This window comes from Amblyomma americanum, chromosome 9 (assembly GCF_052857255.1).
Source record: "Amblyomma americanum isolate KBUSLIRL-KWMA chromosome 9, ASM5285725v1, whole genome shotgun sequence".
In the NCBI taxonomy this organism is placed as follows: Eukaryota; Metazoa; Arthropoda; class Arachnida; order Ixodida; family Ixodidae; genus Amblyomma; species Amblyomma americanum.
Window position 1 is genome coordinate 31664949 of NC_135505.1, and position 144179 is coordinate 31809127.

Genomic DNA, 144179 nt, shown 5'->3' on the forward strand with positions numbered 1-144179 from the left:
GTTTTTTTTCGAAGTGTGGCGCCCCACACACACACGTACTGTCACATATAATAAGGAGTCTAGAATAAAAGTATAAAAGAACGAGGTTTGAAGAATACGACAGAGATGGCAATAAGGATGACGTGGATCAACCGAATAATGAAGTTGAAGAAGAAGCATCCAGTGAGTTGGGAAGAGATCATTGGTGGAGAAGAGAAAATGAAGAAGACGACGACAATGATTACGTGGACTAACGCCAAGGCTTTAAAAGCGCGAGGGAGAGAAAGGCACGCGGGGAAGAGCAGAGAAGCGGAAGCTCCGGAGTGTCAGGGACGCTTCGGCTGGAAGAGAGCGACGCCGGCTACTGCTCCGGTTAGCTTCAGTCCTACGGCTTCGCATCCTGGACTTCCTGCCATTCCTGAGCCCGTTCCGGGGAGTCAATGGAGGATGCTACAACCTGCTACGGCCAGAGGTGTCTCCAGGTGCTGTTGCCACCCGTCCGGGTGGTGCCACCAACGCCAACATCACCGGCATCATCTGCACGGGAGCTTGGACCGGGAGCTTGTACGACGCAGCCAACAACGCCGCCAGAGACTCCAGCCTGAGCTCGTCAAACGCCACCTCGACGCCGGCTGCTGGACCCATACAACGCCGCATCCGCACCGAACCAACCCTGAGCACGAACGCCGAACGCTAACAGTAGAACAGTAGGATGATTCTCGTAGACGCCAGTAGCAGTGTTCTCGAGCTGTGTGTATTGATACACTTTTTGTTTTGATCGAACGCACCGAGCTGTGTGGCCGTATTCTGTGTGGACGAGCTGTCTGGTCGTTTCGGCAGCTCTCCGATCGCTGGTCGCTGTTCTGTTGACGTGGCTCAGCTACCCAGGCTGCGGGGCAGTGGCTAAGTACCTGGCGGTGTTGCTCTAGCTTGCTAAATTTCTCCTTTTTGTCTGTGCCTGTTTGCTCCTGTTCTGGGGTGATTGGGTGCGGGACGAGAGCTTAATGTCTACTTCTTCTCCTGGCCAGGGGTTTTCCCCTTGGTCGGTATCTCTTCCTAAAGACCAGCTCCCAATTGATCTCTTTTTCCGCAGCGGTGTTTCAAGCATTCCAGTCGCATTAGTGCCTTCCGATGGAGGCGCTATCCGACTGAACAACCCGGAGGCCGTGCACGCGGCTCTCAGGTCCAGATCGCAGCATTTCATGCACATTACCGACCTCCGGCAGTTCGGCAGGTGTGGTATTTTGTGCAGGTCGCGGGATAAAGCCTGTATTGAAGACCTGCTGAAGTGTACGTCATTCGCCAACTACCCGTTGAGCGCATTCATTCCGCCTCATCTAGCATGTTCCAAGGGCTTGGTCCGAGGGGTCGACTCTCGATTGAGCTCTGCGGAAACGCTTGAGAACCTCTTGCCGGCGGGAGTGATTGCTGTCCATCGATGCAGCAGGATGGTTGACGGAGAAAAAATTCCTACGGAGTCCGTCATTGCCACAGTTGCAGGAATATTTTGCCCGTCAGAGAATAAGGTGTGGCCATTGGTTTTTCGAGTAGATGCCTTTAACTCTCGGCCCCTTCAGTGTCAAAATTGCTGGCGATTTGGCCACAGCGGCAAAGCCTGCAAATCGGCCTTACGCTGCTGTGCCTGTGGGGAACGTCATTGCAGAAAGGAATGTCCTGAACAGCAAGAGAAATGTTGTTTGTTTAGCGGTGCTCACCCTGCTGATTCGCCTGACTGTCCTGCACGAGCACAAGAAGTTCAGGTGCTCGAGCTTATAGACAAGCGCAGATGCACGCGGAGAGAGGCTTTTGCCGCAGTGAAGGAGATAGCCTCCGCCTACTCTAGTGTGGCCGCCAAATGTCCACCCATAATGGATTCTAGTTGGCCCCAGGCTATTACAGCGGCAGTTGAGAAAGCTGTGGCAAATGCAATGGATCGCATTATGGAAACCGTGTCCACGTGCATTTCGCAGGTCATAGCTGCTCAGATGACCAATCTTCTGCAGGCGTCCACCGCTCCGCTCTTGTCTTCTTTGGCTTCGGAAGCTACCCCTCCTTTTGTAGTTATCGATTCCGCTCCACAGGGCCAAAAACAATGTGAGCAACAAAAGACCTCTCAGGCCTCTCCTTCGCATAGCGTTATGGACGTATCCTCTATGGATTGTATGGATATGGAGTCTGATCTCCGCGCCCAGAAACGAAGTGGGTCTCCTCTGAATATTGCAGGTCCATCATGCCCCCAGTCAAAGACAAAGAAAAGTAACTCAAGTCAAAACGCTGAGACCAGGATTATAGAAAAGGCAGTCGCGGCTGCGGCACTTCTGCCAAGATAGGGTACTTATGTGTACTCCAGTGGAATTGTCGATCTATATTCTCCGCTTCAACAGATTTAAATTGCCTATGCACTCAGCTTCTACCAGATTTAGTTGCTTTACAGGAAACATGGCTAACTTCAATTTTCAATTATCATCTCAAGGATTAGTTCCGTTCCGGCTTGACCGGTCATCACGAGGGGGAGGGTTGTTAGTGCTCATATCTACAAAGTTTTGCCACAGGGCATGCATTTCTTTTCAATATGCGGACAATGAATATGAAATCCTTGCGGTTGACCTTAGTGTCCCAGGTCAACAGCCCTTTACGGTAGCTAATGCATATTTCCTGTCTGGTGTGCGTGACACTCGGCCCCTTGACTCACTCATGTCTAGTAGCCGATCTCGGGTTCTATTACTTGGCGACTTCAATTCGCACCATGTGACTTGGGGGTTTAAAACAGACAGCTTTGGTTCTAGACTGTTTGATTGGGCTTCTGGTAATAACTTGATCTGCAACAATTCCGGATTGCCTACGTTTGTTCGCAGTCAATGCCACTCTGCCTTGAATTTGACTTTTTCCTCCCCAGGAGTCTCTATGTCTTGGGCGCCTGTTGACTGTGCAACAAACAGTGATCATCTACCGATTAGTTTCAAGTTTGCGTGTAAATTAACTCTTCCTGAGCGACATCAGCGCACGTTAATAAATTACAATTGCTTTAAAGACACTCTAAAATCAGCCCTCCAAATCACTTCAGACACTCGCGCTCAGAGAAGTGCCGAAAGCAAGGCTGCACATCTATACTCAGTACTGGACCATGCAAGGCAAAAGTCTGAATTTTTGCTTAAGAGAACAAAGGGTGCAATCGCGCACAATTGGTGGAATGCTGAGTGCACGCGTGCATATAGACGACGGAAAGCAGCTTGGAAGAAACTTCTCATCAATCAATGCCCAAAAAATTGGCTGGATTATAAGTATGTTGCAGCAACATTTAAGCGCACTGTCGCCCGTGCAAAGGAGGAGTATAATACAAATCATTATGATTTCCTTTCCCAATCAGGAAATAAAGGAGCTTTGTTTAATTTCGTGAGGCGCAACAAGGTGATTCCTCCGGCTGCCAACATTGAATCCCTTGTTCAGTCCCCTGCTGACATCGCAAAGGACTTAGAGGATATTGCGTGTGGCCTAGAGCTTCGCTTTACATCTGCTTTACCTTCTCCTACTATATTCACATGCACCTGAAGTGATTTCACTGAGGTGTCTATGCCTGAGCTGTCGCAAATTGTTCTGCGCTTATCCCCAGCGGCTCCTGGCCCCGATAAGGTCACTTCATCTATGATCAAAATATTGTTCAATGAATCTCCTGCAGACCGGTTGGCTCTAATTAACCATTCTATTAAAGGTCCTTGGATACCGCATGAGTGGCGTCTTGCTGAAATAGTTCCGTTGCTTGAAAAGCAAGGGGAGGGCTTAACTTTAGACAATATACGCCCTATTTCGTTAACATCGAACCTTGTGAATTTGGTGGAAAGGGTCCTTCTCAGCCGTGTCATGTCATTCATTTCAGAAAATCCTGTATTGAATCCATGCCAAATTGGTTTCAGGCCGGGTTGTTCAATTTGGTGTGCTCATACTGACCTTGAGAGTCGTATTAAATTAGCTCGCAAGAGAAAAAATTTGCGGCGCTTGTCACCTTGGATGTCAGTAAAGCATACGACAGCGTGGAGCACTCGACTCTATTACTAAGATTACAGGAACTCAACTTCCTAAGCTATTTTGTAGCCTGGATTTCTGTTTTTTTGGAAAATAGAGAATTTTACTGCGGCCAAAATGGTGTTTCCTCAAGGAGATTTCCACAGACAAGAGGTGTTTCGCAAGGATCAGTTCTCTCACCTGTTCTTTTTAACATTTTTCTAAGATCAATTCCATGCATTCAAATTGTGAAAACTTAAGTGTACGCCGACGATATTGCATTTTTTGCATCAGCAGGTGACATTCACACTCTTTATCAAACCCTGCAAAATTACCTCAATGGTCTTGACAACTGGCTAGGAAGAATTCATCTGTCCCTTAATGTGAAGAAATGCGCATTGTTAGTATTTCCAGTTTCTGTTCCAGTAAATATCTGCCTGGTCTATAGAAATAACATAATACCTCAGGTTCAGACGGTGAAGTATCTCGGTGTAATATACGACTCTACTCTCTCCTGGCGGCCACACATTGAGCAAGTTTCGGCAAAAGGAGTTCGGGCCATTGGCATCCTGCGCAGGCTTTAAGTGCTAGGTCAGGGATGAGAAGGCATACGCTTCTTATGATTTATAAAATGTACGTCCGCCCAATTTTGGAGTTCGGGTGTGTTTTATTCTCAGGAGCTCCTGCCTATAAACTTCGCCCTCTTGTACTTTTGGAGCGTGAGGCGTTGCGCCTTTCTCTGGGGCTTCCAAAATATGTCGCCAATGCTGTTCTGCACCTTGAGGCGCGAATGCCTTCGTTATCAGCTAGGTTTCGCCTTTTAACAGTTCAAGCATTTTTAAAATTGTGTGACTCACCTCTTCACGCTTCCAGTATAATATTTTTTAGTCAACCTTCCGCCTTTTTTAGTGCTGCCTGGTCTCGATTTCATACCCCGCAGATATGTTACGTGCAGTCCCTCCTTGATCGCATAAATATTCATTTCACAGATGTCCGCCTAATATATAACAACTCCTCATCTGTCCAGATTGAATTCGATGACATTTTCCCATCGAATGCAAAGCTGCAGCCCTTCCCGCTTCTTCAGGGTGTGTTGCAGGACCACCTAAGGTCCTTTCCCTCTCATGTTCTTATTGCTACCGATGCCTCGCAGGATCGCGAAAAGGCAGGTGTGGGAATTTTTTCGCCTTCACTGGATTGGTCTTTTTCTCTCCGTCTCAGTACGACTTTGCAACATTACAGGCATTGTGTACTATTATGCACATTAAGCAATTGTCCCCAATTTTTCTGGCTGAATTATTAGCAGTAATCTTAGCCTTACGAAAATTAGAATCTACCGTTTCCCAGGTCGTGGTTATGACAGACTCTCTGTCCATTTGCTCTTCCTTATCCTCACCCACTGACTCTCGGCCATTACGCCTCTTTAAGTTCCTGATTCCGCTCCATCTAAATTCGGTAAGGTTGCTTTGGGTACCCAGTCACATGGGCTTTCACTTAAATGAGGTTGCAGATTCCTTAGCAAGAGCCTCGCTCAGCGGCCCAATTGTTGCTGTCCTGCCATCGTGTGCATATACAGCTGCGGTGAGGTTTCGCAGCTACACAATATTTCAGGAATTTGCTGCCTTGGCTCTTACATCATCTCCCGAATATCAGCATCTTCTGCATCCTTGGAGTAGCAAAGACTGGCGCTCACGCAGACTAGAGGTCTCTTTCACGCGCTTGCGTTGCCGGGTTCCCCTTCTAAATTTCTATCTTTACTGATCTGGACTGACGGGTTCCCCACTGTGCCCTTTTTGTGCCGAACCTTAGACAATAGGTCACTTTCTGCTGTTCTGCCGCCGCTTCTCTCATCTGAGGAAGCGTCTTTTGCAGATTCCATTTCATCAACTGGGCTTGCCTGTGTCTTCCGCGGTTGTTCTTTCCATTGGCGCTTCTTTGCTTGGACGAAGCGACAGGAGTGCGCGCTCTGCTGTGTAAAATTTTCTTCAAGAAACGCAGCGACTCCCATCCTAATTTCTTTTTCCCGCCCTCAATCAGTACGACTTTGCAACATTACAGGCATTGTGTACTATTATGCACATTAAGCAATTGTCCCGTCTTTGATCTCCAAGTTAACTGGACCCCTTTCCTTCCCTCTTCCAATCTCTCAGACTACATACTATTACCTCTACTTTTCCCGTCAAAACATTCCTGTATCCAGTAATTAACCGCCTGTGTCTTGGCCACTCCCCCGTAGTGGGTATGTGCCAGCAACGTCTGAGGCCTTCCTTCCTTCCTTCCTTCCCCTAGTCCATTCTTTCGGTCCGAATGTTCTGCGGGGAGATCCGTGACAAAGGGGAGAGCCTGATGCAGGATTTTTTTTTTGTTTTTTCTCGGATCTTTCTTATCTCTCGACGGCAGAAAGTGTGGATTTCGCAAAAGCGATACACCTGGCGGTCAAACTTGGGTTAAGCAAGTAAGAGGCGATGCGCCTCTGTAACGAGCAGAAAGAGGCAAAAGGGCAGAGAGAGGAAAGGGCGAAAGCACGCGCAGACAATCGCGAAGCAGAAGAGCGGGAAGATAGGATAGCTCGCGAGGCCGAAGAGCGAGATTCTAAAAGAGGTCGCGAGGCAGAAGAATAGGAGAAAAGAAGGACAGAGCGGGAGAAGCAGTTTCATTTGTGGAAAGAGGCGCGTGACGCGTTTTGTTATGAGAAGATAACGGGCAATGATCAGCGTTCCATAGAGGGTATAGAATCTCTTAGAGCAACCAGAGTTAGTCCAAGAAACCTAATGGCTCCTTTTGATGTCAAAAGAGATGATCTGGACGCATATCTGCACAATTCGAGCGGATAGCTTTGGGGCAAGGCTGGGAGCGCAGTGAATGGACCACGGCATTGAGCATGTGTTTAGTCGGGGAGGCACTTAATGTGTGGGAGAATGCCTGATGCTGATTCCATGGACGACAAGAAAGTCAAGAAGGCAATCTTCTAAAGATTCAGGCATACGGCAGAGGGTTTTGCGAAAGATTTCGCACCGCGAAACCTAAGGATTCTGAAACCGCTAAGCAGTTTTCTTCTAGGCTGATCAGCTATTTGGACAGGGGGCTTCATATGTCAAGCACAGAAAAAAAGTTTTAAAGGGGTGCGTGACAAGCCGGTGACAGCAGTTTTTAGCGTGTCGCAGCCCAAAGCTACCGCTATTCCTGAAAGAACGAATGTTGTGTTCATTGGAAGAATTCGCCGACACTGCAGACCAATTCCTCGAGGCTCAAGGGCTAAGAAATTTGAGTAAGGCAAAGAAGGAAACCCAAAAGATCCTAGAGACAGATGCGGCAAAACCAAGGGCATATGGAAATGCATCTAAGGCGCCAGTAAAGTGTTTTCTCTGCGGCAAGGTAGGACACCGTGCAGCTGACTGTCGGACTAGTAGCGCTGCCCAAAAAACACAGGATAGTTTTCAAGGTTGCAAGCGGAGGGGTCATACTCAGGATGAGTACGGATACAGAACGCAGGACCGAGCTGCATGCGTTGTCGACTCTAGGGTGGAACATGTCACGCCACCCGAAGTTCCGCAGCAATAACGAGAGCAAACACCACTGGAAGACGAGGCGGTGAGTGGAACACCCAAGACGAAAGCAGCAATGCCGGTGGTGGTTGGGCAAATAAGAGACCGTACTATATTGTTGCTTAGAGACAGCGAAGCCAACACAGTTTTGGTTCGGAGAAGCCGGGTGAAGGACGAGGATCTTACAGGAAAAGCGTCGGCCATCACTCTTGTAGATTTCACAGTAAGGCACGAGACCGAAGCCAGGATTCCAGTCTCCACGCCATATTATAATGTACAGGTAGTGGCAAAATGCATAGCGCAACCCATCTACGTTCACATTTTGGGAAACATTACGGGTGCAAAAAGTGTCGAAGACCCCGATCCCAAGTGGAGGATGCTCGACGTTGAAAAACGTCCACGAAAGCTCAGACAGGTGCACTCAGTTTCTCGTCAGCAGTAGGGAGAATAGCTGAATCGACAGCCCGAGCAACGCAGCGTCCGCTATTTACTCCCGTTACGATGTGTCTGACCGTAACACCGGTAGAAATTGCAATTAGGCAAAGAGAAGACCCGAAGCTTGAAAGCCTCCTGCGAAAGAGTCGGGGATAAAGTGAAAAGAAACAGGAGTCGTACGACATTCGAATATCAATTGGTAATTGGTCTGCTGCACACGGAATGCATATTTAGCACAGGAAGGCTAGTCCAACAGCTGGTGTTACCGAGAGATATGCAAGAGACAGTGCTACGCTTCGAACATGACGTCATTATGGCCGGACACAAGGGTGTTCATAAAACGGTGTCTAGGACCACCGAGGAGTTCTGTTCAGCTGTCAAGAGTGACGTTAAACGATTTGTTCGTTCATGTGACATGTGCCAGCGCACAATTCCGAAGGGAAGAGTTCGTCCCGTACCTTTGGGAAAGATGCCAGCCATCGACCTACCGTTCCAAAGAGTGGCTATTGACATTGTGGGGCCTATCTCTCCCTGTTCCGCCAGAGGCAATAGATATGTGCTTACTGTGCCACTTGTTATTCTGACGCTATTCCATTGAAGACTATAGACAGTGTTGAAGTGGCGGAAGGTCTTGTGGAGATGTTCTCGCGTTATGGGCTCCTGACGGAAATTTTCAGGGACCGGGGCTCGAACTTCACGTCGGAACTAATGCAGGAGGTTAACTGCCTTTTGTGCGTAAGGCAGTTACTAACAACGCCATACCATCCCATGTGTACTGGGCTTGTAGAGCGGTTCCACGGCACCCTCCCTCAAAAATATGATCAAGAAAATGTGCCAGGTGAGACCTACTCATTGGGATAGATATCTCCCATGCTCTCTTGTTTGCTTACGGCGATGTGCCGCAAATGAGTCTTGGTTTCTCGCACTTCGAGATATTTTATGGGAGAACCGTTAGAGGTCCACATACAATGGTCAAAGAGCTGTGGCCCAATAAATAGATTGCGTCCGATCTCAAGACAACACACAAATGCGTTCTTGAGTTGCGGGACAAGTTGGAGGAAACATGCAGCCTTGCACATCAAGGCATGGAGAGGGCGCGCGAACGCTACAAGTATTGCTACTGATAACACCAAAAGCTTTTCCACGCAAAAATGTCGAAAAATTACGAAGGGAGAGTTCCCGTATGGTACGCCCCTAAGGTGGCATGATCGCTAGTAGCAGAGGAGACGATGTTGCCGACGTGCCCACGTGCAGTGGGAAGTAACCTGTAGGATGAGATAAGGTGTTAATAAACCCCAATTTGAATGAAGACAGAAGATCACATGTAAAGGCCCTACTCCAAACAGGGGATTTGATTTCGAATGTCTCGGGCAAAACGGACGTCATATTTTGCAATCTAGATCTCTCAACAGATAGACCAATCAGCGTGAAACAATACCCACTACCTCTATAAGTTCAAGAATCAATTGAAAATAAGGTGCGGGATATGTTGGAGCTTGGTGTGATTTAGAGGTCGTGGTCAGCATACAATGGGTCTCTCGCGGTTATCAAAAAACGCGATAGTACTAACCGACTGCGTGTAGATTACCGTCGACAAAATGACAGCATAGTACCCGATGCCGAACCTATACCAAGAGTGGACGTGGTGTTCACTAAGGTGGCTCACAAAAGGTTTTTTCTAAATTTTACGTCGCTAAAGGATATTGGCAAATACCAATTGAAGATTCTTAGAAAAAGATGGCTGCCTTTTCTTGCTCGGCGGGTTTATTTAAGTTTAAATTGATTCCTTTGGTTTGAAGACGGCATCTGCAATATTCACAAAGCCCATGAGGAAGGTATGAATGGGCTCCAAAACGTGGAACACTATATTGATGACATCCTTGTGGCAAAAGGTACGTGAAAAGAGCATGTAATTACGCTGAAAAAGCTATTTGATATAATTCAGCAAGGCGTGTTGACCATAAAACCGGCAAAATGTTAGGTGGGCTTTGGAGTCATTTCTTTTCTCAGACACAAGCTGGGGATGGGCCGCTTCGCGACGAAAGACGACATCTTGGAAAAATACAGCAGGCCCAGACACCGACGACAAAGAAAGAGGTACAGTCGTTCCTGGGTCTAACGGGACACTACAGGGACTTTATTCCGATTATGCCCACATAGCCAACCCGCTTGTCGAACTCACTAAAAAGGGAGCAAGCAATAAGCTGAATTGGACTGCTGAACATGAAAATGCATTCGTGATGTTAAAAGGGAATATTGCAAAACTGCCCGTTCTTCTTGCTCTGAATTTGAATAGAGTCTGTGCTTCGCACTGATGCATCAGACCGAGCATTAATAGCCGTACTTTTGCAAGAAGAGAATCGTGTGGCACATCCGGTATTTTTTGTAAGTAAGAGGTTATCGGCTAGTAGACGCAACTGCTCCGCTGTTGAAAAGGAATGCTTGGCGATGGTGTGGGCGGTAAAGAAATTTCACATTTATCTGTATGGAAGATATTTCAGAATTCAGAGGATCATCAGCCGGTTTAATACTCAATAAAAGCCAAAATGAACTATTGTAAACTCATGAGATGGAGTTTGCCCTTTCAAGAATACTCATTTCAGGTGGAATATATTGAAGGCAGAGATAACACGGGAGCGGACTTCATGAGTAGAGCCAACTGAACAGCTCTATGTATCTCTGGGATGTATCTTGATGTAGTTGTTGTACTTGATATGTCTAGGATGTATCGTTGTTGCTGCTGTTGCTGTTATGAAAATATCAAAGGGAGTTTGTTGTAGACATTAACATGTTTATTAAGGCCACCTTGCGGACAACGACAGCGGTGTGTTAATATTCTGAAAATGCAGTTTAGTGTACTGTGTTAGTGGTGTGTTTTTTATGTGTGCTGGACATCTGCGGTGTGTTGTGTGCTGGGACCAGAATCTGCACAGAAGATAGTCGGTTGGCTATATACGGTTTGAAGATGAGCATGATGTGAGCAGTTTTTCATGGAAAGACTCTTGAGAGAGGGGGCCCTTGTCACATATAATAGGGAGTCTGAAATAAAGGTGTGAACGAAAGAGGTTTCAAGAAGATGACGAGGATGGCTATAAGGATGACGTGGATTAACCCATGACTAGAGAAGATGAAGTATTCAGTGAGGTGGCAAGAGATTATTGGTGAAGAGGAGAAGAGGACGACGACAAGAATGGCGTGAACTAACGCCAAGGCTATAAAAGCGCGAGGGAGAGCGTGGCACGGGGGGAAGAACAGAGAAGTGGAGGCTCCGGCGGGTGAGGGACGCTTCGGCTGGAAGAGATCGACGGCGGCTACTGCTCCAGTGAGCATGAGTTTTACGGCAGCGCACCGAGGTCTTCCTGCCGTTCCTGAGCCCGCTCTGGGGAGTGAGCGGAGGACGCTACCACCTGCTACGGCCAGGGGTGTCTCCAGTACTGTAGCCACCCGTCCGGGTGGTGCCTCCAACGCCAACATCACCGGCATCACCGCCACGGGCGTTTGGACCGGGAGCTTGTACGACGCAGCTAACGACGACGCCTGCGACGCCAGCCTGAGCTCGTCAAACGGCACCTCGGCGCCAGCTACTGGACCCATGGAACGCCGTATCCGCTCTGAACCAACCGGGATCGCGACCGCCGACCGCTAGCAGTAGGACGCTTTTAGTAGACGCCAGTATCAGTTCTCCCGAGTCGTGTGTATTGATACGATTTTTTGTTTTGTGATAGTTTTGTTAGTTTTGTGTGCTAGTGCTTGTGTAACGTAGGGTGCATTAAATGCGAGTCTATGTGGGTACACCTGTCACCTAGTAAATTCTTTCGGTCCGAGTTTTCTCCGGGGAGATCCATGACACACACACATGCGTTTGACACCACCTGCACAGCTCTACGAGGAACGCCTGCAAAACAGTTTTGACGCCAAAATCTGTGGAGGCAAGCAATTGAAAGTGAATATGCCATCGGTTAAAATCCGTGTCACAAGCTAGCCACCAAGGTAACTAGCACATGTATGCTATATGCAACGAAAATTTCTTTGACACCGCACAGACTGCTGTACGACAAACGGTTTCGTCAAAATTTTTGTACGAATGCCACCACACGAATGGCGCCAGATGGTGGTCGGTCAGTGGCGGGCATATATTGACAGACGACATGTATTGGATTGTGTGAAGTGGCGGTGATTGGCTTACTGTGTGCGTCACACGGCGGCTTGATGACGTAACCCTTTATGGTTGCCATCTCTTGGATCATTGGCTTGCTGTTTGCGTCATACGGCGGCTTTATGACGTCACCTTTTCTGATTGCTCTCTCTGACACTTTCTTTAGCATCTGAGAGTACACACACATACACACACGCTGCCGGCTTTTGCCGCAATAGGACTTGTAATGCTGTCACGTTAAAAGTACGCCCTGAAATATAAACTTCACACATCGGAGTTAAAATTAATAGTATAATTCGTACTACGCCAGGAAGGCATTTGTGCTGTTCAATGCTTTCATCTTATGGTTAGACAATGAGCGGCGCAAGAAGGTTGTCACAAAAACAAAATTCCGAAGAGGCCCCTAAGACTGCTTGCGTGCGGGAAGGTGAAAGCATTGCAAATGCTTTCGTGCTCCTTGGGTGGTTGCGCTTTGTCGCCGACGACCATGTTTCGCTTCAGGAGGTGCTTAATTCGAAGCTGTAGGCGTTGATGGCTCGCTGTTTCTTTGCACTAGTAGACATGCAACCGTCCCAATGAAATGAAGCGACGATGTATGACACCACCTGCATAAACACAGACGCGTATGACACCATGTGGAACACTGTGCGAATTCCTTGATTCTGAAGTAAACCTTTCTAGGAGCTTTGCCACTACGCGCGCAGACCCTCGCAAATCCTGCTTTCCCGGCTCTCTACTCGGAACTTTTTCTGAAATTTGATTGGCTCCTTCGGCCGACGCACGGGATACACGCTCGAAAGGATCGTTTATTTATGTTTTCGTTTTTCGTACTCTCTTTGTGCAGGCCGTCTGCCTCAGCTGCGGTTCGAGCTCCATTCAGTTACGCTCGGAAAATTAGAAGTCTACGTTTAGTCCTGCATTATGCCCGTTTGCAGAGCACTTCAGCGTACAAGCAAGTGTGAAAATGGCTTCATGCTGTTCGCAAAGCCAATTCGATTGAGGCGAAATTCTAGAGGCCCGTGTACTGTGCGATTTCAGTGCACGTTAAAGAACCCCAGGTGGTCGAAATTTCCGGAGCCCTTCACTACGGCGTCTCTCATAGCCTGAGTCGCTTTGGGACGTTAAACCCCTATAAACCAAACCAAACCAAAGCCAATTAGAAAAATTTACATGAGCCGTAAGAAAAAGAACATCCAAAATATCGACCTTTCAAGGAATTTGCTCCAACGAACAAAATCGTTTTTTATGAGGTGCTGTGAATTTCTTGGTACCGAAACAAGCTTCTGTACTTGAAACTTGTTGTGAGCTCATTAGGGAGTTGACAATATTGCTTAAATTGTGTATCATTTTGCGCCGTTTCGCATGTTATTCTTTCTATTTGATGGCATTGCTGTGTCTTCGATTCGCGATATTTGTTATACGGAATGCGCCTATTTTAGGAGCTTTTATTTCTTCATCTCAGTATGGCTTCCGTGAGAAACATTTGCCTCGCGGACGTTCATTTTTTTGCTAGCTAATGCGCGCACTTCTCATGCGGCGCAGAGCAGGAAACGTGTCCGTTTCTTGTCCATCTCCCGTGTGCCCCTGAGCTCTGGTGCAGTAGCTCTGGCGGCGTTATTCTGTCGTCTGTATAATGATAATGGGGGTGGCAATCTTTAAAGCGGTTCAGCCTTATGTTTGATCGTCGCGAAGGCGCAACTCCACCACGATTTCGAGCTCTAAGGACACATGAGGAGTGTGTCACAGAAAAGATGCCTTTTGAGCGAGGTTTGTTTTCAAAATAACGTCAAATTCTCTAAGTTTGTTTTTTAGAAATTAGTACGAATTGTTACCCTGAAGCCGACTCCGTCACAGGGTGACTACATCGTTTCTGATTGTGCATTACAGTTCTGAATAATGATTCAGCACGGGCATCTGCAACACTCTTTAAATGCTTTCGAGGGCATAGCTTAGATAAAAAATCGAAAGAACATCACCTTCCACCCATTCATCTAACCATCCATTGGCACCAGAAATAATCCAAACATTTTAGGCCAAATCCTTGGCCAGGCGAGTTTCTAGAGTTGTCAGTAATAATTTTTATCTCCTGAGACCATGACAGAACTAGAAAAAAATTCTCTTCCAACAGCCCTGAAACTTGTATTCAGCATACAATAAAGCTGCTGCATGTGCATCACTCTGAGGAGCCATGTTTTTTTCGGTCTCAGACTTGCTAAAAAATGCATAACACGCCATAAAGAAACTGTCCCAACGTTTTCACAGCTTTTATTCTGCTCCTAACTCCAATCATAAAATGAGAATTTTAACCAAATTACAGCAAACTTTGCACAGCTTGAATGCAAGATAGCAGCGCTATAAACTACTGTTTTTCCGTGAAAACGCAAGCACTAGGTGAAATATCCGTCACCATGCGGACAAATAATTCCACATATAAAAATTTAACGTAAATATAATGCTAACCAAAACTGCCGCCTGTTGATCAAGACGGTATCAAAATGTCATTTTTCGTGTTTGCGACACACAGTACGCTATGACTGTCCATGCCGCAAGCGCTCACGTTTGGTGCTTTCATTGCAACAATTACAAAACTTCTTTAGGCAGCCCTTGCACTGTCGGAGACTTTAGTGTATGAAATCTATAGACTCTACAGACAAATCCAATAGACTAGTCTGTAGACAGTTTATAGAATTTGCTCCTGCACTTTTAGTAGACTTGGTATATGGACTGTCTACAGACTATATACCTGCGTATACAATCTACTGCAAGTTAATACACACAGGTCTAAAGACAGTCTATCGACAATCTGCAGACTTATGGCCATACACTTCCTGTTGATTTCTGTCTACAGGCAACCTATATACAAACGTGTACTGAAAACCTAATACACAAAGGTCTATAGACAGTCATAGACGATCTACAGACTTTTGGCCATACACTTCATGTAAAGTTTTGTCTATAGATAGTCTATAGGGAACAGTCTACTGATCCAGTAGACACAGGTTTATAGCCTGTCTGTAGACACTCCGTAGGTATAAGGCCTGGCAGTGCTGTTCAGCGCTCGTCTTTCGTGCCTTGTTCTTTCGTCCGTGTTCGCGCTGTACAACCCACAACGAATGCAATAGACGTTTTGTATACACAGTATATAGACCTCTGCCTACTAACCCTTCATTATACAATTGTCTATGTACTGCCTATAAGAGCAGTATACAACCACTGAAAAAGGTCACCTCGTTGTCTTCACAAATGATAGACGATCTATATAGTTACAAATTTAGTTTATTTCCAAGCTATCCAGGCTGGGAACATGCAATGTATGTACCAAATAATATACCAGATTATGCAAATAAATGTTAAAAATGACTATCCGAATAGTTTCCTCACAACTGTTCTTGCGACCTATTGTCTGAAATCCATAATCCAGGCAAGTGGACCTGTACAGCAGAAAAGAAAAATAATACAAGGGGAATGGAAAAAAAAACTAACAGGACGGTTACGACTGTGTAACGCTATATTCAGCGATAGCTGTTTAGGCATTTAGTTTCGGGGTTATTTTGACGTAGAAAAGATGCGGTGACCTCGTACCGCACTGGTGTAGCGGACAAGAGATGCATCACTATGCTCGCAGGTGGCTGTTCCAAACAGAGCCACCCGTAGGCTTATGCGACCCAGCTTTACCGTGATATAAGGTGAGTGTGTTAATGACCCGTGGGGGCGTTAATGACATCCACCCAGTGGGCGGATGTGATTAATAAAACCATCAATTACGCCAACGGCGACGACAGGTGGATGTCATCAACGCCCGCAGCTGTTACTATGGTGATGGTGACCTGAAAGCCGGGACGGGCGCCTAACAGCTATCGCAGTAAAAAAATTCTGACTCCATCTGTATGCATGCGCTTTACAACGCATGGCATATCCTGGCTAACCAATTTAAGAGAGGTAACCTTTACTTTTGTTTGGGTTTTATGGGTTTCAAAGACCCAAAGTTACTCAGGCTATGAGAGACGTTGTAGTTAAGGTCTAAGGATAATTTAGACCACAGGCGGTTTTTTACCTTGCACAGGCATCTAGTATTTCGCTTTTATCAAAATCCTACGGGGATCAAAACCTGCATCTTTCAGGTACTAGACGAACACATTACTTTAGTAAATACGCCTGACAAACTCTAAGTAGTTTTCATAAAACATTGTAACTAATACTCATAATATCTGGAGTATCCTATCTGTGCACTGAATACCTACTGCCGATACTGATCTTTGAATGGAATTCCTTCTAGATTAATTGTAATGCCTGTTCAGAATGAGTACACCGTAAAACGCACATTCAGTGCTCCCTACACAGGGATCGCAAGGAGATAATATTGGCGCTTTGGTATCTTCTGCATGGTTCCGTGGCCCCGCGCATGCAGTCGAAGTCGACCGTGAATACCGCACACCGATAACAGTCTAGAAGATTTGCAATATCCTGAAAGAAACCTACAGCTGGCTGAGTGGAACTCACTCAGTTGAGTTGCAAAGTCAGTCTTTCGCCGGTCTGTTTCGCTGGGCGTTCCTTCTTCATCTTCGTCCTTGGACCTGGATTCACTCTCTCGCCCTCTCCGCCACTCCACCCCCCCCCCCCCCGCTCGCACCGGCGCATGCGCACAGCGGCTCGGTTCCGCCGGCTCGGTTGCGGCTCGGTTCCGCCTGCGCGCCGCGCCGCCGGCAGCAGCAGCTGCCGACGAGACCAACCACGCGACCAGCCATGGCGTCACCATGGAGCAGCTCAAGGGGTGGCCACGGAGCTCAGGGGTGCCACGCTGGAAGCTCGAAAAGCTGGAGTAGTGTAGTTCTCGCTACAAAAGAAGGCCGCAGAGTGGAGATTTTGGCATTTATTTCGGCCAGTTGGGTTTCTTTAAGGTGCACTGAAGTGTCCTGACAACATGGAACCTTTCACATTTCACCTGAACTCAAGCTCGACCGAAGCATTAAAGATTGGAATCTGCGTCCTCGTTCTCAGCATCCGGATACCACACAAGGCGCTGTTGGGGCCGTAGCTATCGAACTCCACACGCTTAACGCTTACACAAAAACAGCTGTGAATTATCACACATTGTTCTACTTTGCGTTTGCACAGCGCCATAATTCAGTTGTCACTAACTTATTACGTGTCGAGTGTAACTATAAACAGTGGTAGCGAATGCACTCTGCCAGTGTGATTGCTGGTTGTCTGTACCGCAGGGCGTACCCAGCAGAGCTGAGAGCGTGTTGGCTGTTGCCACAGTTCCTTATAAGGTACGAGATGAAACCGGAAATTTTTACTATGCGGCATTATAGTGGCCGAAATTTGGCATTGTGGCCAAATTTCGATGGACTTCTTTTGTAAAAAGATGCGACGCGCATTGGAATGTCAGTGCATGTAATGACAAAAATTATGTCCAGTTTCGCGTACCTTAATGCCTATATTGATGCTCTAGGCGTTCAAGCTCACACAGCGCAAAAGAAAATCTTGGAACGCAATTTTGTTTGGTTTTGTTTATGCTTGTCTTATACTATCCAAGTAAATATATTAACGACGAACCTAGAGTCCTAGAAACTTTGTATAAACTGCCGTCACTTAATTTTTCACTATCAGATAGGATTGTTAAGCATTAAACACTTTTGCCTTTCACAGTCCAGAGCTAATCCTATGTTTCGGCTCATGCAGGTTTCACATCATTAAACAAAATTTCGGAAGAGGTTTTCAGACTCTAAGAGGTAAGCTTCTTGTTTTTTGTAAAAAAGGGGCACATTTCGGTACCCATGTAATACCATATTCTGCTACGAAATTCATTCGCGGTCTACGTTTGCATGGCCAGCACATCAGCAAAAACTTACTAGAAATCTTGCCAATCGAATATGGTAAATAATATAACCATGACTAGAGGCAGAATAAAAACTTGTCGGGCAATATTGTGTGCAGTAGCTCATCTTTAAGATTGAAATTAAGATTTGCAACAAAACATGGACTTCAGAGGTCCTGATTGCGTAAGCTTGGCTTCTTGAATTTACATTCTCACTGAATAGAACGACACAGGTAGATATTGAACCACAAATGTAAGAATCTGCACCAGACATGGCAAGCACTCTGTTACTGAAATTTACTGGACAGTGACACGGGTCTATGCCTCCGTAATTTTTTTAATGAAATAGAAAAAAATAAAACAGCAATACACAGTGCAAAGCGCTCTAGATATCTGGAAATGTTACAAGTTGATACCTGTACAGAACACTAATATAAATCTTCTTGAAACGGTGGCACTTGAGGCCAGAAATATTCGCAGCAGATTATGGCCTTTTGCGCATGCAAAACTTATTTCATGTTGATTTTAACGCTGCTCTCGTAATAGCTTTATACTGGTACTCTTTCTTGCCTCCTCGCTTGAGTGAATCTACTGTGGGATATAAAAAGGGAAGAATACGGCTGACAAACAACGGCACCTGCGGTGTTCATTCGGCTGAAGAGGCTACGATATCGAATTAAGCATTAAAGATGTAGCACTGATTTCTCGCACACTGTTTTGACAAGCACCACGTTTGAATTGAGGTAAAGTATCCGCCTTTGACGGTAATAGTCGGCGGCTGCAAACCCGGTGCAATTGAAGCTTATTTCCTGCAATAAAGAAAGTGCGAGCGTTGATGAAAACAAATACGGAGGCCAAGTGTGCCTCCCGACTAAGGCAAATGCGCCGACAACGGACCCTCTCAGCTGATACAAGCGTCGGCCAAATGGGTGTTGCAGTTGACAAGAAATATACCGCACAAATTTTTACTTGTAATGATAAGGGAATTTGAGTGCTAGGTGGTTAGCGTGTCGCATGGGCAAATTTAAGAAACTCTTGTTCATAAAAATGCATTCCATTTACTTAGACCGGTCAGACTTCGCCTCAAACTTTTTCTTAACTCCTTGTACTTTTCTCTGGGTTTGCGGAACTGAGAGTTGATGCAGCGTCGAATTGGAAGCATAATACTATACATAAAAATAAAAATTGAGTGGTGAACGTAGTACAAAAGAAAGCAGAAAAATATGGTACTGTTTTAATGTAGTTAAACCGCGTAGACGTGTGAAAGCATGCGTTTAGCGTGATTGGCTAAATAAATAAAAAAACATGAGCAAAGATCAATCCTATTCAAATCCAAGTGTGGTGGCGCTGCGGTATCCGGCTTCCCAAGAGTATAGGAATTTATAAATCCTTAAAATTTATGCGAAAGAGCAGACAGAAGGATGAAGTGCTTGTATGCTATAAAAGAAGGTGTGAAGATGCTGCAGAAAAACTTACCAACGTCTATTCGAAATGCTTCCTCGCTTCCACAGTATCAGAACGTTCGAGAAACAGTAATGTTTTGTAATTTATAAGCAAGGCGATGTAAAGAACTTGAACAGATAGACAACATTTAGCACACTATATCTGCTTCCTAAAAACTGTTAGCTAAAGTTATTGCTGACAAATGCGAGTACTGGTACTACCACCCGCTTCTCTGTGCCCACATGTGCTTGGCCCCACTGTGCAATAGCAATATCACTAGTACGCGCTGGCAACGCTTCGCTCTTAATTTGCAGCATATTTCGAGACAAGAGCGTCATCATTCTGCTGGAAATATTGAGACGGTGCGTCTGCATACTGTTATCAGCAGTGGTAAGGAAAGCAAAATCAAGGTAGAAGTCTCACCGGGACCTCAATCGTTTCGTGAATGAAGGAAAAATCAAGTATGGAAACAGGGGAAAAAGATGAACCAAAATAAGGAAATTTATGATACTCATTGTGAATTTCTTTTTTAACGCTGGAAGTAAACAACACATTCAGTTGCACAGGTGCCTCCAATAGGAATTGGAATAATGTGTGAGCATTAAGCTAATGACAACTCAGTAATATGTCTGACAAACACAGCGTTCCCCCTTTTCTAGCTGTTTTATGCAAGAATGAGTTTGTAACTTTATTAGGACAAAAAACTATTTTTTCAACCACCTTTCCTTCGTGATGAACTAAATAGTACATTACACCGTGCGCTACGTGCACATCCTACATTGAAAACTCGCTTCCATTCTAAAGTCTCCTGGTTTTAATAAAGCATTACCTGTACCCTTTACAATGTCCTCAAAGATTTATTTCACCCTTTTCTGAGTACATCGACAAGGTCGAAATTAAAATTTACTTCCGCAGATTACTCTCATTTCAAAAGGGAAGCGCTAGGTAGACGACCACTTAATGGTGGTTGTTGTCTCTTTGTGGTTGCCTGGTTTGCGTGGTGGTCGAGGTCGCCACCTTGCATCAGAACACACTTAATTTCAATTACTATTTATGCCTCGCTCATCTTTGTTTTCATTTCTTCTCTTCAATTAAAACTTCCTGGATATAATACTTTATTACAGTTTTAGATGTGGCACATGGCTAGCAGAACATATTATTCAAAGATGTACGAGAAGGACTCCACATACGTGGGTGCATGCTGTGTAGGTTTTCTTGCGATTCCCCAACATAGAATGCTTTTGAAATATTGAGCCTTGGTACAGAATTGAAGTTCCGTTCTCAGTATTCTTTGGACAATCCCCATTGAAAAAACATTCAGCACCCTCAATAATGATTATGGTAGGATAGGTACACTTCACCCTGCTCTATGGTTCATGATTAAATATCACTACTCCTTATTTTTATTTTTATTTATTTCAATATACAGTCAACCCCAACCGGAGTTTTTACAGGGGTAGGTGCACTTCAAAAAATACACAACTTCCTGTTAAAAACAGTTATAGAACAGTAAGCAAGTGGTACAATGAAAGCGATGGGTCTAGTTAAAGCAAGACAAGAACAAACAAATCCAAAGTACAGTGATACAGAACAAAGTATATATCACCAACATTTGAACAATATTTAGTCAGGTTTATGCCAATATACTCAGCTTGGCAAGCTCCAAAAATTTAGGACTGTCGGCTGCGATACAATCGAAGCGTCGAGGGCATTCCATTCGCGCGCTGTTCGCGGAAAAAAGAAAAAATAGAATGTGTTATTGCAACAAAAAAAAATTCTTCAAGAGTAAGAGGATGTTTGCGGCGGGTGATTCTGGAGTGGCTTATATTGACGATGTCTTCAGAGTTAAGCTTAAATGAATTGTGCAGAAGTAAGTATAGGAATTTCAAGCGGTCCAGTTTCGATCGGATAGATAAAGGCTGATGTCCTGTGCGATGCAAAAGTTCAGTAGGTGAATCTGTGAGTCTGTACTGGTTATAGGTAAATCGTGCAGCTTTTTGCTGCACACTTTCCAGTGCGGCTACGCTAGTACCTGTATAAGGAAACCATGTAATGTTAGCATATCCTAATACCGGGAGTATAAGTGTAGTGTACGCCAGAAGCTTTATTTCGGGAGGCCAGGTTTTCCAGGCCCGTTTGAGGAAATACAGTTTGTTCATTGCCTTATTTGCTACATACTGAACGTGCGTTGTCCAGTTCAGGTCGGATGATATAAGGGTGCCCAGATATCGGTATTCCGTAACAGTTCGTTGCGCAGTGTTTTCAGAACCATAAGTGAACTTAAGCGGACCACTCCGATTGTCTCTATTAGATTTTCACGTTTATGAAGTCGTGGTGTCACCCATGACTGACCATCCGGATTACTTTTTCTAAACCATTGATCAAAATATGGCATCACTGAGTGAGTGTATATATATCGCTGTTACGTGCATACAGATCTACTAAACTAGACATCTGTCGCAGAGCGTTCAAAGCGGGAACAGTTTTTACTCGATTACATTCTTCGCCTACAGTTGAGCGACTTTTCGCTGACAGTAAAACTTCGCACTGCCTATTCTTTATGTGTCTTGCCCGTAAAATTTTCGTAGACATAATTTTTTTTCACGTTTCACACGTTTTGAAAATAATGTAGCCTCTTGATGCTCATGACTTATGGCCTATTCGTGCCGTAGCCCCTCCGATGGTGTTGTACGCAAACAAATAATACAAAATGCTATAAGAATAAAATTGGCGGTGCTTTAGCTCTGGTTAAACCTGGAGCGACGCGATAGCTACAGCTGGCCGAGTGGAACTTTCTCAGTTGAATTGCAAAGACAGTCTTTCGCTGCTCCGTTTCGCTCGGCGTTCCTCCTTCATCTTCGTCCCACTTAACAAGGCGCATGCGCACAGCTGTGGCAGCTCGGTTTCGCCGGCACGCCGCGCCGCCTGCAGCAGCAGCTGCTCCACACCGCGTGGCTGGTCACGTGACCAACCAGGCGGCGAACCCCGTGATCAACCACGGCGCCACGCCGCCGGCAGCTGCTCCGCACCACGTGGCCAACCACGTGACAGCGTGGCGGCGCCGCCACTCTGAAGGCTCGAAAAGCTACCGTAATGTAGCTACAAAAGACTGATTTTCAATACTGGATAATATCGTTGAAAACAAATTTCTGGTCCCACGTTATCAAAAGAACAATTTTAGCGCCGACATATTGCAGATACTCATGTATTTTGCACCGAAGCAACCAACATTTTTTTTTTCAGGAATGTCTTATCTAGGTGGAGCTTGCAGCAAGTATCGGATTGCGCTGATATCCACTGAAGAAGAGCCGGACGCAGTAGCAACAACCACTGCGCATGAAATGCTTCACCTGTAAGTCACCACAGGCACCTCGGGGACAAACACCCCGTTCCTCTTCCTTTATATACCCTCAGTGATTGGCTGGCTTGCAGTGGCGACGGGTGCCACAGTACAAAGCTTTCTCTCTCTTATTCGCAGCATCTAAGCACGACGCTTAAGCCAAATGTGTTTAGAGATGCAATCTGAGGAAAAATTAGACGGGCTTAGTTATCGGTTACAAGCCGTGATTTCTATGCGAAGCTAGAACGGATGCCGTTTATCTTTGCTTTGAAGCTAATACCTAGTTTCATCTTCCGAGGCTACTCTCTGGGCGAAATTGATGCTGCTGTATTTACAGAACATTGTTTTTGTTATTCGAGACAGGCAGTGAACATACGAGAGCGTTTTAGGAACTGATTTTAAGGTGGGGAGCTCTATGTGCGCTAATTCTCATCTTTAGCAGCCGTTCTTGATAGACACTTTACCATAAGGTGTGGTGGTGGTGTGAAACGCTTATTAAAACAGCCTTTATGTTAGTCATTTGACAGGTCCAACGCCAAGGTGATGTGGGCGCGTTGCAGGTTCAGGTCACGGGAGGCGAGCCAGACTGGCCATGGTGGGGATGGTGGAGAAAGGATAGGCAGGGAACTTGAAGGCTGATTGGCACTCTACCATAAGGAGAGCTAAGGGGCGTTGAAACGGCTTCGAGAAATGGATAGTTAGGAGTCTGGCGTACCCATTCACCTCATTACAAAAGTGCATTGCAGCCAAGCATCTTTAACAGGAGACAAATTACTAACAACAATGCTAAAAGGGGGCGAAGCCACAATATCTGGGCCTTGAAGCTACATTTGGATCATGGTGACGGGGACGCTCCACCCGCCAGCTGCTGACCAAATACACAGTCCTAGCTGTATTCTACGGCTCAAAACGAGGGAAACGTCTCTATCACGTACCACTGGAAACAGAGGTTCCTATTGCCATTGCGATGCTGGTAATCCGCGCTTATTCTCATTCTTCTCAGTTGTCGCGTCGAAGTGAGTTGCTATGAATATCTCTAGTTGATCAATTTATCGCGTTAAATTGGTTATCTTTTTAACTTTTCATATTTCGCAGTCTGCGGTATAACTCGCGCAGTGTGACTCCGGGCCTCAGGAAATTACTTGAGAAGAGTAAACTCAGGGGATAGGTGGTTTTCAGCCATTATATTCATCTCATGTAACTGAAAACACACACCAGACAAAAAACGAAACACACAAGGCGAAACGCAAGCGTTACTCACAACTGTTTTTTTTTTACTCACAACTGATTTTTTTTTAAGGAGAGATCAAAGCAGATTTGTTCGCTGACCAGCGCAGGCGCCACCTTACAAGGAATCTTGGAAACGAGCAAGCAGGAAATGAACAGAAGAGGTGTCAATGAAAATATATCTCCATTTATTAGAGAGGAAGGGCCCTGGCTGTGAGATTTAGGCCAGCGGAAGCGATAAGGGCTGCATCTGCATATCGCTGTCATGAACCGCCGCAAAGAAAGCATAACGCTGGCGTAGATCGCACAGGCATCTGGTGCGTCGCTGCCCTGACGCCTTTTAATCGGAAGTACAGCGGACTACATTTTCTCTTTGCTCCTACGTGGGACATTTGAGCGTACTTAAATGGGGCATGTGAAGGGCTGTTTTTTTTCTATTTCTCGGGCATAAGCGGTAAGGCAAAAAAAAATGACGCATAATAGACGGAATTTGGAAAATGTTTTAGGGGAAAACATTTGACAAACTCTGTTCCCGCTTCGCGTTATTGAACAACGCGCTCTCGCTTTAACATACGCTAACCATCCTGGTTAGTGAAGTTCGTAGAGCGACTGCTCCGGTGACGCGGTGTTCCCGGATTCGAACACCAAAAGAGGAAAAATTTTTCTGTAACTGTGAATATTCTGTGCAAACTGTATAGCTTTCCGTATGCGGCGCTTGGATGGATGCTAATGAGTAGTTTGCTCAATTCGCAAGGGCTTTGTACATTTTTCTCTGCAACGCCGTTTTTCCAAAACAAGCATCAGGAACCACGCATATTGCCACCAAATCACGCAAAGAATATTGGGTGCGCCATGCTGGTTACCTCAGTTTGACCACTGCAAGGCCGCTGTTGGCAGCGCAGTGGCGGCAAGAACTGAGACTAAAATATGATAGTAGTTAGGATTGACTTCTAACCGTGCTCAGTTATGACCTATTTCCAGGCAAGCCTTACAACTCTAACAAATCACACTTTACGCGCGGGAATAATTGTGGTAGGTGAGGCAGGACATGAAGGTTTAAGCATGGCGCTGGCACACTTTCCGGCAAAAGGGTCGGCTCGAGCGCGAGCAATACAGCAAATAAAATGCGGAAGCTGCAACTTAGTTTGCTGGTATTGACAATAACTGCTCTCCGAGGCCCTAAAATACGAATTCTAGCACTTCTCACACTGTGAAGGTGGTGTGCAGGCGGCGGTCCTTTGAAGGATACGGTACTTCACAAGACATCACGTGCTCCACTGATTTCACTGTTTTGTCTAATTTAAAGTATCTTCCAGTACTCATAAAAAAGTGTTTGGAAGTCGTTTTTTTTTTTAATGCAGGCACTTCTAACGATTCTTTGGTTTTATGGGGTTTAAGGTCCCAAAGCGACTCCGGCTATGAGAGATGCCGTAGTGAAGAGCTCCGGAAATTTCGAATACCTGTGGTTTTTTAACGTGCACTGACATCGCACACTACACGCGCCTCTAGAATTTCGCCTCTATCGAAATTCAACCGCCGCTGCCGAGATCGAACCCGCGTCTTTCGGGTCAGCAGCCGATCGCCGTAACCACTGAGCCACCGCGGCGGCCCATTTGTAAAGTGCAGAATAGAAAACTTTTCTTTTCAACTTTGCCTACTACCCTAATTTAAATCAATGAAGAAAAATTAACTTCTTTTATTTCATTGTTCCTCAGTTTGACGTGTCTTGGTGTATCTGTTCTTATTTTTGTGACCTCTGGCTGAGAGCACGTTGAGTTCCTTTTTTGTTACAGATCTAAAATTGTTCAAGATTGCGTGCTTTCGGGCGAGTCGATCATACATGCTTAAACAGTGTACTACACAAAAAAAAACACTGAGGAGAAGACGACAATAACGGGCACAAAGTTTCTTGCGATGGCTTGGGTGGCCTTGTGACAAGACCGCCCAAGCCGTCGAAAGGAACTTTGTGGCCAAGAAAGCGAGAGCGACCAAAGTAAAGGCTCAAGCAATAGAAATGCGCAAGGAGTTGAATTTAGAGAGTCGTTCGAGAGCTGTTATTAACTGAAAGCGCAAAAGCTTAGAAATGTTTTTTTTTGTGTGTGAAAAGCAACAAAATTGATCAGCTATTTAGGTACATTGTGTGTGGAAGGGATACATAGGAACAAAAATTAGCATTTTTCTTTAGAAGTGTTTAAAGACTTTGCAGGTACAAGACCCTTTCATAAAAAAGAACTCAGGCGATGTGGTCTTGTTCCTACAGGGTCCCCTATCGTTAGGCGACGCCGTCTCATTTTGCAAAGAAAACCTGTTCTTTTCTCTACCTCACGAAGCCATGTTTAGTGCCGTTAGGTCTTTAATTCAGGATAATGGGGTCGTTGCTTTCCAGAACATCAGGGCTTTTAAAATGAATAATTTTATGACCTTCCTTAAATATTATCTTGTGTCAACCTTCGTAAGTTCTGACAATGAGGCCCTTAATGAACGCGAGGTTATTTGTATTGGTTCTTGTGTGGCACCTATACTTGCTGATATTTCCTTGGCTGCATTGATTGTGATCTATTGCGTTATATAGCCGTTGAAATAGTTGTGCAGATTTTTAGATATATAGATGATTTATTTTATTTCACTTAAAGGGAAACACGGTTTGACACACACGGACTGCATGCAAGAGACTTTAATGGTCTTTAAACGACACAGAAGAGGCCTAACCACTTATGAACTACGTGACCCAGAATTGGATGCCGTATTTAGATATCAGCTTGACTCTAGCGCCAGATCACACGTACTAGATGTACTCGTCACAAGCCCGAAATACCTGCGGCCGTATGAACCTGCGCGTTCAAAGAAGGTCAAATGGCCCATTGGCATGTTCTGCTTCTTGAGAGGAGCCTCAGAAATATCATGTGCACATCTGGTAAATGACTGCCTCAATATCTGGTTGGCAGGGTGATGAAATATTGTTTCCCTATTTCAGCCATGGTCGCCACGGCGGAGAAGTTCTTGCAGAGATTGAAGGTCAGAGTGCCCGAGGAAGTTGTAGGTAGGGAAGAACTGAGACCGGCGGTTCTCTCCTGTACTCAGAGGATATCCCAAGACCTGAAGGACATAGGCAATTGCTACAGTGTGCCGGTGGTATTTTCTGCCTGCCGTAAATTGGCCTCGCAGTCTCGCAGTGCCACCGAATCGTGTACGGAGAAAGGCGCGTGCGAGATTCACGAAGCGCCATGCCACCCAGTTCGTGAGGTGCTCGGTGGGGGTGGTAGACGAAAGCTTCCTGACCTATGGGAAAGTTTAAAACGGCGAAACCAGGCAATGTATAAATTATCGACTAAAGGAGCACCAGCTTTCGATAAAGGTCGGAAAGGAGTCGAGTTCCCCGTTGCATTGCGCCGCAATAATTTTGACTACCCGCGATAATCCGTGCCTGCATTTGCTGGGAAGAACAAAAGTTTTGAGCTTTAGTAGTGGCCAGATGGCGCGTGAGGTTGCTGAGGCGATTTTTACTAAGAAGAAAAAGGACGATCGTATCGACAGCTTGATAAAGTTGCACCAGAAAGGAAGCTGGTTTCCAGCATGCGCGCAGCAAATGATTTTGCAGGCATGGCGATATATGTACCTATGGTCTTCTGAATAAACCCAGTTACGAGTATGCGCCCGTCCTTGTCGTCTTGTCGACCGTGTTTGCTTGCGCAGTACCCTTGCTCAACCTAAAATTCTTTTCTACTTCAGATATCATGTCTCTTTTGTTATACCGTGCTGTTATTAGTGCTTAATTACACCGAGTGCATTCGGAAGTTTCTTTTTATTTTAAAGCGAAATTCTTCTGCTTGTTGTACTGCGCTTAAAGGAATTTTTTTCTGTGTCAGTGGTTTATCTAGGATGACTGGGGGAACGTGAAGCAGGTGGAGTGCTCGCAAAACCTTGAACCTAAAAATTATAGCTTTGCTTGCTGAGAGAAATGTGGCTAAGAGTGAACGTGTTTTCCTTCAGCATTATTTTATGCGATAGAGCAACTATAACATTGCTCAAAAACCGCGCACGAGCTAATGGTACCATGATCATAATTTATGTCACTTCTTACACTAAATTGGCATGAATATATTGTTTACTATGAGTAAATAACTATATATTACTGGTTTAATCTGATGAATCATTTTTGTCGTCGTATGCCTTTACGGAAATGGCCGCCTTGAGATATGGGGCATTGAGAATGCAGTCCGATAGCGCAACGTTGATACAACCGCGAGAAAATGCACTGCAACATAACGTAATCTATATCGCCAAGAATTCCACCAATCAATTTTGTGGAAGATGCTGCACAATGAATGTGAGTGCATGTAAAAAGGTGCTCTTAAATAATAGGGTGGGTGTAAAACTTCATTACCACGTCAGGCCTCATGTTTGGCAAGTTCATACCGCGCCGTGACCCCATTCAGAAGCAGTGGTACGGCTGAGGAGCGGTGTATATGGACGTCATGAAGGCTGCGAAGCGTGTCCATGATCTGAAACGCAAGGCCAGTCTGACATAGGAGGATGAAAACCCTCTACAGTACCCGCCTACCAAGCTAAACGCTTTTACTAAAATGTAGGAATTGATCTTTGATCTACGGTTATATTTTGGCTACAAACGCAACCGTTAGAAGATTCATACAAAGTGGTGTAAAGTGGTGTTGAGTGGTGTAAATTCAATACCACACAGAAATTTGTAAAATGATCAGCAAAATTTTCTTTTACTCTATGCCTTTTCATAATTAGAGCCATCACTACGATTTTTCATATCCCATTTACAGTTTTTGAACGCTTCACATTCCAATCGTTCATGCCATTCTATAGACTACTATACTAACATGAAAGTTGGAGAATTTTTTCTACCGTAATATTAATAAAAATTCAGTAAATTTTGATAGTAAGGGCTTTAATTAGGTCTCAGTGTCGATTTGTAGCCACTTGATAATGTAGAGCGGCAGCAGAGTAACGTTGAGGTCTTCCTTATCAGTGTATTTGCTCGAGGGCCAAGCTGTCTGTAGCATTATATTCTTTCATAAAATGGGAGAAGCGATATTTTCGGATATGCGCTTATTACCACCTTAAGACAGCGATTAGTTGTTGGAGGTTTCTTAACCAGAATAAGAGAGCGCTGAACGTAGCATGTGACAAAGTAGCGTACACCACTACCTCCGCAGTATCGTCATTGCTAATATCTAATAAAGCAGAGACGGTTTTGTTGTTTTGGAGGCTCTGGACTCCTTGATATTCCAGTGCGATATTTATAGTAACTATGTGCCGGACATTATGACGTCCTTAATAAAAGACAATAACACCCTGCTAAGCAGAGCAAACTAATTTTTCGCTACGGGCGGCAGTTCTTTTTTTTATCAAAGATAGTAACTGAGAATTTCTGAGTAAGCACTCCGTATAACCACGTTACGTCTTCTTATTTTATAGGCTAACCTACATCAATTTAGGACCCAGTCTTCTCCCACTCACGTTCCTTCTTTCCTGCCAAGCTCCTTCAGCAGTCACGGTATCCCCGCGAACAACGCACCCATTCCTCCAGCTACCATCTACCGCTCCCAAATACGTTTTGATTCACTTGGTCCAAGGAAGTCGCCCAACGTGGAGAAGGGAGCTGTTAAGGCAGAAATTACTCATTGGTATCTTTTGGTGCCCGTACACACTGCTGCAAAGAAAATCTGTACAACTTTCACAAGAAGATCGCAGTTGAATTATTTTTTTTCAACCGGCGATTCAACAAAAGCGTAAACTCTTCCAAGTCTTGCTGTGCCAACAAAGCTAGAAACAAGCTGCAGATGATAGCAGGAAGCGGCCGAATGGATTAACAGTTTCAGATGCAAGTGTCTCCAAAGAGCGTCCTCGTGGGATAAAAGTAAAATGCAATTACGAACACCTTTCATTCATTCTTCATTTGATTTTTTCTCACTATACAGTGAAAAAAGGAGCCAAGGGAAATTCCGTTCAAGAACGGCTTGAGTTGTCCTTGGCCTCCTTAGCAGGCAGTGGCGGCAGCGAGAGAAGCACAAAGAGCAATATCCTAGGACGCAGCTACCTCAGTCAGTATAAAGCGAAACATACAGAAGTAAAAAATGAAACCGTAGCAAGGGGTACAAAACTTCAAGTTATCAAAATAAACTAAATCACATGGCACCAATTGAGCGCATATAACATGCTACACAAAACAATAAAGATTCAGCAGATGAACATGACGATGAGATCAGAAAGTTGCAGTTTAGAAATCTCGATACGTTGATTTATGTAGTCATTTAACATACGTGGTAACAGATTATGCAGCATTTGTCGATCGTAATTCGTCCGGCAGGTAGATATTTTCCAAAATGGGGCAGACCTGGTGGTGTATACTGAATCAGCTAAGCATACTCAATGCATCTACAATGTCGGTAAGGATATTGCTTCCGCGCTTTTGACTAATATATTATTCCCATGAAAACCTAAACTTATATAGTTCAATAAATCTGAATATATAGAACTGTTTGAAAAGCTGAGAGGTAGATTGCAGGCGTGGTACGTTAGCAATAATAATCCGACTTGACTGATTAGGATTTATATAAATATTTTATTTTTAATCAACATTTTGTCAAACTGTGCAAACGAGTTATTTCTTCACGCTTGTGGAAATTCCATGTATGTTATAGTTTGCGGTCTAATTATTACCTAACGAGCTACAACAAGTCAGCAAGCATAGGCCCTAGGAATAACAGCGGGGAGTAAACAGAGAAAAATATTTAACAGATCAAAAATCCTTTCTTTAGCAAGCCGGAGAACAGGCAGTGGACGCAGAAGAGCTCGAATAATGAAAATAGAATGATAACGACATTTTGCTGTGCGCTCAGCCTGGCACCGTGGAAGATGCGGAGGTCCTCAGATAGGTTGGTTGTAGTGTCCACAGGAAGGTAAGGGAAGGAACTTCCGAGGTAGAAGAGCCCATCATCAAGTTAGCGGTAAGAGGGAACAGAGAGAAATTTGGTTTACGGCTGCAGAATACTTATTCGGGTTTAACCGAAGACGACATAAATCTTCAAGCAATGAATGATTATCTCACAGGTATCATTAGGGAGCGCGCAGTACGTTGGTTAGTCAGGCTACCGTTAAGCTCTCTCAGTGAAGAGAAGATCTGGCTAGGAAACGACAAAGCATGAAAGCCTCAAACCGCACCGGCAAAAGAAAACTGAGCTGTGTAAGAAAAAAAGAACCAATGTAAATAAATTTTTATCCACAGAATCAACATTGCTATAAAAAATGGAGTTAGCCTAAAGCGGTGAAGAGGAAACTGTGCATAGACAGAAACCACATTTATGTGTTACCAGATTAAGAGGGAAATGCCGTTAGCAATATAAATAAGATAGTTAAAACAGCCAAAGAGTTATACCCAAGTCCATACAGTAGCCAATTTAATCAGGCGTAAACGAAACAGACAGTACCGCACAGCATTCGCACATCGCGCCAATAATAAAAGAGGAAGTAAAGAAAGCCTTAGAGCAATGCAAAGGGGGAAGGAGCTGGTGAGGATCAGGAAATAGTAGATTTGTTAATGAAAGAGGAGGCGGAATTGTACAGTATATGCAGTTTCTTATTACTTGCACAAGCCGGAAGCTTTGAAGAACGCAGACAGCATCTTAACACATAAAAAAACAAGACGTCAAGGCTTTAAACATTCCAGACCGATCAGACTAATGTTCGTTGCCTCTAAACTATGAACAAGATAATCGCTCTTAGACTCAGGACATCTATAGACTTTAATGAACAAAATAATCAGGCAGGCTTTCCTTAAGGTTTCTAGACAATCGACCAAATCCACAGTATCAATGAACTTACAGGAGAATATAAACAACCTATACACAAAGGCTGAGTTTTTACCCTTTCTAGGCATCTGTTTTAAAGGGACACTTAGGAGAAATTGAAGTGGGCTTGTATCAATAGAACACCAGCTCTTGATCACAAAAACAGCACTCTTACTGAAAACAAAGCTCTTGTTAGGTAGAAAATAGCAAGAACCAAAATACAGGTATCGCCGCCACAGGCCAATCTCGCAAGTACATGCGTGATGACATCATAGGACAAGAGACGCCACCTTGGACGAATTTTTGTTCCTGCATGGCGCCACGAATCTCTGAGGCTGACAAAGGAAGGTTGCTCGGTTCAATATTGAAGTATGTTTTGTTTTAAAACCGATAGTGCACTTTTATCACACAAGGAAGACAGACAACAGACAACCTGAATGTTGTAAGCTACGAAAACCGATGCTTGGCGGCTCCACAGGCGGCGAGGAGAGCTTTGATTTGTTATGGCGCTTCGCGTCAATGAGTTTTGCGTGCCCCCTGGTTTTATTTTTGACGCGGCTCGATTTAGAAGCGCCGAACAGCAGAGGAACTTCAAGTGCCGCTTCTAATTGCTAGTTAACCTTGCCTGTTAAGGCTGGTCAGATGATCGCCAAGGTCGATGGAAAACTATGATAGCACGACGGTCGGTGATCGTACAAGGCAGTTCACAGTATAAAGAGCACTCGTGTATTCGCACGCTCACCCGGCGAAACATTCCCGCCTGTGCCAGTCAACTTCAAAATACTTAACGGAAATTGTTTATTAGGGACGGGAGACAAGGTACAAGGCAGTTGAGAAAAATTGCTGACGGCCTAGCTCTATCAGGCCAGGATATACGTAGTGAAAGCGCGACGACTTCTGCATCGGAAGAGTGCATTCACTACATGCGCCTTTATTCATGGTTAAAGCTTGAGCCGTCGTGGCGGAGTGGCAGCGTCTACGCCTCAAACGCCAAAGGCCCTGGTTCGATTCCGAGCCTCGGCACAGGTTCCTTGTATTCAGTGAGTGGGCGGGGTTTTCAGTCGCCTGCATAGATGCCGCCACCGAACACGTTGGTTAGCGGTTAAGCGCAGGCTCTGTTACGGCGCGCTTATACTCCGGCGTAACGGGCGCGCGAGCGCTGCTCGGGGACGTCTCGTCGGCCAAAGCGAGACCCTCTATACTCCAACTGCGCTTGACCACCGACGCGGTCGGCGGCTTTGGCGCGCTTTTATTGCAATGCCGGAGACTTGGAGCATGTCTCTATTTCGCGCCGAGTGCTCCAGCCGCCGCCGGCCCAGCCAGTGCGTTTGCGTTAAATAGCCGCTGCAGACAAGCCCAATGTTGGCCACGCCGGTTTCTGCGAAGTGCAATGTTGCCAAAACAGACGCTCCAAGAAAGTTCAGTGTCGCCCACGCCCGTTCCCGAGAAATATAATGTTGGCCAGCTGTTGCGTTTATTTTGTATATTTTAATTCATAGATGGTAATATATATAGTCTACATAATTTTGTTATATATATATATATATATATATATATATATATATATATATATATATATATATGTAGACGTATTTTGTTGCTAGAGGTAAAATGCAAAGTTGAGAAACGCTTCATTTAGCCATAGATTTATTTTGAGTCAACGTTTCGGACAGAGTCTCACCTTTCTCAAGACTGAAGTTACAGCGATCTTCCTCCTCTTCTAAAAGAGTTTTCATTGGCACAAATGTACGACACATGAACAAAACAACAAGCAAACGGATGCTAGAAAGAAGATGGGCACAAAAGAAAAAATACTAGAAATGTGAGTAAGAGAGAATAAAAAACCAGGAAAAAGAAAAACGCGCTGTCCCACGCCGCCCACCAAGCAGCCGCAGGGAGCCGGCCAGGAAAAAAAAAAGAAAAAGAAAAACGAGGAGTCGGAGAGGATAATAGCCACCCCTGAAGGCAACAACAAAGCGGCGGCGAGTAAAGTGCACAGAAACTGACAGTGGCGGAATCGTCCAACCGAAAAATATTGGAGATGCGTGCACTCGCGTGCCCCCGCCATAAAGAGTAAACAAATAAACAGAATGAAATGCAGACAGGGCAGGAGACTTCCGTCATCTGGAACCTCCTCGGCACCCAGAGTCAAAGACGAATCAGCGGCGCCGTGAGCTTAACTAGACACAGGTGCACTGTGCATGAAAACACCCAGACGCACACAAAAGAAAAAAAAAGGTGGCAAAACATCCGATTTTGGGAAAGTGTCGTGTGCATGCTCGATTCTCTCCTTATTAAACTTCGTTATGTCGGGTACATTGCGCTTATTTATTAACTTCGATAGCACTGTTAGTTCTATTCTGTCGGTAGGGCTAGACACCGTATGGTTTGGCGTTTCTTAATCAGCTCTTTCGTCACCTGAGATAGCTTTCCGTTATCCTGTCGAACTGTTCTACCGCCTACTTCTACTGCGCACTCCGTAATGATGGCTGTCAGATTATCGTTTATTGTATGCAAATCAAGATCGTCTTCCTCAGTTAAAACCGAATATCTGTTTTGCAGCGCTATTCTAAATTCCTGTACTTTCCCTCTTACTGCTAACTCGTTAATGGACTTCCTCTTCACTAGCTTCTTCCGTTCTCTCTTCAAGTCTAAGTTAATTCGAGACCTTACCATTCTGTGGTCGCTACAACGTACTTTTCCGAGGACGGACACATCCTGAACGATGCCAGGTTGAGCGCATATTATGAAGTCGATTTCATTTTTATTCTCACGATTGGAGCTCTTCCAGGTCCACTTCCTATTTTCTCGTTTGCGGAAGAAGGTATTCATGATCCGTAAATTATTTCTATCCGAGAATTCGACTAATAACTCTCCCCTGCTATTTCTAGAGCCTATCCCATAGTCACCTACCGCGTGGTCGTCAGCCTGCTTGTTTCCCACCTTTGCATTGAAGTCGCCCATCAGTACAGCGTACTGTGATTTTACTTTATTCATTGCCGATTCTACGCACTCATAGAAACTTTCAACGCTCTAGTCATCATGGCTGGATGTACGCGCGTAAGCATGCAACACTTTCAGCTTGTTTCTGATATTCAGCCTAATTACAACATATGCTACCCTCTCGTTAATGCTATAGAACTCCTCTACGTTTCCAGCTAGATCTTGATTAATGAGAAATCCCACCCCTAGTTCGCGTCTATTCTCTAATCCGCGATAATACTGTATGTGTCCGTCCTTTAGTACTGTATAGGCCTCACCTTTCCTCCTAAATTCGCCAAGCCCTATCACATCCCATTTAATTCCGGCTAGTTCCTCGAACAGCACTGCTAGGCTAGTCGCACTAGATTCTAGCGTTAAACGTCGCCAGGTTCAGATTCCAATGGCGGCCTGTCCGGAGCCAGAAATTCTTAGCACCCTCCACGGCCTCACAGGTCTGACCGCCACCACGTTCAGTTGCTCCTCACCCGCTGGGGACAGAGGGCCGAGGGTTAATTGGAGACCTGACTTTGTGAGACCTGCCCTGGGCAAGTCCGATTTTGTGAGACCTGTCTCACAAAATCGGACAGCCGGAAAAAACCGGACTTGCCCAGGACGACAGTGATACTCTGAATCGCGTCTGACGATGGACCTTAGCGTTGAAATTGACGCTAGTTAGAGCGCACGAGCTTTGAGTCGAACTCTTCACTTGGGATTGAAGCACGAACCACCTTTGCAGGCTGAGTCTTCGAAACTAGGTTTGCCCCCTAAAGGGCGCTGCGGGGTTTGCGGATCCTCCTCCAAGCACACACCCCTGAAGAAGCCGGGGCCGGGCCGAGGGTTGCTTGTGCCCATTTTTTCTGGTGGGTTTCCGGCGGTGGGTTTCGAACCACGAACCAGCCACCTCCCGCACCGTATATATATATATATATATATATATTCTGGGTTTAGTACTCAATTACAACCACTTTGAATTTGAGGGAAGGCACTTTCTTCAGGTGAACGGTACGGCGATGGGGACCAGGATGGCACCTGCCTATGCCAATATATTCATGGCGGATCTCGAAACACAATTTCTGGACACTCAACCTTCGAAGCCACTCCTGTACAAGCGTTTTCTGGACGATATCTTCCTCATCTGGCCTCACGATGAAGCTAGCCTATTAACATTTATAGGGAACTACAACAAATTTCACCCATCGATATCGTTCACCCACAGCATCTCCAAAACATCTATAAACTTCTTGGACGTGACAATACAGAAAAAGGGAAACGTACTTAAGACAACGCTCTACAGAAAGCCCACCGACCGCCCGCAGTATCTACATTTTAAGAGCAGCCACCCGCACCACTGCAAGACGAGCATACCTTACTCTCAGGCTCATAGATACCGACGGATATGCTCTGAGCTCGATGACTTTGACCGCCATGCTGAACAACTGAAGACAAATCTCTTACTGAAAAAATATCCCGCTTCCATCGTGGAAGACGCTATTCGGAAAGCTCGCGGTCTAGACAGAAATAAAATACTGAGTCCCCAAAACTTCCAGCAAGGTGAAAGGCAAACCAACCTCGTTCTCACACATTCATCAAACATGCCACGCGTGAACAAAATCCTCTCCAAACATTTTAACATTATCCAGCAAAGCAGTCACCTGTCCCGCATTTTTAAGCAGCCACCAAGAGCGGTATACCGGCGCAGCAAGAACCTCAAAGACATTTTAGTTAAATCCAGAACATCGCCCAATGCTAACCCAAACCCCGGGTGTCAACCCTGCCGAAAACCACGCTGCAAGGTTTGCTGTCACATGCTGACAACAGGAACTGCAAAAGGTACCTTCTCTGACTTTACTTTCACAATCAAAGAAACTCTAAATTGCGACAGTGCAAATGTGGTCTACATGCTTCACTGCAGCGTGTGCGGCATGCCGTACATCGGCCAGACAGAAACTCCGTTCAGGTTGCGATTCAACAACCACAAGGCCCACGTTCACACACTGCCAAACCTACCCTTTTCTAAGCACCTATGTCTGCCACAGCACTCATTTGAAAGCATCCCGGTCATCCTCCTACAGTCGGGTTTTCAAACCGGCCGCCAAAGAGAACAAAGGGAATCGTATTTCATACATAAATTTCGGACATTAACCCACGGCATTAATGAGAACTTGGGCAATTTTGCCTTCCTCAAAAACCTTTCCAATTGAGAAAGAAGCTCCCGTCTGTTATTTTCCATTTGTTTTCCTTTTATGCTGCTCACCATGCGCCCCCCCCCCCTCTTCTTTACTCCATGCCGGTTTCCCTTTTTCCTCCTTGTCCTCCAAGCTCCCTTCTCGGAATTGTCAGCGGTGGGACGCGCGGCGCAGCCGCCCTCTGACGAACGGCCGGTGGTTGCTTTCTGCGGCGGCTAGTTGCGGGATCGGGTTTCGACACGGCGTCTGGACGACCGCTTTTCCGCCGCTGAGGCGACACGCTGCCCTTGTAACGGTCACTGGTGCCTCTTGAACAAGGCGTAATGATGCGGCCTTGACAGCTGACAGTAAATTACATTACAAGAGTTCTTAACATCTGCACCGCTGGGGAGCGGGTCATGCTATGTGCGCCTTTGTGTTTTGTTTCAGTGTATTCTGGTGTTTTCCTTTTTGTTCTTTTCTTGTTTTCTGTGTTTTCGTTATTTTCCCCTTGTGCTCGAACTTCTCGCTTCCGCAGAGGGAAACCTTTCTTGCTTTAGTCTTCTCGGCGAAAATCCAGCTCTGCTGCATGTCTCTCACCTCTGTATTTTAACTAGCTTTTTTTAACTTGTTTCGCATCCATTCTCCTTTCCCCTTAGTGGACGCCGACATAGAGAAAGAGAGAGAAAGTGCCTCCTCTCCCTCTGCATTTAGGAGCGTAAATGCGCACATCTGTGTATTCATTCGACTTTACCCTGATGAAGGACGGTCCACCGTCCGAAACCGTTGGTGAATAAACCTAGATAATCGAACCAGTTGTGACCTTTTCACTGTGCAAGTTTTCACTGGCCCGTTAAGCAACCCTAACTGCTTCCACTTCTACTACAATGGCTGCCAGCATCCACACAACTGAACGGCTATCTATCCACTTTCCAAAAAATCCTATTACGACTGCAGTAATCAGTGACGAACTCTTTAAGCACGTATATGAATACTTCGATCCGGCGCAAGAGGGCACCCCCGGCTTCATCATCTACCACTCAGCGAAATTTTCGGACCTCCCCGCACTATTGGAGTACCTGCCCGCCACCATCGACAGAGTGATAGTTCACATCGGAGCTGCCGACATCGCTGCAGCGAACGCCTCTGCCGCCCTGTCCAGCATGAAGGCGGTCATCGACAGAGTCAGCCGCGAGCGACCCTCGATCAGACTATGCATGAGCCTGCCACTCCCGCGCGCCCTGAACCGTCGACGCCGTGGAGCGAACAGAAGATTTGTCACGTGGTTCAACGGCCAGACGCAGAACTTTGTGGACCAGGTGCGTCGACTGTGCCACCGACGACAGTTTGGCAGTGGAGTGACGTACCTCAACCATGCATTGCATGAGCTGCCACCGTGGAGGGTTCTGGCGGCTGATGGATATCATTTGAGCTTTGAAGGCGTGGCCGTCGTGTGCGATCACCTCCGACGCGTACTCTGCGCCACAGCCCCCGCGACAAGATGGAGCTCCAGTCAGCGTCCGGTGGCTAGGACTCCAAGAGGCGGCTGGACAGGCAACAGGACAGAAACAACGTCTACTACTCGCCCCCTGGTGCAAGGGGTCGAGTCACCCCCCGTACCCCCCCGCCGCCGCTACATGACGAGACGGGCCTGCGCCGAGATGGCACGCCACGCCCCGACACAGCGCAGCGATTGACTCGCCACAGGTATGACCCGCTCCCCAATAACTCACTCACCCTCATTTCTGAAACTGCGAAAATGTATCGAAAAACGGATCAGGTATGAAGCTCACGGAACAACACTAACACGATATTCAGAAGAGGGAAACGTACCCAAGGGCTTGAGGTTGCAACTAACCCCAGCGATGACCACCCTTAATGCTGACGAGGAGGCTGAGTGGAAAGGTATTCTACACGACAGTTCACTACGCCTTGTGGACCTAATTATACGGCACAGTCAACGAAAAACTATTGAATTGAAGCACATTGAAAAATGCACCCGTCTCGAACCGGATCTAACGGCGACAGAAATAACAGAGCTAAATGAATTCGAAGAACGAAAAACCAGAGAAACAGGCATGGAGAAGCTTAGGAAACTCCGGCGGGACGGTGTGGGACCAGCGCCCCGTTCGATAAGCCCGCCTCCTACTAGAAATACGTTAGCCCCTGAGCAAAACTGTGCGCCTACTACTGGTCAGCCTTCCATTAGGGCTGACAACGTGGTGAACGTGTCGAGCCTGCCTCTCACTTCCTCGGAACGTGCGTTACTCTCTAAAGGCCTAACCTTCTGCCCCACGACCGGAAAATTCAATGAATTTCAATTATATCAGGATCTAGATAACTTCGCAAGGAACTTACGTCTGCGTGAGTACTTTGAAAACCGGGAAACGAACCGGGAAATCAACATACCAGGGACATCCGACAAGTCATGGACTCCAAACGAACACAGGGATAGACATTTGGATATGTACATCACTGCCGTTCAAAAGGATATCCTATCATTGTATTCAAAATCAAACCCAAGAGCGGTCAACAACAACCTCTCGTCCGAAGAACGCCAGGCCCTTAACTCTTTAAGTCAGCGGTCCGACATCATCATCAAGCCTGCGGACAAAGGTGGCGCGATCGTCGTTATGGACAAGACCGAATACTTAAAAGAAGGTTTCCGACAATTGGAAAATAAACAATTTTACACCCAACTCACCAGCGACCCCACAGAAGACTTCGAAGTAAAAATTAACAGTGAGATAAAATCTCTCCTCCAAAAACAAAAGATATCCCAGGACATGTTTAAAGCAATGAAGCCGGTCAAACCAGTCGCTGGGCGGTTCTACCTCCTCCCGAAAATTCACAAACTAAACCGTCCCGGTCGTCCCATTGTCTCAAGTAATGGCACACTCACCGAAAAAATTTCTGGCGTTCTCGACTTTTTACTCAAGGACATTATACCAACTATCCCCGCCTACGTTCAAGACACTAATCACTTCCTCAGAGTGGTGTCTAACATTGAAATTCCCGATGAGAGCTTATTGGTCACAATGGACGTGACGTCTTTATATACAAATATCCCGCACACAGACGGCATACGCGCGGCGGTGGATGCATACCGGCGGACGGATCCTCCGGTTCACCTGGATGGGGAAACTCTCGCAACTATTCTGGGTTTAGTACTCAATTACAACCACTTTAAATTTGAGGGAAGGCACTTTCTTCAGGTGAACGGTACGGCGATGGGGACCAGGATGGCACCTGCCTATGCCACTATATTCATGGCGGATCTCGAAACACAATTTCTGGACACTCAACCTTCGAAGCCACTCCTGTACAAGCGTTTTCTGGACGATATCTTCCTCATCTGGCCTCACGATGAAGCTAGCCTATTAACATTTATAGGGAACTACAACAAATTTCACCCATCGATATCGTTCACCCACAGCATCTCCAAAACATCTATAAACTTCTTGGACGTGACAATACAGAAAAAGGGAAACGTACTTAAGACAACGCTCTACAGAAAGCCCACCGACCGCCCGCAGTATCTACATTTTAAGAGCAGCCACCCGCACCACTGCAAGACGAGCATACCTTACTCTCAGGCTCATAGATACCGACGGATATGCTCTGAGCTCGATGACTTTGACCGCCATGCTGAACAACTGAAGACAAATCTCTTACTGAAAAAATATCCCGCTTCCATCGTGGAAGACGCTATTCGGAAAGCTCGCGGTCTAGACAGAAATAAAATACTGAGTCCCCAAAACTTCCAGCAAGGTGAAAGGCAAACCAACCTCGTTCTCACACATTCACCAAACATGCCACGCGTGAACAAAATCCTCTCAAAACATTTTAACATTATCCAGCAAAGCAGTCACCTGTCCCGCATTTTTAAGCAGCCACCAAGAGCGGTATACCGGCGCAGCAAGAACCTCAAAGACATTTTAGTTAAATCCAGAACATCGCCCAATGCTAACCCAAACCCCGGGTGTTCACCCTGCCGAAAACCACGCTGTAAGGTTTGCTGTCACATGCTGACAACAGGAACTGCAAAAGGTACCTTCTCTGACTTTACTTTCACAATCAAAGAAACTCTAAATTGCGACAGTGCAAATGTGGTCTACATGCTTCACTGCAGCGTGTGCGGCATGCAGTACATCGGCCAGACAGAAACTCCGTTCAGGTTTCGATTCAACAACCACAAGGCCCACGTTCACACACTGCCAAACCTACCCTTTTCTAAGCACCTATGTCTGCCACAGCACTCATTTGAAAGCATCCGGGTGATCCTCCTACAGTCGGGTTTTCAAACCGGCCGCCAAAGAGAACAAAGGGAATCGTATTTCATACATAAATTTCGGACATTAACCCACGGCATTAATGAGAACTTGGGCAATTTTGCCTTCCTCAAAAACCTTTCCAATTGAGAAAGAAGCTCCCGTCTGTTATTTTCCATTTGTTTTCCTTTTATCCTGCTCACCATGCGCCCCCCCCCCCCCCCCTCTTCTTTACTCCATGCCGGTTTCCCTTTTTCCTCCTTGTCCTCCAAGCTCCCTTCTCGGAATTGTCAGCGGTGGGACGCGCGGCGCAGCCGCCCTCTGACGAACGGCCGGTGGTTGCTTTCTGCGGCGGCTAGTTGCGGGATCGGGTTTCGACACGGCGTCTGGACGACCGCTTTTCCGCCGCTGAGGCGACACGCTGCCCTCGTGACGGTCACTGGTGCCTCTTGAACAAGGCGTAATGATGCGGCCTTGACAGCTGACAGTAAATTACATTACAAGAGTTCTTAACATCTGCACCGCTGGGGAGCGGGTCATGCTATGTGCGCCTTTGTGTTTTGTTTCAGTGTATTCTGGTGTTTTCCTTTTTGTTCTTTTCTTGTTTTCTGTGTTTTCGTTATTTTCCCCTTGTGCTCGAACTTCTCGCTTCCGCAGAGGGAAACCTTTCTTGCTTTAGTCTTCTCGGCGAAAATCCAGCTCTGCTGCATGTCTCTCACCTCTGTATTTTAACTAGCTTTTTTTAACTTGTTTCGCATCCATTCTCCTTTCCCCTTAGTGGACGCCGACATAGAGAAAGAGAGAGAAAGTGCCTCCTCTCCCTCTGCATTTAGGAGCGCAAATGCGCACATCTGTGTATTCATTCGACTTTACCCTGATGAAGGACGGTCCACCGTCCGAAACCGTTGGTGAATAAACCTAGATAATCGAACCAGTTGTGACCTTTTCACTGTGCAAGTTTTCACTGGCCCGTTGAGCAACCCTAACTGCTTCCACTATATATATATATATATATATATATATATATGTGTGTGTGTGTGTGTGTGTGTGTGTGTGTGTGTGTGTGTGTGTGTGTGTGTGTGTGTGTGTGTGTGTGTGTGTGTGTGTGTGTGTGTGTGTGTGTGTGTGTGTGTGTGTGTGTGTGTGTGTGTGTTATGGAAACCAACAGTCACCGAAACCCAGGTGCATATATATATACGTTCATGACGTGGAACGTCATTAACGTAGAAAGATGACGTTCTACGTCACACTCGCGATAGAACAGGACGTGCTACGTCCGCCAATATGGGCGAGGTTAGCGGTGGTGAACACTCTGAAAGTTCGCTTAAACCCAGTAAACAAATACCCACGAGAGCACGGGTGGGCTCGGTGGCTGTGCAAGCGTGCACACCACTAATCCGTTTGTCTACATCATGCAGGTGTTCGCCTTCGTCGCTAATGCCCTGCTTCCGGCGTTGTTGGCCCTTCCCCCAGCAAGCACGTCATCCACTGCAGTTTACTGCAGTGACGATCGCATCTTCGCATGGCCCCAACCCGACGTCATCACTTCATCATGCCCGGCAGCGCCTCCCCCTGGATACCATTTCCCCGGCCCATCCTGGAAAGCCTCATCACCAGCAACATCAGCCACGGGATATATCAGCAGCGATCGACCGCCTTCGCCGCTTTGTGGGCTCGGTGGCTGTGCAAGCGTGCACACCACTAATCCGTTTGTCTACATCATGCAGGTGTTCGCCTTCGTCGCTAATGCCCTGCTTCCGGCGTTGTTGGCCCTTCCCCCAGCAAGCACGTCATCCACTGCAGTTTACTGCAGTGACGATCGCATCTTCGCATGGCCCCAACCCGACGTCATCACTTCATCATGCCCGGCAGCGCCTCCCCCTGGATACCATTTCTCCGGCCCATCCTGGAAAGCCTCATCACCAGCAACATCAGCCACGGGATATATAAGCAGCGATCGACCGCCTTCGCCGCTTTGTGGGCTCGGTGGCTGTGCAAGCGTGCACACCACTAATCCGTTTGTCTACATCATGCAGGTTAGTTATCCGCATTCCTTGTATGCTAAAAGAAGTAGCAATTATTTCCTAGTGCAGCTGCCGAGCCCGCAATGCTGCATATTTCTTGTGCTTGAATGCGCTCATGTTGTTCGCTGCTTGCTGATCTTGGCAGGCGATATTGAAACTAACCCAGGACCTAACAATCTCGAGGCTGTATTCGCAGAACTAAAAAAGTTATCCGCCGGTCAAACTCAACTAATCTCCGAAGTGCAAGGTCTCAAAAACCAGCTTATATCCACTGACGGTGCTATAGCTGGTTTAAGTAAGCGCATGACCGATCTTGAGACACATTTGGAAGCCATGACAGCCATAAAATTTGAGTTAGAAATTATAAAATCTGAAAATACTCGGCTATCTCGTCAGATTGAAACCCTTGAGGCCCGCATTGACGATAGTGAAAATAGATCTCGCCGTAACCACCTCATATTTTATGGAATTCCGGATTCTAACCCCTCCGAAACGTTTGCGGACTCTAAGGGAGAGGTCATTCGTCACTGCGCTCAACACTTGAGCTTAACCATTCATCCTGAGGAAGTAGAACGTGCCCACCGACTCGGCCGCCATGAACCCAACCGCTCTCGACCAATAAGAGTCAAATTTATTTCGTACAAAACAAAAGACACAATACTCTCTAACGGCCGCAAATTTAAAGGAACGAAATTCAGTGTCGGCGAAGACTTCTCCCACAGAGTTCGTAGCGTCCGCAAGCAGCTTGTCACCTTTGCTAAAGCTAATTCCGACAAATTTGCCCTACGCTACAAAACCTTGCATATCGGTCCCAGGCGCTACATTTTTGATGAGATCTCGCAAACTGTGAAAGAAATAACAATTGCTACACCACAATCAGATTAGCAATCATCTCTTCGCAAACAACTAAAAACCCGCCCCAAAAATATTCCCCTGTGCGCTGTGTTCACCAACATACGTAGTTTCCTTTCCAAGCGCGAACTTTTTTCCAATATTGTCTTGTCATCTAGCAGCAATCTACTGATACTAACCGAAACCTGGTTGAACAGTGCCATCGCAGATAGCGAAGTACTAACTGACTTGCCAGACTTCCAAGTCTTTCGGAAAGACCGCCAGGACTCACGAGGAGGGGGAGTACTGATAGCGGTGAGCCAGCAGTTATCAATGTCGATAATTGACGACTCGTCCGACCTGGAAATCTTATGGCTCCACTGCCACGCTGTACCACACACGATTTTACTCGGTGTCTGTTATAGGGCTCCACATAACTCTCGTGATTTTTCCTGTCAGCTTAATAATTCCGTAAGTAAACTTATCACGAAGCACCCTAATGCACACATCTTCCTCTTTGGCGACTTTAATTTTCCTAATATTGATTGGCAGCACCAGCCCGCACCGACAACTAATAATGGCGAAGCAAGGGAATTTCTAGATTTCTGCTACAATTTTAACCTTACTCAAGTAATATCCAAACCTACGCGCGTAACACAAAACTGTGCGAACATTTTAGACCTATTACTGACTAATTGCCCAGATAGCGTTCAGCCCATTACGTACCTCCTTGAGATTAGTGATCACAAAACTATGCATGTCAACATCGACCTTAAAGCAATTAGGCGCCCAAAATACAATAAAACAATCCGCCTTTACAACAAAGGTAATTATGATATAATGAATGCCGAACTGACAACGTTTTTCGTAAGTTTTTCCTCAAGTTTTCATTCACGAAGTATTCATGAGAACTGGCTAGCATTTAAGAATAAACTTGATGCCCTAGTCAATGAATTCATTCCCCAAATAACTTTCCACTCCAATCCACACAAACCATGGTTTACTAAAAGTCTTAAAAGGTTGGAAAATAAAAAGAAACGCCTGTTCCGCTCAGCAAGAGACCATGGAGCGCAAAGCGCATGGGCGAAGTACCGCGCTGCGGAAAAATCGTATCAATCTGCTATCCATAACGCCAAGCACAACTTTTTTCATCAAGACCTTCCTAATATGCTCAGCGATAAACCCAGGAAGTTCTGGCAAGCCGTTAACCCTCATCATGAACACACGATTACCCTCAAAGACGAATCAGGCCTGGCTATGACCGACTCTGAGTGCGCTACTTTATTCAACGCAGCGTTCTCATCCGTCTTTACTAATGAAACCGATACGCAACTTCATACATCTAATTTACTCTTTGAGCATGCTATGCCGGTAGTCGCATTTTCCTCACTGGGTATTGCGTCCTTAATTAGAAACATGGAAATCTCATCTTCATCTGGTGTAGACAATATTAACTCGAAACTTCTAAAGAACATTAATGATATTTGTGCCGAGTTCTTATGCTTACTTTTTACCCAGTCACTCTCAACAGGACAACTACCGGACGATTGGAAAACTGGAAAGGTCGTTCCAGTCTACAAATCAGGTAACAAAGATTCGCCGTTAAATTACCGACCCATTTCCCTTACTAGTGTGCCCTGCAAACTAATGGAACACGTCATCTATACTCATATTATAAACTTCCTCGACTCGAACAATTTTTTCCATTCGTCTCAACACGGTTTTCGGAAAGGTTTTTCTTGTGAAACGCAGCTAGCCCTATTCATTCATGATTTACATGCTAATCTCGATTCTAACCTACAGACCGACGCCATTTTCCTGGATTTTGCAAAAGCATTTGACAAGGTACCTCATAAACGCTTAATCCTAAAACTTTCCCGTTTGAACTTGCCCCCCGACATAGTAAAATGGATAGAAGAATTCCTGACTAATCGCTCACAGTTTGTCGTTGTTAACAATCAAAATTCCAATCCGCTACCAGTAACATCAGGCGTCCCTCAAGGTTCTGTACTAGGCCCGCTTCTATTCCTAATTTATATTAATGACTTACCGACCAATGTGTGCTCTAATATTCGCATGTTTGCGGACGACTGCGTCGTTTATCGCACAGTTACTAACGCCTCCGACCCAACATACCTTCAAGATGACCTAAACCGCATACAGGAATGGTGCGACCGTTGGCTAATGGAACTGAACCCTCATAAATGTAAACGTTTGTCCTTCCACCGCCGCCGTAACCCGCTTGAATTCCCATATGTAGTCGCTAACGTTCACCTGCAGTCCGTTTCATCATACAAATACCTAGGCGTCACACTGTGTAACAACTTATCATGGGCTACACACGTTACTAACGTCATTTCCTCGGCTAATAAAACTCTCGGATTCTTACGACGTCATCTTCGCCACGCCCCACAACAGGTAAAATTACTAGCATATAAAACTCTTGTCAGGTCAAAGTTAGATTACGCATCGCCAGTTTGGAACCCTCATCAAGTTTACCTTATCAATGCGCTCGAGTCACTTCAAAACAGAGCAGCCAGATTCATTCATTCCTCCTATTCGTACGATATCAGTGTAACATCTTTAAAAGCGGAATCCAGTTTAGCGCCCCTTTCACTTCGTCGTCGTATTTCTAGCCTCTGCCTATACCATAAATTTTTCCATAGTTCGCTGCGCTGCGCTCCCTACATTGCCCCGCCAGCCGGCATATCCCACCACATTCGTCATCCTTTCCAAGTGTTTCGCCCCCGTGCCCGTACTGTTACCTGTGCCGCTTCTTTTTTTCACCGTGTTTCTGTAGACTGGAACGACCTCTCCATGACATCGCTACCATCTCATGCCCATCCACATTCGCCGAAGCTGTTACCAACCATTTTTCAACATAACACTTGTTCATTTGACTGTATGTACCCACCCCTTATGTAATACCCCCAGTGGGTCTTTAAGGTATTAAAATGAAATGAAATGAAATGAAATGAGCCGTCGCCTTAGCTGAGTTAGTAAAGCACCGGACGCGATATTCGGAGGTCGTGAGTTCGGATCCCACCGACGGCATGGTTGTTTTTTCTGATGTTTTATAACTAACTTTCTTTTAGCGATATAATAATTTAGGTATAATTATTCCACTGATAAGCAGAACACATTAAAAAATTAACATTCCCCTATGCATCTTGGTTTCGGTGACAGTTGGCTGCCTTAATAAGTGTGTGTGTGTGTGTGTGTGTGTGTGTGTGTGTGTGTGTGTGTGCGTGTGCGTGTGCGTGTGCGTGTGCGTGTGCGTGTGCGTGCGCGTGTGCGTGTGCGTGTGTGCGCGTGCGTGTGCGTGTGTGCGCGTGCGTGTATGCGCGTGCGCGTGCGCGTGCGCGTGCGTGTGCGCGTGCGTGTGTGTGTGTGTGTGTGTGTGTGTGTGTGTGTGTGTGTGTGTGTGTGTGTGTGTGTGTGTGTGTGTGTGTGTGTGTGTGTGTGTGTGTGTGTGTGTGTGTGTGTGTGTGTGTGTGTGTGTGTGTGTGTGTGTGTGTGTGTGTGTGTGTGTGTGTGTGTGTGTGTGTGTGTGTGTGTGTGTGTGTGTGTGTGTGTGTGTGTGTGTGTGTGTGTGTGTGTGTGTGAAGGAAGCCAACAGTCACCGATTGTCACCAATAGATTCTTACGTTGTTACGGCCGTAGGCTTGAACCAAATCATGGTGCTTGTGTGTGTAGTGGACGAGGACGAAGTGCATTCGGGCGCTGGCCCACATTCTATGTCTCCTCTCCTGTCTCTTTCTGTATATATTTATCCCCTTCTTTAAATATTGTTACGGTGTGGGATGCCACGGGGTGGCCACGGGCCCGCCCAGAGAAATATAGCAGCAGTAAGGAGGAGAGCCGGCGAAGCACGACCGGCGGCGGCCAAGCTTTTTCCGTTCTATCTCCCTCGTGCTAGAGCCGCGCGCTCGCCGCTCGCGCTCGCTCTCCGCCTCTTCTTTTATTCCCGTATCACCTTTCCACCGGGGGGGGGGGGGGGGGGGGGCGGAGAAGTCAGGCCGTGCTTTGATGCAGGGTTTCCTGGGGCGATGCAATGTGGGCTCGCAGATAGGAAACGGTCACACTCTTCGTTGAATTCGAAGTGTGTGAGCTGGGCGAAGGTGTCTGCAGTCGCCGAAGAAGGTCCCACACCGGTTAGGCTAACTTCAGGGAGTTTTATGCATATTGAGCGGCGATCCGTTTATGGGACTGCATTGCGTGGGGAAGGCATGGAGCCAGCCGGCGACGACGGCACTGATGAGGACCCGGTAGCTAAGTCGGAGTCACCGCAGGCGCCGTAGACATATCGCTTCATGTTTGAAACATGCTCTGGGAAAATGTGGTGCACACCGCATGGTCGATGCTCTGGCAGGTCTTCGAGGCGGTATGTCACGGGGCCGAGTCGGGCAACGACACGGTAAGGGCCGCGGTATCGGGGCAAGAGCTTTGCGGCACGGCCAGTCGCACGGATGGTGCGGCGAACGAGGACCAAGTCACCGGGCCGGAAGGGGGGATGTGGTGGTGCTGCCGCGTTGGCCGCTTGCACACGCGCGTGAGCCGTGAGGAGGTTGCGTTGGGCGTCGAGGCGGGCGGAATGAAGTCGTTGAGCAGATTCAGTTGGTGACGCAGTAGGATGGGGAAGGCCCAACTGCGCGTCGAGAGGGATGGAGGGCGTTCTGCCATAGACGACTGAGAACGGCGTCACATGCGTTGTTTCTTGCGCTGCAGTGTTGACTGCAAAAGCTGCAGCAGAAACAAAACGATCCCAGTTTGTGTGGGACGGAGCGACGTAGGATGCGAGTATATCCGTGAGGGTACGGTTAACACGCTCCACGAGGCCATTGCACTGCGGATGATTGACGGATGTAGTGGAATGCGCAATGCCGAAGGAGCGGAGGGCTCGCTCGAATTCATGGGACATAAAGCAGCTCCCACGGTCCGTGATGAGGCGCCGTGGAACATCGTGCCGAAGAACGAGATGCTGTTCCACAAACACGACGGCATGAGCGGACGACGTGTCTGGAACGGGCAGTGCTTCGACCCACTTGGAGAAGTAGTCGATCGCAACCAGAACATACCGGTTGCCGGCACGCGTCTTCAGAAACGGGCCCAAATGATCCAGTCCAACCAGCTCGAAAGGTGAACTTGGTGGCGAAAAAGCCTGCGGGAATGGCTTGGTTACACCTGTGGACGGTTTTCTGTACTGGCATGTCTGGCAGGACGCCACGTGTTCCTTGACATCTCTGGACATATTAGGCCACCAAAACCGCTCCGACACTCGTGCGTAGGTCTTGCCGCGACCAAGGTGACCAGCCGTGGGAGCGTCGTGTAAGCCGCGCAAGATTTGCGACCGCAGTGTTGCCGGCACAACTGGCAACCAGACGGGTGGTCGACCACGGAGCCGCTTCACATGACACAAGAGGTCGTCCTTCATTCGATAGACCCGGCGTAGTTGGCGGAGGCCTGCGCCGGCGGCGGTGCCAAGGGAGTGGATTATGGCAGCAATGGCGGGATCTTGCGTTTGTGCAGTCCTCAGGTCCGTCAAAGCCGTCACGGAACAAGGGTGGCGAGAAAGGAAATCGGCATCTTGATGGGCAGAGCCCCGCCGATGCACTATTGTGAAATTGTACTCTTGAAGTTGCAGGGACCAGCGTGCAATCTTGGCATTCAAATGTTTGGCGGACTGCAGCCAAGTGAGAGCGCTATTGTCCGTGACTATGGTGAAGTGACGGCCGTACAGGTAGGGACGGAACTTCTCGACGGCCCAGACAACGGCGAGGCACTCGAGTTCTGAAGACTGGCGGCGGCGCTCAACGTCGGAAAGCTGGCGGCTGGCATATGCTAGGACTTTGTGGTCACCAGACTCGTCTTCTTGCAGGAGGACAGCGCCGAGCCCATATTGGCTGGCATCCGTGTGGAGGACGATGGGGGCCGATTCGTCGTAATGGGCCAATGTAGGAGGCTCGAGGAGGGCGTGCTTGACGTCAAGAAACGCGAGCTGTTGGGCCTGCGTCCAACTCCACGGTGCATTTTTCTTCAGCAGGGCGGTCAATGGAGCGCTGCGCTTGGCAAAGTCCGGAATGAAACGACGGAAATACGAAGCAAATCCAAGGAAACTTTTGAGCTCCTTGGCGGTGGTGGGAGCTTCGTAAGCTGTAAGCGCTTTTAGCTTTTCAGGGTCGGGACGGATGCCATGCCGGCTCACAACGTGACCCAAGTACGTCACCTCTGCGAAACCGAAGAAACATTTTTTTGGTTTTAAGCGAAGCCCAGCAGAGGTAAGGGATTGAGGACGAGTTTGAGGCGTCTCTGGTGTTCTTCAAATGTAGCCGCGTAGACAATTACGTCATCCAGGTAGACCAACGCCATAGTCCACTTCAAATGGCCTAAGACTCGGTCCATGAGACGCTGGAAGGTGGCTGGAGCGTTCGAGAGACCGAAGGGCATACGGTTGAACTGGTAAAGGCCGTCGGGAGTCACGAAAGCCGTCTTTTCCGCATCATCGGGGTGAACAGGCACCTGCCAGTAGCCCGAGAGCAGATCTAGCGTGGAAAAATAACGGGCCCCCTTCAGGCGGTCAAGCGCATCGTCGAGGCGAGGCAGCGGGTACACGTCGCAATTAGTAATAGCATTTAGCTTCCGATAGTCAACGCAGAAGCGGAGTGTTCCATCCTTCTTGCGCACAAGGACGACAGGGGAGGACCAAGGGCTACACGAAGGGGCAATGATTCCCTGGTCAAGCATGTCGCACAAGTGCTGCTGGATGACTCTCCGTTCGGCTGGCGCTACACGGCGAGGTTGGTGATGAACGGGCCCGCGGTTTTCGGTGTTGATCCGATGTTGAGCCCAGGAAGTGCACCCGAGTTCACTGGCGCTGAGAGCAAGGCAACTGCGATGCTCGAGCAGCAAGGTCTTCAGAGAGGCGAGCTCCGCGCAGGTCAGGCTGGGTCCAAAGTTAAATTCTTCCCATGATAGGATCGCCGGCGCTGGAGGGTGGCGAGGCGGGGCTTCAGGTTGCAGAGACGCCACTGGTGACCCGGGGTCCAAAACTGAGGCTGTACCCAATTGCGTGCCAGGAGTCAGCGCGAGAGGTACGCTGCTGATGTTGAGTATAAATACGTGGGCCTCTCCTTTGAGCACAGGTAGAAGGCTTCGAGGGGAGGTCATCTGACGGGCTGGAGCTGAACACCGGATGGGTTCGAACAGCACGTCTGCTGTGACCGGACTGTCAAGCTTGGCATACACCCACGTTGCCGCACCCGGTGGCAGGGTCACGGCGGACGCCACAGTCACGGTAGTGACGTCGAACGGCTTGACTCGACACGGCCACTTCGTCGCGAGGTCACGCAGAGATGCTGAGGCACGCTTGGTCGCCGACACCAGGGACTGCCACAGGGCGACACCGAGGCTGGAAACCCGGCTAAGCCAGCCCGGCCCACAGAGAGTTCGGCTCGCCCGTGGTTTGGTTCTAGTAAAATTAAGGACGACTCCGGCTTGCTGGCACCACCCGCACCCGAGGACCACTGGCCAAATAGGGCTGTCTGCGACAACAAACTCGGTGGAGATGGTATTTCCGAGTGCTGCCACCAAAATGTTACGGTGTGGGATGCCACGGGGTGGCCACGGGCCCGCCCAGAGAAATATAGCAGCAGTAAGGAGGAGAGCCGGCGAAGCACGACCGGCGGCGGCCAAGCTTTTTCCGTTCTATCTCCCTCGTGCTAGAGCCGCGCGCTCGCCGCTCGCGCTCGCTCTCCGCCTCTTCTTTTATTCCCGTATCAATATATAGTTCTACCCGTTACATTATTCGTGGAGCTGCTGGGTACTGCAACAGTCAAGACGGAACTATGAAACCGACTGCTACTTTCAAGTCGTCCCACTGTGCCACTCGAAGGAGACGATGCACCGGCGCCCGCCACCCCCACTGGCATCACTGCTCACCCACGCAACTCCAGGACCTTCTGCGGAACAGACGCTGTTGACGTAGAGGACTGCCTGACGGTGTACGAGCGCGTCAGCACACATAACCGATGGAATCCTACCCTTAAGGTGGCCAACATGATCTTCTACCTTAAGGGTACAGCGCGAGTGTGGTTCAATACCCATTAACACGACATTACCAGTTGGAAAACCTGCAAGCAGAAGCTCCGTGACCTATTCGAAAAGCCGATCGGCCGACAGCTTGGTGGTAAAAAGGAGCTCGCCTGCGGCGCGCAAACGTCCACGGAGTCTTACCTATCGTACATCCAGGATGTGTTAGCGCTGTGCTTGAAAGTCGACGGCACGATGTCCAAGAGTGACAAAGTCGGCCACGTCCTTAAAAGAATTGCGGATGAAGCCTTTAAACTCCTCGTTGAAAAGAACTTTGCGACGGTTGATGGGATCATTCAGGAATGCCGCCGCTTCACACAAGAGAAGAGCGGCCGCATCACCCACCAGTTCACGCAGCTGCCGAATACAGCTGCAACGTCAAAGTGCCTTGACCTGGCCCCACCTTGCACCACGCCAACATCTGAGAGCCTGAAGTGGATTGTACGTCGCGAACTGGAGGCAATGTCACCTTCCCCTTTTCCGCCTCTTCCACCTGACCAAACAGCTTCAGTCTCCCTTATTCAAGCACTCGTCCGGCAAGAATTCCCAAACCTGGGTTTGAAACTAGCTTGCTCCATCAGTTCCGAAGATGCCAGCCTCGTTTCCCTGGCCCTCAGCCTCAGCCTCCAAACTATCCGAGCCGCCGCCGCCACCCAGATGATTGCAGAACGTCTGATGACCGGCACATCTATTTTAACTTTTCTCGACTCGGCCACATGTCTCGACACTGCCGAAGCCCTTCAACGTCGACCTACCACCATTCTCCGGACTTTTGTCGATTTACCACGCTCATCTTCGCTGTCTGAACCGCACTTATCGAGCCCCGACGCCCAGACCCCTTTCATCAGCCGCTCGTCGTCACCCCAACGCCAGCCGCTCTCCAACGCCCGACCTCGCCACCCATCCTCCCCTGCCCCGTATGCCCACCCTCATTCGGAAAACTGATAGCTGCAGTGTCTGGAGGCGATTTCTGCTCTCACGACCTGGCTCGAAAATTCTTGTTTCACTTTCCGCAAGAGACGCAACTTCATTGACGTGCGCGCAGATGGTGTGCTTGTCACTGCATTGATCTATACCGTTCTTCGTTAATATTTCGGATGCTGTCTTCAAACCAAAGGCATGAATTTAAGCTTGAATAAACCCGCCGAGCGAGAAAAGGCAGTCTTTTTTTTTTACTAATCTTCCATTGGTATTTGCCAATACCCTTTATCTGAGTCAAATTTAGAAATAAAACCTATTGTGAGCCACCTTAGTGAACACCACGTCCGCTCTTCGTATAGGTTCGATATCGGGTACTATTATGTCATTTAGCCAATGAAAATTTACACAGAGTCGGTTAGTACCATCAGGTTTTTTGACAATCACGATAGATGCATTGTATGCTGACCACGACCTCTCAATCACATCAAGCTCCAACATATCCCGGAGTTCATTTTCAAATGATTCTTGAACTACTAGAGGTAGTGGGTATTGTTTCAAGCTGATGGGTCTATCTGTACAGAGATCAAGTTTGCAACATATGACATCCTTTTTGCCCGGCACATCCGAAAACACATCCCCCTTGCTTTGGAGGGGGGCCTTTATCTGTGATCTTCAGGCTTCATTCAAATTGAGGTTTATTAACACCTTATCCCATCCTACAGTTTTCTTCCCACTGCACGTGGGCACCTCGGCAACATCATGTCTCCTCTGCCACTACCTATCATGCTACCTTGCTGGCGCACCGTACGGGAACTCTTTCATCGTACTTTTTGAAGATATTTGCACCTAACACCTTCTTGTTGTTATTTATCAAGAACTCATAATCCATGTCATTTTTCTTCTGCGTCACAAGGTATGGACTCTTCCACAGCATCAGTAACTTATTATGATCCGTGGGTAGCAGGATTAGAACCCTGTCGCCCGGACTCAGGTTCCTGTGGGTGGCTTTCTTTTCATAGTATTCCTTATGGCGTTCGCGCTCCCTTTCCAGGCCTTGATGTGCAAGCCTGCATGTTTCCTCCAACTTGTCCCGCAACACAAGAACGTATGTGTATGTTGTCTTGAGATATGACGCAATCTATTTATTGGCCCACAGCTCCTTGAGTATTGTAAGTGGACCTCTAACGGTTCTCTTATACAAAATCTCGAAGGGCAAGAAACCAAGACTCATTTGCGGTACTTCGCGGAAAGCGAACAAAAGAACTGGGAGATATCTATCCCAATCAGTAGGTCCCTCCTGGCACATTTTCTGATCATTATTTTGAGGGTGCCGTTGAACCGCTCTTCATGCCCCTTACTCATGGGATGGTGTGGCATTGTTAGTAGCTGCCTTACTGACAAAAGGCAGTTGACGTTCTTTATTAGTTCCGACGTGAAATTCGAGTCTCGGTCACTCAAAATGTCCCTCGGGAACCCATAACCCGAGAACATCTCCACAAGACCCTCCGCCACTTGGATACTGTCAATAGTCTTCAATGGAATAGCGTCAGAATAACGAGTGGCCACATCAACCAGAGTAAACACATGTCTTTTGCCTCTGACGAAAACTGGAGAGATTGGCCCCACGATGTTAATAGCCATTCTTTGAAACAGTAGGTCGATGGCTGGCATCTTGGAAAGAGGTGCGGGACCAGCTCTTTCCTACGGAACTGTGCCCTGGCACACGTCACATGAGCGAACAAAGCGTTTAACGCCACTCTGGACATCTGGCCAGAAGAACTCCTCGATGATCATGGACACCTTTTTTTGAACACTCTGGTGTCCGGCCATAATGACGCCATGTCCTAATTGTAACACTCTCTCCCATATTGAACCCCGATAATCTTCGTAAAGACGACGTGGGGGAACTGTCCAGTGTGTGCGAGCGATCCGGTCGATGTTTGCAGTGATCTGTGCCCTGTGCTCCATGATGAAGTTTTGTACCGCGGGTGCCTTAACCAAGCTGGCCCGGAGCTCAGGAGCTAGAACAAGCTGTCCTCTAAAAGCTGCATGATCTCCGCACTGCTGGTCACTTGGGTTTCTCGTACTTACGACTGCGGGCGCCGTCGATTCTTTTGGCCCCGCCTCTACCGCTGTGTACGCCGCTATATTGCTGCCTGCGACGAGTGCCACCGCTGGAAACGCCCCACCACTCTGTCAGCCGGTCTGCTTCAGCCCATTCCATCACGTCGGTTAAGACCTTTTGGGACCGTTTCCGGAATTCCCATCGGGAAACAAATGGGTGGCTGTTGCCACAGAATACAAGACTCGTTATGCGATCACGCGGGCACTCCCCACCAGTATTACAACTGATGTTGCCGGTTTTCTTTTGACCGACGTCATCTTACATCATGGTGCACCCCGTGAACTTCTTACCAACGGAGGCCTAAGCTATCGCTCCAGAGTAGTCGCAGACATTCTTCGGTCATGCTCTACAAAAAAATATACTCACCACCACCTACCACCCGCTGACAAACGGCCTCACAGAACTCCTGAACCGCACTCTCACCGATATCCTGGCTATGTACGTATCTCCGCACTATCTCGACTGGGGTATCGCTTTCTCCTATGTTACCTTCGCCTACAACTCCTCCCACCATGAGATTGCCGGTCACTCCCCTTTTTATCTTTTGTACGACCGCGAGTCCCTCCGACCTCTGGACACGCTGCTTCCCACTTCTACTGCCCCACCATCTGCATACGCCCACGACGCCATTGCTCGCGCTGACCACGCCAGCCAACTCGCACGCTCCCGGCTACTCGCTTCCCAGACCTCTCAGCAGGAATTCTACAACCGCCGTCACCGAATGATCTCCTTCTCCCATGGCTCCCTCGCACTCCTTTGGTCGCCATCTCGCTGCGTGGGGCTCTCTGAAAAACTTCTGTCCCACTATATCGGCTCGTAGAGTGTCCTGCGCGAAGTCACCGCAGTAACCAACTAGATCACTCCGGCCTTCCCTGATGCCACGTCCTCTCAGCATCAGAGTGATTGATATTGTGTACGTTTTCAGACTCAAACCTTACATCTCGCAGTCCCCTTCACTTCCCCGATGTAAAACGGGACGGTGCCTTTTCGACCGGGGGGCCGTGCAACGGATGATCATAAAGACGACGTGGAGGAAGTGTCCGGTGAGTGCGCGCGATCCGCTCTGTGCTCGCTGTGATCGGTGCCCTGTGCTCCGGTCGTCCTTGTGCTTGCCTAGACTTCGGGCCACGTAACCATATCTTTCGGTAACACCAGCTGTTGCACCGGCCTTCATTGAGCTAAACATGCATTCCCTGCGCAGAAGACCGCTTACCAATTGATATTCGAATGACGTACGGCTCCTCTTTCTTTGATTTAGCTAAACATGCATTCCCTGTGCAGAAGACCGCTTACCAATTGATATTCGAATGACGTACGGCTCCTCTTTCTTTTCTCTTTTTCCCCTACTCTTTCGAAGCAGGCTTTCAAGCTCAGGTCCTGTCTTTGCCTAATCCCAATTTCGCCCGGCGTTATGCTCAAGCACATGGTAACGGAAGTAAATAACAGACGCTGCGTGGCTCGGGCTGTCGCTTGAGCTATTGTCTCCACTGCCGACGAGAAAATGACTGCCCCATGATCCGCCTGAGCTGTCGTGGGCCTTTCCTCTTTCGAAAGTTCTTCAACGTCGACCATCCTCCAATCGAGATTGGGGTCTTCGACACTTCTTGCACCCGTATTGTTTCCCAAGATGAGATCGTATATGGGTTGCTCTACGCTTTTTTCCACTATCTGTCCTGTATAATATGGCGTGGACACTAGAATCCTGGCTTCAGGAAGGTACATTACTGTGCTATCGACAAGCGTGACGGCTGACGCTTCCCGCCTGAGATCCTGGTCCTTCACCAATCTTCTCCGAACCAAAACTCTGTTGGCTTCCCTGTCTTTAAGCACCAATATAGGACGGTCCCCTATTTGCCCCACCCCCACCGGCATTGCTGCTTTCGACTTGGGTGTTCCGCTCACTGCCTCATTTTCCAGCGGCGTTTGCTGTCCTTTTAGCTGTTGAACTTCAGGTGGTGTGACAAGTTCGGCCTGAGAATCGACAACGCATGCAGCTCGGTCTTGCGTTCTATATCGGCACTCATTCAGAGTATGACCCTTCCACTTGCAACCTTGACACACAACCTGTGTATTTAGGGCAACGCTACTAGTCCGACAGTAAACTGCATGGTGACCCACCTTGCCACAGAGGAAACACCTTACTGGTGCCTCAGATGAACCGCCATATGCTCTTGGTTTTGCAGCATCTGTCTCTTGGACCTTTTGTGTTTCCTCCTTTCCCTTACTCCTATTTCTCAGCCCTTGTGCCTCGAGGAATTGGTCTGCACTGCCGGCAAACATTTCCAATGAGCACAGCTTTCTGTCTTTCAGGAATAGCGCCAGCTTTGGACTGCAACAGGGTAATAACTGCTCTGTTACCAGCTTGTCACGCACTCCTTAAAAACTCTTTTCTGTGCTCGACCTATCAAGCCGTCTATCGAAATAGTTGGTCAGCCTTCAGGAAAACTGCTTTGCGGTTTCAGAATCCTTATGTTGGCGGCGCGAAATACCTCGCGGAACCCCTTTGCCGTAAGCCTGAATCTTTGGAGGAGAGCCTTCTTGGCTTTCTCGTAGTCCATTGAATCAGCAGCAGGCATCGTCTCAAACACATTCAGTGCCTCCCCAAATAAACACATGCTCAATGCCGTGGCCCTTTCAATACGCTCCTAGCCTCGCCCCAAAGCTATTCGCATGAATTGTGGCAGATATGCATCCAGATCATCTCGTTTGTCATTAGAAGGAGCCATCAGATTTTTTTGGAAAACCCTGGCCGGTCTAGGAGAATCTGTTCCCGCTAAGGAACGCTGATCATTGTCCGTGATCTCCTCATATCCTCCCGTGACACGCGCTTTTTTCAACAAAAGACACTGCTTCTCCCGTTCTATCCTTCTTTTCGTCTGTTCTGCCTCGCGAACCATTCTAGCCTTCCGCTCATCTGCCTAGTGAGGTTTTTTATCTGCTTCGCGAGCTCTCTTATCTTCCCGCCCTTCTGCTTCATGAGCTCTTTATCCTCCCGCTCTTCTGCTTCGCAAGCGTCTGCGCGGGCTTGCGCCCTTTCCTCTCTCTGCGTGTTTGCCTCTTCTCGTCACGGAGACGCAACGCCTCTTCCTTGCTTAACCGTAGCTTGAGCGTCAGTTCTAACATTTTGTTCCAAATCCATACTTTATGCCGTCGAGAGATCGGAGAAATCGGAGACAAAGCAACAAGAAAAAAGGAAATGAATACTGGCGCAAGGTCGCCACTTAACTTTCTCATGGATCTCCCCGGAGAGCACTCGGACCGAAAGAATGAACTATGCGACAGGTATACCCACTCAGACGCACATTTAATACACCCTACGTGACACAAACACTGGCACACAAAACTCAAACACAAAACGGTGTGGTAATGGCCGTCTTCGGAATATCCCCGGGCTCCATAGGATTTTGATGATTGCCCGTCACTAAGTCAATTTTAGAGAAGATCGTGTATCCAGATTTGATGTGAAGTCCTGTATGTGAGGAAGTTGGTAGCGGTCTGGTAAAGTGTGAGCGTTGATGGCGCGATAATCTCCACATGGTCTCCAGTCGTCCGGATCTTTCTTTGGCACCATGTGAAGTGGCGATGCCCAGTTGCTGGAGGAAGGGCGTACTATGCCAGTTCAAGCATATGTTGGAACTCACGGCGAGCAATAGCGAGGCGTTCTCCCTACAATCGGCGAGAGCAAGAAAACGCCGTAAGTCCCGAAGTCACGATGTGGTGAGTGATCGAGTGCTTCACCGGTGACTCTGGTATGCGGCTTTGTGAGTTTGGGAAAATCAGCCAGAACTTTCTCATACGGCGAAACAGGGACGAGAGCGCGAAGCCCCGTCGCCGCAGTGGTGGAGAGTACGCCGTTGACGAAGAGGTGCGTGCGGAGGTCGATGAGACGATGAGCTTGCGAGTCGATGGCTAGTTTGAAGAAACTGAGGAAGTCCGCGCCGAGAACAGCTTGCGAGACGTCAGCGGTAATGAAGATCCAGCGAAACGTGCGGCGCAATACGAAGTTAATCGTCAGGGACCGTGGGCTGTACGTGCGAATGGGGGAATTGTTGATCGCTTGGAGTGGGGAGGTCTGTTCGTTGGGACGGCGATCTGCCCAAGATGCCGCTATGACGCTGACGTGTGCTCCCGTGTCGAACAGGAAAGTAGTGCCCGTAATCTTGTCCGAGACGCAAAAGAGGCGGCATGTCAGTCCACCCGCACCACTTGGCGCCGTCAGTGGCCAGTCGCAGCGTTTCCCGACCAGGAGCACGGGTGTGTGCACTTGCGGGCAGAGCAGTCGAAAATATGTTGGCGACAGAAGACAGCTGAGGGCGAGGTGGCTGGCCGCGCGTCGGATGTTTGGGATTCCGGGGAGCGGCGGCGTGGCCTGAGCCCCGGTGGAGAACGGCGCAGCAAAGGCGCGAGGACATCAAGCCACCTGGCAAGAACATCAAGTCGACATTCGATGCTGGCAAGCTGGGAATCTTCGGCAGTAGTTGGAGGCGGACTGGCCGCAGAGCTGACGTTTGGGAGCCGTGAGTAGTCCGCAACACGGTCAGCGAGATCAGCGAGCTTGTCTAATGAAACATCACCCGCTGCTGCATGTGTTGGGGAAGACGCTGAAGGAAGAACTTACGCAGAAGTGGGTCGTGGTGAGCAGCAGAGTCTCCCAGAAGCTGGCACATGCGACGGAAGAGCTGCGAAGGGCGGCTGTCACCAAGCTCTTTAGCGCTGAGGAGCAGCTGGAGTTTGCTGCGCTCGGACGCTAACTTGCGGTCGATGATAGCCGCCTTCAACATGTCGAAAGGTCGAACCGAGTCCAGCGAGCTGATGACGTTCGCTAAATCCTCAGCGACGTCAGGAGGCAAAGACAACACGAGATGGAGGAACTTGGTCTCCTGGCTGGTGATACATCACATCTCGAAATGCGCCTCAACCTGCAGGAGCTAGGCTCGGGGGCTATTGGGCCAAAATGGCGGAGGCTGACCGGCTGGAACGGGGCCACCGAAGCACCAAGAGGCTGAGCGTTCTGGGGCGTGTCGCAGCCGGCAGGCGGGGCGGTAGAGCCAGAGGAATCCATGGAAGAGGATGGGGTGGCGTGTTCGAAGCCGGGTTATCAAATCTGTTGGAGCTAAGGCGAGGAAAAACCAGCTCCGACAGCGTTGAGGTTCGAACTATTTATTTGCGCTGCTCGCGCTGCGGCGGCCTAGCCCAACTTCCTCTTGTCCGGCGCCGCGTCCCATGGCCTGCGAGCCGAGCGCGGCGCGAGGGGAGGCACAGACTCAACCGAAAATGCCATGGCACCTTCTGTCCTCGCCATTTCCAACTTGCTGCATGTCGCTACCGAAAAGCAGCGCGATACTTTGTTACGCACAATCCCCTCGCCTCGATGCCTTATTGCAGCTTTTTTTTTTCCCTTGAAGATGGCATTCTGTACCGGCGCAATCACCACCCTGACGAGCCTGACCTGCTGCTTGCATGCTTCAGGGCCTGCATTCATCTGTCTTTTCCGAAGTTCAGGACCAGCAAACCACCGGACATCTCGGTGTGTCTCGGACATACAACCGCGTCTGTTGTCGTTTCTTTTGACCAGGACCGTCGCTATGTCGCCACCTGCGATGTGTGTCACCGCCGTAAAAACCATCTGTGCTGCCTGCTGGTCACCTCGAGCTATATTGACATACCTCCCGCTCCTTCCTACCGCCTCGGTCTCGACCTTCTTTGCCATTTTCCACTTACCTAATCTGGCAATAAGTGGTTTGCTGTCACCACCAACGGTGCCATAATATACGTCATCACGCGTCCGTTGCCGACGACCTGCGCTACAGATGTTGCGGACTTTCTTCTCCAAGACATCATCCTTCACCGTGGTGCACAACGCCAACTACTCACCGACCGCGGCAGCTATTTCTTGTCTAAAGTCGTGGACGACATCCTTCGGTGCTGTTCCACTCAACACAGTCTTCACAGCCTACCATCCTCAGAATAATTACCTTACTGAAAGCCTGACTCCAACACACAAATACATGTTATCGATGTACGTCTCTCCCGATCATCGCGATTGGCATGTTTTTCCATATATGACATTTGCTTACAATTAGTCTCGCCATGAAACTTCAGGATTTTCTCCGCCATATAATTTGTTCGGCCGCCATCCTCACTTCCCTTTGGACAAGTTGTTACGGCCCACCATCGCTACGCCCGCATAACACTTCCAGGATGCCATTACACGCGCCGCCATGCGCTCCAAGTTGCTCACGCTCGTCTCTCCGCCTCTCAAGTCAAGCAGAAGGTCATTTACGTCCACCGACATCGGGCCGTCCACTTCTCCCTGGGGCCCCTCGTCCACCTGTGGTGTCCCTGTCGCTGTGTTGGACTGTCTGAAAAGGTACTGCCCCGATACACCGGCCCTTATCGAGTCGTCTGCCAGGTGACCTGCGTGACGTGCGGGATTAATCCTGTTTTTTCTGTGACGTTATCCACCCGCCCTGTGACTGATGTCTTTCATGTGGCTCGGCTTAAACTATACCACGCCCCTGATACGTTTTCGCCTTAGCACCGGGACTGTGCTTTTGCCGACTGGGATTATATTGCGACCGTAGGCTTGGACAATGAATATGACGAAGCAGGGTGCTTGTGTGTATGTCGGACGAGGAGGGCGAAGTGTTTTGCGGAGCTGGCCTTTATTCCATGGCTCCTCTCCTGTTTCTTTCTGTATATATTAATCCCCTTTTGCATATATATATATATATATATATATATATATATATATACAAAAGTGGGATATCAGTGGGATAATAATACATAGATATAACCTATAGCTTAAGGAAGATTACTTATAAAGCAGCAGAAAAAAACAACCATGCCGCCGGTGGGATCCGAACCCATGACCTCCGAATACCGCGTACAGTGCTCTACCAACTGAGCTACGGCAACGGCTGTCCAATCTGCTGCTCTTGTGGTTATTTATGTTTATTGGGTGTAAGCGAATTTTGAGTGTTCACCACGTATATATATATATATATACACTAATGAAGGGAGCCAACAGTCACCGAAACCAAGGTGCACAGGGGAAATGTTTCATTTTGTCATTATTTTTTTTTTTTTTTAATCCGTAGTGCTAATCGCAAATAATGCTTCGATCAATCTATCGCTTGAAGAAAATTGCTTATAAAGCAGCAGAAAAAACAACCATGCCGCCGGTGGGATCCGAACCCACGACCTCCGAATATCGCGTCCGGTACTCTTAGCAACTGAGCTGCGGTGACGGCTGTCCAATCTGCTGCTCTCGAGGGTGTTTGTGTTTAATGGGTGTAAGCGAACCTTGAGAGTGTTCACCAGCGCCAGCATCGTCCATAGCGGCGGACGTAGCACGTCCTGTGTTACCGCGAGTGTGACGTGGAAAGTCATCTAACGACGAGGACGGAAACTGTGCGAAAGCCCTTTTATGCTACCTATGGCATCAAGACTGCCAGAACCGAGACCCTCGTTAAGCAATTAGCAGACAAGGTAAAGGAGATGAGGGACTCGTTTTTGACAAACTAATTGAAGGGAGCCAACAGTCACCGAAACCAAGGTGCACAAGGCAATGTTTCATTTTTGTTATTTTTTTAATTTTAATGCGTAGTGCTAATCGCTGGGTTAATAATGCTTAGATTAATCTATCGCTTGAAGAAAATTGCTTATAGTGCCGCAGAAAAAACAACCATACCGCCGGTGGGATCCGAACCCACGACCTCTAATGATCGCGTCCTGTGCTCTATATACATATGAAGGGTGCGAACAGTCACCAAAACCAAGGTACATAGAGGAATGTTTAGTTTTTTTCTTTTTATTAATGCGTAGTGCTGCTCAGTGGGACAATAATACTTCGATTAATCTATCGCTTAATGAAAATTACTTATAAAGCAGCAGAAGAAACAACCATGCCGCCGGTGGGATCCGAATCCATGACCTCCGAATACCGCGTCCAGTGCTCTACCAACTGAGCTACGGCGACGGCGGTCGAATCTGCTGCTCTTGTGGTTATTTATGTTTATTGGGTGTAAGCGAATTTTGAGAGTGTTCACCACGGATATATATATATATATATATATATATATATATATATATATATATATATATATATATATATATATATATATATATATATATATATATGAACGGAGCGAACGGTTACCGAAACCGAGGTGCATAGGGGAATGTTTAGTTTTTTTCTTTTTTATTAATGTGTAGTGCTGATCAGTGGCATAATAATACTTCGATTAATCTATCGCTTAAAGAAAATGACTTATAAATCAGTAGAAGAAACAACCATGCCGCCGGTGGGATCCGAGCCCACGACCTCCGAATATCGCGTCCGGTGCTCTACCAGCTGATCTACGGCCACGGCTCTCTAATCTGCAGCTCCTTGGGGTATATATATATATATATATATATATATATATATATATATATATATATATATATATATATATATATATATATATATATATATATATATATATATATTCTTTAAATGGGACCGCGGCCAGGAGTTCAAGCAGCGGAGCAAAGCAGTAGACGAAGTGCAGCTGCGATATTCGAGGGACGCCTGTGAGTGTGTCCCTCGTGTCGCCGTTCGACCAAAGCCAGCCGACCGGCGCTTCGAATGACCACCTTTACAATATATATATATATATATATATATATATATATATATATATATATATATATATATATATATATATATATGCAAAGTTGGAAACGCTTCATTTAGCCATAGATTTATTTTGAGTCCACGTTTCGAACAGAGCCTGTCCCTTCCAAAGACTGAAGTTACAGCGATTTTCTTCCTCTTCTTAAGGAGTTGGCATTGGCACACATGTACCACACATGAACAAAAGAAACAAGCCGAGGCTGGAAAGAAGATGGACACAAAGGAAGAATACTGGAAAAGAGAGAGAGAGAGAAAGAGAAAAAAGGGGAACAAAAAAAATGAAAAACGCCCTGTCCTCCACCTCCCACCCCGCACTCGCGGGGAGCCTACCCGGGACGAGCAAAAAAGAAAGAAAAATGAGGAGCGGGAGGGGATAATGGCCACCCCTCAAGACAACATAGCGGTGGCGAGTAAGGTGCACAGGAACAGACGGTGGCGGGATCGCCCAACAGACAAAAATTAGAGACGTGTGCACTCACGTGCCCAGGCCATAAATAGTAAACCAATAAATAGAATAAAATGCATACAGGGTCGGAGACTTTTGTCATCTGGAACATCTTCGGCAGACAGAGCCAAGGCCGAATCAGCGCGCCGTGAGCTTAACTAGACACACGTGCACTGTGCACGAAAACACCCAGACACACAATGGTGAAACATCCGAGCTCGGGCTAGTGTCGTTTTGGGGCTAAATGACAATGGCGGGAGCATTTAAGCGAGTAAGGTGTACAGAAACAGACGGTGGCGGAATTGTCCAACATATAAAAATTAGAGATGCGTGCACTCTCGCGTGCACCGGCCAAAAAGAGTAAACAAATAAGCAGAATAAAATGAGACAGGACAGGAGACTTCTGTCATCTGGAACCATTTCGACAGCCCGAGTCAAGGCAGAATCAGCGGCGCCGTAATCTTAACTAGACACACGTGCACTGTGCCTGAAAACACCCAGACACGCACAAAAGAAAAACAAAAAAGTGGCAGAACATCCGAATTCGGGCAAGTGTCGTGTGGGAGGTAAATGTGAATGGCGGTAATCAAACGAACTGCGAAGATAGGGGTGGGATGGGGGGGGGGGGGGGGCGGGATGAAGAAATTTCTGTGAGCTTGAAAAAGATGTCGCTGGCAAGAAACGACCGAGGTATGTCAAGCTGGCTCCCGTAATGTCAGCAACGGCCCTGCAAGGGGCGGATGGAGAACAATACACCTGGACTTTCATTAATGCCGCGAGGAATTGCTCCAAATTTGTAAATAAAGGACGACTCGCGTTGTTCTCTTTCCCGGGTGTTGTGGAACCCACCCTGTAGGACTGTTAACTTAATTGCATCAAATGGGTAGTTTCTCACAATAATGTGTTTTGACAATAGAAGGTTGGGTAGGGTTAAGATATGCGCGCGGTGGTTATTAAAGCGAATTCGTAGAGAGTTGATGGTCTGCCCAGTATACTGCATACTGCACACATTGCATTCTAGGAGGTATATTACGTTGCAGGAATCACAATCAAACATTGTCATTCATTTCCCATTTGAAGCCTGAAGCTGTGCTTACTGCACTGCTTGATGTTTGTATGTGTTTGCAGACCTGGCATCTACTTTTGCTTCAGGGCCGGCACCCCAAAACCGGCTGGTTATTTGTTTTTGAGTGTACTAGAATATTTTGAATGATTTTTGGTCGTCTGCAGACCGCGTGAGGGGGAGTAGTGAAAATTTTGGTGATGCACTCGCTTTGTTCGAGAACGTTGAAATGTTTTCTGAGGATTTTGTTTACGTTAAGCGGGTTACTGGCGAAGGTAAGTGCAAAATTTGCCCGGTGATCTGCTTCCTCGCTGTAGCGACGTCCCTCCAGTATTTGCACTCGGTTGAGTTTAGATTCCTTTTCAATGGCATCGTTGACAATGGCCGGGGGGGGGGGGGGGGCGGTATCGTTGCTTAATGAGAACTTCTCGCGTACGTTTGGAATTTTTTACGAAGTCCTCGTCTTGGAACATTTCTTTTAAATCGATGTGCCTGAGAGTATGGGATGCTTGTTTTAGAGTGACGAGGATGGCAGCTTTGGAAATGTAGGTATTGTTGGCGGTCCTTCGGTTTGCTATATACACCGGTGGTAAGTAGGCCTTCGTTTACCGAAATATCAACATCTAGAAAGTTAATTGTGGTGTAGTACGTGTAAGTGAAATATATGTTGGGGTGGACGAGGTTGAAGTTTTCAATAAAACGTATGAGTTTTTGCTGTGTGTCAGTTCATATTAAAAAGATATCATCCAAGTAACAGAACTGACGATTGGGCGAGTTGGTTGTGATCCATCGCATTAAGAACCAGTGCTAAAAACACACAAAGAGGACGAGACGAGACGCAGGAAGGCGCTGAACTTACAACTGAATTTTTTCCGATAGTAAGAAGTCAATTTATACAATACGCACACATGTGTAAGGATGTCCAGTCAAACACAAATGCGCTGTAATCCCCCACATGCGATAAACCCCTCCCGCCAAGAAACAAGAAAAAACAAAAACACATTAAACAAATTTCCAAGGCACATGCGCGGTCGTCAATCCCGCTACCCACAATGAAGCAAGCTCATTTTTCTGCTTGACAAGCTAATCGATGTTTTGCTCACACATTCATCGCCCTTTCTGAGAATGCCGAATGCCTCAGCTATCTCCCTTGTGCATTTGTCATCATGTACGAACAGTACGGTTGTATCCATAAAAAACAGAGTACAATTACAGGCAATGCAGTGCTGTGATACATTTCTATTTTCTTTGCCGCTGATGGAATTGGCATGCTCTGTGAGGCGAACATTAATACACCGCCCGGTCTGGCCGATGTATATAGGCCCGCAGGACAAAGGAATAAAATATACCACGCCTTTTTTACAAGTAACAAACTTGTTCCTATGCTTGATAGTGCATTGTTTCCTGCTAACCTTCCCCTCACATTTTCTCTGTACTGCAGCCCCTACTTTCCCAAGTTTATTGGGAGCAGAAAAAACCATGCTTACACCATATCGGACTCCTACTCTTTTAAGCCGGTGAGACAGGGCGTGGATGTACGGCATAACCACCAACTTCCCTACTTTTGGACCACCGCTAAGTTTTGAGGGGGCCCGGATGCCTTCAGTGTTTTAGACACTTTTTCCGCGCAGTACACGATAAGAGCATCCGGGTAATTCGCATCCCTGCACCTTCTGACCTGTGAGTTGAGGCTGGATCCCATTCTATGGGGGCAAGATTTCTTCAATGCCATACCGATGCGGTTCTTAACAATGCCAGTTTTCGCAATTTTAGAATGGAAAGAACTGTTGTTGAACAATGGTTTCTCGCTCCGAGCGGAGTACTACCAACAGACATGTTCAGGGTCAAAGGTTAATTTCAAATCCAGAAACTGTAAGGATCTTTGATAAGGCACTTCATGCGTAATATCCGGTCCTGACCCATTGCGGGAAAAAACATCCAGAACGTGTGAAATTCCCGGGAATGGAGACCTGCCTAGTACAAAAAAATCGTCGACATAGCGGAAAATGCGAGTGTTACTTCCGGCCAGCTCTTCGTCAACAAATCTGTCAACCCTGCCTAGAAAAATGTTGCTAAGAATAGGGGCTACTCTGGAACCTATGCAGATCTCAGATTTTTGCAAATAAACCTTCCCGTCCCAATCTACATACGTGTTGTTAAAATGAAAATCCAACAGTTCCATGAAGGATGCAGTGCTAACGCCACAACTGTTTTGAAAACCGAATTCATCATTGTCATCCGTGATGCGCTCCTGAACATACTGCATAAGTTGAACATGTGGAAGCGAATAGAACAAATCAACAACATCAATACTAAAACCCAGATCCGTGGCAGGATTTTCCTTCTGGAGGAGGTTTGCAAGGGCTTCCGAGTTGAAATAAGGAAAGGGTCATTAACCTTAAAGGCCGAAAGGTGCTTGGAAAGGAAGGTGGAAACTATTATCTGCCACGAATTATGCTCAGACACGAGAGTTTTGAATGGTACATTCGGTTTATGGGTTTTGGCCGTGAAGAAAATTTCTGGCACTGATGATTCGGCCCCCTTCACCTTTCTTGCCAAACCCTCGAGAATAAATGAAGTAAAGCCACTGCCTTCTGCTTTGAGCGAGAAGGATTGGCATTAACGGCTCTGCAATTCTTTAGCACCGCATCATGTGCTTCCTTGCAAAACGCATTTTCAGAGAGCACTACAAAAAATCCCTCTTTATCTGCTTGCATCGCCTGTGGGTGATTACAGCGCATCTGTGTTTGCCTGGACAACCTTACATGTGGGTGTGTATTGTATACATTGACTTCTTACTACCGAATAAAATTCAGTTGTAAGTTCAGCGCCTTCGTGTGTCTCGTCTCGTCCTCTGTGTGTGTTTTTAGCGCTGGTTCTAAATGCGATGCATCCAAGTAGCGTTTGTATAGGGTGGGCTTAATAGGGCAATCTGTCAGAAATTTGGATTCAATACTAAGCATGAAGATATTGGCGCAGGTGGGTGCCATCTTTGTACCCATGGCTGTGCCGTTAATTTGCAAATAGTGTTGAATGTTAAATTCGAAGTTATATTCTTCGAAAACACGTGGGATAGGGGATTCCTCCTTTTTTTTCTTACGCTTCGATCAGAGATTTGATGCCATCGGAATGCAGGGTCGTTGCTGACATTACGAGAGCCAGCTTGACATACCTCGGCCGTTTCTTTCTAGCGGTATCTTTTTCAAGCTCACACAAATTTCTTCATCTCCCACCCCATCCCAGCCCTATCTTCCCAGTTCGATTATCTTGCTGAGCGGGGTGCAATTGAAGAACCCTTGCCTAAGTGCTCCCGCCATTCACATTTACCTCCCAAACGACACTTGCCCGAATTCGAATGTTTCGCCACTTTTTTATTTTTATTTTGTATGTGTCTGAGTGTTTTCAGGCACAGTGCACGTGTGTCTAGTTAAGTTCACGGCGCCGGTGATTCTGACTTGACTCGGGCTGCCGAAATGGTTCCAGATGACGAAAGTCTCCTGTCCTGTCTGCATTTTATTCTGTTTATTTGTTTACTCTTTATGGCCAGGCACGCGAGTGCACGCATTTCTAATTTTTATATGTTGGACAATTCCGCCACCGTCTGTTCCTGTGCACATTACTCGCCGCCGCTCTGTTGCCTTGAGGGGTGGCCATTATACCCTCCCGCTCCTCGTTTTTCTTTCTTTTTTTCTCATCCCGGGTCGGCTCCCCGCGGCTGCTTGGTGGGCGGCGGGGTACAGCGCGTTTTCCGTTTTTATTTGTCCCCATTTTTTCTCTTCCTCTTTCTCTCTTTTCTAGTATTCTTTCCTTTGTGCCCATATTCTGTCCAGCCTCCGCTTGTTTCTTTTGTTCATGGGTTGTAGATGTGTGCCAATGCCAACTCCTTAAGAAGAGGAAGAAGATCCCTGTAGCCGCAGTCTTGAGAAAGGACAGGCTCTGTCCGTAACGTCGACTCCAAATAAATCTATGGCTAAATGAAGCGTTTTCAGCTTTGCATTTTGCCTCTAGCAACCAAATACGTTTATCTCTCTCTCTCTCTCTCTCTCTCTCTATATATATATATATATATATATATATATATATATATATATCATGATCCCTGGTTTCAGTGACTGGCTGCTTCCTTCATGTGTTTGTCAAACGAGCCCTCCGTTTCCATTACCTTGTCTGCTAATAGCTGAAAGAGGGTCTCGGTTCTGACAGACTTGATGCCATAGGTAGCATAAGAGGGCTATCGCACAGTTTCCCCAATGAACATAAATATCCACGAGAGCAGCAGATTGGACAGCCGTCGCCGTAGCTCAGTTGGTAATAGCACCGGACGCGATATTCGGAGGTCGTGGGTTCGGATCCCACCGGCGGCATGGTTGTTTTTTCTGCTGCTTTATAAGTAATTTTCTTTAAGCGATTTTTTGATCTAAGTAATATTATCCCATTGATAAGCACAACACATTAAAAAAATAAAAAGAAATTAATAATAATAACGTTCCCCGATGCACCTCGGTTTCGGTGACTGTTGGCTCTCTTCATAAGTTTGTCAAACGGGCCCCTCATTTACTTTACCTTGCCAGCTATATATATATATATATATATATATATATATATATATATATATATATATATATATATATATATATATATATATATATATATATATATATATTGCCACGTGCCTAACGCGCCGTGCAGCCTCCACGCTTAGTCGAAACGACGACGAAGCGGTGGATGTCCCTCGTGGCACTCTGGCTCTGTGACCTGGACTCTGGCTATCCTGGCTCCCTAATTAAAAGCTCAATCTTCGGTTCTCTCTGACGCCGGCCTGCACGGCACCTTAGGTCGTGATACTGGTGGAGGTTCGACCGATGCTCCCTTCTCCTGCCGAAGACTCGACGCGCCCGCCTCTTGTCACCTCCCCTGTCCGTCGTGCCAGCCGGAGGATCCGAGGCCTGTCCCCCGCGGTCTTCTCTCGTGACGGTGCACCCTCGACTTTCACTCCGCTCACGGTGACGCCACTGCCCGCCGTGACTATGGCTGTACCTTCGGCCAGCCCTCACCAACACCTAAGCCTTTTCACGGTGGCTTGTTCGAGGATGCCGAGGACTGGCTGGACCACTATGAACGGGTAGCGATCTTCAACTGCTGGGACGACGCGATCAAGAAGCGTAACGTGTATTTCAGCCTTGAAGACTCTGCCCGTACGTGGTTCGAGAACCGTGAGGCTACCTTGTCTACGTGGCCGGACTTCCGACGTCAGCTCCTGACCACGTACGCCAACAGCGACCACCTGGAGCGCGCGGAGCGTGCCCTGACCTCCCGAATTCAACTTCCAAACGAGGGGGTTGCAATGTGTGGTATTGTATTCTGTAGTTATGTTTGTATAAACTAGGTGGCGCTAGGCATGCGCCCTATCTGGTCAGCTGACTCGCACATCTGTATATATATTCATCATTGAACTGGAATAAAGGGGAGTTGGTCGAAGTATGTACGTGGCGGGTGCTTGACGTGGTGGTGCACCGGCTGCTCCGGGCAGTCGGACCGGGCAGTTCCCCAACGGTACGGGATACAACAGTTGGCGACGAGTGGTGAAGTAACCGAACGCGGAAGCAATGAGCCTGCATCAACCGCCCGAGTTCCTGCCGACGCCCGGGAAGCCCGCCATTCCTTGGACGCAGTGGCACCGCCTTTTCAAGAACTATCTCCTGGCGTCCGGGAGCGACGCTCACCCACCTGCGCGCCGTAAAGCTTTGCTGCTACACTGTTTGGGTGTGGAAGGCCAACGCTTGTACTACGCGTTGCCGGAGGAGAAATCGTCGACGCCGCCTACAGAAGGAAAGGAAGGAAGCGGTACGAGCGACGAGTACGATGCAGCGGTGGCTACGTTGGACGCTTACTTCACTTCTAAAACGAACGTCGTCGTGGAGCGGCATCGGTTCGGACAACGCACCCAACTGCCCGGGGAGACTGCAACAGCGTTCGTCACGGCGTTGCGTGAGCTGGCATTAAGTTGCGACTTCGGTAAGCAGGCTGACGATTTTATTCGTGAGCAACTTGTAGCGAAAACGTGCAACCCTGTTCTTCGGGAACGCTTACTGCTTGAAGGCACTTCGCTCACTCTTGAACGCGCACTGGCTATTGCAAACAGTATCGAAGAAGCCACGAAATACTCACTTGAGCTGCAGTCATCGGCTGCGAGCGTTCAAAAGGTCGAAAAACATCGGATGCCATGCCGCTCAGAAACGCAGTTACCGCGTTCGCAGCAGCCGAAGTCCTGTTTCCGTTGCGGGTCTTCAGGGCATCTTGCAGATTCCAAGACATGCAAGGCGCGGGGTAAAACTTGCAGCAAATGTGGCAAACGAGGACATTTTCAGCGTGTCTGTAGAAGCGGCATGCCTGACGAAAGGACCCTTGCTGTCCGAGAAGTCGACACCTGCAGTGCATCCGGCGATCTCAACGTGTTGCTTCTCGACCGGCAGTGCAAAGGAGGGATACACACAGAAGTCTTCGTACAAGATGTTCCTATACGTTTCCTCGTAGACACGGGTTCTGCTGTCTCCATTCTGACGAACGCCACGTATTCAAGGTTGAAACGCTTCCCTTTGCAGCCAACATCAGCGTCACTCTACGATTTCTCTCGCCGCAGAATAACCATCGAGGGGTGTTTCACGGCGCCAGTCATCTTCCAGGATCGGCAGGCCGACATTCTCTTCTACGTCGTCAAGGACGGTACTGACATTCTCGGCATCGACGCTGTCGAAACGCTGCGTCTGCAAATCAACGGTACGTCATTGCAATGCACCCATATTACGCAAGCGCCAGAAGGCCTTGACCGTGAACTGTTTTGCCAGTTTCCGCACTTGTTTGATGGCAAGTTAGGGCTTGCAACAAATTTTGTCCATAAGGTCAAGATAAGAGAAGGAATCACGCCTGTTGTTGCTAAGTTGCGGCGTTTGCCATTTTCAATGCGAGACCGAGTACGCGAAGAGCTGCAGCGCCTTGAGCAAGAAGATGTCATAGAAAAGATTGACACGTCTGAATGGGTGTCTCCAATCGTAGTAGTAGCAAAGAAAAACGGCAAGATAAGAATTTGTGTCGATCTGCGCGAACCAAACAAAGCGATTGTCGTTGACAAATTTCCACTGCCGCACACGGAAGAAATATTGCACAAACTTCATGGCGCAAATTACTTTTCAAAGATTGATTTAGCAGCTGCATATCACCAAGTTCTGCTAAGCCCTGAAAGCAGGGAACTGACTACCTTCATAACCGATAGTGGACTGTACAGATTCAAGCGCGTCTGTTTCGGTCTTGCATCAGCACCGTCTGCGTTTCAGAAAATGATGGCCACTATTTTGCAGAACTGCAAAAACACTTTGTGCTACATAGATGATGTCATTGTGTACGGAAGCACACGTGAAGAGCACTTCAAGAATTTGAAACAAGTTTTGCACTTGATTGCAAAGGCTGGATTGAAGTTGAATGACAAATGCATTTTTAATGTGCAAGAAGTCGACTTCGTTGGTCACAGGATCAGTCACAAGGGAATACGCCCTTTACAAAGTAACATTGACGCCATCAAGGCTGTGCCAGCCCCAACAAATGTCGGTACTCTGCGCTCATTCTTGGGCATGGTAGGCTACTACGCCAAATTTATACCTGACTATGCGGTGGTTGTCGAGCCTCTTCGAGAGTTGCTACGTAAGAATGCCACATTCACATGGAACCCTGCAAGACAAGCTTGTTTCGAGCAACTGAAATGTTCCCTGGCCACAAGATGTTTACAGCTATTTGATCCTGCGGGTGACATTATTGTCACTACGGATGCCTCATCCATTGGCTTGGGAGCAGTGTTGCAACAGACAAGGAATGATGAACTGGTGACGATTGCTTTTGCTTCTCGCAGGCTTACTTCACAGGAACAGAAGTATTCTGTAGGGGAATTGGAAGCCCTTGCTTGCTTGTGGGCATGCGAATATTGGAGAGTGTACCTTTGGGGTCGTTCATTCATATTACGCACCGATCACCAGGCTCTGGTCACACTCCTTAGTACAAAGGGAGTAGGTCGCCGACCGTTCCGGATTGCGAGGTGGCACAGCCAGGCTGTTGGCATACAACTTCACGATTGAATTTCACAAGGGTGACAAGAATACTGTTGCTGATGCTCTTTCAAGGATGCCCCTTCCAGGTCGTGTGGAGGAAGAGGAAGAAGAGACTGTTTGTGTTGTCTCAACATGCATTACTCATGAAGAGTTTGTCATTGAAACGATGCAGGACCCGTTGCTGCAGCAGGTTATAAAGTGGGTGACATCGGCATGGCCCGCAGTGAAGATGTTGCCTGCCGAAGCAGTTCCGTTCTACCGGGTGCAAACTGAGCTCTCAGTCGTTGGAGACCTCCTGCTTCGTGGTGACAAATTTGTAGTACCTTCGTCCCTCGTAGCACGGCTTCTTGACGCAGCCCACGAGTCTCATCCGGGAATAACGAGGACAAAGCAGCGACTACGTGAGCAATACTGGTGGCCTGCTATGTGCAAGCAAGTAGAACAATTCATTGCATCCTGCGCGGTATGCCAATCTGTTGACAAGTCTGCAAAACCCGTGACACCACCTCAGCAGCCAGTTGCATTCCCATCTGCACCATGGCAGAAGCTAGGCATCGATATTGTGGGCCCTTTTTTCGAAGTGCCGGCAGATTGCCGTTTTGCCATTACAGCCATCGATTACTACAGCAAGTGGCCTGAGGTTTGTTTCTCAGCAAGGGTGACAACTGCAACAGTCATCTCCTTTCTGCGAAGCATCTTCAGCAGGGAAGGATATCCAGACGAGATTGTGAGTGATCATGGTGCTCAGTTTACAGCCTTGGAGTTTGACAGTTTCCTCAAAGAACGTGGCATCGCTCATACGTATTCGGCAGTTTATCATCCGCAAGCTAACGGGCAGGTAGAGAGGTTTAATCGAGTACTCAAAGAGTACGTTCAAGTCTGCGCACAAGAACATCGGCCTTTGAAGGAAGCTATCACCGAATACCTGGGAGTCTACCGTTTCACACCGCATGCGACCACAGGAGTGAAGCCTTCCGTCCTTCTTCACGGCCGTCATCCCAGAACAAAACTTGATCTTGTAGGAGCGCCAGGTAAAGAGTTTTTTCAAGATCCGCAGGCAGCGATGAAGTCCATCCACAGCAGAGTAGCACAAAGGCAACAAGCAAGTAAGACTTACACTGACCGTCGACGAGCTGCAAAGTACTCTCCATTAACAACAGGTCAACCGGTGAGAGTCAAGTTGCCTGGTCACGTGCCTAAGGGCGCTCTGAGCTACTCGAGTCCATTCACCATTGTGGACCAATGTGGTCAAGATACCTACAAGCTCAATGATGGCCGCACATGGAATCGGAGTCGGCTGGTACCTTGCCCCCAACCAGTTCCACCACCTACAGTTCCGAAAAGTTGTTCGCCTGAATCAGCAAAACCACTTGGCGAACCACAGCAGGAGAACCACGACCCACCCCAGCAGCCATCTGTTCAGACGCCAGTTGAAAGGGACGTTCCAGGACTGAGGCATTCGACGAGACAAAGAAGACCACCAGTGTGGTTTAAAGACTATGAAAGACATTGAGTGTTTATTGTGTTTTTCCAGTGTTAGTTGCTAACTCTTTTGAGGGGGAATAATGTGGTATTGTATTCTGTAGTTATGTTTGTATAAACTAGGTGGCGCTAGGCATGCGCCCTATCTGGTCAGCTGACTCGCACATCTGTATATATATTCATCATTGAACTGGAATAAAGGGGAGTTGGTCGAAGTATGTACGTGGCGGGTGCTTGACGTGGTGGTGCACCGGCTGCTCCGGGCAGTCGGACCGGGCAGTTCCCCAACGGTACGGGATACAACACAATGTACGTAGAGGATGTGACACGTCTTTGCCATCACGCTGATCCTGCCATGAGTGAAGAAAAAAAGCTGCGGCACCTGATGCGCGGCGTAAAAGACCAGCTCTTTTATGGCCTTGTACGGAACCCGCTCAACACCGTCGCGGAGTTTCTGGCAGACGCTGTGCACATCGAGCAATTGCTGCAGCAGACGTCCAATGAGTACGCCCGGCTACTGCGTCCAGTTCCGACGCTGTCCACCTTTTACCGGTTCGACCCCGTTCCCGGGATGAATCCGTGGTCCCTTCGCGAACTCATCCGTTCCGTGGTCCGCGAAGAGCTGCAGCACCTTCAAGGAATATTTGCCCCTCGCATCGATTCCTTTACCAGCGTCATCCGCGAGGAATTTCAGCAGGCGTTCAGGGAACAAGCCGCTCCGGTCGTGCCGGCACCGCAGCCGGCCCCATGTGTTCCCGCGCCGTACCCGGCCCCTGTTCAGCCAGTCACGTACGCGGAGATCGTGCGCCGCCCAGCCCCATTTCCTGGGCCTTCGCCTTACACGCCTCCAGTGGTCGCGGTGCACGCTGCACAACCGCTTCCTCTCTGGGATGATCGACGCCAGGCACCGCGGAAAACTGATCTCTGGTGCACTCCGGATCAACGCCCGCTCTGCTACCACTGTGGCGAAGCCGGCTATCTCTACCGGCGGTGCCCATATCGCGAAATGGGTCTGCGCGGATTTTCTCTGGACAGTCCCCCTCCACGACCTGGAGAGCACCCTCAGGACATCGCCGAGTATGTCGCCCGCCAGCGTAGTTCCCTGCCTCCTCCCCGCCGCCCGTCTCCCCGCCGCGAGTCGCGCTCGCCTCCTCCACGCCGGTCTTCGCCTTCTGAGTCCCGTTATGCCTCAGCACAACGTGGTTAATCGAGCCCTCATCGAGCAAACTGGCTCAGGAGAGCTTCCACCGCCGCAGAGCTTCCACCGCCGCACCGTCGGACTCACCCCGACGTCGAACGCCGCATCGCCGTACAGTTTTCCTCGACACGTCACCCGAATCGCCCCGACGCCGCAACCCCAGTCGCCGACCAGCTTCCGCCGCCGCGCCGATTGAGTCACTCCAAACAGCCATCGGCAAGCCGCGCTGAAGGCACGATCTCCTTGCACATCCCTGTTCTTGTCGACACCGAGGAGCTCAGCGCGTTGGTCGATACGGGCGCTGATTACTCCATCGTTAGCGGACGGCTTGAGACTGCCCTGAAAAAAGTGACAACACCGTGGGAAGGCGCCGACATACGTACGGCCGGCGGACATGTTGTCGCACCGCTCGGTATGTGTGCGGCCCGGGTTACGGTTCGAGGCTGCACCTTCGTCGCCACTTTTCTTGTTCTGCGCGAATCTTCTCGCGATGTCAACCTTGGCATCGACTGTCTTCGCGAGCACGGCGCTATAACAGACCTCCCGTATCGCTTGCTGACGTTTTCTACCAAAATTTCCATTGCAAAGCCGGCGCACCAAGGTTCTTGGTCCGCCCTGCGAGTTGCCGACGATAACGTTACGGTGCCCCCACGTGCCAGCATTCTCCGAGTTGTCTAGCCTAATGTCTCTCTCGTACTCACTAAGGGGATTGCGGTAGCACGAGGCCTTGGCTGCCTTCATGACAGTTGGACAGAGGTCCTTGCTACCAACTTTTGCAATGAGCATCGACATCTATTCCGTGGCACAGCCATCGCTTACGTCGACCACGTTCAGGAAGTGGCCGAATGCTTTGCTTGCGAGGAGGGCACACCTGGAGGTGACGCAGAAGCGCTCAACGAGGTCAACATAAATCTGGGCCTTTCACGCGCTGAAAAGGGGAAACTCCAGGACCTCTTGCGGGAGTTTAGTGCGTGTTTCACGTCGTCATCTAAAGTGCGAAAAACACCGCATCATCACGCATGAGAGAGCTCGACCCATCCGTCAGCAGCCCTATCCTGAGTGAACTCGGGAACGAGATGCTATACAAACACAGGTCAGGGAGATGCTCGCGGACGGCATCATCCAACCATCCAGCAGCCCGTGGTCGTCTCCTGTCGTCCTCGGGAAGAAGACAGAACACTGCGATTCTGCGTCGACTATAAGAAACTTAACAGTGTGACAAAGAAAGACGTGTATCCGCTGTCACGTATCGATGACTCCCTCGACCGTCTTCGTCAAGCCAAGTACTTCTCTTTGGTAGACCTCAGCAGCGGTTATTGGCAGATAGAATTCGATGAGAGGGACCGTGAGAAAACCGCCTTCGTCCCACCGTACGGGCTCTACAAATTTCGCGTCCTCCCATTCGGGCTCTGCTGCGCTCCGGCCACTTTCCAGAGAATGGTGGACACCGTCCTCACAGGTCTGAAGTGGCAGACATATCTTGTTTATCTTGACGATGTCACTATTTTTTCCGTAACCTTCACGGATCATCCCCTCGCCTCAGAACTGTCATCTAAGCCGTTCGTTCCGCCAACCTCTCCCTCAAACCACAAAATTGTCACTTTGGGTTCACCGAATTGCGGTTTCTCGGGCACGTCATTATTGCTGATGGAATCCGAGCTGACCCAGAGAAGCTGGTTGCCGTTGCTGCCTTTCCGGTCCCCGTTCACAAAAAAGCAGTCCGACGTTTCCTGGGCCTGTGCTCCTACTATCGTCGCTTCATTAGAAACTTCGCCCAGCTTGCCAGCCCTTTGACGTTCCTAACACGGGCTGATGCATCATTTTCCTGGGGCAATGAACAGCAAACTGCCTTCGACGAATTACGACGCCGACTCCAATCGCCGCCAATCCTAGCACATTTCGACGAAGATGCCGACACGAAGGTACATACGGATGCGAGCAACGTCGGTCATGGCGCCGTTCTCGTCCAGCGGCAAGACGGTGTCGTCAAAATAATTGCCTACGCCAGCCGCGCACTTTCGCGAGCTGGGTTGAACTACTCTACCACCGAAAAATAATATTTAGCGGTAGTCTGGTCAGCAGCTAAGTTCCGCCCATACCTGTACGGCAGACCGTTTTGCGTCGTCACCGACCACCATTTGCTGTGCTGGCTGAAAATTTTAAAAGATCCTTGCGGCCGCCTTGCACGTTGGGTATTATGCCTGCAAGAATTCGATTTCACCGTCACCTATACGTCCGGCCGGAAACACACCAACGCTGATAGCCTGTCACGCGCTCCCGTCGAACCTCCTCCACAAGACACCATCGACGACGATAGCTTCCTGGGAGCGGTCAGCACGTCTGAGCTCGTTTCCAGACCGCGTGCAGACGCCGAGCTGCGTCTGCTCATAGAACATCTCGAAGGTGGGCACTCTGACATACCACGGTACCTGGCTCGTGGGCTATCATCGTTCTGCGTCCGGAGCGGGGTACTTTATAAAAAGAAATCTCTTTCAAGTCCGACAACTTACCTGCTCGTCGTACAGTCTGATTTACGGGATGAAGTTCTCCTTGCCTGCCATGATGAAACGAGTTCCGGCCACCTTGGTGTCACACGCGCCTTGTCCCGAATCCGGCAGAACTACTACTGGCCCCAGCTCACTACAAGCATCAAGCGTTATGTCCGGACATGCCGGCAGTGCCAGCGGCGAAAAAAAGCGACGCTCAAGCCTCCCGGCCTGCCTCACTGCATCGAGCTGCCACAAATACCATTCGACAAAGTCGGCATGGACCTTCTGGGGTCATTCCCTCTCTCGTCGACCGGCCACAAGTGGATCGTAGTCGCCACAGACTACTTGACCCGTTACGCTGAAACGAAAGCCCTTGCGCGAGGTACTGCCGCCGAAGTTGCCCACTTCTTTATGCACGACATCGTGCTTAGACACGGCGCCTTATCGACCATCATTACTGACCAAGGCAAGTCTTTTACAGACCGGCTCTTACGTGACGTCTTAACGCTTAGTCATACAGCTCATCGACCAACAACAGCGTATGATCCCCAAACCAATGGTCTAACGGAACGGCTTAACATAACATTAGTGGACAAGATCTCGATGTACGTTGACGTTGAACATAAAACGTGGGATGAGATCTTGCCGTACGTCAGCTTCGCATATAATACAGCGACGCAGGAAACCACCAAGTTTACCCCATTCCGTCTCGTCTATGGTAGAGAGGTCCGCATGATGTTGGACGCGATGCTCCCGTACGGCGATGCAGAGGCAACCCCTGAAGCAGGCCACTTCGTGGAACAAGCAGAGCAAGCCCGTCAGCTGGCCCGCTTGAACATCAAGAACCAGCAATCCGTCGACGCTCGACAATATGACCTTCGGCACAGGAATGTGCACTACGAGCCGGGAGACCTGGTATGGGTGTGGACACCCGTGCACCGCAAGGGGTTGTGCGAAAAGCTTATCAATAGGTATTTCGGCCCGTACAAAGTCCTACGCCCCCTGAAACGCTTCAACTATGAAGTTCTTCCTTATGGAACTGTGGTCGCCGGCCGTCAGTGTCGACGGCCTAAGTCGTTAATGTAATGCACCTAAAACCGTACTTTTCACGTGACTGAGCGCTGTGCGCACGCTTTGTTTCGTACTTTAATCTCCTTACCCCAAGGGCGAACTTGACTCTCCCTCACCTCTCAACTAGCGCCAGATGACTAGTTCACATCACCCCTATTTTTCGTTTCTTTTCCTTCTTATCTCTCTGTACATAACCCATTCCACATCGAGACGATGTTTGCTTTCGCGGGAGGGAATAATGTCGTGTCTAACGCGCCGCGCGGCCTCCACGCTTAGTCGAAAAGACGACGAAGCGGTGGTTGGCGCTCGTGGCACTCTGGCTCTGTGACCTGGACTCTGGCTCTCCTGGCTCCCTAATTAAAAGCTCAATCTTTGTGTTCTCTCCGACGCCCACCTGCACGGCTCCTCAGGTCGTGACAATATATATATATATATATATATATATATATATATATATATATATATATATATATATATTGCCACCTAGTGTTGCCAGGTGGCGCAAGCTGTCCGCGAAGACGATGAGGTTGCGTTCGTGCTATCGCGGATCGGCCGCCATTACCGTCTCCTCTTGCCGACTCCAGCTGTTGAAGCGTCTCTCCGTGAGAACTCCGTGACAATTTGGTGGAGCCTGCTGGGTACGAGTATCCCATGCAAGAAACCCCTCCAGGGAGCCGTGTCGCCAGCCCTGCGCCGATTGACACCCCGGTACACCGCTTCAGCCGGAGGCTGCAGGGACTTTCACCGGAGCTTGGACTACTCGCGACAGTCATGATACCAGCCACCGGTATTCTCACGGTAGCTGCCGGTGCTACACCTGCCCACTATACCTTGCAGACCCCGCGGGTTCCCAAGGCCTTCCACGGGGACCTTTTCGAAGACGTGGAGGACTGGTTCCTTCACTTCGAGCGTGTGGCTGCTTATAACCAGTGGGACGACGCCGCGAAACTAAGAAACGTCTACTTTAGCCTAGAGGATGGCGCCCGCACGTGGTTTGAGAACCGTGAGGAAGTTCTAACTTCCTGGCGAGAGTTTCGTCGTCGCCTGCTGGAGGCCTACACCAGCGCGGATCGCCGCGAAAGAGCGGAGCGGGCAATCCAGTCCCGCGTCCAGCTACCGAACGAAAGCGTACAAATGTACGTCGAGGACATGACGCGGCTCTTCAGGAGAGCTGATCCTGCCATGCCTGAAGAGAAGAAACTTCGGCACTTAATGAGAGGCGTCAAAGAGCAGCTGTTCGCAGGCCTCGTGCGCAGTCCACCATCTACAGTTGCTGCATTTCTTTCGGAAGCCACAACGATGGAGAAGGTCCTGCAACAGCGTTGCGCCAGTTACGACCGGCCCGTGCATGCTGCTGCAGTCACATCATCGTTTGCCACCATCGGACAGCATCCTGATGATTTGCGGGAACTTATTCGCACAATCGTGCGTGAGGAGCTTCACAAATTTTGTAGCCCGTCGCAGCCTGCGCTCGGTTCCATCTCCGCTCTTGTACGAGAGGAGGTGCAACAGGCGTTCCGGGGCCCTGTTCCTGCGGTCGACGTACCAACTCTGCCTGGGGACTACCACCGTCCGACGTACGCCGAAGTTGCAAGGCGTCCGGCTCCCGCTTCGCCGCCACCAATTCACGCCACGCCTCAAGCCCCGCGGCCCTCTGTGCAACCGGTGCAGTACTTCGAGGATCGTCGAGCACCCCTCCGAAAGGCCGACGTTTGGCGTACACCTAACCGACGACCGCTCTGTTTTCACTGCGGAGAGCCAGGTCATCTTTATCGAAATTGTTATTACCGACGCATCGGCATCCAAGGCTTCCGCACCGACTCACCGAGACCCCGTCAAGGTGAACGACCCCCTGAAATTGAAGAATTCCTTGCGGACCAGCGCAATCCATCCCGAGTGCAGCGGCAGTCGCGCTCACCCTCACCGAGGCGCTCTTCCCCGACACCTCCCGGCTTCTCGCGAGCGGCACCGGGCCGATCGCCAAGTCCTCGTCGGGAAAACTGAAACCAGCGACCTTCGGGGGCGAGGTCGCTGGGGGGCGCTGTGCTGAAGACCTCCCGTCGTCGCCGCTACAATCCGACAAAAACCCGCCGACGCCATCACCAGAGTTAAAAAACCGCGTTTCTTTAGAAATACCCGTTCTTATCGATGGTCGCAGAGTAAGCGCATTAGTTGATACCGGGGCCGATTATTCGATCTTAAGTGGACAACTGGCGACCATTCTGAAAAAAGTGATTACCCCTTGGCCTGGCGCGCACCTTCGAACTGCCGGCGGTCATCTGGTTACGCCCAAGGGTATGTGCACTGCTCGCGTTCAGATCAGCAAGTCCACGTTCGTCGTCAGCTGCATCGTCCTGGGCGAGTGTTCTCGGGACCTAATCCTCGGCATCGACTTTCTGCGGGAGTATGGAGCAATTATCGATCTGCGCAACCGAATCGTCATGTTTTCCACAGAGGAAGCCGCCGAACTCGACAACTCCTGCCAACGCAGTGCCGCACTTCGCGTTTTCGCCGACAGCGTCACACTTCCGCCCCGTAGCAGTGTTTTGATTGAAGTCGCCTGTGCTGAGTTGCACGACGCTGAAGCAGTCGCCGAGGCTAATCATTCGCTCCTCCTGACTCAAGGCATCTGCGCCGCTCGAAGCTTACTAACAATTCGCGCTGGCCGGTCTGCGATCCTTGTTACAAATTTTTCTCCAGAGCACCGGCACCTTTTCTCTGGAACTGCGATCGCTACCGCTGAAGCTGTTGTGGATGTTCCGATCTGCTTTGCGTTCGCGGCAGCGGCCCCTGACGACCAATCATCGCGCGCCACTGACGACCAATCTGTTCCGAATGTCGACATAAACTGCAACCTCCCCGAAGGAAAGCGCCTGGCCTTAGAGCACTTGCTATTGGAGTATAAACAGTGTTTCGCTTCTTCGTCGAAAGTTCGTCAAACGCCCCTAACGCAACACGGGATCATTACGTATGACGACGCTCGCCCTATCCGCCAGCAGCCTTATCGTGTTTCCGCTAAAGAACGGGAAGTAATCCAAGAGCAAGTTCAGGAGATGATTGACGACGGTGTAGTTCAACCTTCCGAAAGCCCGTGGTCTTCGCCTGTTGTCCTTGTTAAAAAGAAGGATGGAACACTTCGATTCTGCGTGGACTACCGTAAATTAAACAATGTGACTAAAAAGGACGTCTACCCGTTGCCCCGCATTGATGACTCACTGGACAGATTACGGCGTGCTAAGTACTTTTCATCCATTGACCTGAAGAGCGGTTATTGGCAAATTGAAGTGGACGAACGGGACCGCGAAAAAACTGCCTTCGTTACACCAGATGGCCTCTATGAATTCAAAGTGCTGCCTTTTGGCTTGTGCTCTGCGCCAGCGACGTTTCAACGGATGATGGACACTGTCCTCACCAGCCTCAAGTGGCAAAGTTGTCTTGTATACCTGGACGACGTTGTCGTTTTTTCAGAAACTTTTGAACAGCATCTCGTGCGCCTGCGAACTGTCCTCAGAGCCCTCCATTCCGCTGACCTTACGCTGAAGCCCCAGAAGTGCCACTTCGGTTACACAGAGCTCAAGTTCCTCGGTCACGTTGTGAGCGCCGACGGAGTTCGACCCGACCCCTACAAGACAGCCGCCGTCGCCAATTTTCCTACTCCGACTGACAAGAAAGCTGTCCAGCGTTTTCTGGGTCTCTGTGCATATTACCGACGGTTTATTGCGGACTTCTCAAAGATTGCAGAGCCGTTGACGCGCCTCACCAGGAGCAACACCTCCTTCGTTTGGACAATAGACCAAGAGACGGCTTTCTCTTCGCTCCGCCAACGCCTTCAGACATCTCCCGTTCTTGCACACTTCGACGAAGAGGCCGACACCGAGATCCACACCGACGCCAGCAATATCGGTCTTGGAGCTGTCCTTGTCCAACACCAAGAGGGCATTGAGAGAGTTATAGCCTATGCTAGCCGTACTCTCTCCCGCGCCGAACGCAATTACTCTACGTCAGAGAAGGAATGCCTTGCTGTCGTGTGGGCCACCATGAAATTTCGCCCTTACCTTTACGGCCGCGCATTCAAAGTCGTAACCGACCACCACTGCCTATGCTGGCTGGCTAATTTGCGAGACCCGTCTGGACGATTGGCCCGCTGGAGTTTACGGCTCCAAGAATTCGACATTACCATCGTATATAAGTCGGGCCGTAAACACGAAGACGCCGACACGCTGTCGCGTGCACCACTCGACTCTTCCGGTCCCGAAATCGACGACGACAGCGGTTTCCTCGGTATACTTAATGCATCGGACATAATAGCCCGGCAGCGGGCTGACACGGACCTCCGACCGCTGATTGACAACCTTGAAGGTCACGCCATGCCTCTACCACGACACTTCGCTCGACGTCTCGGCTCTTTCTGTTTGCGCGAAGTTATCTTATACAAGAAGAACTCGAGAGGCCAAGAAAGAGCTTACCTTCTGGTACTTCCGGCCGATCTTCGCGCCGACATTTTATTGGCATGCCACGACGAGCCCACTTCAGGCCATCTGGGTTTTTCCCGGACGCTCGCCAGGATACGCAACATGTACTACTGGCCCGGACTCTCGGACGATGTCCAAAGGTACGTAAAAAGCTGCCGTGAATGCCAGCGCCGGAAGACGCCACCGCTTAAGCCGGCGGGTTTTCTCAAGCCCGTTACTACACCCCGCTCTCCGTTCGATCAAATAGGAATGGACCTTCTCGGTCCTTTTCCGTTGTCACTCTCAGGAAACAAGTGGATCATAGTCGCTACTGACTATTTGACTCGCTACGCCGAGACCAAGGCGATACCCTGTGCCACAGCTTCAGAGGTCGCCGACTTTTTCATGCAAAACATCGCCTTGCGACACGGAGCCCCTTCGTGCGTTATTACCGACAGAGGCACAGCGTTTACAGCGCAGCTAATCAACCATATATTTACGTTGAGCTGCACTAGCCATCGCAAGACCACAGCTTCTCATCCGCAGAGCAATGGGCTAACCGAACGCTTAAACAAGACCATTGCGGACATGCTGTCAATGTACGTAGACGTTCAGCACAAAACTTGGGATGAGGTGCTACCGTACGTCACATTTGCGTACAACACGGCCCTCCAGGAGACTACACGCTTTACTCCCTTTCGTCTTGTATATGGACGTGAAGTCCAGAGCATGCTTGACGCGATGCTACCATGCCTCGATGACGACCAACTCGCACCCGATGTTCATGAAATTGCCCAACGCGCTGAAGAAGCCCGTCAGCTTGCCCGCGTACACATCGGCCAGCAGCAGGGCACTGATGCGCGCCGTTACAACCTTCGACACCGACAGGTCGACTACAATCCCGGTGAACAAGTTTGGGTGTGGACACCTGTCCGCCGCCAGGGCTTGTCCGAGAAACTACTCTGCCGGTACTTTGGCCCCTATAATGTGCTACGGCGTATCAGTGATGTTACCTATGAAGTGGTTCCCGACGGTGCCGCGCAACCGAGACGTCGACAGCCCAACAGCTCTGACATTGTGCACGTTGTGCGGCTTAAGCCGTACTATGCCCGATAACGGCTTAGCGGCCCTCCGTTGTGACTCTGTGTGTGCTCCGTTTTCCTAGCGTTCTTCTCTGTTTCCCTTCTGAACCTTAGCGCGCCTACGCTGCTGGCGGCACCACTGCGATGCCCTTCTTTTTCGGAGGGGGGAATAATGCCACCTAGTGTTGCCAGGTGGCGCAAGCTGTCCGCGAAGACGATGAGGTTGCGTTCGTGCTATCGCGGATCGGCCGCCATTACCGTCTCCTCTTGCCGACTCCAGCTGTTGAAGCGTCTCTCCGTGAGAACTCCGTGACAATATATATATATATATATATATATATATATATATATATATATAAATGTGTGTGTGTGTGTGTGTGTGTGTGTGTGTGTGTGTGTGTGTGTGTGTGTGTGTGTGTGTGTGTGTGTGGGTGGGTGGGTGGACGGACGGACGGACGGATGGATGGATGGATGGATGGATGGACGGACGGATGGACGGACGGAAGGATCGATCTGAACAGGGCAGCAGCCTGCCCACCATGTCTGACGGCACCTTATTTAATTGTGAGAGGCTACTCGTGAAGAGCATTGCGATCGCAACACAAGTCCCACCGATGATAGCACCTGCCATAGAAGGGCAATGGCGTATCGCTTGACCAGTCCGCCACTGTGCCAGGAGTGCCAGAAGGATTCCCAGGGATGTAGTAAAATGCAGAATGTAGAAAATGAGCAATTCTGCATATATGGACATTAACCCATTAGCACTATGCTAACAACTTCCATCCGCGAACGATAGATCTTAACACCGCACTATTGGAAGCGAACTACTAGAGCACCGAATTCAAATTCGGCCAAACTACTCAAATCAACTACCATATTTGTTTTTTTAATTTTAACTCATTTCACTTCCTTCCCTGATCTTCTCCGTTCTCTCATCGTATGCTAGCACAAATATTTTCTCCTTTCCCATACCTCACCTGGGTGACCTCAATTTAAGTTCAAGCTATTCGTTAGGTTCAAGGTTTGTGCCGCACAGTAAGTATACAGTATCTGACTATTCGGCCCGAATCTTCGTTCGCTGCCTTTCCTTGGTAGAGGTATTGCCTCTCCAATATAAATCTGTACTCTGTACTGTATATGTTCGTTTTCTTCTCATACTGCTGAACACTAAAATGTTACGTTGTACTTTTTTCTAAACGCAGTGTTTTGCTGAGCCTTTTGTTAGTTCTAGATAATGGCCTGGAATCAATCAACCTGTTTCTCAGCCGAGATGTGCCACCCAGATTTATTCTTATTATATCTGATCCCAAATGTTTCCCAACCCAATTCTGTGATCAGCTTCTGTAAGCACTAAGAAACCAATCGCATTGCAACCTTAACTCTGCGTATGCGCTTCCTTATATTAGTTTTTCCAGTGTTCCCGTAAAAAGTAGGGCAGTTATTGTTTCTTTGCAGCTCATTTATGTCTACACACACTGTTCACTGATTTTAAAAACTAGTGCCGCGCTGTCTGCGCAGGAGTCGATATTTGACTTGCATGAAGCGTTTTCACGTATCCTAAAAATGCTTTATATAGGATTATTTTTTTACTCTTAAGAGGTATTTATTTTAAAATTGAAAATCGTCGGAGGAGTACGTTGGGCTTGCTTGTACAGCCAAGCGGATATTATGTAAGGTGTTTTTAACTTTTCTAAATCGAAAACTTGTATCTAAATATCAAAAGTAAAAAATGCGCATTTGCAAGGTCGTTGAGATGGCTTTCTTGCATTGCATATTTACAAAATTGTGTTCCTCTCATTTTCTATGGATCAAAATAAGGCGCAGCTTGCTTTTTAGTGACGTTGAACTAATTAAATTCTTTTCGGCGACAATACTGCGAGCAGCGACGCCATTTTATAACCAGGTAATACAGGAAACCGAACACAACATGCTTTCAAAAACTTATTTTTGATATTCAGTATATGGAACCACAATACCCATTAATAAAATGTAAAAATAGCGCTCTCCTTCGATATTCACGGCCATCAATATCGCTTTATAACATTGCCACCAGAAGTAAAAAGAATAGAAAAAATTGTTGGTTAATTTAAATATGTTAGTCGTCTAATTATTCAGCAATATTGGGTATATAAAGTAGGCCTGAATGTACAATCGAACTCAACAAACAGCACAAACTTATATCTCACTGTTTTTAAATTAAAAATTTGTAAAGGTTAAATTAATCAAATATAAGCGAAAAACGGACTGTAGAGGAGGACGGCCGAATGCAGGAATAAACATGGCATACTAGTAGCCTCATGTGAGGACTTGCCATACAAATGGGCAAGATAAGTCCTGATCATGACCACCTCAAAGAACCCCTTAGCATCCCGTACTTGTGGTCGCATCACCTCAGCATGGCATACATGTGGTTGATGTATATTCAGCAGGATTTTGTTACCTTTTAGTGGAGTAATCATGGTCTATTTCTGAATATTATTTCTGAAAGCCATCCGGAATTTTATTTCACTCAAGTATAAAGACGATATATTTTTATTACGTTATAATATACTTTGTTAGCAAAGAACAACATGACAAACTTAATTTCTGAACTCATTCATAGCCTATTTTTTTCTTAATTGGGAAAATAAGAACAGTATCCTACATAATCTTCACCAGGTTCTAAACGTTCTCTAAAATATCTGCTGTTACCCCAAACAACCTGCACCATTTGTCATTGTCACTTCCTTTAGGCCTCCTTCAGTGCCTCTCTCGCTGTCGGCGAAACGTGTAATTTATCGCCAAAACAACCTGTGCCAGCAGCACCAGAATGCTTGTGGTTCCTTTACGCTTCCGAGCATGGTTTTGTAGCAATTTAGCTACAATGAACTGAATGGCAATGAAGCTTTCTTTCTTGCCTGTCATTGCAAACTTTCCAGTTTTTTCAAGCTTAATTTTCCTATTTTCATTCAGAGGCTGCCGTCTCTATTGCGTGCTAACTCTTCTACATAATAAAGTTCCTTGTATCACTCAAACTCGTTACTGCGCCTCTTTATTTATCTTCCCCGTCCTGTTTTCAACACTATTGAGCTTTACAGGATACCATGGTATGGAAGCTCTATCTTCGAGCTAGCACCACATTACCCTGGGTGATAGAGGTATGACCAAACATTCTAAAACAATTTAATTTGAGTGACGAGTGCCTGGCTCTTCGAAATCTCTTTCCTGTTCTCTGTTTAGCGGAAGAAAGTATTCATGACTCGTTACTCACTATATTTTTCCAACCGTACTAACAGCTGCCCTACGATCGTTCTGGAACTGATGTGCAAGATTTATTGTGCTATATTACACAATCTGAATGTTTTTGAGTTGTATGATTTTCCTGCAAAAGCTGGAAAGCTTTTATGAATCTTTTATCTTCGCGTATTACTTGATGTGAAGAACGGTTTGTTGAATTTCTAGTATTTGATATTCCTTGCACGATCTTTTGAGATGCTAGAGCCGAATGCCGAAGATGTTTGCGGTCATATTGAGCACAATCTGTGTTGCAATGTGTTTGAAGCTAAAGCAGATTATCGCAAATATTATACCTCCAAAATTCACCGCCTTGCAAACATGGTGCAGGAAAGGGGTTTCTACTTTGGACAGCAACACTGGATGCTTTGAGATTGATACCGGAAGTCATTTCGTCTTTGAAAATCGCGGAGCTTACTTTAGAATGAAATATGTATTGAGAAGTGTAATTTTTGCTTTCGCTTCTTTTTATGCTTCTCAATAGTTATTTCGCACAGTCTTTCAGATATGTCTTTACTACGGATGTTTTGCTTCAATACAAGTATTAAAGAAAATTCATTCGTGGGGCAATTTTTTTTTTCGGTTGAAAGTCAGAGATCTCTAAACTTTCATAGATTCGAGTTGATCACCTTGTGCAAAAAGCGTCACCGTAAGAAGCGTGCTAAAACCAGTAACGTAGGCTTTTTGTACACTAATCGACCAATTAAACCCGGGAGAATTATCTTCCAATTTAGGCTTGCAATGCAGACAAAACGGTTTTTATCATTCGTCACGACACGTGATATCGTATTACGAGCATTTGTTAAAATGACCTGTACTAGTTAGAGGGCAATTAGAAAGTTTATTTGAAATTTGGTATGGCATTTCCTTGTGAAACTCGATGCTCTCTCATAAAACTCAAGTAATTAAAATATTTTATGCAGTGTGGGGGCTGAACACGATGGCGCTAAAGCACCTTCACATCTACCTGAGAGCCCGGGAGCCTTGGAATGCCGTGACGACCCCCAATACATCTTGTCAACGTGGACAAATCAAAGCATGCTTCCTTGGTCACAATGCACCCAGAAACAAGTTTCCACTTTTTTGAAGTAAGCTCGCTTTTTGCTACACATTTAAATTTCGTTTATAAGAGTGCATGTGGTAGGCAAATTCTCGATTTGTCAGCAGCGCTTCTCTACTGCAGTGGTTTTTACTGAGAAATAATAAACATTATGCAACCGCTTCGCGCGCTTTTTGAACACGAAACACCGTGCATCATCACTTTTGATGCCACTTTGAATAACTCAGTTTCAACATGAATCGTGAAGCCACCACCATGCCATTTGTTAGGCCATCGTTCTTAATCGAGGGGGGATCGACGGCTCTAGGCGCAAAAATACCTGCAAGATGTCTCTTCAAAAGAATTGACAACCACGTGAGAAACACGTTGTAGTCGCAAGAATAACTCAATAAATGCCACCTAAGGTGTCAAAACAGTCTCAACAGAAAAAAAGGATCATGCAGTAGGAATTTAATTTTATGGTCCTCAATCGACTTAAATCAACACCAATTCAAAACACCTTGGGCACAACACCTTGCTTGACACTTCTACCTATGTGGCCACTCCTGCTGAGGATCCATAAAATATGTCAATAAAAGCGTTGCAAAGAACCTCGAATGCTTTTCAAATAAACAGCGAAGCATAACGCTGCAGATGCAAAAAGTGTGAGAATTTGTGTGCTATCTAGATATTTAATGGGCAACATGAAGGAAATGACAAAGCACACATAGCAGTTTTTACTTATCCTTCCTCTATGTTGTCCTCTCAATTTCTGAGCAGCCCACAAGATTTTTTACCAGCATTATGCTACACCAACTAGTGGCACCAGTATATAACCCAGTTAAATACACCATTCAATATTTACATACAATTTGTGAAGTAGATTCTTGTGTAGCATTATATTATGAAAGTGCGGTCACGTGTCTGACTGGGGCCTATCATTAGGGCTTAAGCAACGGTTGGAGCAGTAAGGAGGCCAGATTTTTTGCGGGCTATATGCTTAATATTTGTGAAATAAACTCACGTAAAAAGACTAGACAAATTATTCTTTGGTGGAAGGTCGTATAATGCTGGTGGAATTGCGTTTCGCCAAAATAAGCCCGCTTAAGCCAAAAATTGAACATTCGATGTTTATGCCGGTCCTGTAAGCCAATGTTTTTAAATAAATATACTGCTCATCTTTATTTGAAAAGGCATTTTGTAAATCTTGCGGAGTACGTATGGAGCGGGTGAAAATAAATGTTTACTTAACTTAGAGAAAAAAGATTGTTTCGGGAGTGCTATGACTCTATTGCTTACACTCAAGCCCCTGCCTTAGAGCATCCATGTTTTGTAGCTTTTGTTAATGTTTTGATTGATTTGACATTGAAGGAATGTAAGGAGCAATCGTTTCTACTTGGTGTGGAATGCGTTGTCTAAAACATAAGTTACTCAAGGCTTAGGCGGGCTGATACAGTCTGTCAGGCTGTCGCCTTAGAATCGACCGAATTAACCTTGTTCCCACTTTTCTTCCGTTGCACAACGATAGATTTCGTTGTTACGTCTGAGTTTCGCAAATCGTTCTGGTGCTGTCTTAGACGGCTTGTTAAAAGTTTAGTTCTCTATGTATACTATTGAAAAATCGGTGCAGGCAATTGCGGAAATCACGCCACGAAGCTTGCCCGAAAGATAAAGGTTTTTCATGTTACAAGCTCAGTCCGTGTCTTGTTGGTATAGGTGGGCACATTTTATTCACCGTGCTTGTGGAAAATAGGTGCAAGCGTCCAGCTTATTACAGCTCTGAAGGAAAAAGGGGCTCGCTTTGCTTTTTTTTGCGATTATTTAAGCGCTCCGCGAGAGTAGGCTTCTTCGGCGGTTCCACTCCTCTTTATTATTCTAGATGACGAAAATCGGGTAGCCGTTTATTCATATGTCAGCGTCAGTTTGTTTCGTCTCGTCAAGTATAATTACTTTTTCGCAAGAAACTTCTTTGCGGGCTAATCAGAGTTAGAATTACTGGCCACTCATGACTGATGGGATCTAGTGAAATAATTTGTGTCTTCAACAGTGCGTTGGTTTCCTAATGACGCAAAAATTGCGGCCAGTTACTTTTATGTCAGGGGACATATGAACCGGATAGATTAAATAAATTAGGAACTGGGAATTTTTACGTTGCTGTAACCGACAGGTTCGATAGCCTTGCACATATTGATTGCGCGCATTGTGGTAGAAATATCATATTCGTTCCCCACAAGATCATTTCTGTAACTGTTATCGGGCCGTGGTCACGGTAGAGGAATTCATACCGAGTACACAAGATGTCATGCACATCACGTGGGAACTGTACTAAAGGTGTAAGGAACCCATAGAGGTATGAAATGAGCCACATGAGATGTTATATCTAGAGCTAAATTTTTTATAGCCTCCTTATTCCCGCAATTTTATCTAGCCGCTCGTTGCCACGGCTAAGGACAAGGAAAGCACACGCTTTCTCACCGATGGGTAAAAGACATCGGACGAACACGGCCATACACCGAGTTATCAAGGAACAGAGCCCGCACCTGAGTGCGACTACGACCATCTCAGACCTGAAATCTGCGAAGGCTATCAAGAAATTCATTTTTTCAGGGAGGCTTCAACGAATGCTTGATGGCGTGGCCGGCTATAAATCTTATTCTTATTAAAAAAAACTTCGATTGTTGATGGGGAAGGTTTAAATACACAGGCGCTATTATACAGAAGAAGTGCGGCTGCCTCTTATGCTTTTCTATGTTCTTAATATATCTATACAAAAAAAAACACTGGTTATAATCTTCTAAAGTACCCGATGCCATGAAATGCTTTGCAGAGTCGGCGTAGTGTATTCAACGCGGGATCAAAAATGCACTTCACTGCTATCTTTGAAACGCTCACCAACGTGTCTTCGTGTAGTGGTATTAAGCAGTTGATGTTTCCCAATCGAGTATTGGTGCGTTCTGGTTTCAGACGCGGCCCGCGCTTCAGATTTTCCTTTCCGAATACCCAGCCTTATGAAAAACTGTGCACTCATGCAGCAATACTTCCGCAGCGCAATTAATGAGATTAATTATAGCAAGACTGATACTCCAGTTATCAAGGCAACAATAAACTTATTCCTCGCAGTTAGTATCTGTGTGGCACGCATCGCCACTTGTGCCCCCAACCATCCGTTACTGGCACTCTACAGGAGCAACATGGAATATAAGTGCCATAAGCAAAACTATTACAATTAGCGCCATATTTGTAGCGCTTTTCATGCGAACACCTAATCTCAAGCAATCCCAAGCATGCGTAAACGTACGTTGTAGAAACACGGTTTTCTTCGTGCGGTGAAGAGGCGTCATGGTGCCGAGCGATTTAATGTGGGCAAAGTCATTCCAGTCCCAAAAAAGGGCCCATCGTCTTCTCGTCATAATTACCGACCGATATTCATCACTAGCATTCCTTAAAAGTTAATGGAGCATGTAATATACTCGCATATTATGAAATTCCTAGTTTCAGTTAATTTTTTTCCAGCCTGCTCAACATGGCTTTCTAAAAGGTTTATCATGCGACACTCAACTAGCATTGTTTGTTATCGACTTAAGCTCTAACCTCGACCTTAACATTCCAGTTGACGCTCTGTTTCTTGATTTTGAAAAGGCCTTCGACAAAGTTCCTCATAAGCGGCTTTTTCTAAAACTTTCACGCCTAAATCTTAATTGCTTTGTTTTGGAATGGATACGGAACTTCCTTACTAACCGACAGCAGTTTGTTTTGCTAATAAGCGAACATCTTCTTACGCTTCTGTTCTGTCTGGGGTGCCACAAGGCACCGTCCTGGGGCCCCTTCTCTTCCTTATTTATATTAATGACTTACCAGCTAACTTGTGTTCTAACGTGCGTATGTTTGCAGACGACTGCGTTATTTACCGCCAAATAACCAACAGTACTGACATCCAACTCCTAGAATCCGACATTGACTGTGTAATAACCTGGTGTAACGAATGGCTAATGTCTTTAAACGCGAATAAAATATCTCTCTTATCCTTTCATCGACGTCGCTCCCAACCTACTTCAAGCTACTCAATCTCTAATTCCGAAATCATTGCTGTAATGGAGTATAAATACTTGGGTGTTCATTTAACCCGCGATCTCAATTGGTCACATCACGTAACGCAGATTATTAACAATGCTAATCGTGTTCTCGGTTATTTTCGCCGAACCCTTCGCCTAGATCCTCCTTCAGTAAAGTTGTTAGCTTATTTAACATTCATTCGTCCCAAACTTGAATACGCATGCGCGGTTTGGGACCCCTATCAAAGTAACCTTTCTAACTTACTGGAAGCAACACAAAACCGCGCAGCAGGATTCATCTACTCGGCCTATTCCTTTCATGTAAGTGTCACTGAACTAAAACGTAATGTTCATCTTACTAATTTGGCAGACCACCGTACTATTGCAAGACTAGGCCTTTTTCATAAATTTTACTATCACCCCATGACCAAGTCTATTATCAGCCCTGCCCAGCCGCACAAACCACCAGAAGGCTGTTTACCCTCCCCTTGCATGGACTAGTGCTCCCCTGTCTGCCATTTTTTGTCCCCACTGCAAAGGACTGGAATGACTTGCCCAACACCATCGTACTTCACTCCGACCCATCATCATTCAAAAAATCCATCGAATCAACCATGTGCCCTGAATTCCACTCCCTCATGTAATACACCTTTAATGGGGCCTTTGAGGTTGTAATAAATAAATAAATAAAAAAGTGTTTTCGCATATTACTACTCTTTGGCCACACAGCAGAAAGAAATATGCTTCAATTTAGAGAGCGCCTTGCTATGATGTCGCTAAGATTTTAAACTTAGATTCCACAGAATGGAAGTACAGGGTATTTCTTGGGCTAAACAATACAGATGCTGGATACCTTCATTGACCGATCTGCCAAAGCTCCTGCTGTTTTCGTGAGGTACATCTGAATGGAACGCAAAAAAAGTATTGGTAGGTAACCTTTTGAAAAGCTCAAATGAACCGTGCTGACCTTTTTAATACCTCTAAAATTTCTGACAGCGTCTTTTATTGCACCGGTACAACCTTTAACGTTATTATAGAATCGGAGGATCGCTATTGAGCTAACATTGTTCACTTTTCTAGCGATCCGCTGGGTAGCCGTTCGATACGAAAACTACGACACATTTTTTGCAGGTCTCAAAAAGGAAAGTGCCTGTTAAACTTGCAAGCAAGGAGTTATCCCCCCATTTCCGAAGCAATTATTCGGAAAACTGTACAAGATGCAGAAAAGTATTGCAAAACGCACCACAAACAAGACAAAAACGTGGAGTTTGTGGCGGTACGTTTTTCCAGTCACTACGCCCGGCGCTCTAAATCGGATAATAATATAGCCACATTGGCTGCAGGTTAAGCCCAATTTAGGAATATCAGCTTGAACTTAAGCTTCGCTGTATTTTATTACCGTCTAAGCCTAAAATGCTTTGCTCTTACTATTAATCCTGCTGTTAGTCTTTGGGGAATCACCTTTGCCTATAGAGGTTTTTTTTAAAAACTACAATTCTCTGACGCACGTAATGAAATTTCTTATCACTGTGTTTCAGAAATACAGCGAGCAGTACGATATAAAGTCCTGCGTTTTAGTTTGCGCAACGTCAAGTACCGAAGGTGCAAGGGAGCATCATATACATACAGCGCCCGACTATATATATTGTGGTCTTTCAAGTCAGAACAAGACAATGGTAAGAGAAGTAAACTAAATTTGTTTTTTTTCTGTGTTCTTCTCTTTTCAACGCGTTATATTCATTTCACTGATTTAAAACAGTAGACTATAATAATTGTCACAATTTCAAATCAATTTAATAGCACAGCGCAGCAAATCTGAAAACTTCAAATCTCCCTTTTGTTAAAAGTGTTCGATTCAAACTGCACCTCGAGTTTGTTGCACTAAACTTATTTTAACTATGCGCATGTATTTTGTTTACCTCAGAAAGACACCAAGCACAAAGCGCCACATATAACTAAAAATGCTTTGAAATTTTGCCCATAGAGACGCGGAAAGAAAGGGACTTGCGCGTTCTTGAAGTTCCTGTAGTTATGAACACGGTGATAGAAATGCATAGTCCCTGCTAATAAACACTATATTGTCATTAGGGAGCTTTATACAAAGTCACAGGGGCCGTCATTGAGTGATGCGTGCAACGGGCGAAAAGCCGTAGTCATATGTAATCGGCTTATTTACACCTGCTCAAGCTTGCATTGGCTAAAACTATGGGATGTACCACAGAAGGCGCCCGTGATGTCACTTGAACAACTGTGATAAGAGCGACAGCTAGGCAAACAAGTATGCGATGTTTATTACTACTTCCAGGCTTTGTGAAATGCTAGTTGAAACCGCGAAGATGCCGCCAAGATGAACTAATTGCTTAAATAAAATAGTTTTTTTTATATTTTCTTTCACTTCTAAGACAGTAGTCGCAGTTTCTTTAGCGCCGCCTGCGAATGAAACGAAAGTTTAATGATTGGTGAGGTAAACTACAATTCGGCATAGAGTGAAACTGCAATTCAGCATTAAATTTTTCAGTTGCTAATACTATCAACAACAACCAGAAATTGAACGTGAATGTATGAGCTTAAAAATCAGGTACTCCGTCATAGTTCCCGCACAACATCCGTGTATTTAATTAAAGAAATGCGAACTAGGCATGACTGGGCAAATGTAAAAGAAACCGATGTTTTCCTGGAGATATTTTCTTGCGGTTCCATCTATTTTTAATGTCCATTCTACATGAAATGCTCTCCGTAATACGAAGTTCCTAATCATTATGAACGATTAGTATACGACCTCTGAATGCTACATATAGATTTCGTAAGTTGTGCGCTGTCATGTAGAAAGCGTGCGAAAAGAATTTTAAATTTTGTGATATCCACAGACATCACTTTCGCAGTTAATGAAATCATCATGACAATGTTGACTACAGTCTTGAAAGAAGCATTGTTTTGCATTAAGTTCTCCAAGTCAACTCGATGTTAAGAAGAGACGTGGGAGCTCAAGAACTACAAACGCGCACGTAGTGAGGGGACGGGAGTAGCGCTCCTCCTGTTCCATCACTACGTCCGTGTGTGTATTTTTTAAGCTTCCACGTCTTTCCTAAACATGCACCAACAAGCCCAGCTACATGTGCACCTACGAGTAAGTTGGGAATTGATCTCTCGGAGTCCCTATGCCACCAGTGGCACAGTGGTTCAGTGATGTGCCTTTGCGTCAAGTTACCATGTGCTGCTACAGGTGGTTCTTATGTGACCACAGGTTGCTCTTGCCGAGCAACCCTCGTACGCTACTTTTCTGTGTATTTTTCGTGGATTTTCCGCACACGATGAACGACGCTGAAGACGACGCCAGCTTCTCTGAGACACGGGCTCTTTAAAGCTATCGCGTTTATACTCATTTGTAAAATGTATATCTGGAGCATATGAGTGTTATTCGGCTTCGCGGCAGAGATTATTGAGAGATAAATTATAAATAACAAGTACTGTTCCGTAATTTTGCAGCTTTTATTTACCACTCTTTAGCAGAAGCAGGCTTTTTGCTCCAATTTTGGGCCCTACTTCTAACAAGTTTCTTGTCAATTATTTTTGAGCCATAAATAAATTATTTGCATCATAAATCTCGCATCACTCGCGATGAGAAATAAAAATATAGAAACATTCTCCTGTAATTTGGTTCGCTTCGTTGACTGCTGGATACCTTCATTTCTATATTTCTAGGTCCTAGAGAAGCACAAGAAAACTGCCTTCTTTATCGCTGGGAAACTCGAAATAATTTCCTGCAATTTAATCAATAATTGAGCGTCTCGATGGTGTCGGTAGCGACACTTTTTAGGCTGACCGACCTAAAATAACATTGAGAGTAACTCTTATATAAGAACGAGTTGCGCAGACAAAAATGACGCAGAGGAAAGAGCGCAATTTACACTCTTTCCGTCTACATCTTCTGTACGTCTGCAAACCATCTCTGTTTCTGCGTGATAGTGGGGTTGCGTATCTTCACCCAACGTAGTAACACGTGCCTTGTGGTGTTCTTGTTTGGTTGTTGCCAGTTCCCTTATATTTGTCTGTTTCCTGTGAACAAACTTTAGTTGAGAGTCAGGGTTCGTCCTTTGTTTTTCTACACTTCGTTCTCGGTTTTCGCTCTGATATTTTATAATTTCAAGAAAGTATAAGGAAAATAAACCGCATGCTGCCGTTGAGATCCGAACTCATGACGTCAAGATTTTGCGTCCGGCGCTCTACCGAATGAGCTACGGTGGCGGCTGGATAATCTTCAACTAGTGGGGATATTTATGCCATGTGTAGCCGAACCTAGACAGCTTCCACCAGCGCCACCCTTGTTCGTAGTGGCGGACGTAGTATGTCCTGTATTACTGCGAGTGCCGCGTGGGACGCACAGATAGCACGAACGAGGGTGACAATGGTGAACGCCCTCAAGGCTAGATTACACGCAAATAAATACACACGAAAGGGGAAGATTTAAAAGACGCCGCCGTAGCTCAGTTCGTACAGCACCGAATGCGAAAAACGGAGATCGTGGTTTCGGAGCACACGGGCAGGAGTTTTTTTTTTGTACTTTCTTATAAATCATCCTTGAGCCAAAATTATAAAGGTACTTATTTCCAATTGATATACACGACAAATTTTTAAAAATTAGAAACTTCCTCCTATGCTGTTCGGTTTCATAGGTTGTTGTCTTCTTCATGTGTTTGTCATAACCAGACCCTCATTTCCCTCCCATTGTCTTTTATTTGGATGTTATTCAAAAACAGTCTAAGAAAAATTAGGTGCACACGGAAAACGTTATGTCCAGGTTTTAAGCCATGACATTCAGATACGTTGAACGTGTAGCAATCCAATTAAGTTGAGAACCCAACCTCGATAAGTTTCTTTTCTGCACGAAGGGCACCTTCCAACCAAACGCTTTTGTTTTGATAATTGCGAGAGTGTACGTGGCCATCTTACTTCATGGCTAAGAACTGAAATGACGATCACGAAATAGACGTGAATATGGCAAGCAGTTTTAAATGGCTCTTCTCGCTAAATAATACTAATGTTTTGGAAACATAACTTCACAGAGCAGACGTTTCGTGCATGAAATCATGGCAAATAACAACGTTTTTCTATTTTCCAGATCTGCATTAACAAGTTATGTGTCGATCGTCCACCAAGACCGAAGTTTATTTCTCCGGTTCGCCCAGCAGCCTAATTTTATGCCTGAATGCACTGTCTTTATCCAAGCGAGAATAAATTCTCCCAGTGGCACTAAATGTTTGCCTAATTTTTGCGTGGACTAGAAAATTGCCAGCGATAACTGGGTTAATTTTGTGCCGGCAGAACCAACGCATATAGGGCCATATACAAAATAACGTTTATATCTCTCCTTTAGCGGTGGAGTAGAACGAAAGTGAGGAAGCATAGAAAAGCAATTCTGCTCATTAAAAAAGGCATTTCTTTGAATCTTTGGGACAACCTTCCTCCTAAAATGTTGACGGTCTCTGGCGAATGACGTGGGCACGACTGGATAGATTTCGCGTAGCCTCGGACACTACGTGCCGCCTGTGCCTAGACAGGGCCACCAGAACACCGTTACAATGCGAAAACAATTTTTATTAAAAATGTTTCAAGGCACATAACAACTATAAAGGAAGCGAAAAGCAATATAAATAATTATAAAGTCAATCAACAAACAAGCATTAAGGCCCTGCTAACTTTTCAAGGGGATTAAATAATAAATTGCACAGCTGCAACAGTTCTCACAATAAAATTCTCACATACAACTTCTTGTTACCAAAATGGCAGTGGTTGCTTATCAAGAAAACTCAAGAGACGCTTGAGTCGTCTTAGAATAGAAAGCATTGCGAAGCATTGCATTTCACATTTGTTGCAGCTTCTTGTCAAACTTTTGTATTTGCCTCAGCAGCTTTGCCACTCTCGGTCCATCAACCACCATGTTCGGACTCTTACCCTGTAGAAGTGCTGTGCTGTCACGCCATTTGCATATATCACATTTTTTCTCAGTTTGATTTCTCGCGCTATCTTGGTTGCTGTCTAGAAGCCCGGTTTCTCAAAGCGGGGTGAGAGGTTTTGATGACATAGCAAGGCCATGTGACGTCTCTTGACAAATCATTGCTTTAATTGCTACCAACCATGGTCGGCAAGTTACTCAGAATCGGTAGTCAGCTTGCCAGCTGCCATGGTGAGCAGGTTGTGATGATGTCACACGGTCACATAAGCTCTCTCGATCAGTCAGGGTGGCTCATGAGGGCAGGTTGTGATGACGTCACATCATGTCAGTGAACTTCGTGGCAGCGAATACGGGAGGGCTTTTGCAGTGGCGGCCACTCCAATGTTATCGCATTAAAAACGTTGCCACTTTGGCATATTTCCGTATCCAGCTACGGCGTCATTTTATCCCACGGTGTAGGAATATATTCAGGTATTGACGCTGACTGCCCGCCGCGGTGCCGAACGCGCACACATAATATTTGCGAATTAGTACATTCGCCGACGGCAGCGGCGCGCGGGCGCTGCCGAGCACCTCAATTAACTCGATTACTTCAGCTAGAGCTGGCTAATAGGCGAGTAGGACCAAAAGGAAAAAGCAGATGCAAACCCAAGTTTTGTGTGGTTGTGAAGGTCAAGAAGGCCATAGGGAAACGTCAAGAGGCCTCCGGCAAACAGACATTCCATGAAAAGGGGCGAAGCATCCTATTTCATCAATCAGAAACGTAGAGTGAAGGGGGATCAACGGATGTCAAAATTAAAGAAAAAGGATAGGAAAGCAGGAAAAAATTTTCGACACATCTGTACTCCATGAGCAAACAAGACTAGGCCAGAGCAGAGGTTTGTAGTTACATATCAGGTTTTCGGTTACAAGGGGATGAGGCTATGCAACATATAGAAGCAAGATAACAGAAGAATTTCAAGCCAAAGAAATGCTGCACTTAATTTAAAAAATGAAGGTAGACCAGTCAAAGCGGTTGCTTTACTTGGACAAACAGAGTAGGAAAGGGCACAGAAGAAGCTTCCTATTACCCCGTCGAGAAGATCAGTTGGCATTTCGACTATATTAATCAAGATATTGGGACTAAAATATAAGCAAACATTAAGAAAGGTAGTTAACAAAATGATAATCGATAAAAAAGGCCCCGATAGATGGATACTAAGCAGGATAAACGCAATGCATAAGAAAAAGGGGACAAAGCTCACATAAACAAATACCGTCCCATAACAGTGGCGTCAGTGGTTTACAGGGTGGCAATGCAAGTTATAAACGACAGACAACAGGCACGGGTGGAGATTGAGGGGGTACTAGAGGAGGTATCAAATGAGTTATCGACACAAAGGAGCTTAGACAATCAGTATTTATTATCTCAGTGTATAGACATCGCTGAAAAGAAACTCAGTGCCCTGTGGCTAGCAACTCTGAATATCAAAAGAGTCTACGACAGCATTATTCATGAGGCTTCAGTGACATACCGGGCACATTGGATTTGTTAAATTGAGTAGCAGATCAATAAAAATTACCTATAACGTATCAAAGTTCTTATAAATTGTGAAAAACATGTATTAGATACTTTAGAGGTACAGTGGAGGCTTAGGCATGGATATCCTCTGTCACCTTTGTTGTTCACGTTCTACCTACAAGGGTTAGAGACGAAACTATAGAGAAGCGCATCAAGGTTCAACCTTTTTTTTTCACAAGCAATGAGATTGGGTTGAACAGTCATTCCCGGGGCTACTTCACGGGGAGGATATAGTGCTAATGGCTGAGAACAAGGAGGATTCCCAGTTGAGGGACATCTGCGGTACAGAAGTAGTTAGATGAGGTTTTATATTTAGTAAGTAAAAATCTGCACACATTTAGTGATGAGGGCGGCGACCATAAGGTACAGGAGATCACGTTAGACGTAGTGGACAAGTGCAGGTATTTTGGAGTGTCGATATATAACGCTGCAGAGTACCTGAAGGAGCATGAAAAATAGTGAAATAATAAAGGTAGCAGGAATACCGCTCTAATGAAAAATAGTAAATTGTTCAATTACCATCGGTGCGAAGCGGTAAGAGGCATATAAAGAGAAATGATGGTTCTTAGTGTGACTTTAGCCAATGCAATCCTGTGCATGAGACCAGAGGTTCGAGCAAGGTTAGAAATCAGACAACGCCTGGTTGGTACACTTGCTCTGGAAGCAGATGACAAAACACCAAATCAGGGAGTACAAGGTGATATGAGATGAGTATCATTCGAGAGAAGAGAAGCTAGCAGGAAGTTAGGATTTGGGGAGTGATTGAGGGAAATGGGGAAAAGCAGTGGGCCAGGAAAGTTTTCAGTTACTTGTCATGATGATTGTCGACACAAAATTAGAAAAAGAGGCAAGAAAGCCGAAAAGGAAATATCGGGACAGCATTTCGGGGCAGATCAAAAATTAGATAAGAAAAAGCTTAAAAATCCAGATATAACCTGGGAATCAGCACTGGGAACATAGAGAATGCTTAAGCAGCAAATTTCCAAAAATATCCACAATAATTGTTGGGGAGGCTCTTTGTTGTTTGTGTGCCGGGAGGAGAGAATTGCAGACTAAGGCATATGTTGTGAGGTACCACGAGATAGACCCCATGTGCGGTTAGTGTGGAGAAAAGGAAACCGCACAGCACATGATACTTTTCTGTAAAGGGCTTCACCTGAGTTCGAAGCAGCAGGGCTGGTTTATTCAAAGCAGTGGGGTTTAAACACAGTGGTCGTCCATCCGTCCGTCCGTCTGTCCGTCCGTTCGTCCGTCCGTCGATCCAATCGCTTGTTGTGTGACGGGCACGGCTTAGCAGTGTGCCCGACTTTCGGTGCCGTTTTAGTTTGGTTTGGTTTGGTTTATAGGGGTTTAACGTCCCAAAGCGATTCAGGCAATGCGAGACGCCGTAGTGAAGGGCTCCCGAAAATTCGACCACATGGGGTTCTTTAACGTGCACAGACATCGCATAGCACACGTGCCTCTAGAATTTCGCCTCCATCGAAATTCGACCGCCGCGTGCCATTTTAGGCGGTGTTTATTGTTGTTTTGTGCTGCCATATTTTTGGTAGACAGCCTGCAGGAGCGAATTTTTGTAGAACTGGCTTCTTATGACGCGGTAAATTTTAGAGACGGCAAGCGGGCAGAATGGGTCAGGGAAAAAACGCATGTTAATGATATCCTAGTCGAAATCAAGAGGAATAAGTGGTCTTGTGCAGGGCTTGTAATGCGAAGGCAAGATAACCGCTGGTGCCTTGGACGATCGCCGTGGCCTTTGTGACAGTCGCTGTGATGTGCGGGTAGCTGCTGTGACACAAGTGGGAAATCCCTTCGTGCCACAAGCCGACTAGACGCTATTATGGGTAACAAGTGCTTCGTACATGAAAGCAGGTCTGCCTACCATGTTGTCCGGATCAAGTGCCACTTCTTAAAGCTTCATAGAAAACGGCTCCCAAATATTATGGCGCCAGAAAATCCCCAGAGCAGGTCGGGTATTCCAACCGTGCGATAACGTTCGCGCGAAGCACACTGACGAGCATATGATATCAGAATCTTGCTGCACAGAGTTCGATGGCAGTGTAGTTTGAAATGAACCGTAGACAAAACCGTTGCTGTCGACGAATTCTGTGCCCGGAAGTTTTGTGGTGTGTGAAAAATATCTGAAAAAAAAACAGACGAATTCAATAAGGCTTCCTAGAAGACGACGCACGGCAGCCACGTGTTCCAGCACCCAAGCAAGCGGCCAGTAGCTGCCGCTGTCATACTGCCGCTTGGGGCCGGCTTGTGGTAAACAAAAAGACGCTGTTCCATCATCGAGCCCTCAAAAGAAACGGCGCATTGGTGGCTGGAGTACATCATGCGTATCAGGTGATCAAGGAACGTGCTCTTCTCCCACCATGAAACTTGGAGGCGCCTCCTGAGGTGAGAGCTTTGTCCTCCTTGGCTATCACGACTTCAAGGTCTGCTGTATTCTGCACTGCTCGGGGTGTTTAATTTCTGCTAACCGTATCTGCCATCCCGGCATGCCACATATACCTAGCTGTTCCTGGACACTGAGTTTCAGTTCCTTGTGTTAAAGAGGTAAGACTAACTCCACCTTAGGACTTTAAATATTTTAGCTGTTAACCTAACCCACAGCCCTTAGCATTTGAGGTAGTCTGCAAAACCTTTGCCTATAGCTTTTTCCGTATAGTTGCTTTTCATAGATAATTTTTTTTATAAGATAGTATCTTAAAATGAAATCCACTCAATTAATTTCTCTCATTCTTCGTGAGGACAACCGCACGATTCTATATCTGTGCGGCCAAAGTGCATTTTGTGACTTCGAGGCTGAAACGCCATTACCAATATGCAGCAGCCTCGAAGTAGTCAAGGAAAATAATCAGGTAGTTTTCTGTCAGTAGCGAAATAGAAAAGGAGCCGCTCACGTCTATGTCCATCGTTTTCTAACTACTAAAATTGGGATCTTGTTCTTTGTTATGTGACATTTGCATACAATACCGATAGCAGTTCACTAACGGCTGCTTGCATTCTTTCTTACGGCCGTCATCGGTCTGGTACAATAGACGCCATTCTGCCTTACCAAACCTCGTCTCTGAATATACCCATGTTTCTGAAGCCACGCACCATGCAGAAGACTGTTGCAAAATCGCCCGCTCAATCACAACTGATACCGAGTATCGCCAGAAATTCAGTCACAAGAACTCTCACCCCTCCCTTAACTTCTCTCCTGGCACCCTTGTGTGGATATGGATACCCTCAAGTAGCCCTGGACTCTCAAAATTTCTTGCAAAATATCACTGCCTTTACCGCGTCTTAGAGCAGACGTCTCCTGTTAACTACGTCGTGGGAACCCTTACGCCGTCTCCCAACTCCGCAACCGAGACGCGAGACTTCACGTCCAGTGCCTGAACCTCTACTACGAGCTCACCATTTTACTAGGACCGTAAGTCGTCAGGATGGGTCCTCTTCTCTCTGGGGCGATTGTAAAGAAGAAGACGCGCATTCGTGCAAAAGTCGAAGATGAGCCTCCGCTTCAGCGGAATTGAAATCCTCGCGTGCGTCTGTGCTCGACCTGGCTTACCTCTGACTGTTTTCGCCGCTGCTCTCGTCGTCGCAGCGCCTTTAAATAAACCCCCGTCCTACAAATGAAAAACTGCCCATTTCTAGTGATGCAAACCTTACTGACAGCAGCAGCTTGTGCCATGTGTGGTTGCTGGCAATCCTGGTTGTAAAAAAAGACGGCGCTAATTGGACAACTGGATCCTGCTTTGCTCGCTCCTTCATATAAGGTCACCAGCAGGCTACAGGTTACGAACGCAAAACAAAGTACTCGCCTTGCCGTTGGTCCGACCAATACGCAGGTATGTCTCTAGTTGGGATTTAGGTCTCAATACGACAGCAAATTTTTTTCTACTCTAGAATTATGAATGGAAATAAGAAATTCAAGCCAGAGGAAATATTTACAACCTTACAAGGCAGACAGGTCTTTTCAGTTCTGGACCTGTCAAAGGCGTATTTGCAGCTCGAATTGGACGACCGAGCCCAAGAACTTCTCACTGTCAATACACACCTGCGCCTCCTTCCATTCCGACGGTGGCCATACGGGGTAGGCTGCGCGCCAGGAGGATTCCACGCTGTTATGGACAACATCCTACACGGACTGTCTGGCACAGCCTGCTACCTAGACGACATCGTCATCGCGGTTGAAGGTCGAAGCAGTGTTTTGACAGACTAGAAGAGGTGATGATACGCCTAAGAGAACATAGAATACTGGTAAACCCTGCCAAATGCAAGTTATTCCTAGAGGCCTATAAGATGTTTGGGACATGAAACTGACAGAAATAAATTAATTCCCACTGCAGATAAAGCGCCAGTCATAAACAATGCACAAAATCCAGTCAACGTGTCCTAGCTGAAGGGTTTTTTGGGCTTGATTAATTTTTACTCCAAAATTTCCCCTAATCTAGCTACCGTTCTAGAACCCTTGCATAAGCTGTGGCGCAGAGAAACAGTATAGCATTGGTCGCGTCAATGTGATGACGCGTTTAGGATTTCTAAACAGATGTTGACTAATACCCTTGCCACACGGCAAATTTAATATATTCCAACCGGATGTCACTAGATGCATCGAATGACATTCGGTCTCCTTCGGTGCTACACGGTAAAAAATATTGTAATTCGAAAATGATGGCAGTGACGATCAGTGAAAAAAAGTACAATTTAAAGACATCATCGCGCATAAAAGATGTTTGAAATTGTTATGTCGTATTTCAAAAGTGGGTGAGAACATTTCTGTACAATAGTATATGCTTAAAATACTATTTACGGCAACTCTACAGCACTTTAGCCATAAAAAGCCAAGCCAAGTACGAAGTCAACCACAAATCCGACAGGCGTAAACAAACAAAATGCCTTACGCGGCGGCGCGCGGAGGAGCGCTCCGTGCAAATGACTCCCTAACGGTGGAGTGCTCAGTTACATCTTGAAGCACATGCGAACTAAACGAACATGAAACGCCAACGAACAAGAAATACGCAACCCAAAATGATCGGCGGTCGCGGGAAAGGCCCTGCTTCACGGTCGGCCGCTGCCTCTGGCTGCTGCTGGGACCGAGAGTAACAACTATCCACGACAGCTTCTAGTGTCAAGAGGTTCCCACCAAAATTAATATTTCTTTTGCAGAACTAAATAAATGCAATTTCTAACTTTGGCAGTGCGCATGCTATTTTTGCGTCGCTTGCTTCTGCTGCGTATCTAGTGTCCAGAGTACACATTCGGTTCGAGACCGAATGCTAATGAGTTCCCCAAACTCATTCGATGGCGAATGTCAGTCCAACCTAATGACATTAAATATTCCGGTGTAGCAGCCGATGAATGACACTAGGTGCTAATATCAGTCGATGGGAATGACATTAAATTTGCCGTGTGGCAGGGGTATAACGAACGTGTTCTGGAGCTGTGATACAGAAAAAAAAGAAATACAGACAACATGTGACGCGTCCGAATATGCTCTCGGCGCTGTTTTGTCGCAGGTCGTTGAAGAAAAAGACAGACCAGTTGCATTTGCCTTGCGGGCACTCTCACCGGCTGAACGAAGTTATGGTAAAATTGAAGAAGAAGCTTTCAGCATTGCATTTGGTGTGCATATGTCTTATAGCTACCTCTATGGGGAAACTTTCTATGTGCTGACAGTCAACGACTAATAATTCTTTTCAACCCGAAAAGGACAAGCGGGGCTGGAAAAGCATGACTTTTCATGTTCTGCACCATTTTTTAGAGCTGTAGCTGTACTAAAACCAAAAGTCGCTCCACATGCCATCCCTGTTTTGACCTTTGTTTAACCATGAGAAGCACAGCATAGCAACAGATTGACTCTGTGGGATACACAGGTATCCCCTCCTCATCCCCCGCGCTAGCGGCGACCGTGACTTACACGGCGCGCTGGCCACCAGGAATGTGTAGAGAAGGCACCCCCGCGACTCTGCTCATTTCCGCCCCAGCACTGACGTGACGTCACGGCAGCGCGCTGCCTTCTACAGAGAGGGTAGCACGCCTAAGCTTGACGGCAACAATTTGCGGTCAGGGAGGCAATGCCCGAAGGGATAAAAGGGAGGAACGCGCGGCGGGAAGCGACTCTCGCTGCCAGACCTTACCGAAGTGCCCCACTGAACATCTATTTTACGGATAGAACATTCTTCCGCAGTGTGCTTTACCTCGCGTTGGGATAATAAACTATTTCCTAGCGTGCCCTGCCGTTGCCTATTTCGTCCGGATCTGCCGTGGCTGCGACTCTGCGCCACGGGTTGGGGAAACGTGTTGCGTACTTGAATAACGCCTGCGTGTAGCTTGCACGGAAACTCCCCTTCCCGGTCGGCTGGACGCAGTGACCCCATATTTGGCGCCCAACGTGGGGCGAACTAGGCAATCAAGCAGTGACCTTTGTTGGCGCGAACGACTACCGTCGCCCTAACAAAGGATGGCAGCCGACAGGAGTGACTTGCAGTCTTTGTTTATGCTGTCAGAGCCAGCGGCACATAACCAGGGCTCCCTACTTGACGCGCCGTTGGAAGGGTTTGAATTTGTGAATCTTAGGCGTTCCACGCAGAATAGCCGAGGAACATCCCCTGACGCGTTGGTAGGACTTAGGCCTGGCATGGGGGGCTCTACATCGGGCGCCTCGCTGCGCCGCGGCGCGAACAATGAGACACCTAGGCCTCATCATTCGACGCCATCAGCGGCTGCGCCCAACTCTGGGGGCGTTAGTCCGCAATCACCCGAGGTGCTCTTGCAGAACGCAATGCAGGTTATGCAGAGTCTAGCGGGTATTTTGCAAAACAATTTGCAAGCCCCGGCCCACTCACCAAGTGTTAGGATAGACTTGCCTACCTACACGGGGTACCACGACAGCACGGTAGCAAACGAGTACCTCGACCGTCTGCTGCATTATCAGCAAGTGACAGGAATCGCAGACGCCGAAATGCTCGCGCGTCTTGTGTCTGTTTCTTGACGGAGCAAGCGGCCCGCTGGTACCGACTAGCCGGCAACCGAGCGAGGACAATGGAGGAGTTTTGCGCAAGCTTCCGCGACGAATTCCTTCCCGCAAACTATGAGTGGCGTTTGAGGAGAGAGCTGGAGCTCCGAACCCAGCACCCCGACGAGTCTCTGTTATACCCCTGTCACACGGGCATTTCGAGGGCCCTCGAACCGATAGTCTATCGACTCAAAGGCGATCGAGCGCTGCCACACGGGCAGTTTCAATGGCGATCGAGTCAATAGCCTATCGAGTCAACGGAGTAGCGCAGAACTCCATCGAGATTTCGAGGGCCTTCGAGCGCTGCCCAAGGTTGCTAGCGTTGCTTCGAGCGGCGCCAAGCGCACTTTCGTACACGACACATTCACGGTGCAAAAACACGAACAAACATTATTCGCATAAAATTTAACTCAAGCAGTCTGTAAAATTATTTTAAAATTATATTAGACTGGTTTTAAGCCCATTAATTTTGCGTTGCAGTCTTTGCGTTGCTTGCGTACTTAATGTTGACAACATGGCGGCACCCTGCCCGCCCGCTTCACAGCGATAACAGCTTCGTCGCTAATCCCTCAAAGCAATATCGTGTTCTAAGCTGTTGTATTCGCCTTCGATTTGTCCATTCTTACCCTCGCATAAGGTTTCCAGAGACAAATAGCTCTTGCTTTTCAGATATCATGGCGATTTCCCAGGTCTTAAGCCTGACGAAGCAGCGCTCCGACAAAGTTGGACTGGCTTGCTTTTGGCTCGTCTTGTATTAGAGTGGCTACAGCAGTGTAAGCTTATGTCCGTCGCGTACGTGCAATTAAAAGGGTTTTGAACGACTTTCGCGTATGCCTGTATTTCAGCATTTAGTATACATTTATCAAATATTTTTGTTATTTTTGCAAAAATCAAAGTAGCGATTGTGGCGCCGCACATCCGTGGTGTAAGACACGAGAACCATTTCAATGGCCATTGAGATTTGCCGTGTAGCAGCGGCGAGTTCGATGGCGATTGAAAATCTCGAAGACCCTCGACTCTAGGGTGATTGAAACTGGCCGTGTGACAGGGGTATTAGAGTACGTCCGAGCGATGGACGAACTTTATCGCCTCGCTGACCCTCGCGCCACGAACACGGAGAAAGTTGAGCGTTTCACGAGACAAGCGCACCCGACTTTCACGGCCTACCTGAGAGGAGTCAGGTTCAGAGATTTGAATGAGCTGGCAGCTGAGGCGAAGCGCATTCAGGGAGACATCCTCTCTGCGCGAGCGTATCGGCCGCCCCCTCCCGCATCGCTGTCACTTGAGCCGCGCTGCGCATGGAATGGCAGCTCAGCGCGCAGTCTATCTAGAGCTGAAGCGGCAGCACAGTTTGCTGACGAGCGTGTCCCAAGGGGTTGGGAGTTGTCCGACCGCGCTTTGGACCCATTCAGCTACGCGTTGCGAAGAGCACACGCTGTCGCAGAGCGGAACGAACCGAGGCGAGATCGCGAGGCCGACAAGTGGCCCCCTCCATCCGCGCTGCGAGTTCGAGATGACCGACCGGAACGGGGCGACCAGCGCCTACCCCGTCGGGGCCCGGGCAACCGTTGCTACCGGTGCGACCAGCCGGGGCACTTCACCCGCCAGTGTGGCCGCCCTCCCGCCCAGGACCAAACACGGTCGGGAAACGGCCAAAGCCGCCGGTGATCGACCTTCGATACCGCGCGGCGTACACAGAAAACCCTGGTTTGCTAGCGCCTTTGGCATGTCGCGTAGGAAGTTCTGTTGACCTTTCAGCGCCGTTCATTGAGCTAACGATATCTCTAAAGAAATTCACCGCGTTACTAGATACAGGAGCAAGCGCTTCTTTGTTCGGTGACGAGGTGTTAAACCATCTCCGCGAGAACAAAATCCGGCTGAGAGAGTGCGATACTACTTTTCGCCTCGCGAGTGGCACAGCGCAATCAAGCGGTGCAGCTAGGATAGTGGTTCGCTGGGAAAGACGCGTGCGGCGGCAACGCCTCGTTCATCTTCCCTGTTTATCCGTTCCTGTAATTATTGGACGAGACTTCCTAGCCAAGACAGGTATTGTGATAGACATCAGCAGCGGAGGCTACAGGGAGCGCACGTCAGGCGCATTGAAGCCTTTCGCGAATGCGCCCGCGGTGTCGCAGACCATTCAGACTCCGAACGCGGCGCGAGCGGGGGGAGACCGCGACAAATCCACCCCGCCAGCCCGAGGACCAGGAGGCGAGCGGACCATCGCCGCTGAGATAGAGGGCAGAGAGAAGATTGCTGCGGTAGAAAGCTGCTCTGCCGCGCAGGGAAGGTCAGCGCACCCCTTGTCGGAAGTGAACAGCGTGACGGAGAGGGAGAAGGCACGTTTGTCATCGCTCCTCTACGAGTACAACGCGACATTCACTGACCGCCCGGGCCTCACTACCATAGTCAGGCACCGAATAGACACCGGTGACGCACTGCCTTGGAAGTGCAATCCTAGACCAATTAGCTTGGCCAAGAGAAAAGCACTGGACAGTGCCTTAGACGAACTTACCGACACTGGCGTTTTTGAGAGGTCTAACAGCCCTTGGGGCATCCCGGTAGTCTTGGTTCCAAAAAAAGACGATACATATCGACTATGCGTGGACTACCGCAAGCTGAATGAGGTTACGAGGAAAGACGCCTACCCTCTACCAACCATTTCTTCCCTAGTGTCCAACCTAGGTTGGGCGAAGTACTTCACAACGCTCGATGCTAGCCGCGGATACTTTCAGGTTGAAATGAATGAGCGGGACAAGGAGAAAAGAGCATTCACTTGTCACAGAGGCCTTTTCCAGTTCAAGAGAATGCCTTTTGGCTTGGTAGGAGCACCCGCTACTTATCAGCGCCTAATGGACCGCGTTCTGGGAGATGCGAAGTGGCAACATGCGCTCGCGTACCTAGACGACATCGTGGTGTACTCGAAAACGTTCGAGGAACACCAGCGCCAATTGAGGGACGTCCTAGAGAGGCTGAGGTCCGCCGGAATCACTTTGAACCCGAAGAAGGCACAGATCGCTGCGACCCGAATAACACTGTTGGGGTTCACAATCGAGAGAGGCCGCATTCTGCGTGCGACGATAAGCTTGACGCTTTGCTTAAGTTTCCGTCGCCCACAGATATAGCCGGTCTCAGGCGCTTCCTGGGAATGGTGAACTTTTATCGCCAGTTCATCCCAGATTGCGCAGCGCTGCAGGCGCCTTTGACAAAGCTTTTGAAGAAAGGCGAGCGCTGGAGTTGGGGTCACGAGCAAGAGGATGCACTGCGCAACCTCACTAAAGTGCTCGCTGACACGGCTGAGTTGCAGCTACCCGACCTAAACAGGGAGATTGTGATTCAAACCGACGCAAGCGACCTGGGCTTAGGAGCAGTGTTGCTTCAGGAGCTTGAAGGCGTTATCGTCCGGTAGCTTTCGCGAGCCGTTCGTTGACGCCGGCAGAGAGAAACTACTCGGTGACAAAGAAGGAATGTCTCGCGATAGTTTTTGCTCTGCGTAAGTTCGACTACTACTTCGATGGGGTGGCATTTGTGATCGAGACGGATCACATGGCGCTCACCTGGCTGAGACGACTGAGCGAGCCGAGCGGCCGCCTAGCGCGTTGGTCCCTGTTGCTGCAGCGTTACGACTTCACCGTGCGCTACCGCAAAGGGAAAAACAACGCGGTGGCTGACGCACTCTCGCAAGCGCCTGTCCAGTGCGAGGAAGGTCACGCGACCCACCGCCCGACAGTCGGAGAGAGTGAGGGACAGACCCGAGCCGTAGCCCATGTAAGGAACGCGGACCAACCGTTGATCCAGGGCGAGAGCGTGAACCACGTGGACTACGCGAGTTCCGTGGGGATCGTGTTCAGCAGAAAGGAGCTGCTCGAAGCTCAGCAGAAGGATCCGTTTTGTCGAAAGGTGTTCGACGGGCTCCGGGAGCCGGGCGGCAGGGCCGCCGCGCACACGGAGACAGCTGGTTTTGCTGTCGGTGCGGAGCGCTCGGAAACAGCTGGTAGTGCTGTGAGCGCGATGGATTCGTATCTGCTGGACTCCGACGGCGTCCTGCTGAGGTATATCCCCTCCGAGAACGACACAAACGAGGCGTTCAAGGTGGTGATTCCGCGAGTATTGCGAGCAGCACTGCTACGCTACTTTCACGACTCGTGCATCGCTGGGCATGCAAGCGGCCCCAAGACTTACACTAAGTTGTGTCGCTTTGCTGCCTGGCTTGGCATGAAAAGGGACGTAATACGCTACGCCCGCTCGTGCCACGTGTGCCAAAGTGTGAAGCCCCGAGGCGGACGACCATGCGGCCTCATGCACCCGATTAACAGCCAGACTTCCTGGCAAATCACGGCGCGTGACATCATGGGACCGTATCCTATGACACCGAGTAGGAACAAGTTCTTGCTGGTGGTCACGGATTACTTCAGCAAGTGGGCTGAACTTTTCCCCCTTTGAAAGCTGACGGCGCGAGTGATCATGGAGAAGCTGATGGACGTATTCACCAGATTCGGTTTCCCAGAGCAGCCGATAACGGACAACGCGTCCTACTTCACTGCGAAGGTGTTCGTTGAATCGTGCGCTGCACTCGGCATTAAGCACAAGAAAACGACCACCTATCATGCTCAGTCGAACCCCACGGAACGAGTCAATCGCAACGTTAAGCACTTGCTTGTCGCGTACTCTGAGAGGCACAAAGATTGGGACTCCTATCTGCCGGAGATCCCGTTTGCTTTGCGTTCGACCGTTAACCGCTCGACTGGGTATGCGCCGTCTTCTCTCAATCTGGGTAGAGAGCTGCTAAATCCGATGGACCGGATTCTATCGGACAGCAGGAAGACGCCAGTCGCTTCGTCAGCACGAGCTGAGCACGCGACGCAGCTGCGCGCTAAGATGACGGAGGCCTTACGCAAGGCTCGCCGCAACCTGAGCGCCGCTGGGGCGCAGCAGAAGGCACAGTACGACCGCTCGCACCGGGATGTTCACTACGAAGTGGGCGATCTGGTGCTTCGACGCCAGCACGTTCTCAGCGACGCTAGCAAACAGTTAGCGGCCTCGTTGGCGCCGAAATGGATCGGGCCGTTCCGCGTGCGAGAGAAACTTTCCTCGCTCGTTTACAGGCTCGAGGACTTGCGGTCGAAACCGACAGGCGGACCGGTGCTCGTATGTGACCTGAAACGCTACGTGCAGCGAGATGAGGGGGTAGAGGACACAGCCCGACCCGCGCCGCAGTCGGATAATGAGCGCTGCTATCAGCCGGCGAACCCCGCGTCCCGCTATAACTTCCGCCCTAGGCAGAAACAGAATCTGCCTGCGCAGCTTAGAGTGAGGGCGTGAGCTGGCAGGCAGTCTTGTTAGAAGCATGAACGTACGGGCCGCTCATGCCGATCAATGGCACGCAAGACTGACTTACGTTAACCCTCATGACTCTCGTGAGGGTCGAACAGCCACGCAGCACGCGCTGCGGGAGCTGGCTACATCTGTGTTGACCTTTTCCAGCGCAGATGGAAAAGAAGCAGGGCACATCAGAACGACACCGTTCCACTTCTAACTACCAGCCACCATCCAGCTTCGGCAACGCGACGCGCCCAAGGCTCGACGTTACACCCCGCCCGCGACCTGCAGTCGCCACCCTGGCCACCCCTGCTACCTGTCACATCGCATCGGAGCTGCCCACCCGCCGACTGTGCGCCACCGCCTGCGGGGCCCCATTACCACCGCAATTCTGGGTCCTCGCCTGCTGACCAGGTATGCCAGGGCAGCCCAACCGCGGCCTCAACCATAAAGTGCCGCAGCCCTGGCCTCTGAAGCCACCTGACCCAGTACCTCAGGGGCGCAGCCATGGACCTGGCCTCCAAGCCATCGCAGCCGGCGCCAAGGAGGCGGTCGACCGAATTCACCGGAACGGCGCAGCCGCGCGCACTCGGAAGACCGTGACAGGGAGCAAGATGCCAAGCGTCATCGTGCGGGAGACCAAGCCCTCGGAGCGAAGCAGCTGATTGGCGGGGGCGTGGCGCGGCCGTCAACCAATGCACCTGCGGGAGCTGAAGAACTTCGATCCCAGGATGGCGGAGAAGTTCAAGTAATGTTGCCCCTGTTTCTGTGTTCGGGAGGCTTCTTAAGGAGGGGAGGATGTGGGATACACAGGTATCCCCTCCTCGTCCCCCGCGCCAGCGGCGACCGTGACTTACACGGGCGCGCTGGCCACCAGGAATGTGGGGGAAAGGCACCCCCGCGACTCTGCTCATTTCCGCCCCAGCACTGACGTGACGTCACGGCAGCGCGCTGCCTTCTGCGGAGAGGGTAGCACGCCTTAGCTTGACGGCAACAATTTGCTGCCAAGGAGGCAATGCCCGAAAGGATAAAAGGGGGGAACGCGCGGCGGGAAGCGACTCTCGCTGTCGGACCTTACCGAAGTGCCCCACTGGCCCCTTTCGCTGCCCGCCTGCCCCCGAACACCAACGCCGGTCGACGTCAACGACCTGGTGAGCTGCTGAACATCTATATTACGGAAAGAACATTCTTCCGCAGTGTGATTTACCTCGCGTTAGGATAATAAACTATTTCCTAGCGTACCCTGCCGTTGCCTATTTCGTCCGGACCTGCCGTGGCTGCGACTCTGCGCCACGGGTTGGGGAAACGTGTTGCGTACTTGAATAACGCCTGCGTGTAGCTTGCACGGAAGCTCGCCTTCCCGGCCGGCTGGACGCAGAGTGACCCCATAACTCTGACTGATGGATTTTGGCCGATTTGAACAAAAATAAATGCCCAACCATACCTCACCTTGCCTGATACATTGGCAACCATGATATTTGGTCTTGGTTATTTCAAGTTTGGTCTGGGCCCCCACCGAAATTTGATCTCGACCGATTTGGGCAGAAGCGATGTCTCACCATAATTTACCATGCCCGGCACGATGCCTACCCCCAAACTTTATAACCAGCATCAGCCTGATTATGTCCATTACAGGGCAAATGCCTCTCCCGTATGTCTCTAATTAACCCCGCAATTGCCAGCCGTGGCCACAGTACCACAGCAATCTTCTTAATCTCACCCACCCGCCTAACTTTCTGCCGCTGCTGATACCCTTGCCTTCTCTTGGATTCCACTCCATTAGCCTTAAGGACCAGCGGTTATCTTGCCTTCTTCACATTACATGCTTTGCTCAAGCCCATTTCTTGCTGTTGATTTCGACTAGGACGTCATTGAGCCACGTTTGTTCACTCACCCACTCTACCCGCTTCCGGTCTCTTAATGTTACACCTATCATTTTTCTTTCCATTGCTCGCTGCGTTGTCCTGAGCTTATGCTAAATTTTTTTCGCTAGAGGCCACTTTCCTGCCCCATTGGTGGGGGCCGGTAAAATACGTGTTGTATACTTCTCTCGTGAAGGATATTGGTAAACTGTAGAACCTCCAAATTTCGCCCCGTTTATTTTGGAAAACTGGGCCAAGCCCATTGCCGTAATTTGGCCTTGGCCAATTTGAAGCAAAATTAATATTTGTTAGACTCCCATAATACCCCAATTTTTATTATCCCGGCATCTCTTCGCCCTTTTGCCATAAGAGAATATTCGTGCTTTTCCGTGCATGTCTGCCCTTCGTTTACCAATACTCCAAGACATTTGTAATCGCCCGGTCACTCTGGGTATTTCATGGCCTTGTATTGTAAGCACCTGGTCACTTGTACCATTGAAAACCATCACACCTGACTTTGTTGAGCTAAAATTGAAACCAAGAACATCTTCGTCTCCACAGCAATTAACCAGAATTTGCAAATCTTCCTGGTTTCTACTGATAGTACAATATCGTCCGCATACATTGCACCCGGTAGCCGTTGCGCAACGACCTTTGCGCCTAATCTGTACTACAGATAATCACCTAGATTGCTTCCTTGTAGCCTCTTTTTCATACGTATCATATAAAGCGTGAACAGCAGCGGTGATAGAGGACAACTTTGCCTTAATCTTTTGCGTACCTCGACAGTTGTCGTTCTTTTTAACCTTTCTCATGAAATTTAACCTTTATTTTCTTGATTTATTTCGTGCAGGAAATTCATTACCCCTTGACCGATACCTCCACCTTTTAATATGTTCCACAGGAGTTCCCTGTTCACGTTGTCGTATGCAGCGCTTATGTCCGGGATGGATAAATACAGTGGTCTGTTTTCTTCCTGAGCATTTTCTATGCATTAGGTAAGCACGAACAGGATATCATCTACACGCATACCTCTTCTGAGCCAGTTCTGAAGTTCTGCGAGTATCCTATTTACTTTTTAATTTCGCCTCCTACATAAAACAGATATTATCGTAATCGGTCGGATGTCATGTTCATTTTATCTTCTTTCTCTTTATAAATCAATTTCAATTTACTCTATCTCCAACTGTGGGGAATTTCCTTTTTTTATGACTGTCCTACGCATTGTTTACGCATTCCTCCAATGTGGGTGCCGCAGTGGTCTCATAATTTTTAACATTTAAGACTGGTCAGTTCTGAGCAGTTTTCTGTTGCGCTGTCCTACACTGCTCCCTCCCTCATAACTGACGTAATCTAGTTCTCAGCGTCGTCTCCCTCTAAACATTTCCCTTAGCATCTTGAATCTGTTCCTGCTCCCTTTTATTCGTTCTACCCAGCCAGCTTATAAGGTTCGAGAATTTTCATGGCCCCCCTTTAGTTGCATCGCGAACTTAAGCCAGCCAGCGATAAGAAGACTGCTTTATTTTAGGCTGAACGAGGACCTGCTTTTGCTATGTTTTTTGCCGATAAGATTCCTATTTGTGGCCTATTTTCTCTTAAGATAACTTTACCCTCTTTGCTCGTCTGTGTGCTCTTGAAGCCGCCCGTTGTTATTCGATGGCGTCCTTATTCGATGGTTGTTATTCGATGGCGTCATTTGATGCATTTCACCAGCTTCGTGGCTTTCTCTTTCCGCTCCGGCGGTTTACTGCTTTTACTCGTTTCATTTTTTTCTGAAGAGTAATTCTTAAATTAAATATAATCCAGTTTTCCCTGAGGCGTTTCTATATTGTCTCCTTTATGCCGGCGCTATTAGCGCTGTTTGATTGTTTAATTTTGCGTTCACTTTTTGACTTGTCTGTGATTCTCTTTTGATAAGGGCTACCAACTGTAGAATAATACGCTTATTACTGCTTCCAAGGCTGTACTTCTCCTCTATATGACCTCTTCCCACACTCTAAGAACTGAAGGAGTGCTGGAAACGCCTTTCTACGGAGTATACGCTTGTCCCATTTTCCACTCCTTTTTCCAGAGTCGCCGCACTACTTCAAAGTGTACGCGCTCTGCAGGAGTAGATATACTGCATTATCACGATATTACCGAAAAAAACTGCGCCGGAGTGAGAAATCGAACCATAAAACTTTGCTTTGCGAGCAGGGTGCGCTGCCTCTTAACTATTGCTGAATTTTTTTCTCTTTATTGCATGAAAATACTGCCGAAAAGAAATGTCTGACCATGCTTACGCCACAAAACGCCAAGCCACCATACCCCTGCTTGACCCCTCCTTCCAAAACAACAAACGTCTGGGGGCACACACATTCATCCAGATAGGGGAGCCAGCTAGGCGGCTCTTGCATGGCGGCATATACTCCCCGAACCAAAGCGCATTGTTCACGAAACAAAGATTTTGACGACCGTGGCGATTCGGCGTGGCGGTCCATCATGCGGAACTAGAGTCTGGAACTAGAGTCCGTGGCTTTAAGCACATAGAAATGCTTTCATTATGAGTTACGCGGCGCTTCTTGTGTACGTTTCGCGAACTTCTGTCGTTTAACTTCACAGATCGCTGCAGCTTTAGTTGGCACAGCTAAGTACATGACGAAAGAGCGCAAGCAGCTGCCGGGCGCCCGGATAGTCTTTGCTCGGAAGAAATTTAATGGCGCACGGTATGTGGAAGACTCGCCCTTTTTGAACGAGATAACTGCTGTCCTGTTGATAATTCTTTGCATTTAAAATGATGTGAAGCTTTGCTTGAACGCTCGTCGAGCATTCGCACCATAGCAGCACTGCTATATGAAGTAGTTAGAGTGATGTTTCGCTGCGAATCGAGATGATTTACGGGATCTGACAGAAGTGTTTTCCTTGAACCGAAGCATCGCTCGTTTCTGCGAGGCGTTTTTCCTGGTAAGGTCGCTGTTCTGAAACAGGTCTCGTTTACAAAAATTTGTGATGAGTTTCTGATTAAAGTTCAGTATTTTAGTCATCACACTCATCAGGTATTTGTGATAATTTCTGTGTTGAGTTTCTGATTAATTGCTGATGAAAATTGGCCACAGATATTTTGATTAACACGTGATGCATTTCCTCCTGCTGAGATTCTGCCGATGAAAATTGGCCACATATATCCTGATTAAGACGTGATGCGTTTCCTCCTGATGAGATTCTCTGTAGTTTGCAATGCATATATGGTGCATTTTATGATGCATTTCTGCTTCGTGGTACATGCTTGACGACTTTACAGTTTACTTTCTCTTCATTGTTAATCAAAAATGGCCACTAATATTCTGATTAAGACGTGATGTGTTTCCTCCTGCGGAGATACTCTAATTTGTGATGCATTGTATGATAGATTTCTGCTTAGTTCATAATGCACACAAACTGAGTTTATGATGTGTTTCTGATTGAAATGCCGTGCAACCGCTGTAGTGAAAGGACAAGGTGACAGTGCGTCGATCCGCAAAGGAAGGCACGCTCTAGACACCCACTCACATGAGACATCAGGTTTTCTTTTATTTACTTTATTTCTCGCGACAGCACAGAGGATATGCTGTTTTTCATTTGCAGCATTGTGGTGTGAAATTTTTCGACATGCTGAAACAGCAGAAGTGAAAGCATTATACATTGGCACAACCAGTGAAAACATATCACAAATGACGTAATTCTACCGGATAGACACACACCAAAATTTAACAGCCGTAGGAATTAGCTGTTTTGTGGACATGAAAACAAAAATGTATTACAACACAATTTACTGTTTTGTACTTGCAAAAAGACTCCAGGCTGAAAATTCTAACTCTTATGAAATGCTGATGGCGACAAACTGTAATGACACACCGGGTCAATTACCCACTTTCCATAGATTTTACCTCGGAGAACCCGAGCACAATGTCAAGGCAAAGGCTGTATTTTTAGATAACCTGTGGCTATAGGGCGGCACTGGAGATTGAACCCCGCACCTTCCACATAAAGGCAAAGTCTCAAACCACTAGGCCATCCCTGTGGTCACACATGGAATCCTGTTGCAAGTGCTCTCACTAGAATCGATCCCAATGTGGCATTAAATTTGTTTATATCCTGGTCACTAGGCAATCAAAATTTTTTGCCAAGTATTGAAATTAATGTGAAGAACATTTCTTATAATTGTTCAGGTTTATTTAATTATTATAAATGTTCAGGTTTTTCGAAGCTAAAAAAAATTACAAGCAAAGAATATGCAGAAATATACAATCTTGCCAGAAAGTAGCTGCTAGTCAATAGCCTTGCACACTCTTACGAGAAGCCCACATAAATAATTGCTGTTCCTCTAAAAGCACTATTTTTCACAGCTAGCTCATAATTGCTTTAGCTCGCGCACCATGTCGCTGCTCACATGGTATGAAACACACATGCTAGTCCTCAAAGAGCCTTGAGCTTTTCTTTGTCAAATAATATCACAACAGTTAGAGGCCAATGTCAAAAGGAAAAAGAGGTAGGCGATCACCCTCCCTCTCTCAAACAAGTTCTCTATAGGAAAACTGCACTTGTACATTTCCTTAAACTTAAATGCTCGAGAAGTGCATGATGGAACAATTAAAACAAAACAGGAATCAGCCTCTGCACTAGCAATACTGTATCACTGAGAGTGCCTCCAGTCTCAAATATCCTATGAATAAACGCAGCTGACATTGTTAATCCAAGGCGCCTACAGGAAACCTGGTGCTAGAGCAGCCCACAGAAGACGCATATACAAACTTGGTTCTGAACTCATTTCTCATAAACATTACAGCACACATTGCAACAGCAACAAAAATAAATTAAAGTATGCAAACTTCCGTAGTGCCCAGCATAGGTGCCAAAATAAAAATAGGTTTCAAAAAGCTCTACAACGGCTTTCAATGCATACAAAAAAAAGTCTGGAGAAACTTAAGCTCTGCCTTAAGAGTACGAAGTGTTATTGTTAATGGGTCCTTTCAGCAGCCTGGGATCCTCTTTGCATATTGCTTCACACACACAGGGACAACGATAGCGTTTGCTAACTATGCAGCATGAGACGGTCGCAAAACGCCCCTAAACTATGGCACTGAGTGAATGGACCTCTGTGGTCGGGGGGTAGCGCGCCCGGCTCACGACCTGAGGGCCAGCAGTTCGAGTCTCGGCTCGACCATTCTTCTTTGCACCGGAATTGCTTTCCATTCTTCAGAGGAACTATGTAATAGCGGTGTAATGGCGTCATGGGAGTTGCACTGTGTGACCTTTGTGGGATGTTTTAATTACACCTGTTACGTTATGTGGTTGTTACATCACGACCTTCTCGACATATCCCATGATTCCAACACACCACCAACTACAGAAGTTTTTCCGTTGAACGGTACCCTTAACGCTCTCGCATTAAAAGATCACTGGACAAGACAAATACCTATTTACTCACTGCTTTGGTGCAGCATTACTTCAAAGGAACAGTGACAATTCTCTATGCTTGTTCTATCTTTCAAATGATCTGCAAGTCACCTACAAACAAGGATCACCACATGTAAATTGCCTGAGCCTATTAATTAAATTATATTTGCTTTTCCTTACATTCTTTTGTTCTAGCTCCGCATCCGACTGCTGGTTGTGACATCCCAGACACGTTGACGCAATGATGAGATCAGGTGAGACAAACATAAATGAAGTAGCTGCTTTTTTTATTTGTTCTCCTGCCGGCTCTTTAGGCAGAGTAGCGCAAATGAAAGCTAAAAAGCAAAAATGATATTGTAGTTTTTGTATGCCTCGTGCAACCTGAACGTCATCCCAACTCGAAATCACTGCTACTGTTGAAACTGAAGCCAATAAATGATACTGAATTATAAGTTTCTTTGGTATAAGCTAATTTCATGCATGTGATGACCCATTTCTCGAGCTGCTCTCACTATGCGGACTGCATTAGCAGGATTGTCTCCGCGGTCACTTGTTAAAAGGCAAGGGGCCTAAGAAAAAAAAGGGAAAAGTAAGCATTGGTAGGTATATGTAAATTCAAGCAAATAAGTCTAAGCGTACTAGTCAAAACCTCGGGCACAGATGGCCGCTTTTGAAAAGAAATTTTTGCTTTGCTTTTTCACTTTATACTCCACCTTTCCATTTATTTATCACAAAAGCGAACTATTTACATAACTAGGAATAACCAGATGTCAAAGAATGGTTAGAGCTAAAACAAAAGTAGTCGCATCTGACCAGAACAGAGGGTAAAATTTTGGGGCTCAAAAGCTTGCACATTTATGGGTTTGCGGATGTTTGACATCTGATGTGCATAGTTGTATTAATGGCGTACACGCAATTACCAAAAAAAAGAGGCATCAGAAAGCTTGATGTCCCTATTCCTTTAGCATACTGCCCCCTTACAGTGGACAGGTAGCAACATAAATGCTTTCTTTAAATGTATTCATAAGTTCCAGCCCCTCCACCAAAATGTGTTGCCTAAGACAGAGACGGCTTCTTAAATGAGCAGGGTTCCAGCCTCTATGGCACGAATGACATTAACTCCTTAGTCTTCATATGCCACCTGAGGATAGCAGGTGGCAATATTCTGTCACTCTGATAAATTATCTTTTTGCTCTGCTCACAAGTATGAAAAATGCAATGATCATACTGCATTCATGCGGAGCATAAGTGCTCTGTGCTGAACACGGTAATGAAGCGCTAAGGAGACCTTCTCTAGTTGCTGCCATCACGACAATTATGCTTAGTTCAGTTATTGTCTTGTGGAGCCATGAAATCATGGTTGCAAGCATTACAAACAAAAACTGAAAAGAATAAAAGAATGCAACAACAGTTTGAGATCTTAAAAGAAGAAACAGCGCGATGAAACGCGGACGCACGAAAAAACGACACACGAGCGCTGACTCACAACTGAATTTTTATTCTGATAGGAAAACGCTTAAATAGAAGACATGAGAGGGTGGGTAACAGGGTTGCTGCAGCGGTAACCGGCAATCAGTGTTGCCGCGTCAAGGATGGCAAAAAACAGGAAAAGAAAAATAAGCGATAAAAATACGGTGTAAAGAGCCGCGAAAACGTGGTCTGGTAACTATAACCAAAACAAAACCAATGAAAAATTACCCACAAGGGCGGGGAATACGCTAAAACCGTGAAGGACACAGAGGAAAATATACAAGACAGGACGACATAGGACGAGACAGGTCGACGAGGGAAATCGCGGAAGCGCTTAAAATCCATTATGCCGGTGAAAAATGTGTGAGCACTCCATCCCTCTTGTCAAAAAAGAGCTCAATTTTCTGGTGGCTTGACGAACACCTAATGTTTCTTTGATGCAAAATACAGCTGGATAATTCAATGATCCCCTATTCGTAGCGCCTTTATCTTATTTTATCTTCCGCAGCGTCCTACACGATTTTAAAGTTTTAATTCCCCCTATCTGGCCACGTTTTTAAAGCTTTTGCCTTCTTCATTTTTTATGTATTCACTTGTTCTCCTTTCGTTTGTCTGCACCAAGCACTTTCAAGCATTGAAAAATAGCCATACCACCTGGCCCCTTTTCCTGCACTATGAACTATTATTCTCTCTGTTAGTCTTTTCCTTGGTCGCAATCAGCATTTTCAAGCGGTGAAGAAGCCTCAGAGTTGTATGCAACAATAGCAGCAAACAGCGCCGAATGTTGAATATATGTTAAAAAAGTAGAGACACCAAATTTTAGTTGTGTGCTCTTTTGGAATGATGCGCCGTAATTAGAAAACAGGCACGTGGATTGCGCCAACAATTAGTAGATAGATAGATAAAGAGGAGGAGGGAAAGGCAGGGATGTTAAACAGAAAGGGGTTCCGGTTGGCTACTCTGCACTGGGGAAGAGGAATTACGGGACTAAAAGGAGGAAGAGGGAATGCAAAAAAGGCATAACACACACACGCGCCCAACGATGTCACAATTTGTCACTCAATCCAGTCGCTCTCAGGTAGGCAAAGAGTGCCTTGTATGGCTTGAGCGCAGTCGACTGCTGTGGCCACGGACCGAGGATCTTTTGCTCTGTTAATGAGCGAGGATCGAGGCGGTCCAGGGCACAACGCAGTGCATGTCTTGCACTCGCAAATGCAGGGCACTCACAGAGAAAATGAGCGATGGTCTCCTCACAACCACAGCTTTCACAGGCAGGATTATCGGCCATCCCCATCCGGAAAGCATAGTGGTTGGTGAAAGCAACACCGATCCCTAAATGGCATAACAATGTTGCTTCGCGACGTGCTAAGTTGTGTGGAAGACGAACGCGCAGTGCAGGGTCCAGTGCCTTGAGACGGAGGTTGCAAAACTCTCCCGTGTTCCACGCTTAAAGTGTGAGCTCCAGCGCCAAAGAGCGAAGCCCACACGCAGCATCAGGTCTTGATATTAGAATCCTCCCTGGAAGTCCGCCGTTGTGAGCAGAACGCGCAGCCGCATCGGCCTGGTGATTACCGTTAATACCACAGTGTCCTGGCAGCCATTGAAAAATGATGTCATGACGTTTGGATACGGTGCCGTGGTACAGTAGACGGATCTCCGCAACAAGTTGTTCCTGCCACCCGCGGCGTAGCGCAGCTTGCAGGGCTTGAAGGGCTGCTTTAGAGTCGGTGAAAACCGTCCAGTCATGTGTAGGTTCTTGACTGATGAACTCTACCGCAGCCCGTAAGGCTGCGAGTTCCGCACCAGTTCAAGATGTTGGATAGGTCGTTTTCACTTTCATGAAGATGGATCTGGCCGGTATCACCAACGACCCGGCAGAACTGGTCGAGTGAACTGATCCATATCAGTAAACATGTATGCGGCGACTGTGGTAAGAATGCAGGTGATTCAATGTCAGTTGTTTGAGAACGGGTAGTGATACACCAGCTTTCTTCGTAATGCCAGGAATATAGAAGTGAACCCGAGGTTGATGAAGACTCCATAAGGGTGAGCACGGTCTTGACGCAGAGTGAACTCCAATGGAAGATATACGCGATGGGCTTCAATGATTTTGGCGAGTGCAGTACGCGGCCTAATTATTGGGAATATTGCGAGGTGATGACAAGGAACCTGTGTGAGATGCCGAATATGGGTTCTCATGGTGTCAACAGCAATGTTTGTAGTAACAGGATGTTCCCGGACAACAAGAACAGTCGCTGCTGTTGATGCACATTTAGGCAGTTCAAGGCAAATACGGAGAGCTTGCGCTTGCACATTTTGAAACATCTTGATATTTGTCTTTCTAATGGAACTGTATATTGGAAGACTGTACCGCATGTAGCCCAGAAATAGGGAACGGTACAGTTGTAGCATCGAGCGCCCTGATGCGATCCAGGACTTTCCCTCGAGGAAGGAGAGTACGTGGACAATCGCAATTTGTCTCTTTCTCATATCGTAGATATGTGGACTCCACGAGAGGTTCCTGTCGATGACAACACTAAGGCATCTTTGGATTCTCTCATAGGGAATGGCTTCGCCGTTGATCGGAATGGTGTGACGTGACATTATTTTGCGTGTGAACGCCACAAGTGCACAAGTTTCGGTCGAAATGTTCCGTCCCTGCAAGCGAAGATAAGATGTCAATATTGATGCCGCCTTTTGAAGTCTTGCAAGAACTTGAGGACGGGTCACCCCTGATGCCCAAATACGGATATCATCTGCATATATAGAGATCTGAGGAGATTGTGGCAATACGTCGACCAGGCCGATGAGAGCAAGGTTTAAGAGAACTGGGCTCAGCACTCTACCCTGAGGGACTCCGCGCGAATTTTGGTGTAAGGACGTTGTTTCGTCCGCAGTCAGGACAAAAAATGACCTCTCTGATAAATAGCTGCGCATCCAGCTGAACGTGCGGTCTCCGACCTCAGCAGCTTCCATTGCGTCCAAAATGGCCTGATGCGTTACGTTGTCGTACGCGCTCTTGATATCCAAAAACAATGCCACGGTCAATCTTTTCAAACTTTTGCTCTGTTGCACCGACGCTACAAGGTCAACGACGTTGTCGACAAAAGAGCGGCCCCGTCAGAACCCAGACACTAAGGTTGGATAAATCTGGTATCACTCCAAGTACCATTCCACGCCTGTGAGCAGCATTCTTTCCATGACTTTGCCGACGCAGCTGGCGAGTACAATTGGACGGTATGATGTAAGGTCGAGCGGTGATTTCCCCGGTTTAAGAAGTGGAACTAGACGACTGGTCTTCCAATCATGAGGAACTATGCCAGCAGTCCATGACTTGTTATAAGTGTCCAAAAGAACCCGTCGATCTTCTTGGCCAAATTTGGCAAGTGCGCAGTACGTCTCACCATCGGGCCCTGGTGACGATGACCTTCTAAAACAAACCAGCGTAGCATCAAGTTCTTCCATGGAGAATAGTACATCCATCCGAGAATCCCGTGAGGGTGGAAAATTGTTGCAGTGCAGCGTTGTGCCTGGATTCGGAGGGCCTGTTATTCTTGCGCAGAAATGTTCGGCTATCGCAACCACACTGCGCCTTTGGTGGAGCGCTACGGATTTGAACGGGTAGCGCTGTTGAGGGGACGTGCGAAGACCCCGATTTACGCTGCCTTTATGTGGCTGGGGAAAATGTGGAATGGCCGATAATAATCAGATAGGTTGGAATATGGTTACTGCCCTGGGTTTCTACATCCGAAAACCACCGGACGCTGTTGGTAAGGCACTGTGAAACGAAAGTCAAGTCCAAGCAGCTGCTATAAGTCACCCCTCGAATATAGGTCGGGATTCCGTCATTCAGGCACTGGAGGTCATGGTCAGAGGCGAAGGACACAAGCTGTCTTCCCCTAACGTCCATCCTAACGCCTCCCCACATGGTGTGATGAGCATTGAAGTCGCGCATAATGACCCACGGAGCAGGTGCAGCTGCCATTAAACCACTCAACCTTCTGGCGTCAAAACGACTTGATGGCGCCAAGTACACTGCCTGTAGTGTAAACGTCAGGTCTCGGCTCTTCTCGGTCCGGCAAACGTACTGATTGTCTTCGTTCGGAGGAACTGAATGTTGCACATATGAAAGTTCACGTCGAATGTAGACGATGACTTTGCTGGATGTGTTGCGCGTGGGTGATGCAAATGCCTCATAACCGGATATTCGCAAAATTTCCGGGGTCTTCGGTTCACAAATCACAAGAATGGGGAAGTGATTCTCTTAGATGTAGTGTCGTAAATCGGAAATCCGGGACTGGAGTCCACGAGCATTCCATTCAAAAATGAAAGCTTGCTTGACTTTGTTTTGAAAAGACAGGTCCGAAGGAGCCATTATGCCTTCTACTGTAGAGCCGCTAGAACTGGATGTAACGCGTCGAGCACTTGAAGTGCGCTATTTGCTGCGGGCGTGCGTAGGCTGGAAAGCAGAGCACGTATGGCATTCATTAGTGACATTAGCATTGCAATCACTTGCATATGTGGGTCATGGTCTTGATCGTGCCTGTTGGCTGGATCAGTCGTAGGCACTGCACAATGGTGGCCAATTTGCATCTGAGGCAGCAGGTCCACCCTCACCAAGCGCCGGGTTCCCTTGACTTGGTACGGTTTTTGGTGGAGGCGGACAAGCTGCAGTTGCGTTTGGGGCATTCTTCTCAAATGTGACTGCTTTCTTTGACGACCTTCGGCGTCGCGAACGACGTCGTCGCACCTTTGCGGCGGCTTCTTTGTGCGTAGAATGGTCTCGCACCATTTGCTTCAGTACTGCGCACTCGGTCTTTAGACGGGGGCAGTCTTTCGAGGAAGAGTCATGTGGGCCATGGCAGTTGGCGCTCTTCAATGTAGTCGCGCGGCAAACGTCACCGCTGTGTGACTCGGAGCATTGCGGGCACACGATGGAGTTGATGCAGTCGCCGCTCACGTGGCCGATCCTCATGCACTACCTGCATTGAAGGGGCTTAGGCACAAAAGGTCGAACTGGATGACGAAAGTGTCCAACCTTGACGTACGATGGTATGCAGTGACCCTTGAAGGTAAGCTTGATGCATGTAGATCTTTCTAAGCGCTGAACTTGAATGATGGAAATGCCGTTGGTTGCCGGCTTGATCAACATGGGTAAATCTGCGTCACTGATGGCGATGTCGACGTTGTAGATTACGCCAGCCGTAGTGCCGCTGTCCTGGAGAATAAGGGGGCGTTCACTGATGTTGCCGAGTTTGGTGATTGCGGTTAAACTCTCTAGTGCTATTCACTCCACCACATCAATGGCACATTTGACGGGCTCGATGGGGATGATTCGGCTTGTCTACGCAGTCTGCGCTTCGCCTTCTTGCCAAAAACCGGTATGAAACCGTGGTCGCCGAGGAGGAGGAGTCTTCACTTGGCACGGAGTACACAACAATGCCTGGCTGCTCGAGTCACTCTGGCGGTGCAGGCGCTTCCGCTGGGCGGCTGCTGCCGACCCACCAAGTTCCAATAGAGGCCCAGCAGCCTCCACTTCCATCGCCGTGGCAAAAAGGGAGCGGCGCCTCTCTGATTGTAGCACAAATTACCAAAGAACTACCCAGACGTGAAGGCAGCGTCCTGATACAGAACAACTTCTAACTAGTAATTAATAACGATTTTGTTAAGAACTATTTTGTATAAAACTAGTAATTAACAAAATAGAAAGGTAGGCAAGTTGGAGGCAGTTCATGATGGTTTCTGGTGCGCAAACTTGACATGTATGTCTCCATTTGTACGTATCCTGCGTCTTTTTTCTATATCCCTGTCAAGATAGGCTCACGAAACCATCATGAATTTGTAAATAATTTTTAACAATTTTTTTTCTCATGCTGTTTCCTTTTCACTTTCAACAGCCGAAAGAATACTGTGAAATAACAGACCATTTTAAATCACGTGAGGCATACAACAAATGCAGCGTGGTGGCTCTTTATTTGGTTTTATTTAACACCGACTCTTATTGAAGCCTGCCGAAGAGTTGGCATAAGAAATGATATATGGGTTTATCGGTGTTTAACGTCCCAAAGCGACTCTGGCTACGAGGAACCCAGTTTTGAAGGGCTCTCGAAATTTCGACCCCCTGGTGTTTTTTAACGTGCATTGACATCTTACAGCACACCGGCATCTAGGACGTCACATCCATCAAAATCACAGAAAACGATAATGTGTGTAAGACTTACGACCTAAAATCGGCTGTTATCGCCCAGTTTTTATTTGGCTGGTGAAACCGCAACCGAAATGACACAAGAGAAAAATTCAGCTATGAAATGTTCAGCCGCCGTAAGTAAACTGCACATCATGACTGATGTACACTTTCGTCTTGAACACCATTGCAAAAAAATTATACACATTGGCAAAAATTTGGTGCTTACTCTTTTAAATTAAAACAAAAAGTACGAGCAAAAATAAATTTAATGGACACAAATATGATGATGGAAACTCTAATAACTGCACATAAGTATTGACTCAATTCGAAGCAATGGTGATTGTGGGGCTACAGTGAAAATTAGGCTGTTGAGATTCCTGACATCTTTTGCTCAAGGACAAAAACGCCTGCAGGACTGATAAAAACTTGTTACGAGCACCTACTTAGTACAAGTGTGCAAGCGCACAACTAATAAACCCTTGTTATTTTGCCTTGTTTACTCAGTGCTGCAGGAGCAAAAGAGAATATTCATTGAATAGAGAAACACAGAAAGGACTGCCAGTCCTCAAAAATTGTGCATTCTCGTTACCCTGCGGTTGAGTTAAATTGAATGTAGGTGTTGTATTCTACAGGTGGGATTAGCCTTGCTTATTATGCCTGCAATTGCTCCACCGTGGCGTCACTTCTTTGTTAATAATGCCCTAAAACCTGTAATACCCTTGTCACACGGGCACTCCTAACCGCGGTTATCGAAACCGTGGTTGCCGCAAACCGTAGTTGCTGCTGTTCACACGGCAGAACCGACCACGGTTAGCCCGCTAACCGCAGTTAGCACAAACCGAGCTTGGCAACCTCGGTTTCGTCGCTCAAACCGTAAACATGGCGGCGCCCATGCCAGTGTCATGCGTTTCGAGTCAAGAGTCTCGGGCCGATATGAAGAGAGTGTCGTGGTCGCACCATGCGACGATGACATTGATACGGCTTTGGGAAGAAAACTTGCCTGCTCTGCGTGCATGCTCGAGAAACGCGCGTATTTACGCGTCGATTTCAGCGGAGCTGAGTGCTGGGCTTCACGGCGAGGGGCCGTATACCTTCAAGCAGGTCCGCCAAAAAATAGATAACCTGCATAAGAAGTATCGGTAAGTAAAGTTGCAATCTCTATGCATGCTGCTTTCGAGTGCTGGTCTGTGGTTTTAACGCTGCGTACCGGCATGCAGCCGTGAGGGGGCTCTAGCTTAGTGCGAGCTTTGTGTGGTTCACCACAACAACAACAAAATAAAAACGTGAGGCCTAGGCTCCGCTTGATGCACGAAAAATTGCGATCCGTGTTTCTTTTAGTTTAAGACACATGACTGGTGTGTACCTGTTCCAACTTGACACCCGCAGTGCTAATGTAATTACGCTGCTCACCAACAGTGCTCACCAATCACCAACAGTGCGCTGTCATTGCCACTATCGTCGCATCTTTTCGCTACGTTCACAGTATCACTGAAATTCCACATGCCAGCTGAGCATTGGTTTGATTTGATACGGCGGATACATTCATTTACTGAAGGTTTTCTTTTTCAGTGAAATGGCAGTTTTGGATTTTTTTTATTTGCATATGTGCAGTAGTGGTAATTCTCATTCCAGGAAGATGAAGCGCACTGGCACCACCACCGGCTCAGGCGGACAAGACTGGCCGTTCTATTGGCACCTCCACCAGTTTCTGGGAACGCTCCAAATGAATGATGAGATGTTGATTGAAGAAAATGTGGAGGTAGGCTGTGATTTACATTTCCTCAAATAGCATGCTAAAGGGTCATTTCGCACGCTGTGGTAACAAATGCAGATTACAAAACTAGATTGTGGGTTTAAGATTGTATGAGCTGTTTACATGCTAATGTCAGCGAGTTTTTATTGTAAACACATAGTCGTTGACAAGGGTAGACGTGCGGGCTAGTTGATGGCTTATGCTTCTTTGAACAGTGAGAAAGACTGACGCAGACAGGACACACACACAGCGTAAACTTTAAGCTATGTTTATTCTTGAAATCGACATGTGTAAACACATGGCTTGATGTGCTCGAGATGGCAAACAGGTACAATGCGGAAGAAAAATTATCCTAATCGTGTTTTCCGCGCCTTGCCAACTACGAAAGTTCTTTGCCTGGTAAAGCAAGAGATCAGCCGGAGCTGTGATATAAGACACTGTCGTGTCCCATTAATATGATAGCCACTAATATGAACAACTTGAGATATAGTGTTTTATTGGGTACCAAACGTCTTCAATGTATTAGGAGCCTGGTAATATGGAAACTCATTTGCATGGATATGGAGGGTGGAAAGGCTCGGAACCCATTTTGGTCCAAGTATTTTAGTTGTGTTAACATGTACAGCAACATAAAGGAAACACTGCTGATCCAGCTATGCATTTCTTGTTTTCACCGCAGAACAGAATTGAAATGCAGTGCAAAAGTGCAAATGAAGGATTATTTTTCGTTTTATGCTTAATGAGGGCCAAGCTACTCTTGACATTCCTTTCCATTCGCACATTGCATGCAGCTTTTACTGAATTGAAACCCATATTTTACAGCTGTCAGCAAAATGGGCATAGATATGTACTTGTGGATAGTGGAGAGAGAATGTTTGCTGTGGGAAAGAAATCATCATGCCTGCAAATGCCCTTGTGCCTTTCAATGATTGATAGGCACAAAGCATAGTATACTTGAAAAAAAAAGGACAAGTTATGTCACACCTCAAGAATGGAAGGCCAGATGCCACAGTATTAATGTCTTTGCCTAGCCGCTGCATCGGCCTCTGTGTTTCCAAGAAAGTTTATATTATTTTCAACACCATTGGCCGGCGAACGCCATTACAGGGTACAACATACGTATTGTTGAGCATAACATAACAGGAATGCAGGCAATAGATTTCAGTGCCAATTATTTATTAGATGTGGTTGGAACTTAAGAAGGCTATTAACACACTCATTCTGCATAAGCATTTTGTGCTCACGTGCAGTGTCAATATTTTTTCATTTGTAATGCAGTGAGTTTGCACACTCAACACCAGTTATGGGTGCAAGAGAGCACTATAAAGTTGATTCTTGCCTCCAGTAAGTATTGCACAGCATAGCAAGAATTGCATCCTAGGAACAATGCTATATGTTATGTGGTTGTCTTGTGCAGGTGCCAGTGGTGGCTGAAATGCCTGAGGATGCGGAGCTCGTGTCATGGGGAAGAGTCGCATTTGCTGAAAATGATGTAACTGCAAGTGAGGCTTTGATAGGAAATGAGGAGACCAGCAGGTTGAATACCACTGCTGCTGACGTTAGCAATAGAGCACTGAGCAGCTCTGCTGACCCTGGACCAAGCAGCGTTTCCCCAGCCAGTGCCCGGCCCACCATCACAGGTGCAGACAAGGCCAGAAAGAGACAGTCGTCATCTGCAGTGCAGCAACTGCTACACTTTCATAGTGAACAGTCAAAAAGATCTTTAAAGGCAGCCAAAAAAAGTAGAAAACTGCGAAAGAAAGTAGTGGAGCTCCTGCAGGAGTCCAACAACATTCAAAACAAAATGGTTGACATGATGGGGACTTCTTGGCTGAAAAAAAGAAATAAAAACAAATGTGCACATTATCATCATCTTGTGATGTTGTGTCATGCTTGTTTTGTGCAACAGTGCACCACTGAGCGTACTGCACATTAATTTCATGCATAAAATCCAGTCTTCTATCGCAACACACAACACTGATGGCTTATTTAAATTTGAAGCAGCAATGTGTTTTGCTAAGGCATCCCGAACTGCCACCCCTGGTGCATCACATCGGCTGCTGGTGCATACTGGCTGAGGGCGCCGCTGCTCTTCAGCCTGAGCTGCATCAAGCCAAGCCACATCACAGCGATCGGACATCTGCTCACATATATTGTGAAGTACGCAGGCAGCACGAATAGCAGTGGTCACGTTCTGTATGTCGCACTCTAGTCCCTTCAAAAGCATGCGGAACCGGGCCTTCAATCTTCCGAACACATTTTCCACAACGCGCCTTGCAGATGAAAGGTGATAGTTAAATGACTGTGTCGGAGATCCTAGTGCACCCGGTTGCAAGTAAGGCTTCATCATGTGTGTCTGGAGAGGAAGCGCTTGGTCGGCGAGCAGGACAGGCCCAACTGGCACGCCATCAAAAATTTTTACTTCTCTGCTGAGCAGCTCGCTGCTCAACAGTTGCGGGAGCCTTGAGACTTGAAATACACCAGCGTTGTGATTCCTACCTGGCGCACCAGCATTGATGTACAGCAATCTGTACTTGTGATCGGCCGCTGCCAAAAGAATGACACTATACCATCCTTTGTAGTTGAAGTAGTCGACTGCGTTTTTTTTAGGTGGGCACACCTCGATGTGGCATCCATCTAGGGCGCCTACGCCTTGCGAAAATCCAGTCACTGCAGCAAACTGGTACATGTGCTCGGCCAACCCGTGAGCTCTCGGGAACATCACAAACTTCGGTTCCAATAGCAGCACAACAGCATGGCAGAATTCCCAGAAAATTTCGTTTACTGTGGACCTGCCCACACCGAAAGCGTTGCTGACGCTTCTGTCTTCGCCCGACGTGGCAAGACGGTAAAGGCCGGTTGCAACACGTTTGTGCAGCGGTACAGCCTTTCGCATGTTTGTGTCTTGTCTTCTCATGCTCTCGCATGCGGTCACAATGTACCTAAATGTACTGCGATTCAGCCGGAAATGCGTCCTGAATTCGCTGTCTGGAAGGTGAGGAACCGTCGTCTCGTACCAAGAGTTCCCTCTCGGGTACGCCCACAACCTCCGCTCGCGTGGACATAATTGCACAATAGCAGCCTCGAGCTGGCGGCACCTCATCTCGGCACATCGTCGCTCCACCTCCGTCCGCTCAATTTCGGCTAGGAGCGCTATAAGCTGAACACGCTGGCGCTGAAGGGCAGCCTGTTGCATCGTAAACATTAGCCAGAATTCATCTTCACGCTGTAGATTTTCGGAAGCCGGTTCGCTCGCAGCCATCGTAGGCGCTGCGATCCCGTTGCGTCTGGATAATAGCGTCTGCTGCTCGAATCCTGTGGGCACAAGCAACGATGCACGCAAAAATGAACTCGTACAAACCACGCAGGTACTGCGAGGGTCGTGAGCGGAAACGTGGGAGAGCCGGCCGTAGTTGGCTACTATAATGTCTACAAAGCCGACTAGACCCAGTGTTAAAAGACTGCGCTTAGTAAACGGCGTCATATTGATGTTCATGCGCACTGAAGTTACCTGCAGCTGCTACACACGCATAGTCAAGCAAATAAAAATGCCGCAAATTGCTATTAAGCAATTTTTCACAAATACTGCGAATGTTGTAATTTTAGTTATGTCGAAATGGGAAACACGTGATCATGGTCAAGTCGTCGAGTGGTGGGACTAATTTCTGTATGGCAGGGGTGGTTTGACGGTTTTCTTTAACCGCGGTTAAGTCGTCTAACCGCAGTTAAGCGTAACCGCGGGTACAATGCCCGTGTGACAAGGGTATAAGATCTATCCCGCTCTGCGCACAGTCACCTATAATAGTGCATATTACACTCCCGCGGTCACCATCTATGCACATTCACTCACAGCAGAACAAAGTCCACTCCAAAAGCCACCATTTATGCACATTTTCTGTCACAGTAGAACAGAGTCTATTGCAGTGCCACAATCCATACACACATTGACTCACAGTATAACACAGTCCACTCCAGAAGACACCATCTACGCACACATCTAGGCACATATTTAGTCACAGTAGAGCATAGTTCACTGCCGTGCCACAATCAATACACACATTGACTTACACATTCGGTTTGGACTTACAGTCCAAAGAAGAAGTGTAATAAGCCGCTGCGCTAGCTTGTTTGACCTTGTCCACAGAACTATCCGTGAAAATTTGAAAATGGCGGCAATACTCTGTTTCCAAATGTTTAAGTACGAACGCACGCGTTTCTGCCAAAGTAGAGCTGTACTTTGCGCTTACATGGGGAATTGTGACCTTACAGCCGAGGGTCGGAAAAGACCAGGGGGGTTTCGACCGTTTCCTTTCCTTCGAACATTACGACCTAAAGAACTAAGAGTGCTAAGTACGCCTTCGACTCATATCTCTTGCAGAGCCGCTGGAGAAGGGATAGCCCAGCTACCCTCTCTCCTAGGCGGCCAAGATGGATTAGTAGTCTCTCAGAAGCGGCAAGGCTAAGAAGTTTCGATAGAGACTCACGAAGCACTGCCTTGTTCGTAGCCGCCTGAGGAACTCCAATGGCTCCTCTTGCACTGCCATGCACTGCAACAATGTTCCACTCTCACGGGATTCTCGGATGGATGCACTATTCTCCATGGAAGAACTTGATGCTGCGCTGGCTTGTTGTAGAAGGTCATCATCACCAGGGCCCTAAGGTGTGACGTACTCCGCACTTGCCAACCTTGGCCAAGAAGCTCGAGGGGCTCTTTTGGACACTTATAACAAGTCATGGACTGCTGGCATAGTTCCTCTTGATTGGGAGACCAGTCGTCCGGTTCCACTTCTTAAGCCGGGGAAATCACCGCTCGACCTTTCATCATACCGTCTAAATGCACTCGCCAGCTGCGTCGGCAAAGTCATGGAAAGAATGCTGCTCACACGCGTGGATTGGTACTTGGAGCGATATCAGATTTATCCAACCTTCATGTCTGTGTTCCGACGGGGCCGCTCTTCTATCGACAACGTGGTTGACCTTGTAACGTCGGTGCACCACAGCAAAAGTTTGAAAAGATTGACCGTGGCATTTTTTTTGGATATCAAGGGCGCGCACGACAACGTAACGCATCAGGCCATTTTGAACGCAATGGAAGCTGCTGAGATTGGAGGCCGCACGTTCAGCTGGATGCGCAGCTATTTATCAGAGAGGTCGTTTTTTGTCCTGACTGCGGACGGACCAACGTCCTTACACCGACATTCGCGCGGAGTCCCTCAGGGTTGAGTGCTGAGCCCAGTTCTCTTCAACCTTGCTCTTATCGGCCTGGTCAACGTATTGCCACAATCTGCTCAGATCTCGGTATATGCAGACGACATCTGTATTTGGGCATCAGGGGTGACCCGTCCTCAAGTCCGTGCAAGACTTCAAAAAGCGGCATCGATATTGACATCTTATCTTCGCTTGCAGGGCCTGAACATTTCGACCGAAATGTGTTCACTTGTGGCGTTCACACGCAAAATAATATCACGTTACACCATTCGCATAAATGGCGAAGCCATTCCCTATGAGAGAAGCCACAGATTGCTTGGTGTTGTCATCGAGAGGAACCTCTCGTGGAGTCCGCATATCTACGACGTGAGAAAGAGACTAGTTTCGATTGCCCGCGTCCTCTCCTTCCTCGGGGGAAAGTCCTGGGGGCATCAGTGCGCTCGATGCTACAACTGTACAGTTCCCTATTTCTGGGCTTCATGCGGTATAGTCTTCCGATATTCAGTTCCATTAGAAAAACAAATATCAAGACTCTTCAATGTGTGCAAGCGCAAGCTCTCCGTATCTGTCTTGGACTGCCTAAATGTGCATCAACAGCAGCAACTGTTCTTGTTGCCCGGGAACATCCTGTTACTACATACATTGCTGTTGACACCATGAGAACACATATTCGGCACCTCACACGAGTTACCCTGTCATCACCTCGCAACACTCCCAATAATTTGGCCGCGTACTGCATTCGCCAAAGTCATTGAAGCCCATCGCGCATATCTTCTATCGCAGTTCACCACTGCGTCAAGACCGAGCTCACCCTTATGGAGACTTTTGAACCTCGGGTTCACCTCTATATTCCTGGCATTACAAAGAAAGCTGGTGTATTACTGCCCGCTCTGAAACAACTGATATTGAATCAACTGCATACTTACCACAGTCACCGCATACATATTTACACAGATGGATCAGTTCACTCGACCAGTTCTGCGGGGTCGGTGGTGATACCGGCCAGCACCATCTTCATGAATGTGAAGACGACCTATCCAACATCTTGAACTGGTGCGGAACTCGCAGCCTTACGGGCTGCGGTAGAGTTCATCACAGAACCTCCACATGACTGGATGGTTTTCACCGACTCTAAAGCAACCTTTCAAGCCTTGCAAGCTGCGCTACGCCGCGGGTCGCAGGAGCAACTTGTTGCTGAGATCCGTCTACTGTTCCACGGCACCGTTTCCAAAGGTCATGACATCATTTTTCAATGGCTGCCAGGACACTTTGGTATTAACGGTAATCACCAGGCCGATGCGGCTGCGCGTTCTGCTCACAACGACGGACTTCCAGTGAGGATCGCAATATCGATACCTGATGCTGCGTGTGGGCTTCGCTCTTTGGCGCTGGAGCTCACACTTTAAGCGTGGAACACGGGAGAGTTTTGCAACCTCCGTCTCAAGGCACTGGACCCTGCACTGCGCCTTCGTCTTCCACACAACTTAGCACGTCGCGAAGCAACACTGTTATGCCGTTTAGGGATCGGTGTTGCATTTACGAATTACTATGCTTTCCGGATAGGGATGGCCGACAGCCCTGCCTGTGAGAGCTGTGGTTGTGAGGAGACCATCGCTCATATTCTCTGTGAGTGCCCTGCATTTGCGAGTGCAAGACATACACTGTGTTGTGCCCTGGACCGCCTCGATCCTCGCCCATTAACAGAGCAAATGATCCTCGGTCCGTGCCACAGCAGTCGACTGCCCTCAAGGCATACAAGGCACTCTTTGCCTACTTGAGAGCGACTGGATTGAGTGACAAATTGTGACAGCGTTGTGCGTGTGTGTGTTATGCCTTTTTCCCTTCTCTCTTCCTCCTTTTAGTCCCCTAAACCCCCTTCCCGCAGTGCAGGGTAGCCAACAGGATCCCCTTTCTGGTTAACATCCTTGCCTTTCCCTCCTCCTCTTTATCTTTCTCTCTATCCTCTTCCCTTTTCTGTGGACAACTTCGAGACGACCCTGCACCCACTCCGCAACACATTTAAAATCTGGTGACTGTAGAGTTAAATGTGATGATAACAGCGGTGGCATATAAAAGCCCACGTTGATATAAGTCAAATGCCGCAATATATTCACAGCGTGCTTTAAACAAACAGCTCAGCACGGCACGTTACACACACTTCGGTTTTCCACATTATAGCCTGATCAGCCAAAACTATTCCATATACAGCATGGCTTACAGGCACATCACTAATGCTGCCAAAAATGTGCGAAGTTATATAATCAAAAAAGTGAATCGCCATAGTTGATCTTGGCAACTATCAGTCGTTCTTCTTTAAATGCGACATATGCCAGCAGCTCCTCGAGGTGCTGCTGCGCACCGCAGCCCCATTTGGAGGCAGTCTGATAAACAAATTGTATGTTGATAATTTTAGTAATTTGCTCGCTTCTTGCTGTTTGCATTGCACCATTCAGCGTATTCCCTAAAACAACGTGATGCCGCATTCTGGAGACTCTTGATGCAAAATAACAGACAAGCATAGCAGAATCTAGCATTTCCTTTTACAGGGGGTCAGTTCAGTGGCAGGCAAAACCCGTCTTTCTCGCTGCAAAATTGGGGATTGCATACAGGAAAGTAGGGAGCTCCTGACAACAGCCGTGATTCTGTGTCCTAATGAATGTGAAAAAGTGAACATGTGAATAAATATGTTTCAACACCACTTTGGCTTGCGGAGACGACGACGAGGTGGTGGCAAGCATGCACACCAAGGAACATCTGGCTATACTCCGCGATAACTTTTTGCGGAAGGTAAGGAACCGAAGCACACCCTAACTTCCTACGCAGAAGAATAAAGTCACCACTGGAAGATTAGTTTTCTCTCAGAATATAGCATATGGTGAATATTCGTTATTTAAAAATCGTTATTTAAGGCGCAACTTTCAAAGTTTGAGAATCAAGAAAAAGACGGCTTTCTTGATTAAAACACATTCGATAGGCCAGACTAATAGAATACTCTTCAATAGATGGTGCCAGCTCCTCCAGTAGCGGAATAAGCCCCCGTGAGTAGAGCTGTGCGCCAGGCAGCCAGGCGCACCGTCGTGCGGCTGAACTAATTGGTTGGATGACAGTTACGAACGCACCGGCCCTGTGGCCTTTCCTTCACTGCCAAAAAAATCTGTCACAGAGTTTACCAGTCGCAGCGGACAGTCCTCTGAAGCGCGCACCCGTAACCTAGATTAAATCTGACCTCCGTGACCACATCAACCTACCAGGTGCCCCAGTTAAATAGAACCAAGTGTTTAAAACACACGGAATGTCCTAGCAGCGTGAAACCAATTGAAGATTATTTAGAGTTGAATGTCCTAGTCTGTAGTATTTTTCTTCTTCAAGGGTAATTAAATAGTTAAGCCTAATTAGATAACTTTTTAATTACTGACTTCAATAACAAAGTCTCAAAAGAAAAGTTGTGGATCACTTTGAAAAACAGCTGACTGAAACGTTTGCACAAAGATACCATATACGTAGCTTTTTACCGGCCTTACACCATAACTCACACAATAAAAAGATTCCACGAGACGACGGTTACACTTCACCGTCCCAAGACGCCTCTTGAGGACCAAAATTCACTTCTTTTCTGAAGTGCTCTCTCCGATCAGTCTTTGCGTGCACATACGGGCAGAGATGTGAGCCACCAAATGGTCACGTGATAGCTTTCTTAAAGCCCAATGAATGAAGCTGCGTAAATCGTATCTAGCGCTGCTAAAGGTTTTCTGAGAAAATTTCTGGCTCATCTATTGCCACTTTGTTACTCAATTCAATAACTAAAACATCAGCTAGTTAGGTCTATCTAATAATTAACTTTAAGAAACAATTCAGGGGCACTTTGTTGACCTAAAGTGCGGTGAGGCGAAAGCCTTTAGTGGAGTGTTGCTGCTTGCGTTACTGATGTGTCGTTAATACGTTAATTGAGTACACAGTTTATGTGAAACTCAAAATACTGCAGATACTGGAAGGCGTTTGGGTCGCATCCGTCCGATTCGACGCCTTCCTGCACACTCCAGCGTCCTAGACAAGAAGAACTACTTATGCGTTGGCAGGAAGTAGCGAAGTCATTAGCACGCTCACCTGCAGAACGGAAGGGTACAGTGGTTCGAATTCCATTGTGCATAAAGATTTTTTTTTTCTTAGCGAGTTGAAGAGCGCAACGGACGGACGGACGCGAGCATGACCCATTAAATGCTTTCGCCTTAAAAAATACTGCACACTAGGCCATGCCTAGAGTGCACGGGCAACTCAATTCTCTGCAAACAAAGGTACATCTCATTGCAGCTACTAAGCTTTAGAGCAACACTAGTGTGGAAGTAGAGCCACGTAGACCTTGAACCAAGGTAGACGCTAGCAGTATGCCCAGAAGCGATGAGTTAATCTTTCATTTCGGTAGTTGTTGGCAAGTGTGCACTGCTCGAGCGCTCTACACATATCTGACTCAGACTGTACATGTTTGCAGATGCAAATTTCTGCTACTACTGCTAACCGGTTGCTCACTTGTGGCAAAAAAAAAAACTACATGCCAGTCCAAAAGTGTACAAAGTACTTCTTCTGTCTAATGTATACGGTTGTAAAAGGGCGAGCACTTTTTTTGGGACTGTTGCACACGTCACTGCGAACGGGACAGTGCGTTTCCGTTGAAATCTAATCGCTCATTAGACCAAAATAATTTTTATACTTCATAGCAGCAAGCAAGAAAGTCGCATAACTGGTGCTTCTTGAATGGGTCTCATATGCTTCAGTTCAAACGGTCCAATATATCATATGAAGGACCACAAAAAATAAACAAGCATATGAAATAAGTAGCAGCAATTTTTTATACGTCTGTGCTTACGCGCTGTTTAAGTATACGCAAACATTCGTCACAAAATCTGCACCAACGCGATTTTATAACGGTGCCAGTGACTGCCAACCGATGTAACTCGCACTGCCTCGGTGGCTAGGAGAGCTGCGTGTAATAAATTACGACATTATTTTCAGGACTTACACCCTGAAAGATTTTTCCAGGCGATTCCACGTCGCTGCTAGAGGATGCAGCAAGTGACTGCACAATAGTCGCCCGCCATCGCTTCATATTTGCCTGTGTGCCTGCAAGCAAAGCATGCACACGTTCGCGACCTGTGCAAAGGACTTGTGCGAATCATACTAACCGCAGTCAAGCAGCTTGGCCATTGCAGGCGGCTCTCCATCTTTCCAACTGACGGCGAAGTCACTGTTTCTTAGATTCTTTATCGCGTTCGTGTCGGTCATTAGGCGCATGGACACACTAACAACGACCGCACGGATGTCGAGCACACAAAGACTCCACAAAGAAAGCGCAACGAAAACAAAAAGTAAACTAAGCGGAAGATCCCTGGGTCCCTCCTATAGAGGCGATGCTCGGCATTTCGGCGTGCTGCAGGGAGTTGCAACCAAGCGAGTCAGGCGACATGCCCGCAGATTAGGAAGGGTTACTAATCGTCTGTCTCGACCTCAGACGTCGCCTGTAGATGGCATTGCGATGCAGTTTTCGCTCGCTCCGCCACGCGCCGAGCGGAGTATGCCACTTTTGCTCATGACTGTACGTAAGGCTGAGTACGTCCCTAAGATCGGTGTTTATAACACCCCCTAAAAATGATCCAGAAGTGGACGCCGTGACTATATGTGACGCTGTGAACACTAACAAGTTGTTAGTCAGACTTAAATAAAGGTGAAGTCGCTCAAGTTTGAGTACGCCGCAGCAATAAAGTTGCTTTTCTACAGAAACATGACTCTCAGGTACTTCAACTTCACGTGCAGCTACACCGATGACGGCTTTCTTCGACGGGAGTACCAAAGGTGCCACATTATCCACCTCGATGGCGACGACCATGTAAAGCCCTGGATCTCCGCTCTGCTCTGTCCCGGAACTTATTATATTTTCAATGTAGGGCTCTAGCCTCTGGGAGTGCAAGAAGTTTTGTCGAGAAGTGACTCCGAACAAGTCGCTGATGAAGAACTACCTTGAAGACCTCCGTCGCTATACATGAGAGATCTGCGGAACCCTCTTTGAATGTTGTCTGCAAGACAGAGTCATTGTCGATGGTGAGTGCGTGGTGTATTACCCACACAGATACACCCGTCCGATCCACTACCCCCCGAATGCCGTGCCCTTCGGCCCGTTCGAAAGAGCTGTGGACAGAATGGGCATCTCTCGTAACGTCACGTTCATCACGCTAGGAGTGTTCTCGATTTTGGGCGTTACATGTGAAACAGATCTGGCCTCAACGCGGATCGTTCAAGTTGTGCAGAGGATAACTAGCATCAAACGCCTCGTGATATGTCTGGAATATAATTGCTGTAACCGGTAATGGAATGTATGCGGTCCCTCTATATGCGAAGCTGTGCGCCGGAATCCGACCAACAGAAACCTCATGTTCATCTTTGGCAGACAATGTGGCTATGCCATGGCACCGGTGGCCAGCCTTCTGCATCGAAGCCTAGTACTACGTAAATTCACATTTACATCTTCCGGGCGCGAATCTTTGCCGTGTTCTTCAGGGAGCTCTCAACGTCGGAGCTTGCGAATAACTACGTTCTGCATTTCCTGAGGTGTTCCTTTTTTGAGGATGAGTCGATGGCGGAACGACTGGCACTCCAAGACATTTTCACAAGAACCGAGCCTTCGGAAAGCGCGCTGCTTGCTTCGTCACCGGCACCCGTGTGTGGTACACTGCAGAGGCCTTTGAGAAGGTCGGTCTCCCACTCTCCAACCCTGGTAGACGAGCTTCAGGAGACGGCGTTCGTCGAGAAAGCTCAAGCAACAAAACTGATTGCTCTGTGCATGCTCCGACTGCAGGACTTCACAGAGTTCATGCTCCTCGCAGGCGTAGTGCGCGACAGCATAGAGTGCACCGCCAGGGATGACGGGAAGACGAAACTGGGTGACTTTCCCGATCTTTGTCTTTGTCGCATACGGCATTTCTTGCGCTTGAGCAATGCGCTCGATTGATCGGACGAAATTTATGCCGTACTGAATGTTGTTACTGTGTTACTCTTCGCAAGGTCTTTTTTCATCGTTTAAAGTATCATCATCACTGCATTCGTTGTCTCATATACTTAAAGTTTAATTTGTTTACAGCTAAAGCTGTTGCAGTTGTTTTACAGTACAGGTCTGTATTCGGCCACGGGGCATCGGCGTCAGCCGTAGGACATTAATTCCCGTCGATTTAAATGAATGAAATTTAATAACTGATTTACTTTAGTAATTTAAAATCAATTCTTTAGCTACCACCTTCCATGGTTGGCAAGTGTAAAACTGGAGACATCAAAATCCCTCTCCATGTTAGAGGAGAAGCTGGAGCTGGGAGTCTCGGGAGGAAGATTGAGAGAGGGTGGAGCGTGACGGGTAGCTAGATCAATTTTTGCTTATTCGCATTAGCGCCGAGCCATCGCTTACAGAAGCAGAATACAGGGGCAAATGCGCTTTGTCGATAAGCATGGCTCTATACAAATGTGTTGCTGCCCCTTTAAGCGCCGCTATATACTGTAAGAAAACAGATGACTTCCCTCCGGTGACAATGACAATTTTGTGATAACAATAAAGTGATTCCTCCTCGCGCACTGGATGTTCTTTCTATGAGACTATTTTAGCTAGGCCTACTCAGTAAGCCTTTGAACGCTGTAAACGGCGGAAACGTGGCATCTTTAGTTTGCCGTGCTGTAGCGACCCTCTGGTGCATGTCCAACATTGGCGCCATGCATAGTGACAAGACGCCAGTGCAGATCAAAGCTGTTTTGCAGAATTATTTTTCCCGTAATTAAAGGTTACAAAGGTGGGTGCATTGCGAGCCTTCTTTTCTTCCAAGGAGATAAACTAAGGAAATAAAAAGCACGACTTGCAGGTCAGCTATGCTCAAGAGCGCTATAAACACACTTGGCCTCATCCGCAGAACAACCAACCGCTGTAGAGGTGCCCGCTCAGATACAGCTCGTCAAATTGTTCGTGCGGTCTTTCAACCTCGGCTCCTATACCAGGCTCAGTTTCAACAACTTACTAAAGGACAGTGGTCTACACTTGAAGCGCTCAACCACGAAGCCATGCGAGTCATTACTGGCCTACCCCGAGCAACTCCTCTTGGTCTGCTGCAGGAGTATGCACCGCTCAACACACTGGAAGATTTAATTACCCAGCGACAAACCAATAGAGCACGCAAAGTTTATCTTCGTCCGCTGTTCGAGCCTCAACCACCTCCATGGGACTACTGTCACATTACATCAAACAAGACTGCTTGTCATAAGAAGTCGGAGTTCTCTCCACCGTTACCACCAGCTTTTTCTACGCAACATGATGGCTGTATTCTTTGCATAGATGTTGCCATAACCCCAACGAGGGGGATCAACTGCTTTTATAAGCCTGACACACCCTCCACTCTACAGCCGCCAAACCTACTGTACTGACACTTCATCTCTTCCCTTGAAGCTGCAAGCGATTTTAAATGCCCAGCAGCTTTGCCTGACGATCCTCCTTATAACCAGGTGCACCTATTTACTCATTCACAAGAAGCTCAGAGGCATCTAAAGAAAGTCCGTGGTACCCTTTGCGCTTCCTACGCCATACATGCTGCTTGTCAATCTCACACTGTGCCTATACTCATCCAATGGGCTCAAACTCGCACAGGTGTCGATAGCATCGCACCTAACGTGATATCTCGTTTAACGGACGTTCCCCAAACTCCTCCTTCCCCTTTGCCACCAGATCCACTTCTGATGCATTTAACATCTTCAGCCTCCCACAGGCAACGTACACGTGCTCTTATTCCCCCGTGTACCTACCCTCTTCCCTCCTACCTGTCAGGAGTAGA

The 144179-nt window shown here is 47.6% G+C and overlaps 2 protein-coding genes across 2 annotated transcripts; both read left to right on the forward strand.

Annotated features, from left to right (window-relative positions):
• Positions 1-17344: 17344 nt before the first annotated feature.
• On the forward strand, positions 17345-98777 carry LOC144103985 (venom metalloproteinase antarease-like TpachMP_B). Its single transcript, XM_077636737.1, has 6 exons — positions 17345-17387; positions 17800-17849; positions 22622-22730; positions 89423-89587; positions 95129-95266; positions 98710-98777. Exons 3-5 carry the CDS (start codon positions 22624-22626, stop codon positions 95151-95153), a joined length of 297 nt encoding a protein of 98 aa, XP_077492863.1. The 5' UTR covers positions 17345-17387; positions 17800-17849; positions 22622-22623; the 3' UTR covers positions 95154-95266; positions 98710-98777.
• LOC144105066 (uncharacterized) lies at positions 38775-44132 on the forward strand. Its single transcript, XM_077638266.1, has 2 exons — positions 38775-38814; positions 43053-44132. Exons 1-2 carry the CDS (start codon positions 38775-38777, stop codon positions 44087-44089), a joined length of 1077 nt encoding a protein of 358 aa, XP_077494392.1. The 3' UTR covers positions 44090-44132.
• Positions 98778-144179: the final 45402 nt, after the last annotated feature.

What these genes read in the sequence shown, in the direction of transcription:
- LOC144103985 (XM_077636737.1), top strand. Translation starts at nt 22,624, where the DNA reads ATGTCTTATCTAGGTGGAGCTTGCAGCAAGTATCGGATTGCGCTGATA. An exon ending in GCGCATGAAATGCTTCACCT is followed by an intron (nt 22,731 to 89,422) that starts GTAAGTCACCAC and finishes TATTTTATGCAG; the next exon opens with TGTGGGGGCTGAACACGATG. An exon ending in CAAGTTTCCACTTTTTTGAA is followed by an intron (nt 89,588 to 95,128) that starts GTAAGCTCGCTT and finishes ACTGTGTTTCAG; the next exon opens with AAATACAGCGAGCAGTACGA.
- LOC144105066 (XM_077638266.1), top strand. Translation starts at nt 38,775, where the DNA reads ATGACCACCCTTAATGCTGACGAGGAGGCTGAGTGGAAAG. An exon ending in CGAGGAGGCTGAGTGGAAAG is followed by an intron (nt 38,815 to 43,052) that starts GTATTCTACACG and finishes CATGCCCGGCAG; the next exon opens with CGCCTCCCCCTGGATACCAT.